Here is a 125,550-nt window from a genome sequence, read left to right as displayed (position 1 = left end):
TTCTCTATAGTATTCCACGTAAGTAGATATAAAAATATTTTTTTTTACCTCCATTAACACCGGAGATTTTTAGTGCTAAAGTTTTGAAAAAGTGACTGAGGAAAAAGTAACTTTTAACATGAAACGACTTTTTTAGCAAAATTAAGCTAAAAATCCTTTTATTTTTGTTACTAGCAGAAACTTTATACAAAAATGAAATAAAAAATTTAGTTTTTGAGTAAAAAGCATTTTTTTACACATATTTTTTGAGTCTTTTTAGTTTAATGATATTTTGAAAAACTTACTTATTAGGCAAAATTGTTTAAGATTAAAAAACCAAATAAATCTCTATGAATATAGCAGGAAAATTGTTTTTGTTTCACAATCCTAACTTTAATAACAAAAAAGTTATAAAGAAAATAAAAATAAACATAATGATTTTTTAGTCTAAAAAGCTTAATTTACCCCCTATTAAATTATTGAGATGTCAGAAAAGTAGGCGGAGCAACTGTCATAATTAATCCTTTTCTATAAATAAGGGTTAATAAATAACCTAAAATTTGCAAATAATCAATTCATTCAGTAGTATTTTTTGCCATAAAAAATTTATATTTTTTGGTGGAATAAAAAAGAAATATTTAGTTAACTTGTTTTTCTTTGTGTCTCATTATTCAGTTGCCAGAAAAACATAATATAACCATCCAAAAAATAAGAGAAACAAAAAAAAATTCTTTTTCTCAGTCACTTTTTCAAAACTTTAGCTCTAAAAATCTCCGGTGTTAATGGAGGTAAAAAAAATATTTTTATATCTACTTCCGTGGAATACTATGGAGAACAAGGACATATGCATTTTTTAATAATTCATTGAGAAATAAGGGCTGCAGATGCTTAAAAATACTTTTTCGAGGGTCATGCTGTATATAAACCAAGTCTTTTAATCAATATATGAACCATCATCTATTATTTTCTCTAATAGTATATGTTGGCCTATAGAATGAATCATACACAAAAAAACCTACTACTTTAGAATATGTTATTGATAAACTAATATTTATAATCAACATATTTTCTCTTATCTAAAATGTGCCATAATGTTGTATGTTGGACTTTAAAATGAATAAGACACAAAAACAACCAACTACTTAAAAAATGTTAATTATAAAACAAGTTTTTAATCAATATATGAACCATCATCACTATAGAATGAATCATACACACAAAAAAACCTACTATTTTAAAATATGTTATTGATAAACCAAGCTTTATAATTAACATATTTTCTCTTATCTAAAATGTGCCATAAAGTTGTTTGTTGGACTTTAAAATGAATAAGACACAAGAAAACTCATCTACTTTATAATTTGGTATTGATAAACTAAGTCTTTTAATTAATATATGAACCATCATCTATTATGTTCCCTAATAGTATATGTTGTACTATAGAATGAATCATACACAAAAAAAACCTACTACTTTAGAATTTGTTATTGATAAACCAAGCTTAACATATTTTCTCTTATCTAAAATGAGCCATAATGTTGTGTGTTGGACTTTAAAATTAATAAAACACAAAAAAATAGCCAAAACTTTATAATTTGTTATTGATAAACCAAGTTTTATAATCAACATATTTTCTCTTATCTAATATGTTCCCTAATGGTGTATGTTGGACTATATAATGAATCATACACAAAAAAAACCTACTACTTTAGAATATGATATTGATAAACCAAGCTTTATAATTAACATATTTTCTCTTATCTAATATGTGCCATAATGTTGTATGTTGGACTTTAAAATGAATTATACACAAAACCAAACAACTACTTAAAATATGTTATTGATAAACCAAGTTTTATAATCAACATATTTTCTCTTATCTAAAATGTGCCATAATGTTGTTTGTTGGACTAAGAATGAATCATACACAAAAAAAACCTACTACTTTAGAATTTGTTATTGATAAACTAAGCCTTATAATTAACATGTTTTCTCTTATCTAATAAGTTCCCTAATGGTTTATGTTGGACCAGGGATCTAAAGGGATAAGACAATGGCCGATAAATGATGTTCTTTCAATGATGACACAAAGTTCTCTACAATAAGTTGTTGAAACGTTTAGACAATCAACTTTATAAACCAACCAATCAAAATACAACACAAGCCTCCAAAGTTGTTAGGCCAACGAATAAGAAAATGTATTATAAAACTTTGGGGACTAGTGTATAATAAACATCCCAATGTCACCTCCCTCCCTGGTGTTGGACAATGAATGAAAAGTACACATAACGATATTAGCAGCTTGCCTGCAAAATATTTGCCAATTTACTTCAAAGGTCCATGTCGACCCCCCCCCCTCACCTTTAATCTGTAATAAAATAAAGATAAAGGGGGAGGGGGGGAAGATTTTTTTCTCAACTTTTTTTGTCTATTACTTTAGGTCTATTTAAGGTTCGAAGGTTTTAAATAATAAATAAATATAAAAAGTTATAAAGGGTTATAAAATGTTATAAAGAGTTATAAAATGTTATAAAGAGTTATAAAATGTTATAAAGAGTCATAAAAAGTTATAAAATACAGAAAATATCTAAAAATATGTAATTTTTTTTTCTAATTCTCCCCTGGACCTTCAGGAAAAAAGCCCATAGAGGCTAAGGGCGAACCCGCTAGTACTAGATATAAGGTAGTCCCCATATAAAATCTTCATTTTCCCTTAATTTTGAATTTTTTGTAATAAGGGGGGGGGGGGGGGTGGGGCAGTACACTTTGAGGTACAGTCCAAAAATATTTTGATAGATTCCTTATTTTGCAACAATGTTGAGGCTTTTGTAAAGCACAGCACGGCTATCTATTACTATTCTATATTCTAATATTAGATTTTTAAAATTTTAAGATTTACTCCGGTAAATGATGTTCCACATTTAAAATAAGAGATTTTGTTATTTTCCCCCTCACATTATATTTTTAAAAGGGAAGCCTTTCTATAATTATGGTCGGTCCGTCCGTCCGGAACGGATAGCTTTTTTCGTTAATTTAGGCATGTTAGAATTGTCCTATCGATTTCAAACTTTGCATGGTGATTCCTGTGGTATTTAGGTACGATTTTGAAAATCATTACCAGAATGTCCGTACGTTCATTTTAAACATTTAACAACACATTTTTATGTGATCTAATTATTTGATTGTTCTGATTTTTTGTATACTGATTCCTAGGACAACAAAGTACAATGTTATAAGCAAAGCATCTCTATAATCAAGTCCTAAAATGTAAGTATGTCCATAAACATTATCCTGTATCAAGAAGTTTTTCTACAAATTTACTCACAATTTGCTTTGACTATATTACATTTATATTCTCATTATTCAGTTATGACACTATATAAGTGTCAATGTCCGTTTGTCCTATGGTTTCAGAGCTTCGCTTTTATGGATGTTGTCATCCTTGTTCCAGCATAATAGAACCACTTTCAACTTAATGAAAATATTTTTCATCAAATTTTCCACGGGCTTATCTCATATAACACATATACATATATACACTATACAGCACGTACAACTCATATACACATTATCCTCAGTTTTAGGATAAAAATAAATTTGTGTATATGTTATAAAAAAAAGACAATTTTGTCGAAAGTTCATCAAGAACAATTTAGCATAAACAAATATTTATTTTTAGTTTTTATAGACTTGTTTAAAATGTTTTTAAATTGAATTTTTCATCATTTTCAGCTATGCCACTAGAGGCATCTAAGGGCATTCGGAAGGAAAGGAGATTGGAGCGATACAATACACATTTTATATCATAAAGGGGAAAAATATTTTTCCAAAAAATTGAAATTTTCACTATAAGAATCTTCACTGTAAAGGAGGATAATATTGGTTCCTCGAAAATTTGATACACACACTGACAAACATCCTGTTAATTAAAAAAAAAAACAATCATCTATCACAATGTGTTTTTTCTCATCAATAAAAGTATCAGAACTAGCAAATCCCCCCTGGGTTTAATTTAAAATGATCGGATGCGCAATCATGAAATGTCACAACTTTGACATAAAATCAATTTTACCTTTAATTCAACAAATATTAGATAAACCTTGTTTTTGCCATTTTGTTTCAGGGAACTAAAGGGATGAGACAATGGCCGATAAATAAATGTATAATCCCCAATGATGAAACACAAAATTATTCCTTCTATATATTACAATTAGTGGTTGAAACGTTACGACACTTTACTTAAGGTAATAAAAGTCGTTAAGAGAAAATTATTAGAAAACGTTGGGGACTATGTAAAAAGATAGTCCAATATACCCTCCCACCCTGCTTTTGTTCAATTATTTGTAAAACTAAATGTCGCTGTCAGGGAGGGGGACCTTTGTTCTTAAATTTTTTTTATAAACAAGGATGACAACATCCATAAAAGCGAAGCTCGAAAATGGTAGGTCAAACGAGCATTAAAAATTGTAGAGCGTAGAACTGAATAGGCAGAATATTAATGCATGAGTCTAAACAAAGTTGTAAGTAAATTTGACGAACCCCAAACTGTCCCACTTTGAGAAAGACGATTCCAGTGACGTCACATACGTTTAGGGAAGGGGGGAAGAAAATCTCTTCCCTTTTCTCCCATCTCTTTTGAAGAGATTTTCTTCCCCCCTTCCCTTTTTCTTTCCCGAAACGTATATGACGTCACTAAAATCGTCTTTCTCAAAGTGGGACAGTTTGGGGTTCGTCAGTAAATTTATACAAAAAACTTTTTAAATACAGGATTCTGTGTTAAGGACATACTTACATTCTTAGTACTTGATTATAGAGATGACTCGCCTATAACATTGTACCTTGTGGTGAAAGGAATCATTATTATATACTGTTTAAATTATCGAAAAGAGCTAACCGTTCAATAAAAAAGCTAACTGTCCGTGACGGACGGACCGAACCTAATTGTAGAAAAGCTTCGATTTTAAAATGTAGTTTAAGATATTCTAAACTACATTTTAATTATCGTGTACTTTTCTCAGCCTTAGATAACTATCCACATAATAAAGAAACAGGATCTGTGTGTGTCTGTCTGTACAGATGGATCTCGCTAACCGCCGAACTGTTCTCCATTACAATGCAGCTTCTCAAAGGTTTATAACAACTATTTTTGTAGAGGGTTTAATTTATTGGACTTTAGCAACGTGTTTGATACGAGTTTATTATAAAATTCAAAGTAAAATTGATCAATATCGTAGGCAAGTAAACTTTTTTTTAATGGATGTCAAATAATACTTTTTCTGCAAAAAATTAATGGATAAGGAGTAAGTGAAGTATAGCTCTAAAGAAGCAATGAAAATAATATTGTATTTTTTGCATGAATCTAAAGTGAAAAGACAGTGGCCGATAAATTGATGTATATGTCCAATGATGATACACAAACTTACCTCTTCTAAAGATAACAATTAAATGTTGAAACGATTGGACCAATTTTCGAAAAAAACAATCAAAATTCATTAAACGTCCCCAAAGTTGATAAGCCAAGAAACGTCATAAAAACTTTGGTGGCTAGTGTAATAAACAGCCCAATATCCCCCCCTCCCTCCCTGTGTTTTATTATTACATATTACATTATTACATATTTAAAGTGCTGCTACTATATCTTTAAACTAGCGGATTCGCCCCTAGAGGCCTCTTGTGGCACTTTAAATGTTTGGTGTTTTAAAAAATAATACGATACCTCGCAATGTTGCGAAGGAGTCTCTATCAAATTGCTACGATACTTTGCAATGTTACGGAGGAGTCTATATTCGAGGAAAAAAAATTTCGATTTATTGTGATTACTCTTGGGAGGGTGGTGGTACCCTCCCCCAAAATAGTTATAAACCTTTCCGGGACCTATGAAAAACTACCCTGTTAAGGAGAACCCGATCGGTTCAGCGGTTAGCGAGATCCTTTGGTACAAACACACAGACACACAAACAGACAGACATCCTGTTACTTTAGTATAAGGATAGCCTTAAACTTTTTAAAGATAGCTATAAATAGCTTCCATGAAATGAAGATAATGTACTTTTACTCAACTGGCGGATTTTATCTTTATGACAATATTCAAATTCATATATTATTTAAACATAAAAAAGAATAAAGTAAAAATAAAATTTATGTAAAGTATAGAATTGAAAATATTTGAAATTGTGTAAGAAGAGGCCTCCCCAATTTTCTGGTAGAATAAACTTTAATTATTCTTCCTCACTGAACTATTTTATCATTAAACCGGAGAAAGAGAGGGGACAATGTGCTGTTTATTTCACTAGTCCCCAAAGTTTCACAATAACGTTTTCTTATTCATTGGCTTAACAACTTTGGAGAATTTTACTTAATTTTTTGGCTTATTAGGTTTAGTGTTCAAATGTTTCAACCACTAATTTTAATCTACAGAAGGGGTAATTTTCAGTGTCATCATCAGGTATTTATATCAATTACCGGCAATTGTCTTGTCCCTTTACATCCCAGGATATTGATTAGGATTAGGAAAGTAATGTGACATAAAAAAAGTATGTCCTATCACCATCAAAACTGTCACCTCTTGCCTGCTTGCTATAGGGGCGGTATCGGAATCGAGTCTGATCCACACTGCTTCATACTAGAGACGTTAAATATGGTACTTACTGCTGCTATGTCTGGCACGGGACAGAGTAGGAGTGATACCTTGGCCCTTTAACAGGAGCATCCCATTACCATGAACATTTAGGACTTCCAAACAAAGATCGTGCTATAAGAAGGTTGATTGTCTGTTGGATGTTACTTAACAGGAGTATCCCATTAACATGAACATTTAAGACTTCCAGATCGTCCAATAAAAGAGTTAATTGTCTGTTGGATGTTACTTAACCTAATATCCGCGGGTGTTAGAATAATGCACCCCATAACAAGCGGATAATATTCTGCCCTAACGAGGTGATTGACTAGGTAGTTGGAACGTTATTTTCTTGGCTGTTATTTAAGCTAGACTCTTTTGCCCTTCTATCTGCGTGTCTGTTCTTTCCTTTCTATATTTAAAGGCTTGTCTACTATTGGATGTTATCATCCTAGCTATAATTAAATCAAACCTCCAAAAAATGTGTAAAAAGAAAATATGTTGTATAAAATATTATAAATATAATTTTGTGTATCTGCTGGGAGGATGTAGATTGATGTATTCAATATGTATGTAAATAGACTCAATAAGTTCAGAGAAATTTATTCTGTCCTCCCCCCAGGGATAGGGGTGTATTTTCTAGTGTGGCTTCGAAACCAATTAATATCCACTGGATTAGACCCAGTTCTCAGCCAAACAAAAAAATCATGAATAGCATCGTATTACAGACAATTATCTAAAAATATCAAAGTAAAAATCATAAAATTAATACCAATTTTGACTATGAAAACTGGTTTTCTCATTTTATATTTTTTCCTTTTCATATCCGCGGAAAACTGTCCATAATACAATGGAAGAAATAACTGATATAATCAATATGTATATTGTGTAGACCCATTTACCAAAATATAAATAAACAGGACCTATAAGAATGTAACCATATCGATCCAGCGGTTAGTGAGATCTTTAGCTACTGACAAACAGACACCCTAGTACTTTTATATAAAGACATCATTGTAGTTTTTCTGTGTCCCTAATCTACCCCCCCCCCCTTCCTTCCTAACCCCTTTTCTCTGATGAAGGAAGATCTCGATCATAACTATTCTCGGATCTCTTCAAACTAGATTCACCCCCTCTCACCCCCTCTCTTTCTGCATTCCCTTTGAACTGGATGGTTCTGGATTATCTATTCCAAAACTTGTCAGCGATAAGGTGTTTATACAAGTGCGCCAATGTTTTTTTTTTTATAAAATTGTTAAAAAATGACATCTGTTTATTTTTCCTTTGCAATTAAGCTTTTTTTAGGTACAGGGAAGGTTTTTAACTATTTTGGGAGAGCGTATCTCCACCCTCCCAATTTAAAATCACACCCCCAAATTTTTTTTCTGAATATTTCTTATTAAAACCCAAATTAAAAAGTAGAAGGGCGGTTGACTTATCATCCTCCCACCTTAAGAACACCAAGAGGCTTCTTGGGGGCGTCCGTTGCCCTTAGTCTTTCTTTAAAAAAAAGCTATGTCTTGCATTTTTTTTCAATTAGGTGTTTGATCACGAATTTCATATGGTAAAAATATTTTTCTTATTTAATTGTTATCCTAATAAGATAAAAGTTATGCTTGAAAAGTGTTTTAATAGCTATTATTATATGTTGCATTTTTAGATAAACGTGAGAATTGCGTTCAGAATTTGCGTCATTTGCGTCATTTCTATTTTCAGATTTTTATTACCCGTCATCCTTTTCTCTTCCTCTCTTCTCTAATCTTTTGCAAAAAACTTCTTTTTACAATATTTTGAGAAGTTTGTATGTATATAAAGATAAAATGCATGCAAGAATAATCTTTTTATCAAAAGAGGGCATGTCTATTTTGTGGAGTTGGTAACTGCAGAAAAATTATTCATCCATACCAAGTACATTTAAGGGAGTTTCCTTCCCCCCAAACAAATTTTGGGGTGGCACATTTCAATTGACCAATGGTAAAATGTAGACTGTCCTATATTGGTCATTTGTATTGTATGACGTCATTTTTTTATTAGGCACTATAAGCTGTTTCGTAACAAAACTGCCATGGTCTTAATGAGTGAAAGCATTGACAATGATAAGAGCATGCATATAGATGCATAAGCATACTGTGCTAGTGTATATTAGAAGACAAAAATATGTATAAGTTCTTTTGATTTTAAAAAATTTGGATAATCACCCCTTTACTCCAACATTAGACTATATAAGATTGAAAGTATTTTAATGTTAGAGGTAGATTTAAAATCTGCATCAAATTTTAAGGATTTTGTATAAAATTCGTTTTTTTGTATAATTCTTTATTTAAAAGCGCAAATACAATTTGAGTTAATTAATTTTGACATCTGTGATTGGTGGATTGAAAACTACCTGCGCTCCGATTGGTTGAATGATGTACGACACTTAAGCTCACCAATCACAGATGTCAGAGTTAATTACCTAAAACTTCATTTGCGCTATTAAATAAAGAATTATACAAAAAACGAATTTTATACAAAATCTTTAAAATTTGATGCAGATTTTAAATCTACCTCTAAGATGAAAATTCTTTCCATCTTATACAGTCTATTGTATATGTGGTATCGCCCCTTACTTCCCCAGCTATGAAGTAGCTTCGCTTTCCAGCTCTAAGGTTCAATTCCCCTTGAAGGATGAGCGAAGCCGTGTATTATAACCCCCCCTATAAGATTTGTTTGTTGTGTATATTTATTATGGTTTTAACCGTATATGTGTGGTATTCGGCAACCGTGAGCCATGCATATGGCACCCCTGACCGGGGTTCGGTGGAGGGTCAATGGCCCTCCCCCGAGTCCTGGGGAAGGGGTCTGACGACCCCCTCCCTATGCCTAGAATTAATGATTGAATCTGTCATGTTTTATTATGGTTAACTGTATTCTTAATTCCCCCCACCCTTTCCAGGGATGGGGGATCATTATTGCCCACACTGACTATTGTATATGTATTATAATGCTTTTATGTTATGATTATTTATTCCTATCCATGTAGTTATTGTTTGTTGTATATAGCTTTAGTATCCTTTAAACCTTCAATAAAGTGACAACTGAAATAGATGTTGATTATTATCTAGTGAATGCTAGAGAAGCGTAGCTTCTCTATAGTCAGGTGTCCACGTCTGTCACACTGTCGTAATCTAATTGAACTCCGGTGTCTGCCATTTATCCTCGGCGGATACCACAACTTTTGGTGACAGCTGTGTGAGATTACGGCAAACCACAAGTGTAGAGCAGACGCGCATCTGAGGCTAAGGTACTCCCAGCAGTGAAACTGGCAAAACTGACACAAGCAACCTGAATTACCCACCCTGGACAGCAAAGTCTAACTCTGCACCCGGCAGCTGTGGAAGCGAGACAGCGAAACCTGACGAAGAACCGCAAGAAGCGCCGACATCTAACGGAGAATTGAGCGCTCAAAGGGCTGAAACAGGCCTGCGGACCGGCTGAAACAAGCCAAATAAGTGTAAACGGCTGAAAATAGGCCAACTTTACTGCAAGAGATAGCAGGATCCGAACCAGTGGCGCTAGCAGGACGGGACATTCCCTGCCGCCATCAGCCGGATTTGGATCAGCGGCGCTAGCAGGACGGGACATTCCCTGCCGCCGATAGGCTGAAACACGCCACATAGCTGCGAGCTGCGAGCCAACATACGAGTGTAGTGCACCAAAACCGAGAAAACTACGTCAACTCCAAGTATCCTGAGAGGCTACAACGCAGCCGCCCATCTAGAAAAACAGATATTATATCACATTTGCAGGGATTACCACCCTGGTGTGATGGCTAAACAATAGATTTATGAGCAAAGATGGGCAAACAAATTGTTGTGTTGTGATAAAACTAAAAATAGAACAGGCTTGGATTTATTGTGTATTGTGATAACAACTAAAAATAGAACAGGGTTGGTAAACAAATCTGTTATGTAATTGTGATAAGGACACAAATAGAAGCTAAATGTAATATAACAAAGCCCCTGATACACAATCTAATCACCTCAAGCCTACAGCACAACAACAATACACCCCTTATTTCAGAGGAAAGGGAGGAGCCCACTCTCCACTGAAGGAAATACAATCAAGGTGATATAATAGATAAGCCTAGGATTAAGGAGAAAAGGCACCATTACCTCATCACACAGTTATTTCAAACCCACAGCACTCCCCCCCTTCCTCACAGGGGGAACGGACGGATTTACCCCCGTCCCCTCACGCGCTTCCCCCCTCCTACCCACACTAACCTAAGTCCGTCGACGGTGTGGAGCTAGTGACCGGGAACACAGAGCGCCATTTACGGATAACGCAACGGAGTGCGGAAATATCATAAAATTCAACGGACAAGCGGACCAATGAGAGAGCGAGTTGAGGGATAAGTGCGCGTTTTACCCGTGTGCGCGGATTTGACGGTGCGTAAGCGCGTTGCAAGGACGGGAGATTTCACACACACACACACACACCGGAGCGGAGCTACTCCATAGCATATAACAGGGATATTTTTAGAAAAATAAAGAATTCTAAGCTCCCTCCCCCTAGCTATAGTGTGATAGAGGAAAACCAAATCAGTTCTTGACAGCAGTTCAGACCCTCAACATCTATCTACCCCTACCAGCCTACTCTACCACCTCAGAATCCAACTAGTGATAAAACACAGCTAAGCTATATTTTTGTAGCTAAACTACCAACCTAGTGATAAAAACAGTGTTGGCTGTTAGGCTAGAAAGCCTCTAGTGACAAATCATTTATTCTATTTACTTTATAACTTTGCGTCCCGCCGTTGAACCGTTGCCCCGATGGAACAGCCGCAAGCGCCAGGAGGTGACCAAGCCCCAGGATGGCTCCAGGATGACCCTCAGCCGGCTCCAGCCGAGTACCGCAAGCTGATGCTGAGTAACCTGCCAGAGTTTAGAGGACCGCCCAAGCAATCCTGGAGTTCACATATCCGCAGACTCGAGATGTCATGGGCGGCTTATCGCGTGCCACCCCATGACTCCCTCAACCGCCGCAACGCCCTTCTACTGTCACTGGTAGGGCAAGCGGCGGAAATGGCGTCCCATCTGTTTGGCGAGGCAGGCCAAGCCTTGACCTACGAGCAGGTCAAGGCCGAGTGTGAAATGCTATTTCGTCCTGCTTTTGAATCCCAAACGCTTAAACAAGCGTTTAGGGATTACAAGCAACACTCGACAGAACCTATACAAGCGTACATATCAACTAAGTGTGCCTTGTATAGGGACGCCTACGGCCATGAGGATCTCGAGTTGTTGGTGGACGAATTAAATCGTGGAATTCGTAACGCCAATGTAAAACGCATCATGATGGGCCATGAAATTACGAGTGTACCTGAGTACACTCGTAAGGCCATGTTTACCGTCACCATGATTACCAAGCAACTGAAGGAAGGTGTGTGCTTAGTGGACTCGACCAACGGGCTGACTGGATCTGCCTGCATCCAGTTGCCCCAATATGACGAGTCGGAGCCAATGGAGATTGGCGCCTTGGCTCCGGGTCTCCACCAGATGGGGAGGGTCGCTCCAGATGACAAGGTTCCAGGTCGCTGCTTCCGCTGCCAGGGGAGATGCCACAGAGTTCGAGACTGCCCAACGCCGATGGAAGTTAGCCTAGAGGAGAGACGCACCCAGCCACGCCGTGACCGTTCTGCCAAGTGCGAGCGCTGCCACTACGACGGTCACACAGCGGCCGAGTGCAGAGCTGACTGGGCCCAGGTAGCCAGCCGCAGGCGCACCGCCGACAAGGGTGCCCCTCCAGGGAAGCCCAGCAGAGTGGCCCACATGGAAGGGAGCGCGCCCCCAGCACCACCGCAGCAAGCAGCCGCCCCCAGAGCCGCGGACAGAGCCGACGGGATGCCGCAGTTTGGGACCGTTCCAGCTAGGATCAACGTACTGGGCGGCGCGGCTGAACCCAACCAGGTTGGCCTAGGCTTCAGTCTCAACCACCTGGGGCCGGAGCTGGTGCAACCCTACAACATCGCCGAGCCAGAAGTCCTGAGGCCCCAGCCTTTTAGCCTCAACATGATGGAGCCTGCTCGGCCGAGCCTACCCAGCAAGAGTGGAGGGGCGCTACCCAGCGTCACTGAGACGATGTACGGGGAGGCCCTGGCGGCCGCTGAACGAGAGAGGCAGGAGGCGCTAGCCAACGCATCAACATCGATGTATGGGGCGCCACCCGGCGCCGCCACCTGGGATGACTGGGGGGTGCTATCCAGCGCCTCCCACCTGGTGCCTGGGGCGACACCCGTCGCCGCCACCGAGATACCTGGATCCTGGAACGAGCCAGCCTCCAACCTGGTGCCTGGGGCGACAACCGTCGCCGCCACCGAGAGACCTGGATCCTGGAACGAGCCAGCAGTCCCAGAGGAAGGGGTGACACCCGTCACCCCCAGCCAGCCAGCGCCACCAGCCTGCAGGGAGAGCCCAACTACGTGCCACCCAGAGCCCCCTGCCAGCCGAAGGAATCCAACTACCCAGCAACCCCAGTCGAGCCAGGATAAGTTAAATTTGATAAATGTGTTGTATCCAAGCCATTGTAAAACCCCAGCCTTGCCTGTGCCCCCTGCACCAGAGGCTGGGGAGATTGAAATTTGGGAAAATAAGGACTTGCCTGTGCCACATGCACCTGAGTTCCTAGGGCAGGGGAGGGACGTGAGTAAGGGCGAGCCTGTGCCACACGCACTTCAGCCCCATGCCGCTGGGCATGCCTTGGACAAGGGAAGGGACCACTTGGGGCTAGGGGAGCCGACACCCAGGCAAGCGCCAGTCGCCTGCCAGTCTGTCATTGGGGAGGGTATCGGGGCGCCCCGGCCACACAAAGATAACGCTCAATGGAAACTTGTATCTAGCCAGGAGCAGCCCAGCCGTGTCCAGCCCCAAGAAGCAGCCGTGACCCGAGCCGAAGATCCCCAGCCGCGTGTGCGAGGTAGATGGCTGCCTGGAAGCTTCTCTCACTGGTGGATGGTCCTGTGGGGTCTCCTGCTGGCAGCCGTGTGGCCTACAACCAGCTACGTCCTGGTGGGATGGGACTGCGCCAACCCCACCCACGTCACAGCCTACAATAAGGAGAAGATGTGTAACACGGAACCCTTACACCAGGAGGTGCCCCTGGGCCATGAAGTACACGTCCTGCAGCAAGTCAAGGTGAGGGAGACAACAGGATACAGTTGCCAGCTCACTGTGTCCCAGTGGACATTCAGGTGTGGGGTATGGGGTCACCTCAAGGTGACCTCGGTCCCCACCCTCATGAGGCCAACCACGATAGATCCAGAAACGTGCCGAGACCTGGCCAGGAACCGTGTCTACACGCTGCCAGGCAAGACCCAGCCACTGACGTTCCAACTGAACCATCCCCTGTTCTTCACCCTCGACATGGTGGGCGCCCTCGTCAACAGGCCCGAGGGGGTGGGTTGTGAGGGGGAGGACGTCCACTTCGAGGGCCAGCTGTACCGCAACGAATTAGTGCTCCAGGAGCGACGGCTGCTGGTTAAGGAAGAGACCTACGTAGTAGAGGATGGACGGGTGGAGTCCCAATCTGACCACCTGACCCTGGAGTGTCCCCATTCAGAGCTGTCCTGCATCACTGGGGAAGCCACCTACGTGTGGGATCACCTGGGGAGAGATTGCCCCTTGAGGCTGATTCGCAGCCTCCAGCCCAGCCTAGTGATGGATGCGTTCCTGGTTGACCATCAGGCCCAGTTTTTCATCAACATGACCAACCCCACCTCAATAGTGAACTGCGACTTTGAGGCCCATGCCACCAACCACCCAGCATTGTTCGTGGCAGCTGACCCAGCCGCGGCAGCGCTACCCAGAGTATCGGCCAGGGATGTGGATGTTCCCCTGCAGGCCCAGATACATGCAGGTTATATTGGATTTACTCTGGAGACCCGCATGAAAAGCACAGCAGCAGAAGAAGTGGCGGCCAACTGCTGGAAGCTCCAGCAACTAGACCCGGCCCACCCGGTGCGCGTCCAGGGGAGCACGTTCTCGGTGCTGAGGGGAGATGTCCTGCTCCAGCTTACCTGCCAACGCAATAAATATGTTGTCCGTGAACACAAGGAGTGTTGGGACAAAGTGCCAGTGGAGCCCACAGGGTTTGTAGACGCCGTGACACGAGTGTACAGCGGCCACGCCACCAAGATTCCCTGCTCCTCCACCTACCCCCTGACTGTGCACGCGGAGGAAGGCTGGATAGAGTTAACCCCCGCTCCTAAGAAGAGGCCACCCCCGCTGGATACGCCTAGGCAGCTGTTGACAGAACCCTTGGATGACTTCAGTTCAGGGGGTTTGTATTCGCAGGCTGAGTTGAACGACTGGCAGCAGCTGCTGGCGTTCCCAGCATACAAGAGCGCCATGCTGACCGGCCTGTCCTATGGGTCATGCGTTCAGCAAGGCAGCTGTTCGGCCACAGGCGACCATGGGATAGTGTCCTACAACATTGACCGACTGGCGGAGGAAGGAGAGGCCGCCCTGGATGTCTGGGCTGGGTTCAGACAAGCTATTCACGAGTGGGGAGATGGCGCAGCCATATTGTGTCTGCTGTTGTTGATCATCAAACTGTTGGGGGACCTAACCATCATTTCCCTGGCAGCAGCACAGGGAGGCGTCCGAGCGGCCTTGAATGCGGTGTCACAAGTGTTCCTGTACCATCCAACTTTGTATAGGAAGGCCCTGGCTAGAGCCAGGCTCACCCATGCCAAGTCCCAGGACTTTTCAGTAGACTGGGACGCCATACCCATCGGCCGGGAAGCAGCCGAGGAAATGGTGTCCATGCAATCAACCAATAGCGGGCATGACCGCCCAGGTAGGCCAGGACCGCCCTCTGGCCGACCCCGCGGCCCCACGGGAGGGCAGGCCGCTGTCCAGACGGTCAACTTGGCAGCCAGTGCCCCAGCTGCGGCCAACAACAACCAGCATGCCCCACTGCTGACTGTCCCAGCAGCAACTGTGCCACCTGCCAACCTGACACCTGCCAGAGTTGAACAACGTGTCCAACCAAAGCCAGCCTCTGCCTTCTACCCCACGTTGGGAGCCCACCAACCCTGAGAAACACTCACCACTAGGATTCCATTGAATCATTATCGCTTGTATATAAATATTAGCCCTAAGGAAGCGGGCCGAAGGCCTCAACCACTGTCGGAAGTCTGGTAGGGAATCCTCTCCCAGCCTTCCGAGGGGAGAGTTGTGGTATTCGGCAACCGTGAGCCATGCATATGGCACCCCTGACCGGGGTTCGGTGGAGGGTCAATGGCCCTCCCCCAAGTCCTGGGGAAGGGGTCTGACGACCCCCTCCCTATGCCTAGAATTAATGATTGAATCTGTCATGTTTTATTATGGTTAACTGTATTCTTAATTCCCCCCACCCTTTCCAGGGATGGGGGATCATTATTGCCCACACTGACTATTGTATATGTATTATAATGCTTTTATGTTATGATTATTTATTCCTATCCATGTAGTTATTGTTTGTTGTATATAGCTTTAGTATCCTTTAAACCTTCAATAAAGTGACAACTGAAATAGATGTTGATTATTATCTAGTGAATGCTAGAGAAGCGTAGCTTCTCTATAGTCAGGTGTCCACGTCTGTCACACTGCCGTAATCTAATTGAACTCCGGTGTCTGCCATTTATCCTCGGCGGATACCACATATGTTGATTTATAATGTTGACCAGCCTCTTCCCCAAATGCAGGGAAGAGACTAGTCTTGCCTAATTATCATGTTTATGTTGTATATACTTGCCATGTAATATTTGTTTAATATGTATCTCTAATTCCATGCTATTGATTCTACCATGTAATATAGTCAGTATCCTAAGGACGTTATTCCAATAAACACATTCAATCCTACTTTCAATTATATTGTTATATTCTCTAAGATTGAAGGTTGCCGTACGTCTGTTCACACTGCCGTAATTCCGGACTCCAGAGGCTGATACACCCGGCCTCTACCACATATATCCTAGTTTAGAGAGACTATTAAAACATTTTCTTAATGTTATACCTATACTGTAGATGATTTTAATTATATGATTAGGGATCTGGCATAACAGCATAGCTTGTCTAACATATTTAATGTTCATAAAATCCATGGCAAACTTTTGTCATCAAGATCATCCAAAATCGACAAGTTTTATTGAAAGAAAACATGTTAAATAAATTATTGAATATTTCTTGAAGAAATAAAAACTTGACATTTCATGCCTTTTTCATTTTTATTTCAAGAAACCAGGGCTCGGCCCCTGCAGATTGAGAAAAAAGGGCAGTTTAGTTGTTTTAAATAAAAAAAATGGCACTTACAAACGATGTACCTTGTTGAGCACTGAAAACCTCCATCCTTCCTTGATTTAAAAAATTTAAAATAAGAGGGGGGAGGGGTAGTTTTTCCCTTTTTTATTACATTTGGTGATGAGTACCCAAACAAAGTTAGGCCTTCGCATGAGTTAGACATAGGAAAATAAATCATATTTTCAATTGTCAAAAGTAAGGGGAGGGTTTCATTGCTCTACAGGTACTTTATGTGGAAAAACCAAAAAAATGGTGAAAAATAAAAACAGAGCGGTTGAAGTTTTGTTTAAAATGTTAACTATATTCAAATATAATTGCGGATGTGGAACCCTGTAGAAAACACACATGTTGTTTTGATCTGAACTCGTGAATTTTTAATATAAAATCCATAAAACAAATTTGTTCTTTCAATTTTCTTATATCACACAAGAACAATTTTGTAACACACAGAAACAGTGAAATAAATAAATCTATTAAAATATTTAAAATATTCTGTACAGACACATGATTTTCTCCTTTATTCTTCTCCCTAAAATCTTTTTATCACAGCGAAGCTACTCTATGACTCACTTTCAATACGGTTAAAGAGGAAACATGATTATCAACATTCAAGTAATTTCGTTTCAATGCAATGTGGGAAATGTGGTTTACAAGTCTGCCTCTAAAGAACTTTTGTGTGAAGATTAACATGGCCGTCCTGTGGGGAAAAATAATTTTCTCGGCATAAATTTAAAATTATTTTCTTAAGAAAATATCTTTGATTAATTTGTAGAAATATGATGTAATTGTTCAAGTATACCTAATTTATTGGTATCTAATTTATTGGTATAAAGATTGGCCACACTTTATTTTTATTATTTTTGTTTTATCCACTCAGAAATAACTACAGTTAAACCATGGATTAGATGCGCTACCAATACAGAAAGGGAAAGGACATTGGGTTGTTTATTATACTAGTACCCAAAGTTTTATAATAACGTTTTCTTATTCGTTGCCTTAACATCTTTCATTGAATTTTGAATGGTTGGTTAATTGAGTGTCCATACGTTTCAACCACTGATTATAATCTACATAAGGGGTAAATATGTGCATCATCATTCGGGATGAACATCGATTTAGAGGTCATTGTCTTATTCCTTTAGATTCCTGCCACCAATCAGTATTTGAAAAGAAACAAACAAATTTAGAAAATACAAACCCACACAACTAAAATCCTAAATAGATTCCTGGATTTAGATTTTGGTTGCTTTCCCACAGAGTGCCCATCGAGCACTGATCAATGCCCCCCCCCCCCCCCTACCTGCATATGTTTGAAATGATTTGAAAATAAGGAGAAATACCTTTTTTCTATTGGTACTGGGGCTACCCCGTACCAACATAACCTAACCTAACCTGACCTAAACAAACCAAAGGAAAACTTCCCCCGCCCTCTTAATTTCAATTTTAAAAAATAAGTAGAGGAGGGAGGGATTTATTGCTTGACTAGGCACTTTAAGGGAAACTGCCAGATCTGGGTAAAAGTTCTAGAAACTTCTGAGGTTGAAATTAGTAGTTTCAATTTAATTTTAGGAATTTCTCAAATATTTGATAGGAATAATTTTTAATAATTATTACTTTTAAAAAAAATAATATCAAATTTTTTAAGTTAAAAATTTTTTCTTTCTGTCAATTTATATTAGAAAAAAGCTTAAATAGTCTAAAGAATTCTAATTTTAATTCCCCTGATAAATTAGTTATTTAACCTGGATTTCAAAGAATTCAGTTTTGGAAATTTTAAGAACTAAAATATATGGAATATTTATAGATTCTGAAACAGGGGCATGCAGCAGACGGTTGTTATATAGCCCCGGGCCTACTACCCCCCCACCCCCTCTGGGTTGGAAAAACCCAACTTGAAAATGGTCTACATCCCCCCCCCCCTCAAAAAGGAGATTTTCAAGGTTTAAATCTGATAAATCTGTTTGTATCTGTATAAATCTGAACTGACATAAACACAGAACTATCTCTCTTAACTCACATACATATATACATTTAAGTTTAGTGTTTTTATATTATAACTTAAAACTGACTGTTTAAAAGTTTGGTGCTTTCCCTTAATATATTTATCGAGCAGTGCTAATCTACCTCTAAGATTTTTTTCTAAACCTTAACCCTGTGGGGTGGTCTTAACCTTTGGTGCCCTAACCCTGCTGGGCTACCCATTATCATATATAAACTAACCTAACCTAACCTGAAGTAATAAACAAAAAAAAGGGGGGTAGCTACACTATAAGATTTAATTAGATTTAATTAGATTTAATTAAGGCTTGATATCTATTGCAATAGAAAATATATGTCTGTATATTAATTATTTATCTATAATACAAAGTAGAACGATGTCTGTCTGTCCGTCCGTCTGTCCCTTAAAATCTCGGTAACCACTGAACCGATCAGATTCTACTCTTCAGGGTATATCCCCATTGGTACTGTGGTGATTTTAAGCTATTTTCTTGGGGGTTGGGACACCCCCAACCCCCCAAAAAACAAAAATATTCCCCCCCCCAATTTTTTTTTTCTTGCGGAGGTATTTTCTTATGGGGACGTCAGTTTTTTTGTAGAAGATTTCCTTGGTCCTTTTACGAATTTCGCCTTAGTTTTTTTTATCACCTCTTAGGGCAAAGCCTCTAGAGGCTAGGGGCGAAGCCGCTAGTATTTATATATAGTGATGACTAAAAATATTCAAAATGAAAATGAACCAATGGTTAATTATTTTCATTTTATGTAACATTGTATTGTTTAACCGTCTCTAATTTGAATATTGTAAATACAGAGAATACAAATCACAGTTGGAATCAGAGAGGGAGTGAACAATGGGCTGTTTATTACACAAGTCCCCTGAGTTTTATTAAAACGCTTTCTTATTCGTGGTCATTCGTTGGCTTGACAACTTTGGAAACTTTTTTGAATTTTGATTGGTATTTAGTTGTGTGGCCAAACGTTTCAACTACTTATTGTAATCTATTTTTGTGTATTAACATTGGGAATGTACATCAATTTATCGGATATTGTCTTATCCCTTTAGATCCCAGGTTGGAATTCATTTTGAAACTTTGTAATGCAAACATAAGTTTAAATCAAAGGGGAAGATACCAAGAGTTGAAACAGCCAGAGATTCTATGTGTGTATTTAGCATTTATATTTGTTACAGGGTATTTTGAATGATAGAATTGTAAACTTTTTAAAGATTTTAAGAATTTGTATGAAAAATGACAATTTTTTTTCAAAAAAAAAATTGTCTGTGTGTCCATCAAAGATTAAAAAATAAATGTTATTGAGATTTTAAAATCCCATATGCAGTTGGTTTAAGTTGCTAACACAACATTAGCTTCAACTATTATTGTACACTTGAACCAGGACCAAGAAGTACTGAATTTGTATAAAAGTTTTTAAACGTCATAGCAATCATGCTAATATTTACTTCATACCTGGTTTATAGGAGTAATATTACCATGATAGAAATTGTAGCACAATCTACAGGCAAATATATAAAGTTATAATCGGATATTAACAACAGAATGTAAAGATTTTAAAATTACAACTCATTAAAGCCGTTTTTCTTTAAAGTAGTTAATGAAATAGATTTGGTTTTAATAGTTTTAGTTAATTAAATAAATTTTGTAATCTAAATGAAAATGTAGAAAAGTTTACATTAAAAAATAGAGACACCTAGCTTCATAATTTGTACTATATACAGGGTGGGGCAAATAAGACCGGACAAGCTTTAAACGGCCATAGCGCCCAAACTAAATACTTGACCAATCAGGACGTTTGACCACACTATAAAAAGCTTAGATAATGACCTTTTAGCAAAAAAAATCTTTGTACGAAGGTGGACGTGTACAACGAGCTGGCCGCGCATATGTTCAACAAGGCAGATTCGAGATGCGCCGGTGGTATAATCTGGATTCTCGACTAGGGCCCACTTAATCGGATCTCAGCCCATCTGTAGATGAGGTAGAGTTATGCAACTTGCTGGGGATACTGTTTGATATATAAGTAAGACACTAAAAAAGACTAGAGCTCTCTATCTAAAATAACTTGGCTGTAGTACTCCGGCGAAGTGAAACGTGGCAGATTTAAAGATGTCAAAAACGTCAAAATCGTGAACATTTTTCGGTTTACGACTTTAGAGACCCATATGGAACTTAAAAACTCATTTTAGACTATGGATTGCGCTGACAACCCTTTCTGAATTTTTATGCTATTTCTTATTAAAAGGTATAGAACGCAGGAATAAGGTATAACCAACAAGGGAATTAAATCTAAATAATATTTTGGGGGCAAATGGAGAGGTCGTCAATTTTACGCTGTGTTGCCCCCCAACGACAGCTGAAAAACACTTATAGGTTTCGTGATTTTTTTCCGAATTAATTTCGTTATTGGTATAAGCTGTATAGAACGTCGTTCTAGCTCAACTGTGGTCTAAATAAAGTCGTCCTTGTCAAAGGGTAGTTATTGGTCAGTTCGTTTATTCAGTAGGAGGGGATTGTGGAATCGTTATATAGCCACCTACAAGTTTTACTTTTCTGTTGTAAGATCCAAATAATACTATTAATCCTTCTTAGTATTATATCTTGTATGAAATCTATTGGTAAAACATTTTACACCCAATATTTTATCTTCTTTGCAGAGAATTTAAATTACTTCATTCTAATATATTTTAACCACAACGCCAGATCTAAACTTTGACACAAAAGAAAAGCACATAATTAGATTTTAATTTAGATACGAAATGGAATTTCAATTTTTTTTATTAAGAGTCTAATTGTAGAACAAAAGTTTAAGCTATGGGTGAATATACTTTAAAGCAGTCATTGAATGATAAATATGTGCTTTCCATCAATGTTCCCATTGAACACTAAAACCACACTTAAAATGATATTTTTTTTTAGGAAATTCAAAATAAGTGAGGGAATTGTTCTCATTAAACTCGCCTTATTTGGAATTTCTTCAAATTAGGAAGTCGGGGTTTCTTTGCCACTTTTAGGGAAATTGCTAAAATACTTAAACGGACCTCTGGCGTTACTTTGACATCTTCTGTTAGCCGCCAGGAAGGAAGGGAACAATGGGCTGTTTATTAGACTAGTCCCCAAAGTTTATAATAACGTCTTAATAAATTTGGGAACTTTAATTAAGTTATTTTTGTAGGTTTGTTAAGATGAATGTTTAACGTTCCAACCACTAGTTGTGATCTACAGAAGGGTAATTTTGTGTGTCATCTTTGGTGATGTGCATCAATTTATCGGCCATTGTCTTATCCCTTTAGATCCCTGGCTAGCCGCCCTGAACTGAGATAAAACCAATAAAACTAATTCCCATTTGTTACAATAAACATTATTTCTGTCACTTTAAAGCCCTTGGTCTTTTACAGGCTTCAATCAAAACAACATCAAAAACCACTTTAGGAAAAAAATATTTTCTTTATAAACTTCTTTAAAACAATTCTATTATATAAAATAGTAATCCTTTTTTTGTCTGTAGCAAATATTTACCTAACTGCTAAACCGATATGGTTTTCCTTTACAGTAAAGCTTTTTAAAAGTCTAGGGAAGGTTTAAATTAATTTTGAGGAGTTTATATCCAGCCTTAACCCTTACAGATCGGGGGGGGGGGGCTCCAAGAGTTCGTCCTAAAATTTGGTCATCCTAGCTGCAAAATTAGCCGCTCTACAGCTGTTTTAAAATTTAGCGGCTGGCCGCTAAAAAGCGGCTAAGGAGCAGTCTGACTGCTATGACTAGAAAAAGTAATTTTCTCCAAAAATACACATGAACCACCAGAAAAAAATTTTACGTCTTTATCTGTACCAGGAGCCGAGATAGAGGGGGGAGGGGCTCTTGGAGCCCCCCCCCCCCCCGATCTATTAAGGTGGGAACTGGGGCCCGATCTGTAAGGGTTAAAAATAAATCTCACCTAGAAAAAAATTTCCCTCCCTCCTCCCCCTCAATAAAAGACTAAACACTTATTTCTTTTTTCTTTTTAAAACTAAAATTGAAAGTAAAGGGTCGACTTCCCCCCAACATTCCCTAAAGTGTCCCTGGAAGCCTCTAGGGGCGTCGCCACTAGTTTTTATATGTAATTGATTTGCAAAAAAAAGCCTTCCAGTAGTGTACAATAACTTAAAACAAGTAAAAAAATCCTGCATAAGCCAAAAAAGCATCTGCAACCAACATATCAAAGAAGTGTTATTTTTGTGCGTTTTAGTTTGGACACCATTATTGTCAGAGGAGCCACATTTGTGGTTATCTTTACATCCTTCTTTCACATTTGGAATAGAACAGAATATAATTACATTGAATAGAAGCGCAGACACTCCATAAATGATTCAAACCAAATAACATTAAATGCTAGTGGTTGCATCTAAGCTAGGGCTCTGTAGCCAATTGTATAAGAAGAGGGCGAACCATCTTAGGATTTAATCTAAAAATAAAATAGACTGAAATTAGTACAACGCCTCTGTAGAGCTTCCATAAAAAACTAAAACTAAATAAGTTCAGTAAATCTTGAAATTTTTAAAAATCTTTCTACTTTACAACAGAATTGTTTATAAAAGTTAAGCATTAGCTAGGTCCTTTGTTTGCAAGTCTTGAAAAATGTTAACCGAAGTAACGATTATAGATTAGAAGTGGCACACAAAGCTACAGTATCAAGAAACAAAATCAAACGGAAAAAGTGATTTATAGATATGATTTTCAGTTGTTATTAAAAAAATAGAAAATTTGAGATAAATCATATTGAAATCACGGAACCTGTATAAAAAAAGTATCCATGTCATTTTAAGGAATGACCAACGTACCAGGTAAATTATATACGGATTGCATAATCATAATGATTATTGGCACTGCAAAATTTCAGTTGTATCTTAAATATCAGCCGAGAAAATCACATTTCCTCCATAGCGTTATGAACGGACAGACAACGTGAATAATAGAGTACCCTCGCTACTCTAAATTTCATATTAATGTGTTATATGGCAATTTTTTGTTTGTGATTTTACATCTAATTTTGTCAAGTACTTGCTTGTATGTATGTGTGTTGTAGAATCCTGCAGAAAATATTAAAATGCTTTTAAGAATATAACAAGGATGACAACACTCATGAAAGCATATCTCTAACATCGACGGAAGATCAAACGCACATAAACACTTATATAAGTAGAATAAAAATTTATAAAGTCTGAACAATTAAGTGTTGCAAAATTGCTTAAATACAGGATTCTGTTTAAACTGTTTTTAACCTATTTTTAATACGTATATAAAAAATATACTATGACACCAGTAGAATCAGACTGCAGAGCCTAAATTTGAATAAAATCCCCAATAAACTTTTTTGGGGGGATTTAAAGGGCGAATATAGGTTTGATATAATATGAGCTTATTTCAAAGGTGCCATTATATAGATTATAAATAACTTAAAGACATTGACATATTTAACTGTATAAGTCTGTTTTTAGCCAAAAACCGATCCAATTCGTCAAAAGAATTAAGTCATTTTGCGTAACCGATGTAGTTCCCTAAGAAATCCAAACATCACTGCATCACACAAGGCTGTGTCTGAAGGTTGAATTATAAAGCTTCTGTTCAATCATAGTCATAATGAAGAGGAAAGGATTTGACAGACACTAGATGCTGCAACTTTTACTTTTGATCAAATAAAGTTTTCATAAAATAATTTTGTAAAAGTACATTGAAAAAGTAATTTAAAAAAAAAATTTAAAAATTAAAATATTATTTTTTTTGCTAAAAGTTGCATCATGTTTGTGTATGTATGTTCGTGTTACGTATCGTAATTAGGGTAAATATTTCATAAGGGATTAATCACAGATTCTCATAGAGAAAATAAATTTGAAAACGTATTATTTACCCTTGACGCTATATTTGAGGCACTCTTGCATAAAATATTTTGACGGAAATTAAAAGTTTAATAAAACAATATATAATTATAACAAATAAACATTTAAATTATCATATAAGATGAATGCCAATATAACAATCAAATTGATTTAAGAAAAATAGTGAAAAAAAGGTCTTATAATGGTTAAAAAAAACGATTTTGTTGTCTATCTGATTTATCATATGTTGAACTGAACGCAAAAATTGTAAAATCTACTTAAGAATTTTTTTGATTTTTTAAATTTAGCATAGTTATTTTAAAAGTATGTAATGGCACCTTTCATATAAGCTCATATCATATTGAACCTATATTCGCCCTTTAAGTATTAATTTTTACTGTTGCCGTGATCATTTTGACCGAAGCAAAATGTTTTTTTTTATTTGGGTAAAATTCGTAGCTTTTAGAGTGTTTTGCTTCATAAATATTGTATTCTAGTATAGAGTAAAATTAGGCCTTATGATTTTACTATAAAAATTCACTAAAAAGTTAATTCTTTATAATATATCAACGAATTAACATTAACATGTTTGTGTTCTCTCACTTATTTTAAAAACATAAAAAATGGCTGTAAAGGGTTAAATGACAACAAATGTTTATGCAATACAACAAATTTATTTTTGTCACATATACAAATGCGTTATAAAATAAGATTATTCAAACTTATTTTTTAAAATAATTTTAAAAAGAATGTATCTTTTATGTGTATGGTTTTCATTCTTTTCATTTTAATTAAATAAAAATTATTTAACTACATTGGAAATAAGTCACTTTGTGAAAACACTCTTTTTTTGAATTGTTAGGAATTGAAATAAAACAAGACTTCTTATTGGTTAGATTTCAGAATTATTTGTTTTATTGTAAATGTTAGATTTTTTAATGAAATTAATTGTTTTGGAAAAAAAAAATATTTCCAATGAACAGAGTAATGTTTTTTTATTGTATCAATATAAAGTGAATTATATAAAAATGTTCTGTAAGCCACAATATTACCCGAAGTAAAAAAAGAGCTTTTGCTCCGGTCAATATGATTACAGCAACACTAAAAATTAATTTTTAAATCCCCCCAAAAAAGTTTATTGGGGACTTAATTCAAATTTGGGCTCTGCAGTCTGATTCTATAGGTGTCCTAGTATATTTTTGACCCCCCATTCAAAAATAGGTTAAAAACAGTTTAACTCACATCATTACTGCTTCGCTTATGATGCAATACAATGTTGAATCATCATTTAAAAATAAGATTAACAAGATAAGGAAGGTTTTTTTATGCAACCATCTCGTAATCAATGAGTAAATGGAACTTAGAATTAGAATTTCAATCTGAAATTTTGCATGAGTAATCCTTGGTAGGTATATTTTCCCTAAATCGAACAAAAAGTTGGAAAAGTAACGGCTTGCGGCTCAACCGTTTACACGTGTTTTGCCTATTTTCAGGGCAAATTCATAATTGATTACGTAGGAATCAACTTTTTAAAACGTAGTTTGGTTTAATTCATGTTAAATGATAGCAATAACCATTTTTAAATCTCTAGTACCAACAGCTACCGGCTAAAACCGTTTGATAACGTTTTGGAGCAGAAAAGAGTATTATGTGGAGATAGGTTTCGTGACTAATTTGCTCTGAAGATGGCATAAAAAGGCAAAACGGCTGAGCCTCCAGCCGTAACTTTTCCAACTTTTAGGGAAAATAGACCTACCAAGCCTTACTCATGCAAAATTTCAGATGGAAATTCGAATTCTAAGTGTCATTTTCTCATTGATTACAAGATGGTTGCATTATCCCCCCCTCCCTTATATCATATAAAAATTGTTGTTGAACAAGTTTTAAAACAGCATGTTATGATTTATGACAATTTTCTGGTAATGATTATAGAGATACTACGCTATCTAAATTGTACTTTGGAATTGATTTATAACACATGCCTAAATTAACGATAAGAGCTACCGTTACGGACGTACAGACCCTAATTATAGAAAAGCTTCGCTTTTGAAAATGTATTAAATGTTGCCTCAGCACAGCCAAGCACTGCAATCCAGGGATCTAAAGGGATAAGACAATGACCGATAAATTAATATATATCCCCATTGATGATAAACAAAATTACCCCTTCTGTAGATTAAAATTAGTGGTTTAAAGGTGTGAACACTTAATGAATCAACCAAACAAAATTCAGTAAAGTCCCAAAAGTTGTTAAGCCAACGAATAAGAAAACCTTATTATAAAACTGTTGGGACTAGTGTAATAAACAGCCCATTGTCCCCTCTCTCTCACTGACTGCAATATCCTAGCTGTCCCATATTTTAGGCTAATGTGCCATTGAGCCTCATAAAAGTCTATTGTATATTGATTTAGTTGTATATACCCAAGCTACAGAATAAGTATCTTTATACATTTTATATTATAATATATACAACCAGCGGCTGCCTCCCTAGCCTCTAGGGGCTTTGCCTCTAAAGGTTTGATCAAACCAATTTTTCGTAATTTAGATTTTTAAAAATAAATCTAAAAAATAAATTTTCTTTGGGGGGGGGGAGGAATTTTTTTTCAGGGGGGGGATGGGTTAGTCGACCCCACTATTTTAATTTTAGTTTAAAAAGAAAATTTTTTTTTTGGTGGGGGTATTTTTTTTTGGGGGGGGGGACACCCCCAACCCCCAAGAAAATAGTTATTAACCTTCCCGGGACCTATAAGAAGCTACCCTGTAAAGGAGAACCCGATCGGTTCAGTGGTTAGCGAGATCCTTTGCTACAAAGAAACAAACAGACAAACAGACACACAGACATCGTTCTACTTTGTATTATAGATATACAACTAGCAGCTGCGTCCCAAACATCTAGGAGCTCTGCATTTGAAGGAGTCACGGAAGTAGGAAAATAACCCAAAGCCAAACTTAGATATAAACTAAGTAGCCTAAAACCATCCAGGGACCTATAAGAAGCTTTAGTAGCTAACGAAATCTTATGCTACAGACATAAAAAACTTATACATAATAGTAATAGTTTTTCTCGTATTCATTCGAATCCGGTGGATAGGAACCGGTTCTCATCCATACGAAAAAACTATGTCTAGCATCGTATTATATCCAGCTTTCTACGAATATAGAAATGTACAATCATAAGATTAAAACTAGTTTTTTTAGCCGGTGCCTTCGGCACCACGGGGCTAAAAAAACTAGTTTTATTCTCATAATTGTACTTTCTATATCCGCGGAAAACCGTTTATAATACGATGCGAGAAATAACTATTAAATAATTTTTTAATTTAATATTCTTTAAAGTAATCAGCGAGGGGAATGGTCATTGGACTGTAATTTACACCATGGTCCCCAAAGTTTTATAACATTGGCTAAAAACTTTGGGTACATACTACTTTTATTGAATTTTAATTGATTGGTTCCAATCTATTGATGTACAAACTTTTTAACCAATAATTAAATAAAAAATACTTACATTTAGAATTCTGATTTAGTATCTGATAAAGAGGGTATTATCCGTAAAGTTGTACTGAATTAGCTTTCAGTCAAATGCGCTTATTAAGTCAAACTTTTCATAACGGGATATTCTAATCTTATTTTATACAATTAGAAACTAAAATTTATTAAATATATTTTATCAATAATTGCTATACAATGAATTTAAATTAAACAAAGATTCCATTGTTAATGTGCCAGGGTGAAAAGATAAAATCAATAATTTTAAACATAAATTGTATATATTGGTATCACAGTGAACATATAAAAATTTGATAAAAAATAATGACAGCAAAATAAATATTTAAGAAAAAATTCATAAATAATGCCTTTCATAAGAAAATTGACATAAAATAAAAACACAAAAAAAGCTTTATATAGTGCCTTTAAAAAATGACGTCATACTGGCCTACCATTGGACAATTAAAATGTATACTGGCCAGTAATTGGTTATTTAGTCTGTGTATTGGCCTATCATTGGACATTTTTATTATATGACTTCATCTTTTTATAAAGAGCTTCAACAAAAAAAACAACATCATGGATTGTATTAATAAATGTAATGTTATTAATGTTTATTTAAATAGATCTGAATATTTCACATATTTTAGAAATGTTTGATTTAAAACCTAGAAAACTTTTGTTTAACAGAATTCACAACATTAATGGTATTGAGAACCATCTTTTCACCCTCAATATATGGCTCTGTGCTAGCTTTATAATAGTTTCTTTCACCGCCGCCATTTTGAACTCTATTGTCCTGCTGCCATTTGTTGTCACACTGGCCCGCCATGGAGGCATATTTATTGTTGTACTGACCTGCCGTGTATGCTGCCTGTACCACTGTTCTGTGCACAACTGGTGGGCTTTGGACGAGGGCAGCATCGGGTGACCGGGGGCCAGCTGACCCGGCCCGGCTGTATGACCGGCACTCCTCATACTGCTGGATAGGGGTGAATGCTTCTCTTGGCCGATAGGAGGAGCTTGTATGGCTTGACTGGCGACTTGATCTAGAATAAACACAAGGTTGAGTTGTTAGAAGACTTTCTGCTGCTATGTCAGGGATGTGACATAAAAAAGTTAATGTAATGGAAAAGCCTTGCAACTGTTTACCAAGTTCAGTTAGGACTTCCAATCAAAGGTTATCTTTTAGGAATTACTTGCCCTAATTTTGGTGATAAAACAACACGTTCCAGATACTAGATTTGTTGACCTATGTCTGAAAGTCATAGCTGTGCATTCTTTGCAATAAGATGCCCCTGGTAACTTGATGGAACTTCTATAAGATTTTAGGGCTTTACCTCAGTGTGTCTAGCGAGCACTGAACCCCTCCTTCTTGTTTCTAATCAAATTTAAGATAAGTGAGTGCAGGTGGAAGTAGTTTTTTTTCCTATGCATAACCCCTACCGGGGGCCCTGACCACGCAGGGGTTCTCTATCTATAATACAAAGTAGCTTGATGTCTGTCCGTCCGTCTGTCAGTAGGTCTGTCCCTTAAGATCTCAGTAACCACTGAACCGATCGGATTCTACTCTTCAGGGAATATACCTAATGGTCCTGTGGTGGTTTTAGGCTATTTTCCCAAAAAATAAAAAATTCCCCCTAATTTTTTTTGATGATGGGATGACGAAGATGAAGATCCTCAATTTTTTTTATGATGCAGATGATGAAGATCCACCTCATGTACTACATTTTTTTTATAGATTACCTCTTGGGCCAAAGCCCCTAGAGGCTAGGGGCGAAACCGCTAGTACGTACTTAATATAACCAGATCTATATACTTAGAGTGAAACCTTCGAAATTTTAAATGATGCAAATTATCTTTTTACCTTTTTACATTAGGTTCAAAAGCTGATTTCCGTTTGCTGAGTGGAGTCAGGATAAACTTAATTCCATCCTCTTGTAGGCACAGGCCTGATCCATCTTCTGATAGCTCATTACTATAATTGTGATACATTTGGATACCGGTTTCAGAACAATGGATAATTTTTTTTAAAATTTAAGCATGACTTTTTTTTGCAAAAAATTTACTAAAATTTTTTATTACATTTTGCTTATTAAGCTCTGACACTCTAGAAGTTTAATATAAGGAATAAATGGATGTAGAATATATGTGGAAAAGTGTCTTCAATTTAGCTTGCTAACATGAAACTCAATTATTGGTCAGTTGGTTCATCCAGTAGGTGGGGAGGGTAAGATGTTAAGGTGGAAATCATTATTTTAGCCTGCTGTGTGGTTCACTTTATAAGAGAACATAAAAATGTGGTGTAATATCCAAGTAATAATATATCCATTGATTAATACTTACTCAGAATTGTGGTTGACATAAATTTCTCCTGGACTGTCCTCATCATATCTTATCACTTTTTCTAAAATATAAATTATCATTTATTATCTTTTTTTGCCTCTTAAATGAGAAGATTTTCTACATTTAGGGTCTAAACGTCCTTCCGTTCTTTACGGATAGCTTTTTTCTATGCACGTTAGGCCCACTACAGACAATTTTCCATGAATTTAAATCATATAATTATTAACAGTTTTGTTAGCCCGGGCCTGCAGTCCATCTGGGCCAAAAAAATGGTTTCAATCTTGTAATTTTTCATTTAGATATTCTTGGAAAGCTGTCTATAATACGATGCGATAAATAACTATTACATATTTTTGAATAATATGTTGGTGTAAAAAGTACATATGATAATAGATAGATTGATTATTATGATGTTATTGTTATTAAAAAAATGTTATTGTACCTGCTTTCACAAATGCAGGATGTTCATTTCTATCACCAGAGCTTATTCGCCGCCTCCTCTCGTAATCTCCAACGGAATTTCCCGGCGAATCTGATCGCCGCCACCTAGAAGGCTCCGGCGAAACGGCTGGCGGATTTCGGCGGTTGCTGGCCTCGTGATCTAACGGTGATATGGCACGCCAGTGGCGTCTATGGACGTCAGGTGAACAGGCGTTTATACGACCAATTTCACGTTCTGGTGAATAAATTGGAGATATGTGCCTAAAAAAAAATATATATTAAAAATCATATAAATATCTATATACATGTGGCTGCGCCCCTCGCAAGTAAGGGATCTGTTATCATAGAGGGAAGAAACAGAAAGAAAATAGATTAAAACCATCCATGGGCATCCCTATAATGGAGAAATCAATCGGTTCAGTGGCTATTGTTTTCTTAACATACAGACAAAAACATAGGTGCCATTCTTAACGCCTCTAGTATGACCTGCTCAAGGCTCAAAACCCACAACATCCCGACAGCAAGCAGCACGCCACCATTTACGCTATTGCCGCGTGCTATATTTACAAAGGTGGTCATTTTTTTCGCGTATCTTTCCGTAAAGTTGTGTGTTACCGTTCAGTCAAATGCGCTTATTAAGTTGAACTGTTCTAAACTTAAATTATTTCATTTATCTATAATACAAAGTAGAACGATGTCTGTCTGTTTGTTTGTGTGTTTGTTTGTAGCGAAGGATCTCGCTAACCGCTCAACCGATCGGGTTCTCCTTTACAGGGTAGCTTCTCATAGTTCCCGGGAAGGTTTAAAACTATTTTCTTGGGGGGGTGGGACACCCCCAACCCCCCCAAAAATAAAAAATACCCCTCCCCCCCAAAAAAAATTCTTTTTAAAACTAAAAATAAAATAGTGGGGTCGACTAACCCCCCCCCCCCCAAAAAAAAAAATAATCCCCCCCCCCCAAATTTTTTTTTCTTTTTTTTTTTAAATCTAAAATACGAAAATTGGTTTGATCAAACCTCTTGGGGCAAAGCCCCTAGAGGCTAGGGGCGAAGCCGCTAGTGTATATATATTTGGTCATAATTACTAACAGTTTGACTTAATAAGCGCATTGAATAAACGGTAACAACCAACTTTACAGAAAATACGCAAAAAATTACCCCTTCTCATGTTTTTATAAATATAAATTTACCTTGGTAAAGAATTACTTTTAACCTCAGACCTGTTACCATATCTAAACATAAGAATAGTTATTTCTCAAATCAGGGCTAAAAAAACAGGTTTTAATCTTATGATTGTACATTTTTATATTCGTAGAAAGCTGGAAATAATACGATGCGAGAAATAACTATTCTTCTTTTGTGAGTTATATTTAGTTAACCCTTCTTTGTTTATTGTTCCACGCAGTGGCGTGTAGGAGGTTAAATACTCCTTTTTTACACCCCCCCCCCCCACCACTGTTCCTCTAAATACTCAAGAACCCTTGTTTATCCCATTTGATACGGTTTTAATCAGATCGAAGGAGGCTTCCTTGGTATGGAAATTACACTGGTACCCAAAATATTATAACAAAATTATCATATTTATTGGCTGAATAAATTATGATACTCTTTATTTCATACCTGGCACTTTGAGTTCTACAGAATACAGGATCAGAATATTCTTGGGCTGCCCTAAATACACAAAGTTGTACTTTTTATTTGAATCAGCGACAACGCCTCTAGAGGCCTTAAAGAAAACTTGAAAGAGAGGGGAGGATAAATTTACACTCTAATTTCAATTTTAGTTTTAATACAAAAAATTTTTAAAAAAATTGTTTGTAGGGGGGGGGGGGTGCTTGTCTTGGGAGGTACCAATAAGAAAGGAGAACCTATCGGTCATGCGGTTACTGAGATCGTACGCTTCACACAGAAGGATAAAACACACTATTTTTATGATTTAAAAAAAACTACCTTGAGATATGAAAATATTCCTCTTGAAAATCTGCAGCTGTTCTCATAGAGCTTCTTTTTCTACTTCTAGAGAAGTCATCCTTTTTAAATAAAATAATAATTAAAACAAAGTAAAAATATCAGCAAATTCATAATATTCATAATTAAAACTTTAATCAGTGTTTGTTAATTAAAATTGGTACTGTTAGGACTGTTTTGGTTATTTCCCTCAAAGTCGCTATCGAGCAGCACAGAGACCCCTCTCTACTTGTTTTGAAATAATTGGAAATATGAAGAGGGGTTGATTCTTTATCCTATACAAAATCCCTATGGAGTATTTACCTATAGTGTCCTTATCCCGGTGGCCCACCCTCTATCCAATAAAGCCTATCATTACCTGACCTAAAGTAAAAAAAGAGGAAAAACCACCTCCCTCCTCCACACTTCTTATTTTCAATTTATTTCAAAATAATGAGGGTGGGGGAAGTTTTGTACTTTCAGGGAAGTTATAATACTCCCCGCAGGATTGTGTATTTACCTGAATTCTCCTTATCCTAAGTTCTTCTTGACCCTCCAGATAGTCCAGAGATGGCAAGGATGTCCATTGACGTCCTTCAGGATCCAGATTTGCTCTGAAACATCACAAGTTACAAGATTAATGGTAGAAATTGACAGAGAGGGCGGGGACATTGGGCTGTTTATTACACTAGTCCCAAAAGTTTTAGAATAACATTTTTCTATGGTTCATTAAATTGAGTTTCTAAATGTTTCAATCGCTAACTGTAATCTATAGAAGGGATAATTTTGTGTATGATATTCGAGCCATTGTCATATCCTTTTAGATCCCTGAGAAATTGAAAAAAAATAAAGGAAAAATTTTGTAGAAGCGTACTTTCTATATAGCTGTTAATCAACAGTTAATTAAATACCAACTCATAATCTGCATTCGACACAGTCTACACTCCACAGTATCTTTGCAGGACGAACCCCAAACTGTCCCACTTTGAGAAAGACGGTTCCAGTGACGTCATATACATTTAGGGAAGGGGGGAAGAAAATCTCTTCCCTTTTCTTCCATCTCTTTTGAAGAGATTTTCTTCCCCCCTTCCCTTTTTCTTTCCCTAAACGTATATGACGTCACTGGAATCGTCTTTCTCAAAGTGGGACAGTTTGGGGTTCGTCCTTTGCAGTTCTTGCTACGAAATTAAATAATTTTCTTTTTACGCAGTCTACTAGTTTACTGTTCTTTTTAAGTTTTTTTACCTGGCAATAGTTTCCAGCATCCTCACTCTGTCCCTTATAGATACAGATTTACACAGCTGCAGCTCAAACTCTTCCTGATCATTCTCATCCCACTTCACATATGATCTATCCTGAATGGGAGCTACAGGTTTCCTGGAGCCCTGCACAGGTTCTGGTATGCCCACCATGTTCCACTGTCTGCTAGCTATGTTGCAACCTTCAAGTTTTGTCCATGCAAATAAGAATTTTGAAAAATTGTAATCTAGTTTATAAATGTAATAGATTTATCATCCTAAATGGTTACTCAATCATCATAATCTATCCAACTAAAATAGGAGTTTTTAGCAGACATAAAAAGTCACATACATATATGGACTTTAAAATATAAATTTATAGATGACTTAATGTATGGATGAAATGAAAAAATGAAAGATTGGTAAAATATGAATTTAGAAAAACTTAAAATACTTAGAGAACTCAAAAAAGATAGCAATTGAAATTTACTTATTTAGGAATAACAATTTCAATCAGACATATAGGTTGGTTTCCTAACCTAAACCTAATAATCATCTAATTATATGAAAGGAGAAATATGACTTCATGAATTAAATTAATGAAAACATTGATAGATGCATATTTCTTGTAAAATGTATGGACATCCCTTTGTTAAACGCCATTGTACAACTATTGTATCCTGTTGGGTAGTCAGTTAAACGCCTGGAGCCCTCTTTCTTTTTCAGGTTTGGCATACTGTTCCATTTTTTCCTAGTAATACAAAAAAAGACATTTATAAAAAATCATTAAATTTGTAAATACTTTAGTTATGCTCACTTCATTTCTTACTTTAGCTGCACCCCTATCATTTGAGGGCTCTGATTAAAAGTAGGAAGAGAATAACAGAAATATAGCCTAAAACCATCCAAGGGTCCAAATTTTCAAATAGAATAGCCTAAAACCATCCTACATAATCTTCCCTTAAATGGTGAACTTTATCAGTAGTAATTGAAATCTTATTGTAATTTTAATTTCTTAAAACTAAATTCTATTATTTGACAAGAGTGTTTAATATGATTTAATATAAAAGCATTACCTGTGATATTTATTTGAAATGTGCATGGTCTCTTTTTCTATTTTCTCCTGCTTTTCTTCCCAAAACTTTGCCATGCTTTTCACACAATTATCAGGAATTTCTAAAAATAATATCAAGTTTAATATGTAAGTTTTTATTCCAATGAATAAACTTGAATTAACAGTTAAAAAAGTTGTAAATGTTTCAGGTCTGTATCAATTTCCCTTATACTGCTCCTACCACTTTCTTCTCAAAACTAAATCTAACCTTATAAAAAAAAACATATTTTGGATTAAGAATTTGAACCAAATAATGTATATTATTCCAATTGCTAAAACAAACCTTTAGGAATTAGTTGCATATTTTCTTGGAAATCTGGTTTTCTAAGGCCTTCATATTGTCTTCTCATAGGATCAACTGGACTTCTATGGCGGGTGACTTTAAGTGTTTGAGAATTTACATTGCCAACTGGATATTCATGATTCTTTGGTATATTTACATATAATTCTTTGGTTACTGATTTTTTGGTTTCCTTGTGTTTAACAGGTTTTGGTAGATTTTCTATTTTTGGTTTGGCTGATTTTTCTTGATCTGTAAAATTATATTTCTTTTTAGTATCTTGTTTATCATCATTAGCATCTTTACCTTTCTTTATTCTTTCCTTGACTTCATGTTTAGTAGCATATTCAACTGGCTTTAGGTTATCAATATTAGCTTTATTTCTGATTTCTTGTTTAACAAGTTCAAATGTTTGAAAACTGGTTCCATTGTTATTTTCTTTGTGGTCAATGGTTCTAGCCACTGAGAAGGGATCAAAAGATTGGATTTCAGGAAAGTCTACATGAACTCCTCCATTATTATGTCCTGTAAAATATAAACAAATAGGTAAATCTTTAAAAATGATTTTTAACAATTAATTACATATAAAATAATTCAATTCAACTTAACCAACCTAGATCAGAATTTTGATTGTAAAAATCAGAGCTGCTCTCACCAGGAGTTGGTATAAACATAATTGTCTCATCCAGCCTTTAAAATATATTTATGGTTATTTGATAAATGTGTTAAAACATATTTAAGGTTATTGTTTAAGCAATATATGTATTACTGATGCTTTTACCTTTTAAATGGCTGAGAATTATAATCAAGAATGTGACTGTCTGTTGTTTCTGGCAAACTATGAAGACCTAAAATAAAATCAATAATTGTTTGTATATAGTAGTTTTTAAAATATATCAAAATAATTCAAGAAAGCACTAAGCAACTTTTTTTCATTCAATTAGAATCTCTCAAATACTTAACATTAAATCATTATCAAAAATTTAAGGTTAACCTGTTAATGAATCTTCAATTGCATCCACCCCAACTTCATCAACAGCATTAACACTTGTTTCTACAACAACAAAATAACTTATTTTATAATAATATACAAAAAAACCTCATTCATTATACTAGAGGCTACACCCCTAGAATCTATGGGCTCTGAATTCTGAACTATGAAGATTTCTCATTCTGTTAATACTTAATGAAATGAAAAACATACCTAGTGAAAAATCATCAGTATCTTCAAGAGTAACAATCTTACTCTTCTTGGGTCCATCAAATGTGTCTTCAGCAATTTTATCATTCATTGATGCAGTTATTTCCAAATGCTGCCTCATCTCTTCTAGAAAGTAATTTTTTTTTTGTATGTTATGATATCAGGTCGAAACAATGAGGGAGAAGGGTTTAAATAACGTATGTCCCCATCCCAAGGACCTTGTGCCAACTCTCAATTTGGTCTTCGTAAATCATATAATAGTGTCGGGAATATTAACACAGCCAAGTAAAGAAAAAAAATTTGCTAGGAGACAAAAAGGTCCTTGCAAAAGGAGGGCAGGTAATTATCTGTATATACATCTATACTATGGATATGTTATTATGCTAAAACAAAATTATCATTAAATAGAAATTAAGTTTCATTAAAAATGTAATCTTGTCTTGATCTTGTAAAAAAATTCACCTTTTTCTTCATCATCTAACACAACTTTGACCTCAATTTCATCACAAGTCTCATTACCTTCACTTACTTCATCTATGGTTTCCATCTTGATAGGTTTTCCTAAATATAAGTAAATGTTAGGAGTTCCAAAGGATCTGCCAATATCTGATTTTTTTTTTATTTTACCTTTTCCTTTCTTTGTTGAAGTTTCCTCCATTTCAATCTCAATAACTTCCTCATCAGAATCTTCATAGTCTAATCTTTCACACAGTTTAATGGCATCAACACCTAGAAAAAAAGATACAATGATTTACCTTACTTTTAATGGTAGACTTGAACAAACTTTTATAAATAAAAAATAGGAAATATCATGGCAAGAATTTGCAGCAGAATAAGTTGTATTGTATTTATATTTCATACCAATATCATCATTGTCATTTTCATCATCAGAGTCAACTGTAGAAATTTCTCCAAAATTTGGCATTTGTTTCATTGCTTTATCTTTAACTGGAGAATCCTGTGTTGTTATTTCCCCCAAATGAGGCATGAGTGTTGGTCCCCTTTCTTTTTCAAGGGAGTTTTCTCTGGTTAGATTATCATCAGTGGATGATCTGTCATTCTCAAGTGAGTCTTTTCTTGTAATATCACTAAGATGAGGAAATGATGATGGAGCCTTTTCCTTTTCCAAAGAATTTTCTCCTGTAACATTTCTTGAGGATTTTTCATCTTCCTGAGAATCTTTTCTTGTTATATCACTCATGTGAGGGATCAGAGAAGGTGCTTTTTCTTTTTCTAAAGAATTTTCTCTTGTTATATTTCCAGAGGATTTATCATTTTCAAGTGAATCCTTTCTTGTAATATCACCCATATGAGGAATGAGGGTAGGCGCTCTTTCTTTTTCAATTGAGTTTTCTCTAGTTATGTTAACTGGTGTTTTGTTACTTTCCAGGGAATCTTCTTGTGTAATATCTCCCAGATGTGGTAATGTCTTTCTGACTAGTTTTTCTTTGACATCTGATGTATTTTGTTTGGTATTGTCTTCTGATTCACCTTAAATATAAAAAGTAATATTTTAAAAGTAGTTTTTGAAGATTTAAAATTGGTTATTATTTAAAAAAATATAAATATAATATATAAAAAATTTAGTCAATTAAGTCTTAAAGTGGCTTACCAGATTCCAAAATATGCAAGGAAACAGAATTCTCCTCATTGTTTGCTACATTGCCATAACCTTCTTTCTTTCCATTAAGTTTAATCTCATTCTCTTCAATATGAAGGTCAATGAGACTATTCATATTTTTGTTTTCGTTACTTTCATTGACTTTGCTTAAGTGGTCACCTTTTGGTCTTGTTTCCAAACTAATTTAATAATTGATACTTAATTATAAAAAAGAAAATTTACAAAAGAAAATCTTTTACATATTCATAAAACATTTTATGTTATTTTTAAAGATAAAGTGTCAATTATTCCTGTCAGTATCATTATCATCAGATTTGTCAATCTCTACTGCTGCCTTTTCTATATTATCATTATCTTTGAAATCTTTTCTGTCTAATGTAGATCCAGGACTTGAAACTGGGGACTCTGGGTCAAAATCCTGTAATAATCAATATGATTTATATTTTATTGTTAAGTAAAAAACAAAATTCAATGTTTATTGATATTACCATAGAAACCTCTAATGAGTCTAGAGTGTCTTCATGAGCTGATTTTGCTTCAGATACTTCATCCACTTCTGTCTCCTCCTCTCTGCAACAAGATTCACTGTAAAAGCTGATTTTAGATTTCAATATGTAATAAAGAATTCCATTCTATACTTAATTGTTAATGAAAAATAATTATAATAGTTACCTTATGTCCTCTAAACTTGTTTGGCCACTAACTTTTCCTCTTTTGCTTGCTATATTCTCTATCTCATCACTAATCTGATTCTCAATCTATTAAAAAAAGAACAAATAATCCTATATAAAAGTAACATGATCTATGTAAGGATCTTGCTAACCACTGAACCAATATGGTTCTCCTTTACAGGGTAGCTTTTCATAGGTCTTGGGAAAGTTTATAACTATTTTAGAGGAGGTTACCATCACTCACCAAGAGAAATCTTCCCTAGAAAAAAATCATCTATTCCCCCCCCCCCCCCAATTCTTTTTGTATAAAATAGGGGATGTTCATGTTCTAAACTCCCAAAACTAAATTTCTGTAAAACTATCAAACACATTTCTTATTTTCACCTGTTGCTGGGCAAATTTCATTTTTGCCTTCATAATGTTTTGAATAGATTTTTCAGCCAAGAACTTGTCACCATCCACAATTAAAATTTCCTCATTTATATCAGCATCTATTGTATTTTCATTCTTGACTAAATTCATTTCAGAAGCTTCAGAAATCTTTTCAATTGATCTAAATAAAACATTTTTTATCAATTTAAAAACTGAAATATATTAATTTTAAGAAAATAAAAGAATTTAAAGGTTTTTTTGAATAAAATTTTTTTTACCTGGGTGCTGGAATTGGTGGTTTCTTTGCAACAGGATTATGTGCACCAGAATTCATTGATGTTATTGGTATATTTATAGGCTTGGAATCAGGAGCTTTTGTTGGACTGGGAGGCAGTTTTGGTGGCATGTGAATTATCTCATTTTTAGTATGCACACCATTACTTTTTGCCTCATATATTTCAATAAAGAAGGGTTCATCTTTAACAGCAACTGGTGCTTTTTTGATGGAACTCTTTCTTTTCATTGAACCATCAGGTGTTGAGGTGCTTGATCTTGATGATCTTTGTGATCCAGTTGGAGATTGACTTGTTGATCTGGAGGGTGATTGTAAACCTAATTTATTAGTTTTTTATTATATGAACAAAATATTACTGCTTAGAACAGGATGTCTATTTGTCTTTCTGTTTGTTTGGTTGTAATGAAGGATCTCGCTAACTGTTGAACTGTTATGGTTCTCCTTTATAGGGTAGCTTCTAATAGGTCCAAGGAAGGTTTATAACTATTTTAAGAGAGGGTACTACCACCCTCCCAAGGGAAATCGCCCCTAGATAAAAACTAACCCCCACAATTAAAAATTTTTTTTTTTACAAATTAAATAAAATTGAGGGGGGTGTGGTCAATTTATTTTCCTTTTTATTTTTAAATCCAAAAAAATGGGATATCAAATCAACTAACCCCTCTTCTAGTGCCATTAGAGGCCTCTAGGGGCGCAGCCGCCGCGCTGGTTGTAAAATAAAGTACCTTTTCTAGCATTCCTATTTCTAGGTGAACCCCCAGGAGATGACTTAGACCTCAATGGAGATCCTAAAGGTGATTTATTCAGTAAATTTGTTGGTGATATTACAGGAGATTGGCTGCTTGATCTTCCCAAGCACTTTAATGAAGCTGTCGGTGAACGACCACTTGATCTGCTTGTCTTAGATGTATAACTATCATTATCAAATGTATGTACTTCATAAGAATCAGTGTTATTATCATTATTATCCCTTCTGTATTGGTTATCATTAATGAATTGATTGTCCATAGCTGGTGATGTCAGTTCTTCAAAGCTCTGACGCTTTGTAAAACCAGGCGAAGACAGTGGACCTTCCTAAATACAGTGTGTTTTTTATGAGAACTTTTTTGAAAGCAATTTTACCCCACTTATAGTTATCAGAAGTTAATGATTAATGGCTTGTTTTCTTCGTTTTTTAATGCAATTAATAGAACACCGAAAAAATATTTCAGTTTTTATTTAAAAATTAAAGTAAAGTATAAAATTCAAAACTTAGGTGTCAACATCTAAAAATGGTTTTAGCGCATTTTTCTTATGCCTAAATCTTCTACCCTTTGCAAGAAAAAATTGGATTTTTTGTAGTCGACTTTTGGAGGCCAGTACTCCCTCCCTGGTTGAGATTTGAACTTCAAACTTTGATATGCTTTAGTACATGTTCCTAATAGTATCTGTATACATTTTTAGCTTTATATCTCCACTTTGAAGTGCTTAGCAGCCATTCTTGCAAAAGGTTGAATATTTGAGCATAAGAAAAATGCGCTAAAACCATTTTTAGATGTTGACACCTAAGTTTTGAATTTTAGATTTTACTGTACTTTTAAATAAAAACTGAAATATTTTTTGTTGTTCTATTAATTGCATTAAAAAACGAAGAAAATAAGCCATTAATCATTAAATTCTAATAACTATAAGTGGGGTAAAATTGCTTTTAAAAAGTTCTCATAAAAAAACACACTGTTCTAACAAAATATAGCAATTATTATATATGCAACTAGGGGTATTGGGGGGTAACTCAATATTATTTTTAGTTTTAGTTTCTAAGTAATATTCTCTAGTGTGGGTGGAGATAACCTCCCCCAAAATAGGTATAAACCTTGTCTGAACCCATAACTGTAAAGAAGAACCATATCATTTCAGCAGTTACCGAGTTCCTTCGCTACAGACAAAAAAGCCTGCTAAAGCCTGTTAAATCCTTACTAAGACTTGTATTTAGTGTACCTTTTCTGATACTAACTTTACCTGTAGTTCTATAATTTTAGCAGTAAGAACAGTGAGCCATCCTTGATATTCTGCCATAGAATCTGCTTCTAATACTAGCTTTATTCTTCCTCTCTGGGAGAATCAATCAATATTTTTGTCTGAGGCTATTTTGTCCAAGATCCAATGTTATGGCTATCCTTATAAATAAAGTAAGATGATCTCTGTATGTTTCTTTGTCTGTGTGTCTGCCTGGACTATAGGACATCGCTAATTACGGAACCGATATGGATCTCCTTTACAGGATAGCTTTACGTAAGTCCTTTTATAACTATTTTGGGGGATGGTACCATCACCCTCAAAAGACAAATCACCCTTGAAAAAATTATCTCCCCCCCAAAATTTGTTGTTTTACTTTTTCTTTAAAATCATAAATAAAAAGTTGGGTTGTAGAAGTCAATCCCCCTATCACCACCCCCCCCCCCAAGTGTCCCTCAAGGGGTGTAGCCGCAAGAAAATAAAAAAAAATCCCTTAACATTCTAAAGCATGGTGAGAAGATCATTTACTTTTTCATGGTCCCCTTAATTTTTATTTCATTGATTGATTTCCTTGTTTAGAATAAGCAGAGGTGGAATTTTGTTATTTCTATCCAATGACTCTAAGCTTAAACCTCTCAGCTTCAGCCTTGCTGTAGGACAACGTGCTCTAAACAGATTGAACAGATTGTTGCAAAAAAATTTGAAAAGGATCCAAAGTTAAATGTAAAAATTATCTTCTTTTTATCAAAGAAATGCTAACTGGGATTATTAATCCATTTATAAAGGAAAAGGATGTATTTCTGTTCTCATTTACAATATAACTTCTCACCGGTCCTGGGAAAGTTCATAACAATTTTTATTTTTTAACCTCCCATTGAAATCGTTCCTTAAAAAATACCCTCCTCATTTTTCCCCTTTTCCTTACAATAATAAAATTTAAATTGCAATGCATTTTAAGTGCACCTAGAGGCCTCTAGGGGGCGTAGCCGCTGTTATATTATAATTGTCCCAATGTATTATCATTTTTTGTACAACTTTTAATCTCTTCATCCATTCAAGGACAGTATGACTTACAAAATAATGTTTTTAGTATCTTTACTACTAATAGATGCAGAGAGATTGGGGACAATGAGTTGTATATTTCACTAGTCTCCAAAGTTTTATAAGGTTGCTTAACAACTTTGGGGACTACTAACGGATTTTGATTGGTTTGTTTTTTAAAATTGATATCCAAACGTTTAAAACACAAATTGTAATCTACAGAAGGGATAACTATGTGTATTAACATTGTCTTATCCCTTAAGATCCCTGCAATGCATCGTGATATACCTGTGACTGGTCCAAATATAGAGATGTTGTCCAGCAATGGAAATAAACCTTCTCTTCCATCCATTGCCATCCAATGTGATGGAAACAGTCAGAGGTCCGGATATGACTGCCTCCTCTTCTGGAATTTCAACCTAAATATTTGTAAAGTTTTACACAAAAAAATAAAAGTTTATTATGTGCAGCGCTATTTAGAGGCAAAAAAATGGGGAAAAAGGAACTCATTTTTAGAAGCCTAGCAAAATTTGCAAGACACTAAATTTTAGCAAAATTAGTTAAAACAATTCTTTGTGTAAACTTATGGATGTCGCCTGTTCTACGCTGGTATATTCTAGACTACCTTTAATCCTTTTTAAAATAAGTTTGTTTTTAAAATCTATGGAAGAATAACGATAATTTACTACCTTTTCAGATTTCTTCTTACGCCTGGCATCTGAGAGTGATTCCTCAGTTCTTGAATCTGATAGATGATCAAGTGATAGCTGATTACCTCCACCCGTCAGCTGATCCAGTAACAGCTGTTCTCCACGTGGTGGGGATGACCCAAGCAGTTGCGGATTTTCTTCAGCTAATATTTGCATCTCAAGCCTAATAAATAAAGAATAAATGTTACTTTTGTTGTGTTGAAATAATGGATATAGAATACGTGGATATATTGACAGGGGAAAATTTGTCTTCAATTTAGGTTGCTACAATGGACCCCATTTATTGGTAAGTTATTTAATAAAGTAGAAAGGGAGGGGATCGGGCAAGAAGGTTGGATGGAGGGTTCCGTTATCTTAGCCAGCTGCGAGTATTAGAGTACATGAGAATCTGGTGCAACATCCAAGTAATATCATATCGATTATTGAAATGCTATCAGAAATGAGATGTTCATTTTTATTTTCCACAGGGAGGGGCATTGGACTGTAAATTATGAAATGTTATAACCTTTCAAAGTCTTCAACTGATGCAGAATCTTCTCTATCCAAATTTGTTTTCCTGTAATGAAAAAAATATTATGATATATGTTTTTGTTGATGATAAAATCAAGGGCTCGGCAGCCGCGCTTAAGCATCAAATTCAAACCCGCTTGTGTGCAAAAAAAATAATTGCGAAAAGATGTATTGTCTGTTTAGGAACAGGTTTAGACATCCAGCTGAATTTTAAATTTATAACATGTGTCTGAGGCTTATACGCGGCTGCCGAGCCCTGATAAAATCATGAATTAATCAATGTACTGATTAAGAAAATATTCCATCAACTTTTTAGTTTTGTACCTTTACAAAACTGAATAATTTATTAATAAATTTGAATTGAAATTTTGTATTGACAAAATGCATACAGAATAATAACTTATTTATTTTTTAGTTTTGATAATTACAAAGCACATCTACTTTATAATTAAGGTGTGTATGTAAAATGCTATATTTAAAAAAAGAATTATAAGTCATTTAAACTTTGTACCTTGAGAGAAGTGATTAATTTATTAATAAATGCATGCAAAATATAATTTATTTATATATTTTTTTTGTTTTTTTTTAAACAGCACAATTACTTTATAATTAAGTTGTGTCTGTTTATATAAAAAAAATATTTTATCCTTTCCACTATACCAGTTTTAACATGACATTTATTATCCTTTTAAACGATTTTTAGAATAGTTATTATTTACATGCTATCATAGACAGACAGCTTTCTGTGGATATTAAAATGGGGTATTCCTATCCAGTTTTTGTTTAGAAATATATATTTTTTGCCCGAGGGAATAAATGATAAAAAATGATACCGGGGAAAAAATGACTACCTCGGAGAGAAAAAAAGAATATTTACATCCACTATTTCAGGGGTCGTTTATGTGAGAATGAAAAATTATAATCTTAAAAACAACGGATCTAATTAAACTGAAATCAATTTTATAATGAGCATTGTATTACATACAATATTCCAAGAATATTAAAAAAAAACCATAAAGTGAATCTTTTTTGAGCTACAAGAAGAAGAATTTTATTTTAATATTCGTCGAAAATTGTCGGCAATACGATGCTATGATTATTCAGAATGGTTACAAACCAGTTGTAATCCAGCATATATTAACCGGTTTCGAAGCAATACTGAAAAAATCTTACCTAGTTTCCGCCATTTTCTTTTCTCTGTAGCAAGTACTCAAACTTTTTCTTTTGCACTCGCTCGACCCAGGACTCTCCACCCTCACTCCTTCATTGAAGCTTATTATAGTGCCCATAAAAAATTACGTCATACAATACAAATGACCAATGATAGGCCATTACACAGACTAAATTACCCATATCAGGCAAGTATACATTTTAAATGACCAATGCAGTAGACCAGTATATATTTTAAATGACCAATGGCAGGCCATTACACAGACTAAATTACCAATGGCAGGCAAGTATAGATTTTAATTGACCAATGGTAGACTAGTTTACATTTTATTTGACCAATAGTAGACCAGTATTCATTTACATTGACCAATGGTAGGCCAGTATGACGTCATAAGTTATAGGCACTATAAAAAGCTTCCCTTCATAAGGACCACAACTTTGGGAACTTTTCCCATCCACTTTGAAGTTATCCTCCACTTTGGGGTCTTGATTCAAAATGATGGTTTGTTCCTTATCGTCTTTCAGAATGATTGTGGGGATATTGATTTTATCCTCTTTAGTATGTTGGATGCCAATATAGTCAGTCTGATCTGAGGGTTTGTAGCGGAAACTGTTGGAAATCTCAACACAATCGCCTACATAAATAACATATCTATAATACAAAGGAGAACGATGTCTGTTTGTTTGTTTGTCTGTCTGTCTGTTTGTAGCGAAGGATCTCGCTAACCGCTGAACCGATCGGGTTCTCCTTTACAGGGTAGCTTCTCATAGGTCCCGGGAATGTTTATGATTATTTTCTTAGGGAGGTGAGACACCCCCAACCCCCCCAAAAATGAAAATTACCCCCCCCCAATTTAAAAAAAAAAATTTCTTTTAAATCTAAAATACGAAAAATTGGTTTGATTAAACCTCTTGGGGCAAAGCCCCTAGAGGCTAGGGGCGAAGCCGCTAGTACTATTATATAAAGTAGTAAAGTTTTTTTGTCTCTAGCTTACGATTTCAATAACTACTGAACTGATTGAGTTCTCTATTTTATGGATGGTTTTAAGCTATTTAATTTTTATATCTAAGTTTTGTTTTAGATATTTTACTACTTTTCCTACTTCTTTGAATACATAACTCTTAGATGCTCTGAGCGCAGCCGCTTGTAATATATGACTAAATCGGCAAAATAACTTTATAAAGGTTATATAACCAACACATAATTGCACACTAAAGAATATTTAAACAAAATTCAAAATCCTATTTTTCAATATATTACCTTCAATTAAATTTCTTTTTCTAAAGTTGATATTAGGATCAATTATCTGTGTAGATTCATCACAAACTTCAATGACGTCAGCAATCACATCAAATTTGTTTACTGCTCCTGCTACAAAAGAAAATTAGTTAAGAAAAATAAATATCAAACCAATGGATGTAGAATATACGTGGATGTTATGACTGGGGGAAAAAGTGTCATAAATTTAGGCTGCTAGCGTGAATATCACTTATTAGCCAATTCGTTCATCCAGCAAAAGAGAAGGGGATGGGGTAAAGGAAGCGGATGGGGTAGATCGATATTTTAGCCTGCTATAAGTTTCTCTTTATTAGAGTACATGATAATCTGGTGTAAGATCCAAGTAATAGTAAATCAATTATCAAAATTACATAATAAAATTCTCTAATTAATGTACAGTTTGAAAACAAAAAACTATTCATAATTATTTAAAGAATGATGGCATTTGTTTTGAAATTTTACATAAGATGAAGCACTTTCAAATGTTTTTACATGTAGGCAATTATAATCTTTAATTAATGCAATTTTTTATTTTTAGTGTGATGGAGTATTTAAACACTGACCCCCCCCCCCCTTCCTACTTTTTTTTCAGTTAGGTGGAGGGTTTCAGTGCCGGCTCATTGAAGGAATAAGTCATGATTTTTCATAGTATAGATTATGTCTACCTGCTACTGAAAATCTGTTAGTTGCAGCTTGATCTTCCTCTTCTAGACTTGCTATCTTGCTATTTGCTATTTTGCTACCCTCTCCATCATTTTCATCTTGGTCAGATATAGAGTCAGGATGGTTAGACCAGTTCCAAGATACCAGATCTGAATCTGTCAGTTCTCCTGAAACAAATATATAGTCAGGATGGTTAGACCAGTTCCAAGATACCAGGTCTGAATCTGTCAGTTCTCCTGGAATAAATATAGTCAGGATGGTTAGACCAGTTCCAAGATACCTGGTCTGAATCTGTCAGTTCTCCTGAAATAAATAGAGTCAGTATAGTTAGACCAGTTCCAAGATACCAGGTCTGAATCTGTCAGTTCTCCTGGAATAAATATAGTCAGGATGGTTAGACTAGTTACAAGATACCAAGTCTGAATCTGTCAGTTCTCCTGGAATAAATATAGTCAGGATGGTTAGACCAGTTCCAAGATACCAAGTCTGAATCTGTCAGTTCTCCTGAAATAAATAGAGTCAGGATGGTTAGACCAGTTCCAAGATACCTGGTCTGAATCTGTCAGTTCTCCTGGAATAAATATAGTCAGGATGGTTAGACCAGTTCCAAGATACCAAGTCTGAATCTGTCAGTTCTCCTGAAATAAATAGAGTCAGGATGGTTAGACCAGTTCCAAGATACCAGGTCTGAATCTGTCAGTTCTCCTGGAATAAATATAGTCAGTATGGTTAGACCAGTTCCAAGATACCAAGTCTGAATCTGTCAGTTCTCCTGAAATAAATAGAGTCAGGATGGTTAGACCAGTTCCAAGATACCTGGTCTGAATCTGTCAGTTCTCCTGAAATAAATATAGTCAGGATGGTTAGACCAGTTCCAAGATACCTGGTCTGAATCTGTCAGTTCTCCTGGATTAACTTACTATTCCATCCTTAAAGTAACAGGATGTATCTGTGTGTGTCTGTCTGTAAATATACAAAATATCGCTAATCATGAAACTGATATGGTTCTCCTTTAGAATGTAGCATTTCATAGATCTAGAGAAGGTTTAAAGCTATTTTTGGGAATTTTCCATAACCCTCCCATGAGAAATTGCCCCCATTTTTTTACTTTTTCTCTTAGAACAAAGAAATAAAAATAACAACCACACCACAATCCCCTCTTGCTACGCCCATTCAAAATCTTCAACCCTTTCTTTCAGCTGTTTTTTTGTTTATTTTGTATTGGCCTGCTGTTAGACCATAAATAGATATGTAGCGGGAGTGTAAATATGTTGAAATGTCAAAAAAAAACGTTTATAGGTATTTGTTTTTATTATTATGAATTATGAAAATTTAATTTTAACAGCATTTTTAATTACATAACCTTTTACAAAGATGCGATGCATCTCTACAATTCATTAAATCAAAAAGAAAAAAAGAAACGTTAAATATCTTATTCAGATTCTTAAAAAATATACTTTTTGTATGTATTATTTACTGATTTGTGTTGTTTTCCTTTACAGGACGATTGAGAATGATAACCTTAGTTATTGAAATATATATATGGCCTGTACAAAGATGTTAGTTTGATAAAGTAGTCTTGGGTTGAGTTGGATCAATAGCTTTTAAGACTCTTAGAAAAAAAATTGATAATTAAGTTTCGCCCTCTCACCCTAATTGCCCCTAGAGGCTGCAAGTATATGGATAATCAGTTTCTGTATAGGATGTACTAGGCAAATAAATTTGGAAGCAATAACATGAAATCAAAACCAAATATTGATATCATTGGCTTGAATTCCAAAATTAAAATATATTGTTTGAAACCATAAAAAGTTTGATAAAGTTGCAATATAATCCGCCGGGCGCCGGGTTGAAAGGTTTCTTTGAATTTCATCTTAAATTAAACAAATAATTGTATTTCTATTTCTATTTCCTTTTTAAATCATAAATTATTTTTGATTTTGAACACAAATAAATTAAGACAAATCTTAAAATTTACAAATGAATTAACTTCACTTTGTATGGTAAAATTGGGTTTAAAATGCAATTCAAGAAACTTATATGTTGCTATTTATTATCTGAATAATCTTATTTGCCCTAATTTTTCTTTATTATCAAATGATTAAATATTAAATGATACAAAGATATAATAAGTTTACAAGATTGAGGGGGTTTGGTAAGTGCTCAATAAGTACTTTAAGTTAAAGCACCTAATGCTCAATGTTGTTTAGTACGAGTTAACAAGTTAGACTTTAAAGCATGAACTGTTTTGACTAATTTATCAAAGCATTTAATTTTAATGAAAAACAAAAAAATAAAAACTAGTAAAAAAGAAGATCAGGGATCTAAAGGGATAAGACAATGGCAGATATATTGATATACATCCACAATGATGATACACAAAATTACCCCTTCTGTAGATTGCAATTTATTAGTAGTTAAAACGTTTGGACACTTAACTGAATGAACTAACCAATCAAAATTGGACAAAAATCCCCAAAATTTCTGAGGCAACGTAAAAGAAAACGTTATTATGACACTTTGGGGACTAGTGTAATAAACACCCCAATGCCCCCCCCCCCCTCCCTGACTAATAATGTACCTGGAATAGACTTGTGCCGTTCAGAATCCGAGTCCAGCGCCGGAACAATCACCTCTATTTTCCCATCAATTTTCTCCACCTAAAGGAAAAGCCTGAAATGTCACGTGTGACGTCATAAGAATAAGTCTCAAAAGGAAGGATGAGAGGAGAAGTGGGAAAGGAAACCCCCAAAAAAGAGATGGATTTTTATGACGTCACAGGTGGCATTAAGATTCTCAACCTAAATATTAGAGTAAAATAATAGAGGGGAAAGGGGTTTAATAACTGTATGTCCCCATCGCCCGAGGACCCTGGGCCGACTTTCAATTGGTTCTTTGAAAATCAACCATTGGAATATCAATACAGCCGCTACATAATACCAGAAATCTATTTTGTAGCAGATGAAAAAGGTCCCCAACAAGGGGTAGTTGTTTAGTTATACATCTATATTTATAGATTCAATACCTGTATTAGTTTTTTCACCCTCACATAGTTCTCTTCCTTGTCGGTCTGGAAATCAGTTACACCAGGTTTAGGTTTCTCACAAGTTTTTATATTTTCCTAAAATAAATAAATGAACTATAATTTTTGAAATTATTGTTGCCCTTGATCTTAAAAGGCCTTAGGAAAGGAATGGTTCTTTACCTCAAAGTGGCATCGCCTAACCCTGCAGGGCCTATACCTTCCGTGAACTTACCCTGCAGGTCTACCTAGTACTTAAATATAATCTAACCTAACCTGACCTAAAGCAATAATAAACTAAAATAAAAATCCCATATTTTTAATTTTTTTAAGAAAGGGAAGCGCGGTAATGCACTTTGAAGGAAACCACCAAAACAATTGCAGTTTTTGGCTTTTTATTATATTTTGTTTAAAATAAATAATTTAGTATAAATCTCTTTTACCTTTTTATTATTGTCCTCTTTTTGTTTAATTTCTTTATAATCAGTATTTTCTCCCAGATTTTCTTTATCAACTGGAGGATTTTCTGGATTGTCAGGAGTCACTGTTTCAGATTCATTAGCATTGTTCTGATTATCATTGAAATGTTCCTAAAATGAAGTTATAATGTAAGTATTGTGATATAAACCAAAATTTTATATAAGTCAATAAAAAAGTAGTATAATCAGTCCAAAATAAAAACAAATAAAAAGTATACGATTTTTTCTATAGGGGTTTCTCTTAAAAGTGTAAATTCACCCCAAATTAGAAAAAACTTCATGGGACCTATAAAAAGCTTCACTTTAAAATAATCACCTTCTCCCCCTCCAAAAAAAATAAATTTATAATACTAGCGAATGCTCCCTAGCCTTTAGGGGCTTTGCATGTGTTTGAACAGGTAGACAAGAACAGAAAAATATTCTAAATTATTTCTGAAACAAAATAGCCTAAAACTATCCCGGAAACTAAATGTATCTTCCCTAAAACGGAAAGTCCAATCGTTTTAGAAGTTTTTGAAATATTAACCCTTACAGATCGGGCCCCTATTCCCACCTTAATAGATCGGGGGGGGGGGGTCATATTGACCCCCCCCTCTATCTCGGCTTCTGTTACAGATAAAGACGTAAAATTTTTTTCTGATGGTTCATGTGTATTTTTAGAGAAAATTACTTTTTCTAGTCATAGCAGTCAGGCCGCTCCTTAGCCGCTTTTTAGCGGCCAGCCGCTAAATTTTAAAACAGCTGTAGAGCGGCCAATTTTGCAGCTAGGATGACCAAATTTTAGGACGAACTTTTATTTTTCATAACAAAAAAATTACTTTTTCTGATCATTGCCAAAAAACGGCAAATAACGGAAACCGCCATTTTCGGCGGTTACGGCGGTAAAACGGCGGTTGGTGGCGCCAATTAATATTTTTATCTGTTTATTATTGCTCAAGGATTTACCAAAAAAATGTATAGGTCTCTAGCTGTAATAGAAGCCACGATATTCATGATATATGTCTGTAGTAAAAGCCGGACAAAAATCGGTCATAAAGTCGGTCAGGGTGCGGTCAAATGGTCATAACACCACTTTTCTCATAAGGTCATTGATATCGCAGTATTCAACAAAAAAATTTTAGGTTTCTATCTTATATACAAAGTCATAATGTAGAAATTAAGAATTATTTAGATTTTTTAAAAATTTTGGTGCTACCCAACCGGCTTTGACCGGACACCACGACCGACACAGACCAGATATCCTAATAAAATCAACTCTTGCCAACGTATAATTACTAAACTTAAAAAGTCATGAAGTCACAACTCTCTATCTTACCTACAAAAAAAATGACATTGAAAAAATAGAGGGGGGGGGGGTCAATATGACCCCCCCCCCCCCCCCGATCTGTAAGGGTTAAGCTTCAGTCAAAAACATCTATATTATATGTATTAAAGAATATGATAAAAAGTCTAGACTATTTGTAGATAAAACTATTCATACCTGGAAAACTCCCGACTGATCAGCGGCCAGCTCTTCTTCAGGACTAAAAACAAATTTCAAAATGAACCAAATGAATCCTTACCAATGCAACGCACAGTAAAAGTAAATTCAAAACTATGTGGCTTACAAATAGCAAAAGAAATTTCTGTCTTTTTGTCCAGATATATTAACTTATACTGCTCAGTTACTTTTAGCTTTATACATTATTTTGTGATTCCATTCAGAGTCATACATATGAAATAGTTGATGAATTAATAAGATAATATGGTTATAAAACTTTGGGTACTACTGAAATTACAGTCCAATATCCCCTCCCTCTCTCTAGTTATCAAACTGTTTTCTCAATTGCTTATTAGTAGCGAAGCTACTCTATAATTCTTAGTAACGAAGCTACTCTATAATTCACGTTGTCTGTCCGTCCGTCAGTCAGTCAGTCAGTAACGCTATTAGGGAAACGTGATTTTCTCGGCTCCTATTAGAGATAGACAGCTGAAATTTTTAGTGAAAATTACTAAGACATATGCTCATCTAACCTATATATTGTTTTGTTCGCCTGTCTATTAATTGGGGTGCTAGATCGATTCCTAGATTTTTGTAATTTTCTCAATTCCTGTTCAAGATGAATGGCTGGAACTTTCAGGGATTAAAAAAATTCAAACTCTACATATTTCCATCAAGTTTTACTAAGATGCCTTTATTGGTTGGGGTGCTAGATCGATTCCTAGATTTTTACGTTTTTGCTCTATAAATAATTTTTCCCAGATGTCTATTAATAATTTTTGAGCTTCGCTACTTATGGATTTTGTCATCCTTGTTTTATATTATTTCAAATGTCTATTTTAAAAATAAAATTTTAGCTTTTATTAAGCCACATAAAGAAACATGGCTTCATATACATGTATCTACATATTGTATGTTAGTACTCCACATTGTAAAAAATACAGGGAGGGAGGGGACATTGGGCTGTTCAATGCAATAGTCCTCAAAGTATGTAATAACAATTTCTTATTCGTTTGCTTAACAACTTTGGGGGCTTTTAATGAATTTTAATTGGTTGATTCATTTAGTTGAGATGTCCAAACGTATTTGTAATCTACAGAAGAGGTAATTCTGTATATATATATATATTGAACCTAGTAATAGTGTTTAACTTTTTATCTTTGTGACGAAACAAAAATCGAAGGATGAGAGGGGAGGTGGGAAAGGAAACCCCTAAAAAAGAGATGGATTTTTGTTACGTCACACAGATAAAAAGTTAGACACTATTACTAGGTTCATTGATAAAACACATAATATTTTCGGCCATTGTCTTATCCCTTTAGATGCCTGTAGTACTCTACAAGTTAAAAAACTTGCCAAACATCTTGGAAAATCTTTGTGTGCTTCACATGAATATTTATTTATTCATTTATTTTAGTGATGATAATATTTTCACATTTATTATGTCATCATGTTAAAGAACAGAAAACCGTTATCCTTATAATAAAGTGACAGGATGTGTGTTTGTCTGTGTGTCTGTACTTCGCTAACCGCTGAACCGATTGGGTTCTCCTTAACAGGATAGCTTCTCATACTTCCTGTTAAGGTTTTTTTAGCTATTTGGGAGAAAGGGTACCTCTACCTACCCTCCCAAGGAGATATATGTATAAAGATATTTTTGGTAAACAGCTGATCTTAACATAGATAGAAAAGAAAACATTTTAAATGTCCCTAGAGGCCTCTAGGGGCGTAGTCGCTATTTTTAAAGAAACAAATTGATAGTTACCTAGGTATAAACAAAGGATTATTGACTGTAGTCTCTTGTGGTTGAATAATTCCATTTAGCTCTGCATCTCTGTATACAGACGATTCTGTCAACTTTGGGTTGGATCTACAATTATTTAAGAAAATGGATATAAAGATATAAAGAGACCTGGCAATTATCAAGAACTAGGAATAGACAGAGCCGTCATGCCTCAAAGTTGGATTGGAATGTCTTTTTTATGCCAAATTGGCTAAGATTGAGTTAGAAACCTTGTTAAGGTGTCTAAAGAAAGGTCTTTAACATGCCCCATCAAAACTCTAAACATTATGGGGTCTATCTCCAAGATTTGAAGTACTTATGGTGGTTCAAATTTTGAGCGATCGGTTATTTTTTTAACACCCTTTATAATAACTTGAATGTTACACAAGATTTTTTATGTTCTCTAATAAAGTGAAACTTGCATTGGACTAAAATAAAAAAAACAATACCCACCATCCACCTTGGTTACTTAATCCCCTCCCCTCCTATAGTATTAAAATAAGAATAATAAAATTAGCACCAATTTTGTTAGCCCGGGACTGCGGCTTCTCTTAGAGATAACAAAACTGGTTCTCGTACAAAAAAATTTCATTTTAATAAAGCTGTCTGTAAAATGATGTGATAAATAACTATTCTTACCTGAAAAACAGTTTCAACTTCTTTAAAGAGTATCTAAGTCCCTTCTTGGGCTCTTTTTGTTTTTCTCCTCTTCCATACTTTAAGAAAGAAGTAATAGTTATTTCTCGCATCGTATTATAAACGGCTTTCCGTGGATATAGAATGTACAATAAATTAGAATAAAATCAGTTTTTTAGCCCCGAGGTGCCGAAGGCACGGTCTAAAAAAACTGGTTTTAATCTTATGATTGTACATTTTTATATTCGTAGAAAGCTGGATATAATACGATGCTAGACATAGTTTTTTCGTATGGATGAGAACCGGTTCCTATCCACCGGATTCGAATGAATACGAGAAATAAAATTTAACTAGAAACAAGGTTTTACTTCAAGGATATGAAGGGATAAGACAATGGGCGATAAATTCCGGTACATCCCAAATAATGATACACAAAATTACCCCTTCTGTAGATTAAAATAAGTGGTTGAAACGTTAGAGTACTAAACTTAATGTATCAAAATTCACTAAAAGTCCCAAAAGTTGTTGAGCTAACGAATAAGAAAACGTTATTATAAAACTTTGGGGACTTATGTAATAAACACTAAACAGCCCATGGTCCCCTCTCTCTTAAGTTTTACTTACAATTTCATAGTTTCATTTTGACTGTATTACACAAATAAAGTGTTCATGTCTAATATCTTATTGCTTACTTGTCTGATATTTACATCGACAACATTATCAATACTACAACTACTAATAGCTTATTAATTAAAAAAAAACGCTTTTCAATATTCATTAGGTCAAACTGTTTTTAAATATGCTTTTAATTGTACTATGGGTTTGTTCAACATAAAGAACAGTTAGACCTAATAAGCGCATTTGACTGGAAGCTAGCTCCAAATGTTATGCAATATTGCGAAAGCTACTATTCCCATTGTAATAATTGTTTTAAAAAAAACTTTACCTGGTATAAATCAGGATGTGAGGCGTACAGCTTGAGATTTTGGGACTCGTACCCTAGTACCTCCAGACCATCTGTGGAGCCAGAAAATCTCTTACTACTTTTTCCAGGTCGTGTCATTTCTGATAGGTTGGGAAGGCTTCTTAGGCTTGAACTGCTCCCAAACAAATTATTTTCTAAAAAAAATAGATTTACACAGAAAAGCCTATTTCTCTCCTGTGCCTATAGGGCTCATACGGTTAATCATAACCAACTTAAGTATTAGTATCAATAAAATTATGATATAAAAAATCACTTTGGTTTGGCAATTTGCAAGTAACATACATCTTAGCAGTAAGATGATTAAATTCCCTCCACAGATTATGACGTCATACGATAGAATAGCCAATGAGACGCCAGTATACACTGTAATTGACCTATATGGTAAAATTTATGCTAGCCTCTCATTGGTTATTTTATCGCATGACGTCATAATCTGTGGAAGGACTTTAATCATCTTCTCTTGGCAGTTCCAATATAAAGCTTAACTGAATTACATTAAAAGGTGCTAAATCAATCTCATATATCCTAAAGAAAGATAAAATCAAATCTTATGTGAATGATTCAGATTGTTCTGAATTTCGGCAAGAAGTTGATAAAATCTTTACCTGCTTTAAAATATCCCAACGGTTCTTCTGAAGATTCTTCTTTATCATCCAATTCACTTTCTACATTAGCAACTTCAGCATGCACTAACTCTCCACTTTCATTCACTTCAGCATCTATTTCTGTATCAAGATGAAGATCACTTTTCTCATTAGGATTTTCACCCAATTCTTTCAAAATCTCAGGCTCATCAACAGCTGTATTACTTGTAGTTTCAACTATGTTTTCAGATTCTATTTCTTTATCACTTGCTTCAAGTTCAATATTTTTATCAGAATCAATTTGTTTATCTATATCAATTTGTTCATTAATGTCTTTAATGGGAGTATCTAGAACAATTTCTTTGTCTACTGTTTCCTTATTTTCTTTTGATTCAGTATTATCAACCTCAGTCTCATGTATGTTGTTAGAAGTAGCTTCTGCTTCTATTGTATTAGTTTCTTCAATATGATCACATTTATCAACAGTCTCAATTTTTGTATCAACTGTCTCTTCTTTTAAAGCATCAACTTCTTGTTGGTTTAATTCATTAGTTGTAATATCTTCAGGGAAATCTAAATGATCCAAATCAATATTATCAATATGTTGAGTGTTTTCATCATCATTTATTTCATAATCTTTGATATCATCATCAATGTCTTCCTTGAGAGTGCTGCTCAATGATTCATCATTATTGGTGATTGTAGGATTAGTTTGTTCTAAAACAAAATCATGATTCAAATGAAATAAGTACCACAGCAATAAAGAGCTTTTATTTAAATGAAATAAGAAATGTCAGAAAGATAATAGTTATTTATCGCATCATATTAAAGTCCCGGTATTAATTTCATGATTTTCATTTTAATATTCGTGGAAAATTGTTTGTATTACAATGCTATACATGATTTTTGGAGGATGGCTAAGAACCAGTTCTATTCCAGCGGATATTTATTATTTATAGGTTTCGAATCAATACTGAAAAAAAAACTTATGCTACAACTAATAAATGTGGTATCAATATTTATCTTGTTAGGGTTTTGCCTTAAGCTTTTAAAATATCGAAATCTATCGATAAAAACATTACTATATTACCTATATCTCTATCTTCTTCATTGAAATCTTCACTGTTGAAATCAGTTAAAGAACCCTCAGTAGAGTATTCGCTATCTTCGACTGTTTCCTTATTTGCAGTTGTATCATCAACTTTCTCGTCCTCCTGATAAATTAAGTAACAATTATTCTCGTATTCATGTGAATCCGGTGGATAGGAACCGGTTCACATCCATACGAAAAAACTATGTCTAGCATCGTATCATATCCAGCTTTCTACGAAAATAAAAATGTACAATTATAAGATTAAAACCAGTTTTTTTAGCCCCGAAGTGCCGCAGAAAGCCGTTTATGATACGATGCGAGAAAAAACTATTATATAAATAATCTTTTAATAGTTCAGTAATGCTGTTAAGTGGTGAAAACAGTACTTAACCCCTTACAGTCGGGCCCCTTGCCGCACCTTAATCAGTCGGGGGGGGGGGGGGGGGGGTTCAACGCCCCCCCCCTATTATCTCAGTTCCTATTAGAGCTAGAGGGCTAAAAAATTTTGTGCCAGTCCCCTGTGTTGTGATGAATATCCGACCTTAAGTAAGTCAAGGTCAATTTTCGCTTCCTTCACCCTTTAATTTAACAACCTTTGTTTTTAGGTTATTTTTTACTTATAAATTTCAAACGGCTTAATTTTTTTATTTTTGAAGCTAGAATAAAAATTTTTTGCAGAAAATGTTTATCTTTATGTAAATTTTATATTTGAAATATCAAAATATAATTTCAGCGGCCGCAGCTGTACTTGGCAGCTGCCAGCAGCCGCAGTCGGCGGGAAAACGGCGGCGGATCTTTATGAAATTATAATACATTATGTAGACATGTAAGATAAGCTTAAGTTTGAAATTTGAAGTCTCTAAGTCAAAAAACGGCTCCGGGTCCGGACTAGATAAATTAAGAAATTTCTTTTATAAATTATAATTTGGTAACTCTGTTTTGTCATGTGCATTCAAGTCCATTTTTATCAAAAATTTACCTTCAAAAGTCAAAAATAGACGTGGAAAAAAAATATGTCGAGTTTTTTCTTGATTTTAGGTCGGAGCCGGAGCCGCACCAAAATCAAACGGCTCCGCAACGCTGGTTTTAATTATCTTGAACTTTTTTTTCAGTTTAGTTCAAAACATATTAATATCCACTGGATATCTTAGAATCGATTCTTAGCCATATTGAAAAATCAAGTATTGTATCATATTATAGACAATTTTCAATGAATAATAAAATGTAAAATCATAATATTAGGCCAGTTTTGTTAGCCGTTAATTCGGCATATCGAGCCTAACTGGTTTAATCTTATAATTGTACATTTTTCTATCCGCAAAAAGCTGTTTCAAATAATATGCGATAAATAACTTTGTGAATCTCTTTCAAATTCTTGTCATATACCTGTTCCAACTCTTCAACCGAATAATAATCAGTATCACTACATTTACTTATGGGCGCTAGTGACCGCCTGTAATCTGGTGGTACTAAACTTCCTGTATCCTCGCGGAAGTCTGTGCAATACACTTTTTTTTATCTTAGCTTAAATGCATGCCTGCCGTGTTAAATCTAGATGCTAGGTGCTCTTTCACAGAACCTAATAAAACCTAAACCCAACCTGACCAAAAGTGATAAAAAGTACGAAGAATATTTTCATGCCAATACTGGGTCATTGGTAAATTTAAGTATTAACAAACAGGAATAAGGTATAACCAACAAGCAAAATAAATCTAAAATAATATTTGGGGGGCAAATGGAGAAATCGTCAATTTTACGATAGGTTGCCCCCCAACGACAGCTGAAAAACACGTATAGGTTTCGTGATTTTCTTCCGAATTAATTTCGTTATTGGTATGAGCTGATTAACAAGCAATCTTAAAACTTTATACTCGTGACATTAATGTAATTTCAAAATAAAATACTTTTCAGCTCAAACTTTTGATGGAGGTCATCCTAACCTAAACTTCTCTTTTTCTTACTTTACCCCGTTCTATTTGTTGAAACAACCTAATGTGTATTAAAGTTTGAATGAAAATAAAAAGTGTGCCTTGAATATCTTCACAGCTCATGCCACTATAGCAGCTGGTGCTAGAATCAAATGCTGATGTGCTGCTGGAGTGATGATAGTGTAGAGTGGTGGCACCATCTGGCACAGATGTACTGCTAGTACCTGCAAACAGAGATACTCTAAAGTCAAAATGTCTAAATCAGCCAATAGGAGAGTACTAAAGGTACATTCAAGACATCTCATTGGTTGAATCATTTTACAGATCTTGGTAATTTTTCCATTTCATTCGCATTATAAGTCAGCTATAAATTGTCGCATTTTTAAAGATAAAGCTTTTCTTGGGTAAATTAATTCGTTTAAAAATTTCTTCCCTCGTTTAATGTGAAGCATATGACAAAACATATAGCAAGTTATTTATGTATTGTTAAATTTCTTAGGATAAAGTTAGCTTTCTAAAAATTATATCATAAAAAAAATTCATCGCCAATATCCTGTATATAACAAAAAATAACCAAAGGTTACTGTCTGATAAAAATCCCTTTTTAAGTTTGACGAAAAATGGGGTTAGATAAATCATCTGGAAATATCATATCTATTTACCTGGGACATCTGGTAATGTGGCACTACTCTCTCTGTACAGTAAACGAACAAATTTGACTTTTTTTTGCAAGAATTCAAAGTAAGAAATAGCATATAAATACAATAAAAATGACGTATGGTAGGACAGTATATATTGTAATTGACCAATCATAAAATCAATACTGGCCATGCATAATTTGTCATTTGTATTGTATGACGTAAGTTTTTATATGCACTATTTGGTGCTTCTTAAAGTAAGCATATCAAATAGAATTGCAAATGAATATTAATTAACAAAGTAAACTCTCTGCACATAAGCAAATTTTTTCATCCAGGCCATGGAGGGAAGAGCACCCAGGCCATGGAGGCAAGAGGACAATGAACACTTATCTATATTGCCCCCCAAACTTTATATGTGTTCAAATCTGTAACTTTAATTTCAGCAACTGTTTAAAAAAATAAGCTAAAAGCAATTTGATAATAGGAGCTTTGTAAGTGATAAAAGGAATCCCAAAAACTTCAGTAGTTTAAGCTTCAGACAAAAAAACCTTACTACTTTACATAGTAGGATTGTTCAAGTTTAAAAGCTTAGACTTGTCCCTGCAATTAAATTGTGGTCTGGAGAAACTCCCCCCCCCCCAAAAAAAAAATATATTTTCTACTAGTTGTTCTTTTTAAATCTTAAAAAAATTTGGTTATCAAATTCAAATTGAGGTTATCCCTCCTCAAGTGCCCTTAGAGGCCTCTAAAACCGTAGTCGCTAGTGAATGGATATAGAATTTACGTGCATGTTATGACAGGGGAAAATTTGTCATCAAAATTGTTCCTGAAATTTAGTTGAGGGCTAGGCAGACCTGAACCACCACCAGCAGGACCGCCAGAATCTGAAAGCACATAGAATATTGATTGTCCAACCTTTAAACGAACATCCTCAAATTCTTTGTCGCTGGCAGCTGCAGCTGGCGAGTGCAGCAGCGACGAGAAGCTGCGAGGCAGGGAGCCTTTCATGTTTTGCGAAAATGCTGAAATCTTAGACTTTTGAAAGAACACTTTGGGTACTTTGCTGCTGCCCCCGCCGCTTTTTGTGTCCATATCATTGACAGAGAGACTGCGTTTTGCAGGCATCTGCGGGACGGGCAGGGTTGCCCCGTAGGAAGTTAAACTTCGGGGGAATTCGGGCTGCGGAAAAGTTGGCAGCTGTGCCGGCCCGGCTGAGTTTCTTTTCATTGGGTTTGGCATCTTTGGCACTTGCAGTTTGGTCATTTTCTGGTGGAAGCTTTGTAAATGTTTGTCTAGTGTTTTCATTACTCCTTTATTTTCATCTTTGTTTTCCTACAATTTATTTTTCTATTTACTGGGTGATTTAAAAAAAATATTATCTAATTTTTTTTTCAAGGATTTTTAAGTAAATTTTGAATTAGATGAGGTTTTTTTCATTTGAGGTATAACAATTTTGCCTCACACTTTATCTGTAGTTAACATAATAGTTCTTTCTATGTAAATTGTAAGTTTTTTTTGTGGGAAAATGTGAAGAAAAAAACCCATTCTTTTAGGTGAATAATTCCAAAATTAAGAAAAAACCTTATTTAATAGATAAATCAAACATTTTTATGAATACAAATATAGAATAATAGTTATTTATCGCTTATAGACAGCTTTCCGCGAACATTAAAATGAAAAAGCATGAGATTAAAATTAAGCCCGTGCTAACAAAGCTGTTATTAATATTATGATTTTTATTTTTATTAGTAAATCATCTCTACAATTCATTAAATCAACAGAAAAAAACATGAAATATATAATTCAGATTTGTCAAAAATAGACTTTTTTGTTTATTTAATGATTTTTGTTTTTTTCCTTTGCAAGACGATTGTGAATGAAAACTTTTGTTTTTTAAATATATATTTGGCCCGTACAAAGATGTTAGTTTAATAAAGTAGCCTTGGGTTGAGATAGATCAATAGCTTAAAAAACTGTAAGAAAACTGGCTATAATACGATACAATAAAGAATTCTTATTATGGCCTAAAAACGGCTCTAATACATCTAATATTCATCGGTTTCGAAGCCAAAGATTTCTGGAAAATAAATAACAAATCATAAATAGCACCCTGTAAATAAAAAACCTGATCATTAGCTGTTGCATTGTCTTTTGTTGATTTCTTGTTTTTCAAGAATTTAGGACGATGTAATTTAGGCATGAATCTTCTCATTCTTCTGTTTGATTATTCATACATTAAGTAACGGGCTTGAATAAAAGGGCTTCTCCACCCAGAGGACTCTATGCCGACTTTCAAATGCGTCATTGAAAATCAACCAATAGCATCGGGAAATTTAATACAGCCAGGTTGCTAAAAAAGAGCAGAAAGCAATTTACTAGCAGACGAAAAGGGTCCCCAACAGGGGGATCACGTTATTTGTATGTTTTATCATGTAAAGATTTATTGGATAGACAAACTGAATTTTAAAATAATAATTGTTTTGCAAATATATGTATGAAATTATTCCTGGCTTGTGTTACTGCTTCAATCTCACTCTCAGAAGTATCACTCTTCCTAATGTTAACAGTGTTCACAATAATAAATGTATAAGTATAGATAACCCATACATTGCATTGCTCAAGTACTGGGGATCATTTTCATCTGCTAGTAAATTGGTTTCTGCTCTTTTGAAGCGACTGGGCTGTTTTTATATTTCCGATGTTAATGGCTGATATTCAAGGATCCAATTAAAAGTCGGCACAAGGTCCTAGGGGTGGGGACATATAGTTAATTAACCACTTCCTCTAAGGTTTTACTTTAATTTTTACAATGTTCCAAAATTATATAAAAAAACAAAGGTATCTTAAGAAATAAGACAAATGACGATAAATTATTGTTTATTCCTAATAATTATGATCACATAACTGAATGGAATTGAATAAAAACACTCAGAGTACTGAGGAAACGAATTCAACTTGGGTACCAAAGTCATTTAGAGTCATTTAACCTCCTCTCTCAACGAATTATACCTAACAGGCTTATTTATTTGAATAAGATAATTGAGTAGGATTGACTCTTTTAAAGACTTTATATCAAAGTCCTAGCTAAAAATACACACTGTTAAATTAAAATTATTCTATTTTCTCTTAATGCTGATAACACTGTTATTCCTAGATTGATTGACTCTACTAGCTCGTTGTTGGAATCTAACATTGCGTTGTTGTTTACGTGTCTTTTGTCTAGAAAACAAAAAATAGTTATTTATCGCTTCGTATTATAAGCAGCTTTCCGCGGATATAAAAAATATCGATTATTAAAGATTAAGATTAGAAACTTGTTTTGTTAGCCCCGAGATGTCGAAGGCACGGGCTAAAAACTGGTTTTAATCCTATGACTGTACATTTTTATATTCGTAGAAAACTGAATACGATACATGATTTTTCAGCATGGCTTAGAACCTTTTCTAATCCAGCGGATATTAATCGGTTTCGAAGACATGCTGGAAAATATATTAAACTATAACTAAATAAGTTTTTAAATTTGTGGCCTAACTTTCCACATGTCAAAGCTACAAATTAGTGGCGGTTTCACTCAAAGTGCCTAGTACAGCAAAGTAACCCCTTATTTGAAATAAATAAAAATAAGGGGATGGGGCACCTACGATATAGACACTTGGTTTAGACATTGGGAGACCAAGTGGAGGGCCGAAGGATTAGTGTTCAATAGGCACTTTTAGAGAAAGCCCATAAGCAAAAGTAAACAATTTTAAGACAGCCTTCACGCAGATATTAAAATGAAAAATTAATATGTTAAAACCAGTTCACTTAGTCCCGAGGGGCCGAATGCTCGGTCTAACAAAACTAGTATTGATTTAATGATTTTCATTTTAACATTCGTAGAAAACTGTCTGTAATTCGATGCTAACATGATTTTTTAGTATGGCTGAGAAGCGGTTCTAATCCAGCTGATATTAATCAGTTTCACAGCCACACTAGAAATTGTAGTCACCTGTGAACATGAGGTTCAATTTCAGGTATAATATTTTCAGTATGGCTTCGAAACCGAATATTATCCACTGGTTTAGAACCGGTTCTCAGCACAACTGAAATATCATGTATAGCATCGAGGTTTTAATTTTAATATCCGTGGAAAGCTGTCTACAATACGGTGAGATAAATAACTAATACCTGTGAACATGGGGGACTTTGGTTTGAGGCCTGACAAACTGAGGCAGAGAATTAGCTCCACTATCAATATCATCAGGATCAGCAGTATTTTCATCTATATTGGGATCTTTTCTAATTTTTATGGGAATAATCCTTATACTAAAGTAACAGGATGTCTGTGTGTTTGTGTGTCTGTATGTCTGTACCGAAGGATCTCGCTAACCACTGAACCGATCGGGTTCTCCTTAACAGGGTATCTTCTCATAGGTCCCGGGAAGGTTTATAACTATTATGGGGGAGCCAAGAGAAATCACAATAAATCGAAATTTTTTTCTTTCAAATAGAGACTCCTACGTAACATTGCACGGTATCGTATTATTTGAAGAAAAAAAACATTAAAAGTGCCAATAGAGGCCTCTAAGGGCGTAGCCGCTAGTGGATATATAAAATATGTGGATATTATGATAGGGGAAAATTTTTTCGTCAATTAAGGTTGCTATGATGGACATCATTTTTTGGCCAGTTCGTTTATCCAGTAGGAGAGAAGAGAATAGGATAAAGAGGGTTGATGGGGGGATCGTTACTCTAGCCAGCTACAAATTTCAAAAACACTAGGTATAATAGACTGTTTAAAATGGTATATAAATGGATATAGTATTTACGTGGATATTATGATAGGGGGAAAATTTATCGTCAATTTAGGTTGCTAGGATGGACATCATTTATTGATCAGTTCGTTTATCTAGTAGGAGGGGAGGGGATTAGGTAAATGGGGTGGATGGGGAAGATAGTTATTTTATCCAGCTACAGGTTTCACTTTATTAGAGTACATGATATTCTGGTGCAAAATCCAAGTAACAATTAATCCATTATAAGAACATTCTTTTATTAAAGACTGATTGATAAAAAGATTAAAGAAAAAGTAAAAAAAAAGATTCCTTGTGGTATTGTGTTTCGAAAATTTCCATCAAATTCATCCTCAGAAGTACTGCAATCATAGTCCATTAAAGTTTATGTGTAGTTTCAACAAGTATTTTTTAAATATTGAAATACGGTTAATTTGATTACACTAAATCTAAAGAAGGTGTATCAACTATTTTTTTTATAGCTAGCCGGTTCTTTTAGTAAGTAGTAGATGTAAAATTTTTCATAGAATTCAGATATGCAATCGGTTTTTTTGTAGACCTCTTATTTTTTAAGTAATTTAAGTTTAAAAAAAAAAAAATTAAGTCGATTTTAAGGTACTAAAATGCAACAAAAAAAAGAAAGAAAATGGTCATTATGAACAAAAATAGTAAGATCTTTAATTTGACACCTTACTTTTTCAATTCTGTCAGGTAATTATTGAAAAAATCGATTTTTTTAAACCCACGAGAATAAAAACTTTGAACTTAATTTTATTATTTCACAAATAAAAAAATATGGGTTCATATATACCATTAGAATCAGAAAAATATTACGAATCCATTGTAAGCAAAATTGAAAAAAAAAGTTTACAATATAGTATATAAACTACAATAAAAGGAATTATATGAAAATATCATATTATGTTGTACAGGCAACGTCTTAATTCTTCAATTGAGTATAAAAATGGAAAGGGGGTAAAGAGGGGGTAAAGAGGGGGTAAAAAAGGGAAGACAATAGTGTTGTCTGAACAAAAAAAATAATTGGCCATTTCTGTAATTTTTTAATTTTTTAATTTTTTTCAATTTTGCTTACAATGGATTCGTAATATTTTTCTGATTCTAATGGTATATATGAACCCATGTTTTTTATGTCTGTTTGAGAAAATATTTAGGTCTAAAGTTTTTATTATACCGAGGTTAAAAAAATAGATTTTTTCAATAATTACTCAACAGAATTTTAAAAGTAAGGTGTCAAATTAAAGATCTTACTATTTTTGTTCTTACTGACCATTTTTTTCTTTTATTTTGTTGCGTTTTAGTACCTTAAAACCGACTTAATTATTTTTTTAAAAAACTTAAATTACTTAAAAAATAAGAGGTCTACAAAAAAACCGATTGCATATTTGAATTCTATGAAAAATTTTACATCTACTACTTACTAAAAGAACCGGCTAGCTATAAAAAAAAAAGTTGATACAACTTCTTTAAGAAATAACAAAAAAGTTAGGAGTTCGATTATTAATCAATAAATTTGTATAGTCAGATTCCACATACCAATTGCAATTAAGCTCCAATTGGGGTGCCTCAACATTGCAGGAGCCTAAACCCAGTGAAAGTTTAACCTTACATAACTAAAATTGATATTAACATACCCAACTCAACCTAATCTAACCGATCTATGAACTTTTTGCAATTTGATGTTTACAACTATCAGACAACTACCTGGATCCCTCTGTTGGAGACCTCTTTCGTCTGCTAGCAAATTGCTTTCTTCTCTTTTGTAGCGACTTTGCTGTGATTAATATTCCCGACGCTATTGGTTGATTTTCAAAGACCCAATTAAGAGTCGATACAGGTCCACTGCACACTGGTCTGTAAACGCAGTTTTGGGTCAACAATTCGCTTTCAGCCGTCTTTTGGCCGATTTTAATGCCCAATACAGCAAATTAGGGGTTTTATGGGTCAGGGAGTCCATTTATGAAAAAAAAAATACATGACCTCGAAGGTCAAAGACCGTTAAAATGACCTTTAAAGTCTGATTTTTGCCGTTCCCGAGGTTTTATTGGACATTTAGGGCAGGAAGGAGTTGTCAAATCAAGAAGACTCTGAAATACTTTTTTGTAGACAATTGCATTGGCTAAATATCATGTGAAGTAAAAATTTTGGAAGTATAACCAGTTTTTCACCAGCTGCAAATTTCAAATTTGCGCGTTTTTAATTTTTAATATCTTGATTATTTTATCTAAATTTTCTTGATTTTATCCATTTAGAAAATATTTTAAATCATTGTTATTTCATCTTACTAGAGGCTAATAAAATTATGGCATATTTTTATAAGGATATGCATTTGTTTGTGTGTTTGAATGTGTGTGTGTGTATTCTTGTTTCTCCTCATTCTACGCTACGAAATAACAAGGCGCGAAACACACACACACACACACACACACACACACGAAGAAACATAAAGAGTAGGCTGAAAGAATAATATCAATTATATGAATATAAAACAATAAAATTGACATTTAAAAATTTATTTTAACTAACCTACATGAAATATAACAGATTTTTATACTATTTAGCTATTTCGTATGTTTTCATTTTGTTTATTAGATATTACTCCGCAAAAATAGATCCTTCCCCCCTCTACGTGCGTCGGAATAATTCTAAATTACAACATCAATGAAATTTAATCGATCTATTAGTTTTTAAGATAATGCAAAAAACGAACAAAACCGGATGCCATATATATCGTGAAATATGAAGCTAATTGCAATATCAACAAATTCTCTTTAATAAACATGCGAAAAGCTCAGAGAGTACTCAATAAGAAAATTTTGCCAAACTTACCCTTATCTTAAAAACTAAGAAAAAAAAACACATTTTTGCATTTTGTACCATTTTTTGTGTTATAAATAATTTTTGAACTTATATAGGACTTATTTTAGTTGGACAATTTCCAACATGCGGATATTTGATTTTATCAGATTTAAGCAAGTATAGCCAATTTAACAATGTCAATAATACGTTCTTAGATTTTAGAGTTCTGCAGCTTTGGCCCCAAATTATTTCAAAAAACATATTATCAACATGGGTTGATATTTAAAATATAGGTGGCCCAGGATGTCTTTGAAGGCTGGCAGGTCAACTTTTGTCTAAATTGATGGGTAGGAAAAATTGAATTGTTGACCCCTCTGGACCAGTGTGCACTGGAAGGGGACATACAGTTATTTAACCCCTTTCTCCCTTTATTATTTTACTCTAAAACCAAATAGACCTGCTAAAAACTTGGGGTATAGTCCCTTTCGTAACATCGCATCTTATGGGGCGATTCTTCGTATTTTTTTCACAGTAGCTTTTCTCCTATTTCTAGCCCCTGCGGGGGGATCTAACCCAGCGGGGCCAATTACCTAACCCTGTGGGGCAATCACCTAAACAAATATAACCTAACCTAACCTAAAATAACATATAAAAAGCCATTTTAAAAATACGACGAATCGCCCCTTATGGGGCGATGTTACGAAAGGGACTATTCCCAAAACTTGCAATGGACCTTTCCTGTTATCATTATCATTATCTGGAAACTCAATATGTTCAAGTGTAAACTCTTTCAGATCTTCTTCAGTATCACTCAGATTTCCAGCATCTATTACAAGTTCATTACAATTTGACATTATTTGTTTGAATTAAAAATAGGTCCAAATATGGCATTATATTAAATTTTATTATTAATTTTTAATAATTATAAAAGCAAGGATGACAACAAACATATCAAGGCTATAAAGTGGTCGGACAAACATTATCACTTGTAGAGTGTCAGAACGAAAAAAATCTGAATATAAAAGTAAAATTGTAAGTAAATTTGATGCAAAAGTGCTTAAATACAGGATCATGTTTGAGGACATACATTCCTTTTTATTGGACTTATTTATAGACTAGCGGCTTCGCCCCTAGCCTCTAGGGGCTTTGTCCCAAGAGGTGATAAAAAATTAATGCGAAATTTGTAAAAGGACCAAGGAAATCTTCAACAACAAAAAAAAAAAAATGGGGGGGGATTTTCTATTTATTTTTGGGGGGTTGGGGTAAGGGGTGTCCCACCCCCGAAGAAAATAACTTAAAACCACCACAGGACCAATATGTATATACCCTGAAGAGTAGAATCCGATCGGTCCAGTGGTTACCGAGATCTTAAGGGACAGACGGACGGAGGGACAGACAGACAGACGGACGGACGGACAGACATCAAGCTACTTTGTATTATAGATATACTTCGTTTATAACATCGTACCTAGTTGTAATGGGCATCAGTGTTTTTTAAAATCAGTTGAATAGGATAATTATATGACTATTAGATAAAGTTGACAAATTGCCTAATTTCTGCATATGTTGATAGTCGGTCCGTGAGAACCAGTTGTCATCAATATCATCATGTAATACACCACCTCCATCATGTTCATCATGTGCAGCATGTGCATGGTTGTCGTCAGCAAGATCAGATCCAGCTATTCTTCCTAAATCTGAACAATAATAATTTGAGTGCATTTCATCCTAGTGAGCACCGAACCCCTCACCCCTTATTTTAAAACTAGCGGCTACGCCCCTAGAAGCCTCTAGTGGCACTTTAAATGTTTGTTTTTTTGTTGCATTCAAGTTTCTACGATATGTTGCGTAAGAGTATCTTTCTACGATACCTCGCAATGTTACGTAGGAGTCTCTATACTTAAAATAAAAATTTATATTTATTATTATTTCTCTTGGGAGGGTGGTGGTACCCTCCCACAAAATAGTTATAAACCTTCCCGGGACCTATGAGAAGTTACCCTGTTAAGGAAAACCCGATCGATTCAGCGGTTAGCGAGATCCTTCAGTACAAACAAACACACAAACACACAGACTGTTACTTTAGTATAAACTAGCGGCTACGCCCCTAGAGGCCTCTAGTGGCACTTTAAATGTTTTTGTTTGCTACGATAATTCTTTAGTACGATACCTCTTTATTTTACGTTGAAGTCTCCCGTATTTACCAAAAATTTTCAATTATTTTGTCATTTCTTTTGGGAGGGTGGTAGTACCCTCCCCCAAAATAGTTAAAAACCTTCCCAGGACATATGAGAATCTACCCTGTTAAGGAGAACCCGATCGGTTCAGCGGTTAGCGAGATCCTTCGGTACACACAGACAGACAGACACACAGACAAACATCCTGTTACTTTAGTATAAGGATATAAGTTAAAAATAAGGTTTTATCCAGGGATCTAAGGGAATAAGACGATGGTCGATAAATTGATGTACATCCCAAATTACATTACACAAAATTACCCTTCTTTAGATTACAATTAGTGGTTGAAACGTTTAGACACTCAAATTAATGAACCAACAAATCAAAATTCAATAAGGTCCTCAAAGTTGGTTAGCCAACGAATAAGAAAACGTTATAATAAAACTTTTGGGACCAGTTAATAAACAGCCCAAAGTTATTTTTCAAATTTTGACCTTCCAAACTTTGTAATCTTCTTGGTCTAAACCAATTTTCTTCCTCGCTTTCATTAATATCATCCTTAATCTCTGCTTCTTGTATAGCTTTGTTGAAACTTTCGGATCTTATTCAAGTTATTCATAAAGCTTGCAGTATATTTTAAAGGTTTTGCTTTGTCTAGGCATTTTTAAAAGTAATTCCGGGAGTTAATATTAATAGTCCTTTATGTAAAGTAGTAAGATTTTTTTGTCTGATGCTTAGGATCTCAATAGCTACTGAATTGGTTCACTTCTCCTTGGTAGGGAAGCTTTACATAGGTCCTGGGATGGTTTCAGGCTATTGTATTTTCTTATTCAATCCTTGGGATGGTTTTAGACTATTTTTCTGCTCCCGATTTTACCCCTTGAATACAAAGCCCTTATATGTTAGGGGCGCAACCAGTAAATCACCCTTAAAAATTTCTCAAAAATGTTTATCATTAGATCCTTCATATTAACCATTTAAAGGGAAGCTCTTTATAGTGCCTATAATAAAGTGACGTCATACAATACAAAAAACCTACACAGTACACATGTTAGGCCAATACACAGACTAAATTACCAATGGCAGGCCAGAATTCCTTTAATATACCAATGGTAGGCCAGTATGATGTCATTTTTATAGGCAATATAAAAAGCTTCATTTTTAAGGTTATTTTTCAACAAATGAAAATTCATTTTGCCTCTAGCTTATCAGCTAATCTTTTAGTATGGCTTCGAAACTGATTAATATCTGCTGGACTAGAAACTGTTCTCAGTCATACTAAAAAATCATTACAGTCAATTTGCCACGGCTATTAAATGAAAAATTACAAAATTAATTTCTAACATCCGCGGAAAACTGTCTATAATACGATGTAATAAATAAAAATTATTTATGAATAACTTTCCTATTCCACTCAATGTGTTTATCCATGCTGAGTTTATTATTTATCTTCAGGGCAAGGTTAAAACTTTCAGATCTGTTCCAATCTTTGGGTTTCTTTAAGTTATTGTTACCATTGTCTTCCTCTGTAGTAATTTCAACTCATTTACATTTTTAACATGTGTGACGGACTGACGGATAAAACAATGTATAGACTGGATGTGCATGTCATTGATATTAATACAAAAAAATTCAGCTTTATATTTAAACTAGGGGCCAAGACAATCACTTATACTCTTAGCCGTACAGACAGACAGACGGAAGGACAGACAGACGGTCAAGTAACTTATAAAGTAGCTTTACTAACTTAAAAAATGTAGGGTATTAGGATAGGTAATGTGCTACGAAAAAGATTTTTAAAAGTTACTTATGTATACATTATTTAAACCCCTTAACTCAAAAAAATCATGCAATTTGGGGGCAAACAAAGAAAGGGGGGAGGGCGGGTTAGTCGACCTTCAACTTTAAATTTTATTTTGAAAAGAACTAATTGCATAATTTTTTTTCTCCTGGGGCGATTTCTCTTGGGAGGGCGTAGGTACCCTCGACTAAATTAGTTATAATCCTTTTATAGACATATAAATAACCTTCACTGAACAGGAGAACCGTATCAGTCTAGAGGTTAGCGAGATCTGAAGCTACAGACAAACATCCTGTTACTTTTATATCCTTATACTAAAGTAACAGGATGTTTGTCTGTGTGTCTGTACCGAAGGATCTCGCTAACCGCTGAACCGATCGGGTTCTCCTTAATAGGGTAACTTCTCATAGGTCCCGGGAAGGTTTATAACTATTTTCTTGCGGGATGGGACACCCCCAACTCCCCCAAAAATGAAAAATAACCCCCCCCCAAAAAAACTAAAAACTAATTGTAATATACATAAAGGGTAATTTTGTGTATCATCATTGGGTATGTACAATGTACATAAATTTATCGGCCATTGTCTTATCCCTGGGTACTAATGGCGAAAAAGAGAATTTTCCTTATAATCTAATACTCTAAAGTAAAAGTTGTAAAGTAGAATTGGCAAATATAATTTGATTGGAGGTGTGGGCTTGCCAAAAACGAATTCGTGGTCGAGATGTGTAAATTTCTCTATTTTTATAAAAAGTTTATTTAAAGCAACTAAAAATTAAATTCAGCAATTGATTACATGGATCTAAATGGGTAAGGCTATAGCTGGTCAATTGAAGTACATCCCCATTAATGTTATACAAAATTGCCCTTTCTGTAGATAAAAGTTAGTGGTTGAAACGTTTAAACACTCAACTTAATGAACCAACCAATCAAAATTCAAAGTTCTTAAGCAACGAACAAGAAAATGTTATTATAAAACTTTGGGGATTAGTGTTATAAACAGCCCCTTGTCCCCTTTCTCAATGAGATTTAGTGTTCATGTTTTGAAATATTTTGAAAATAATGTAAATTTTAGTATTGATACATACAACTTAGAGAAAGTCTTATTATATAAATTAATAAGTATTTTACTGTCTGTAGCAAAGGATCTCGCGAACCGCTATAGTTCTTCTTTACAGTGAAACTTCTGATATGTCCAAGTTTATAAATATTTTAGGGGAGGGAATCTCCACCTTTCCAAGATAAATTGCCTCTAGGAAAAAATAACCCCCTTTACAAATAATATTTTTCTTTTGTTTATAAAACTAAAAAGGAAAATTTGTAGGGGAGGGGGGGGGGGGCAATTTCTCCTCTACCTTTTACGTTTTAAAATGGGTATTTTACTTCTATTCAGGTTATTTTATGTACACAACTTCTATTCAGTGTATTATATTTTACCGACATTAAAGAAACACATTTTCTGTAAAACGCCCGTAGGGTGAAAAAAAGGCATATCATGCTATTATACATGATAGGACATTTTGTAAAGTTAATAAGTTATGGATTTTGAAACTATTTTTTGTTGTAAAAAATCCATAAATGTAAAATTTGGTAAAAAAATTAGTCTAAAATAAATTTTTCCAGAATAACTTGTAAACTGATTAATATCCGCTGGATTACAACCGGTTCTCATCCTTACTGAAATATAATGTGTATAATACCTAGTATTACAACCAATTTCCCACAAATATTAAAATAAACAATCATAAGATTAATACCAGTTTCTTAAGTCAAGGCCTTGGGTCACTCGGGGCTAATAACACTAGTTTTAATCTTATAATTTTCCATTTTAATATCCGCGGAAAGCTGTATATAATACGTCGCGATAAATAAATGTTATATTACTGTAATATTAGATAACATATTTTCTGTAAACAATGGACGAAACTTTTTATGTGTTTATTTCATAATCTGAGAATCTTAATTATGTTAAAAATTAGGACATTTTTTATCTATTGCATTGTTAAAATTATAAATTTTGATAAATTTACTGAAAACATACTCTTAGTGCTTCTTCTCAGGGAGGAAGGAGACATTGAACATTATTACACTAGTCCCCAAAATTGTATGATTATATTAGTTTAACAACTTTGGGGACTATTATTGAATTTTGAATGGATGGTTCATTCGGTCATAATGTCCAAAAGTTTCTAATTGGGATCTACAGTTAGGTTAGTGGTATATGTATCTTCATTGACGATGTACATTAATATATCGGCCATTGTCTTATCCCTGGTTAATTCCCATGTTACATGCTGAGTTTAGGATATCCTTATATAAAAGTAGCAGGATGTCTATGGGTCTGTATGTATGTCTGTCTAGTGTGTACCAAGCAATCTTGATAACCACTGAACCGATCGGGTTGTTCTTTACAATGTAGCTTATCATAGGTCCTGGGAAGGTTTATAATTTTTTATGGAAAGCAACGCGAATGCCCCTAGAAAAAATGACTTCCTCCCCTTAAAAAAATATTCTTTCTTTTTAAAACTAAATTTAAAAAAAACGGTGCCACTATAGAGGCCTCTAGGTTATAACCATCCATTGAAATTCAATTAAAGTATCCAAAATTTTTGAGCCAAATAATAAGACAATAACACATTGGGTACGTACATATTTAATTTTCAGTCCCCTTTTTCCATGATATTCCAACGAATTAATTAGAATGTGCGTACAAGGAAGATGAAATTGGCAGGGAGGGAGGGGACATTGGGCTATATATTACACTAGTCCCCAAAGTTTTATAAAAACATTCTCTTATTCAATGGCTTTACAACTTTGGGGACTTTTATTAAATTTTGATTGTTTGGTTCATTACTTTGAGTGTCAAAACATTTCAACCACTAATTGCAATTTACAGAAGGGGCAATTTAGTGTATCTTCATTGGAGATGTACATCAATTTATCGGCCATTGTCGTATCCCTTTAGATCCCTATGAAATTGCAGTTGATATTTGAAATATGAATTGTGAACAAGGAATTTAGGAGGAACAAGATATGACACTCCACTTTGGTGCATTATAGTCAGGAATATAAAGGGATAAGACAATGGCCGATAAATTGATGTACATCCTGTCTGATGATACAAAAATTACGTCTTCTTTAGATTACACATAGTGGTTTAAACATTTGGACACTCAAATTATCGAACAAAAATCCCCCAAAAAAAGTCCCCAAAGTTGTTGAACCAACGAATAAGAAAACGTTATTATAAAACTTTTGGGACTAGTGTATAGATAAAAGCCTAATGTCCCCTCTCTACCTGTTTCTATTGCATTAGAAGATAACATATATCAGCATCAAATAATTTCAGTAGGTTTTTGGAAAGGGTCTCCATTCCTAAGCAGCTATTAAAGAAAGGGAACATTGGTATAGACTGTAAATTATACTGGTTTCTAAATAATTAATAACAGCATTTAAGTTATTGGGGATTTAAATCAATTTATCTTTCTTTGTCTTATACCGTAAGACCCCTAAACTGTGTAATTTTAAAAAGAAAAAATCTTATAAAAACAACAGACCAAGACCAAGAATTAACGCAAAATTAAGCACACTGTACAATAAGTAAATGCTACCAATGGTCATATGAATTAGAAGAAAGAAAGAGAAAAATATTTGTGCAGTGTCATAATTATGGAAATAGAATATACGTGGATATTATGACATGGGAAAACTTGGTTTCTAATTAATTTAGACATCACTTCTTTCATCCAGTAGATTCTAGGGAATGAGGGGGGGGGGGTTAATTATTTAAGCACGCTAAAAGTTCCATTTTATTAGAGTAAGATAATCTGGTGTAAGATCCAAGTAATAATAAAAATATTGTCATAATTAATAAGAGTGCACATTTGCTGGTGGTTTCTAACAGTTAAAAAATTATTTACTTGTAATCAACTATTTCTTTTATCTATATTCTATTTACTTTCAATTTATTATACAATTCAACCTAGTCTTGTACAGTTGACTGAAATTTTTAAAATTATTATTTTCATGAAGTATAGATCTGGTTTAATTATTGCAGAAAAAAAACAAATTCACAGCTATTTTTTTTAATTTTTATTTTTGGAAAATCTCCCTTAAATACAGTGTTTTTTTAACAAAGAATTGCTTAATTTAACCCACTTACCACTGAGATATTGATTATTAATTTATGTCAATGGTTAGTGGGTTAAATTAAAAATACTTTTGTTTTATTAAAAACAGACACTGCATTAGAAAGTACATCCAACTTTCAATTATTGTGACAAATCTTTTCTCGACACTCCTTCTATTAATTGATTTTGGAAGGATTATCAGACTTGCCCCCCAGGGATCTAGAGGGATAAGACAATGGCGGACAAATTAATGTGATCTCCAATGATGATACATAAAATATCCTTTCAGTATATTATAATTAATGGTTGAAACGTTTGGACACTAAACTTAATGAACCAACCAATCAAAATTCATTGAAAGTCCCCAAAGTTGTTAAGCCAACGAATAAAACGTTATTATAAAACTTTGGGGACTAGTGTAATAAACAACCTCTTGTCCACTCCCTCCCTGTACTTGCCTCTGGGTTATTTGATGTGTTGCACTTTATAGCACAAAACATTTGCCAAAATTTTTAACCACACATTCTTGGTAAAATTACCCTCTTTGGATTAATCGGCAGTTTCCCATAAAGTGCCTAATCAAGCACATAAATCCCCCCCCCTCCCCTTAAATTACGAAAATATGGGGGGAGGGAAGTATTTAATTTGTTAGTTTAAAGCCTTAGATCAGGTTAGTTTTAATAACCCTTATCCATATGGTCAATTATTTTAAAAATAAATGGGAGGGGTTAGTGTTCGAAGTGCACTTTGAGAGCAAAGCACATATTAATCTATTTGTATAGAGGACTTTCTATAATTTTTTAGGTGCATTTTAGGAGCATAGCTTTTGTTCAATTGGACCTAGTTATTATAAATCAGTATTTATCTTTTTCAATTTGCTCTTAAAAACGCAGTCTACATTTAACAAATTGTTACTGTGTGAAGAAATTTTCATATACTATATGACAGTGGAAAGTGTCATGTGTGACGTCATAAAAAGGATAAGAGGAGAAGTGGGGAAGGAAACCCCTGTCCCATATACAACTTAGTTTTATGTATGACATAAATTATATTAGATAATATGAAATATTACCCGTGTAATAGTTATTTCTCGTATCGTATTATAAACGGCTTTCCGCGGATATAGAATGTACAATTATAAGATTAAAACTAGTTTTTTAGCCCCGTGGTGCCGAAGGCACCGGCTAAAAAAACTAGTTTTAATCTTATGATTGTACATTTCTATATTCGTAGAAAACTGGATATAATAGGATGCTAGACATATTTTTTCGTATGGATGAGAACCGGTTCCTATCCACCGGATTCGAATGAATACGAGAAAATATATTATTAATCAATCTGTTATAGTTTTTTGATTGTTGTCAAAACAAGGTATTGTTTTAATTTCTTAACATACTACTTTATACTAATTTACTGTATAAACAGGATGACAACATTCAAAAAAGGGAAGCTCTAAAATAAGAAGGACAAACGAACAATAACTCTTGTACAGTGTCAGAACTTAATAAGCAGAGCCTTGACTTGTAAGTCTAAACAAAATTGAACATAAATTTGTTGCGTAAACACCAGATACTGCTTCGCTTAGAATATTGAAACTTATTGTCCAAAGAATCACTATTCCGAAAATCAAATGAATAGAATAATTATATCATACAAAGGATATGTTATCAAAAAAGTTAAAATCAGCTTGTTTTCAATTGACGTACATAACGATTACAACGTACCTTATAACTGTTACATGAATCACAATGCAAAGTTTGAAAACGATAGAACAATTTCAACATGTCTAAATTATCGAGAGAAAAAAAATAGCCATAAAAGATTATAACTTTTTTACTCTAAAACCCTGGCAAATGTTTTTTAGAGTGTTTGTATTCAAAGAATTAATCAGTATGTAACCAGGAAATTCCGTCTAATACTTTTGTTGTTTATACAATATATACAATACTAGTGGCTGCGCCCCTATCATCTAGGTCCTCTGTACTCGAAGATTGAAAAAAATACTAAAAATCTTAAATGGGCTAAAATCACTTTGGGAGCTATATAAAGCTTCCCTTTATTGGAGAACGCAATTTGTTCAGTTTTCATCAAAATCTATATACTTTAATTGAAAGGATATTACAATAAACAATTGCTGTAATGGTTATAGCATGAAATCCAATAAGAAAATAACCAATTCTAGTTTTTGATTTTTTTTTACATAGTTGGTAAGCCAACGAATAAGAAAACGTTATTATAAAACTTTGGGGGATAGTGTAATGAAAAGACCAATATCCCCCCCCCCCCATGTATAGAACCTACGCAATTCGTACAGATGTTCAAAACATTTAATGATATCTCACTTATCAAATTAAACTCAGACATATTTAAATAATGCATATTTATAACTTTAAGCACTCAAATCAACTAAACAAATTTATGGGAAAACAAATAGAAATTGATATAGGATATACATGGATATATTGACAGGGGAAAATTTGTCGTCAATTTAGCTTGCTAATATGGATCTAATTTATTTTCAGATCATTCATCTAGTAGGAGAGGAGAGGATGGGGTAAAGGTGGACAAGCTGCGGACATTACTTTCTCATAGAACACGAAAATCTGGTGCAACATCCAAGTAATAATACATATATCGATTCAAATAGGAAATTTGATAGTCATTGATTTTGTACAGATTTTAACAAATATTATGTTTTATTATAGAATAATTATATACAACCCCTTTTAAGGGAAAGATACAGGGATCAGGGATCTAAAGGATTAAGACAATGGCCGATAAATTGATTTACATCCTCAATGACGATACACAAAATTACCCCATCTGTAGAATACATTTAGTGGTTGAATCGTTTGAACACTAAACTTAATAAACCAACCAATAAAAATATAAAAAAGTCCCCATAATTATTAAGCCAATGAATAAGAAACATTTGTTATAAAATTTTGGAGACTAGTGTAATAAACAGACTAACGTTCCCTTCTCCCTGGGTATAGAATCTAGAGAATCCCTACTTATACACTTATAGATGCAAGTATAAGCATTTATTTTTACTTTATGTTTGGGGATGGAATAATGGGGCGCGAAGCGCATTGAAAACTTTTTACCCCCCCCCCCCCTGTAGATATCTAGGGCTTTGACCTGTTTTAACATAATATTGTTAAAAAATATAAGTTGTAAACTAGACCAAAAACTGCACCTTTAGCAAGCAGCTCAAATAAAAGCGCGAAAAAGATATCTGCAGTTTTTTATTGAGAATATTTATAGTAGATCCTTTTTAATATGTATTTGTCAAGAATGATTGATTTATTAAGGAGGGTTGTTTGACCTAATAATCAAAATTCAGGAATTTTTATTTAAAGCTTTAATTTGGGCATTATACGTCAATCAATTTAAGTGTAAACAAAAACATAATAATATTTTTTTTCAAACAGTCTTTCATAGTTTTATAAGGATTAGGTTAGCTTAAACCTTTTATGTCAATTTGCCCAACAATGATATATGATTTCAAACACTAAACTCTCCTTAGAATGATACAGTTATAAATCTTAATGAAACTAATTCCCCCCTAAATGCCCATCTAGCATACTAACCGACTCATAAAAAACTATCGGGGCTAAAAAAACTGGTTTAAATCTTACAATTGTACAGTTTATATCCGCGGAAACCTGTTTATAATACCAAGTGAGAAATAACTATTACATATTTTTAAAAAATGAGTTAAATTTCCTGCAGAGGTATCCAGGTGTCCAAGTTTCTCTTTATGTCCAGCAGCAAAATTAGCACTGAACTGCAGGTTGGAATCCTCTACCAGTGTAACATCTAACATTTATCAGTTTAAACATTACAGCTAAATGCTGGAACGGTAAATACCTATTTACCAAATTATTGAATAATACTTTCTAAAAGGTGGGTTGTAAGTTTAAAATGCTACAACAAGAAAGCCTTTTTATAAAAGTCTAATTAAATATTTGTAATGTGAATATGCCACGAAACCCGCTACTTCGTATTTTCCATGATCCAAATATTTAAGTCCCTATTTCTTTTCCGTTCTATTGCTAAAATCATCTTTTTTGGTAAGAAATAAATGATAAATTTTTTTTGACTGTGTTGTTTAAATTCCTTCATTAATAGTGTGATCATCTTCCAAGTCTGAGAGTTCATGAAGATCATTGGTTGTGTTGTCATCTTCATTTTCTACATCAGCTAAATCAGGAAAATTAGATATTTAGGGCGTAAAAAGGGGAAAATAGTAGCTATAAGATATCAAAAAGAAGATAAAAATTAAAGGAGATTATTTTTTCTCACAAACAAACTTGTTTTGGATTACAAAAAGATCTTGGTGTTCATTTTTGTTGTTGAAAATATTAGGACGCCCTCGGATTGATGAGAGTTCCCCACGGTTGTAATATGGCCCACTTACTAACTCATAAGACAATAATTTTACAAAAACAGTCAAAATGTTGCATTGTAGGTTCTCTAGTAGATTGTAACTTATCTAATAAGTAAGTATCCTGGGATTATAGAAGACTATAAAAAAATACTTATAATTATAAAGTTAACACTTAATTGCATAAAATAAGTCTGAATTTATAGTATATAAACATAGTAAACCCATGTACCTGTTACAGTATCATTAAAGTTGTTTTGAAGATCCTCATCCTGATCTTCTATAACCTCCTCTTTCTCATTGCTGTAAGTCTCTGTTGTCTCCTGAGCTGTTTGATAAACAAGATCTTCACTTTCTAAAGATTGCTTCAGTGGTTCAATATTATGTTCTTCTTCAATACTTTTGGCTGTTTCATAATCACCAGTTTCTTCTTCCATAGATGAGTTGTAAAACTGAGCATTCATATCTTTTTCATGGGTTTGTTTATCTGTTACTTCATTAACAACATCTATTGATAGATTTTCCATACTTTTTTTATTCAGCAACTGATTATCTATATTGTTTGTTTCTATTTCAGATAACATATTTAGTGTTTCAATGTTTTCTTTTTCTTTTGCTGAATCTATATCTTGATTCTCATCAATATCTTTAATACATAAATTTGTAGGCTTTTCAGTTTCTATTGATTCTATAGGGGTTTCATTTAAATTTAGTTTACATTCATCTTTCTTTATTGTTTCTATCCTATCTTTGGCTTCAACATTAACTTTACCAATGGCATTGAGCCCTACATTTTTAATGATCAGATTCTCTGCAATGGCACAGTCTTCTAAGTTCTTTTCTTTCAATAAGGTTTTGTTATGATTATCACTGGACTCATTTTCAACTGTCTCAATTTCTTCTACAATGTGTTTAATGTTAGATTCATCACTATTTTCCATTTTTTCATCATTGATAGAACAATGATCAGATTCACTATAAACAGCTTCATCAGATGACACATCAACTGGAACACATTCTTTAATAGATTGCTCATTTGCTTCAGAAGACAAACTATCATCATCTAAGTTAGTATCATCTATATCATTGTTATTATCATTTTCAGTTGCATTATCATTATTGCCCCCATCAAAATTATCATTCTCATGATCATAACTTTCTATGTTTGTAGTATATTTTTTTTTGTCTCCTTCACTTTTGAAACTAAACTCAGAACTTTGGAGACTGGAAAGTTCTTCATCAAAATAAATCCTGGAATATTCCTTGATGGCATAAAGTTCTGTTGTCTTCATATTTGCATTAAATTCATCGCATGATTCATGTACACAAAATTCATTAATAACTTCTGATGCTTTCAAAGTGGATTGATCTTCATCAGAAGAATAAACACTTGATTCTTTCTTAACTTCTTCAATTTCAGTGCCCTCCTTGATTTTATCTTTTTCCTCTTCAATAACTTGATTGACTACATTTGTTTTTGTTTCTTCAGCTTTTTCCTTTTCTGTTTCTGTATCTTTATTTTGATTACTTATATGATTATCAACCTCTGCAATAATTTCACGCTCTGTATGTTTATCATTTTTATTTGATGCATCATTTTTATCTTCTGTAATAAACTCATTTTTTGAAAGTTCAGCTTTATCAACTGTAGCTTTCTCTTGATCAATCACTTCCTTGTTTTCAACTGTTAGTGTTTCTGTAGAGTTGATGATAGCCTCAGGCAATTTTGTATTGATATCTTCTTTATCCATTTCATTTGTATTTTTGATATTTTCAAAATCTTTTGTTTTAGTTCTCTCTGAATTAATGTTTGATGTAAGTGTTGGAACACTTTGCTTTCTTTTTACTTTGGGCTTTGAGAAAAGGCTAAGAAAATCAGCTACTGCCTTCTCTTTCTGTTTTTCTTCTTCTTTAATTTCTGAATTGGAATTGTTGTTATTTAAAGAATCTTTTATTGCGTTGTCACTTTCATCTTTGTTATCCTTTTCTTGTGAAAGATTGACACCAGCTTTACTTTCTGTTGTTGTGTCATTTTCTTTATTTGCGTCAGTAGATAACTCAGTCAGTGAATCCTATTAGTTTAAATTCAAATTCCATTTCTTCTAATTATACAAAAAATATCTTCAAAGAAGACAAACTAAAAGTTTTAATTTTAGAATGAATCTTATTTCTCCATCTCTAATAATTAGATGGTTGTTACATTAAATTAGCAAATATTACTCATAACAAGAACCAAATTTTAAAAATGTCAAAGAGGAATTTTGTAAATTATTATTTTTGTTAATACAGTGGTATTATTTTGCAAAAATAAGAAGAAAAATATACTTTGTTTTGCAGAAACTCTAATTTGTCAAATAAAAAAAGTTTTAATTGGATTATCTAACCATAGAATTATCTAACAACCACTCTTAAATCAAAATACTTCAGAAACCACACTTTTCCTTAAATGTTTTTAATGTTTAAATGTTTCAAAAAAGATTTTTTTAAAGGTTAACTTTTCATTTAGAAAATATGATAATTGAAATTAAGTGCATAAAAACAGATTGAAGTAAAAAGAAGACAAAAATTTGAAATGTAAAAAAGAAGTAGAAAAAGAAAAAAGTAAATAACGAAAAGAAAATGAGTTAGAGAAAGCATGAGAGAGAATAAGGGAAAGAAAATAATAAAAATATTGACAGAGAGAGAAAGAGAGAGAGAGAGAAAGGAGAAAATTAGAGATAGAGAGCTAGAGAGAGATAAAGAGAGAGTGTGTGAGAGAGAATTAGAGAAAAGAGAAAATGAAAAATTCTGTGAGAGAGAGAAATAGAAAAAAAGAAAGAAAGAGAAGGAGAGAGATAAAGTGAGTAGAGAAAGAACAAAACAAAAGAGTGAGAGTTAGGGTAAGAGAGAGGGAAGAGAGAGAGAGAGGAAAGAGAGAGAGAGAGGGATAGAGAGATAGAGAGAGAGAGAGAGAGAGAGAGAGAGAGAGAGAGAGAGAGAGAGAGAGAGAGAGAGAGAGAGAGAGAGAGAGAGAGAAAGAGAGAGAAATTAGAGAGAGAAAGGAGAAAATTAGAGAGAGAGAGAGAGAACAAGGGAACCAAATGAGATGAATAGAGGTAGGGAAATGGGTCGGATATTGGATGAAATAGAATTTAAATTATATTCCTTCTGAATTTGAAATTGTATTTTCTGGTTGGTTGGTCCCATATCTGATATAATCAGGGATTAGGGAGGTGAAACTTTAGATAATTACTATATCACATGACTTCTTTTTAATCAATAATATCGACCACTGTCTATGTCATTTAGTTAAAAAAGACAAAGCTCACTTTCATAGCTAAGGAAGAAATACAAAATTTTTAACATAATTTTTAATAATGGATATAGAATATACGTGGATATTATGACAGGGGAAAAATTGTCGTCAATTTAGGTTGTTATCATGGACACAACTTATTGGTCAGTTCGTTCATCCATTAGGAAAGGAAGGGGTATGGAGAAGGGGGTGAATGAGGTGGATCGCTGTTTTAGCCAGTTACAAGTGTTAAAATTCACTTTTTAAAATTAAATAACCATTGAAAAAAACACCCAACTGTCAATTTAAATGATTTACATCATATTGATAGAAACTTTCAAATACTTGACACCCTTAACAGTGACGTCCAAGCTCTTTATTTTGAGATGGGTAATCTAATATTTTATAAAATTTTAGGGGGGTAAAATGAAAGGATTCAAAGTTTAAAGGGAGAAAACATCCCTTTATCCCCACCTTTATAGGTATATGACCTATTTTTTTCATGTTACACCTCCTTTATCCATGCCTGTATCTGGATTCTGTTCTGCTGAACTCTGATGCAAACTATTTATACAAATAGGATTAATGGATTGTTAAATGAGCCAATCTTTTCTTTCGCTTTAATAATTCCTTACTTACTAAAAAAAATATGAGGTTTTATTTTTTAGCAGCTATGCTACTTTATTATTATAAAATGTCCGTACGTCCTTCCGTAAGTGACAGAGTTGGGGAAATGTAATTTTCTCGGCTCCTATCTAATAAAGAAGGCTAAAGTTTCTTTTTAACATTCCCATAATCTTTTTGTGTTTTTGGTTCAATATGGGGAAAGGATGGTTGAAAATAAATGAAACATGCTCTGTACTCTACTTCCCGGGGGAAGACCTAATATTTAGCTCTTTATAGTGCCTTTAAAAAAATGACGTCCTACAATACAAATTACCAATAATAGGCCAATACACAGGATAAATTACCAATGGCAGGACAGTATACATTTTAATTGACCAATGGTAGACCAGTAGGACATCATTTTTTTTTAGACATTATAAATGGCTTCACTAAATATTAACATAAATTTAAATTTCTATTATATTCAATAATCCTTTTATCCCTGGTATGAATAGCTCTTGTTTCCTGCTCACTGATTTCATTATTCTCAGTGTCAGCTTTACAAGAAATGTTTGCAGCATCTGTGGAGTTATTTGATGCTTCTTTTTTTGCAAACTTATTCTCTTCTTTGCTCTTTTCTGTTTCTAGATTTTCTTTTAGATATGTGTTATTTGGAATACCAGAGGCTAATTCAAATTCAGTATCCTAAATTGTAATAGTTATTTATTGCATCGTATTCTAGACCACTTTTTGCGAATATTAAACTGAAAAATCATTAGATTAGAACTGGACTTAAAAAACTTGTTTTAACCTTATGATTTTTATTTTAATACTCGTGGAAAATTGTTGTAATTCAATGCTATTCATGATTTTTCAGTATAGCTGATAACCGGTTCTAATCCAGCAGATTTCAAAGCCATACTGGAAAAAAATCTTTAATTTTACAATTTAATAAAATAATCATAATTAAGGTCCTAATTGATAATTAAATTGAGATTGAAAAAAAATAACAAAACTTTTAACGTGACAACAAAAAATACCTCTTTATGAGAATTATCCATTTCTAATTTGTCCTTTTCTTGTAAAACAGAATTATTTTCTTGTTTTTCATCCAGTGTTTCAATATCTTCATTTTCATTCTCATTGAGTGTTTCTTTGTTAACCTCTGTTTCTAAAGGATTATTTTCTGATAGTTCTTCAATTATATTCTTTTCAAAGTCATTAATTTCTCCTACATCTGCATAGTCAGTAGTATCTTTATCAACTCTTTCTCTAGGAAAATCACTACTTGATTCAACAACTTTTTGTACATTATCTTCATGTTTGTTCTGTTCTTTTGTTTCATCTATGACAGTACTTTCATCCCCTTCTTGACTAAAGTTATTTCTTTCAAGGTCTTTATTTGTTTGCTGAAGATTTGGTTCTGATTTAGAAACATGTAATGCGGTATTAGATGATGCTTCAATTGATTTCGTTTCTTCAACTTCTTGGGGTAATGAATTTGATGAAAAGGATATAGATTTTACCTCTCTCTTACTGGCAAAACTCGAAGATTTGGGGAAAAATTTTTCGCGGATTTTTGGTGAAGCACTTATGGATCTCTTGACTGTGGCTTTACGTAGCGCTTCGGATTTTTCTTTTGCTTGGGATTTAATTGTGTTGAAAGGAGATGGACGGGGGGAAGGACTTTTGTCTCTTTTTGAGGTTTGATTTGTTAGGGCATCCAGATTGGGTGGCCCAAACTCAGATAATCTTCTAAGGACTTTGTTTTTCGCAGAGGTTTCATCTTCTTTCATCCTTAAAACGCGAATAACATTAGTTAATTTTTCAAAAAAATTTTTAACAAAAAAAACAGCTGATGTTATACTGTTATGTAATTTAATATTGAAACTTGTTGTTCTAGGAATCAGTGTTCCAAAAATCAGATGAAAAAGATAATTAAAATTATATGATATTTATTGTCACACTAAAAAAAAATCAGCATACTTTAAATGGACGTACGGACTTGCTGGTAACAGTTATACAGTTGCTACGCTTCCTAAATTGTACCTAATTGTTATAGGAATCATCAAGAAGAGTTTGAAATTTATAGGACAATTCTAACATGCTCAAATCAACACCAAAACCATACGGACGGACAGACGTACAGACATTAATTATAGAAAGCTTAGCTCTTTTAAATTTCAACAGTATACCTCTGATGCGATTCATTACCACTAAAAGAAAACCTCTTCATGACCTTACTCTTCACAGACTCGGATATCTTCTCCATTTTATTAGAATCCTTGGGTATTATGCTTAGCACCTTGGACTTTGCTCTTTTGTTAGCTGCTGTTGGAGTAGCCTTGTCCTTGTTGTCTCTGCTGAATAAGGAGCGAAATTTTGACATTTTTTGCTTTTCTGGCATTTCATCCTGAAACAAGGTTGACGTCATCCATAAGTAGCAATGCATAAAAAATCGTAGATGGGAATAAGGAAAATGTTTTTAAAGAGAGATGTTCAGATATTTTAATATTTATATCTTTTAGCATGGCTGACAGACCAGCAGACCAAATACTCATTGGTATAGAAAATATTCACAAAATTTTTCTAATTTTCCTTCTTACATGATTATAAAAAGCTATGCCATTAAAAATGATAAGATTGGTCACCTTTTGAGAGATTTTTGTTTCCACTTCATGTTGATGTCTCTCATATTCTTCTTTAGATTTAAAACTAAACGAAACACAATTTAGTATAAATAGTATAATTTCTATAAATCTACCTGTCTGTCTATTTATTTATCTGTTTGTCTTTTTTTGTGTGTGTACGTCTGTCTGTTTGTATGTATTATGTCTGTTTATCTGTCTGTCTGTTTATCTGTCTATTTGTTTGTCTTTCTGTCTGTTTGTCTCTCTGTCTGTATGTCTTTCTGTCGGTCTTTTTCTCTTTTATTCTTTCTTTCAGCCTGTCGTCTGTCTGTCTATCTATCTGTATGCCTGTTTGTCTGTAAGTCAATCAAAATACTTACCTAATATACGAAGGATTCCCCTTCTTAGCCAGATTATCCAAATCCACATGGATGTTGGTCCTCTCTTCCGAATGATCATCTCCACTCTCCCCTCCAGTCTCAAGGGTATCTTTACAGGATGAAGGTGTGGGCTCTATAAATTCTGATGCTAGGGGGTCAGGCTAAAATATATAAAAGTAATGGATATATTATTATATGGATGTTACACCAGATTTTCATGTTCTCTAATAAAGTGAAACTTGCAGCGGGCAAAAATAAAAATTCTTCCCTTCCTACTCTTTTACCCCATTCTCTCCCCTCCTACTGGATGAACGAACTGACCAATAAACAAGTTCCATGTTAGTAAACTAAATTGACGTCAATTTTTCTCCTGTCATAAAATCCAGGTATATTCTACAAACATTATTAAAGTACACTCTAAATAGTTAGGCTGCTGTAAGATTCATCATTCTAGTGCATAACATCCCCTAATCTAACCTAAAATAACCTATCAAAAGCCATTGTGAAAATACGACAAAACGCCCCTTAAGAGGCGTTGTCACGAAAGGGACTATACCCCAAATATCTAATAAACAACCTTTACATTGCATTGTCTAAAATACTTAACCGTACTTGTTGTAATATTATGTTCCAATTTTTCTTTTAATCTTTAGTTATAAAGCGTTTTCCTTAATTTAATTCCTAGGTGAAATTTGTAGGATTTGCTTACAATCAGCTTATATTTTTTAAATAAAATTTAAAAGAATTATGTAAAATTTTACCTTAAAGCTAACTTTCTTCTTAATTTTGGTTGAATTTATTGAGGTGTTTGAACCAAATTCTAAAATTATACAAAAATTAGTAAAGAATTTGCGGATTTCCCTTTAAATTACCTACAGGTAATCGACGTACTTCTGAAATAAATTAAGATTAAAAGAGGGGAGTCGGGGTTATGCCTAACCCCTAAGGGTTAAAAACCTGTGATGCCCTCTTATTACTATGTAACCTTTATTACCTAACCTAACCTGGCATAAAGTGAATCACAAACACGCAGAAAAAATAAAAACTAATGGTTTGTAAGATATTTAAACTTTTATTATAGAATAGCTATGCAAACAAAATTAGTATGAACTTGCAGGGAGGGAGGGGACATTGGACTGTTTTTTACACTAGTCCCAAAGTTTTCTTTTTCGTTTACTTAATAACTTTGTGGCCTTTATTGAATTTTTTAATTTATTGTTTCATTAAGTTGAGTGTCCAAACGTTTCAACAAATCTACAGAAGTTGGAATTTTTTAAATCATCATTGGGTTCATTTACTGGCCATTGTCTTATCCCTGAGATCCCTGATAAAGTTGTAAATGTTTACATATTTGTAAATCCAAAATTCAAATACAAAGAAAGTATAATCGATATATTATTAAATGGATGCTGCATCAGATTTTCATGTACTCTGATAAAGTGATGCTCGCAGCTGATTAAAATAACGATACCCCTCTAACCCATCCCCTCCCCTCCTACTATATGAATGAACTTACCAATAAATTTAAATAGATATATTATTACATGGATGTTGCACCAGATTTTCATGTATTCTGATAAAGTGATGATCGCAGCTGATTAAAATAACGATACTCCTTCTCCCCATTCCCTCCCCTCCTACTGAATGAACAAACTGACCAATATTTGAGGTCCATATTAGCAAACTAAATTGAAGTCAAATTTCCCCCTGTCAATACATCCACATATATCCAATATCCATTGAAAGAATAGGCAAACCTAATCCCAGAAAATCCAAGTTCTGGCAAATGCTAATTCCAGGTCAAACAGGTCTAAACAATATGTTCAACACACCCCAAGGGTTCCACAGAGTTTGCTATTTTGGAATACAAATACTGGACATAACAACCATACACACTTGGTGGTCCAATTGAGGACTTAAGGGAAAAGACTATGTACAATAAATTGAAATAAATCCCCAACGATGATAAACAAAATCATTTTTCTATTTATTAAATTATTGGTCGCAAAGTTTGGACAATAATAGTTTGTAACCGACCAAACAGTATTCAATGAAAGTATTCAATGGAACGAATAATTAGTAACTTAAATGTATTTTTGTAAAGCCTCTTATTCTTTTTTTTATCCTTCAGAGTTTAATTACAAATCCAAAATGGTTTCCTTACAGAACATAATCAAATCCATGGGTCTTTAAGTACAAACACACACAATTTCACAAAAGGTCTTAACAATATGGCAGGGAAAAGCAGAGATGGTAAAAAAAGGTTTTAAAAAAAAAGAACAGACCAGTTTTTTTTTTGGTTTTAACCAAGTTGTTTATTTTTATGCCAACTCTGGGGAAAAGGCATGCATTGCATTGGATTGTTACCAAAAGTTTTTTACTACATTCATTGGCTTAAAAAGTTTGAGTACATTTTATAAAATTTTGATTGGGTAGTTCAAATTATCAGTGTCCAACCTTTTCGACCAATTTCTACAAATGTTTGGTTTATTATCCTTAGGGAACGGGATATGGTTCCTTTTAAATTGATGGTCGATTGTCTTAATCATTGAGAGCTCTAGTTTTATACCCATTTACAAACAAATATTTAAAATTTGTATAATTCTGCAGAAAATATTCAAGATTAGAAAAGGGTATGTTGTACATAGTCGGGAAAAAGCAAGGGAGGGGGGGGGGGGGTACATTGGAGTGTGCAATTAAACTAGTACCCAAAGTTTTATAATGACATTGTCTAATTCGTTGGCTTAAAAACGTTGGGGATATTTCTTTTATCTTAGTTGTTTGCAACGTCTAAGCTTTTCTACTTAAAATTTTATTTTACAATGGGGCAATTTTATTTATCTTAATTGGGGTAGTAAACCAATTTAACGTCCAGTCTCCTAAAATTTCTGAAAAGAGTGAATTTGCACCTTAAGAGACACCTTTTCCTCAAACTATTGAGATAACACGTATTATTATTGAAAAAATGCTACCTGATTCTAAAGAAAGATGTGATGCAGACTTGTCAACAATAACAGCATCTGTGGCATCTAAAGTGGTGAAGTTATCCTCAAATCCGTCAGGTTTATCTTCTCCTACATTGCTGTTATTTTCAGTGGCAACGACAGCTGATTTTGTATCAGAAGACTCAGCTGCAATTATGCTGCCAAAAGCATCAAGTTTCACACTTTTATCAACTTCACCTCCTTTGGTTTGGTTTTGTTAAAAGATATTTAAATATTACTCTAATTTAAATTGTCTTTAAAAGCGAGGCTTTTCTATAATTATCGTCGGTCCATCCGTAACGGTTAGCTCTTTTAGCTAATTTAGACATATTAGAATTAGAACTTTGCACGATGATTCCTGTTAGGTACGGCTTAGAAAGCGCAGCAACTCTATAATCGTTATGAGAAAGTCCGTACGTCCATTTAAAACATACTGGTTTTTACTATTTTGACCAAACAATTTGTTATGCTATAATTATCCTATTCATCTTGTTTTTAGAGTACTGATTTCTATTACAACAATGTAAATTGTTATTAGCAAAGCAACTCTATATTCAAGGCCTCAAAATGTAAGTATGTCCTTAAACAGTATTCTGTATACAAGTATTTTTGCTTACCATTTTGCTTAGAGTTAACATTTATATTTTGCTTATTAATTCAGTTCTGATACTCTACAAGTGTAAATGTTCTTTGTGCTACCGTTTTTGAGCTTCGATTTTATGGATGTTGTTAATAAATAATAGATGCAATGTTTAATAAATCTTAAAATATTATTCAAGCTCATTTTTAAACAAAACCGCTCCTGCTAAATTATTTTCACTAGATGGCCAAGGATCTTCGGCTACATTATTCTCACTGTCCTTATCACCTGTGACGTCATTAGTGTCGTCATGAATGACGTCAGCCACATCATCAAAAGGATCCTCCTTGAGGAAGTCTTTTGTGTCACCAAAGAAAGAGTCATCATCAACTGATTTTGTATTGATTGGAGGATTTGTGTTTGAAATTGGAACATTTTCTTCGTTCTAATTTTTATAAGTTATTATTGTTCACATGAAATGCAATCATTATATTGGTGGATTTTCCAAAAAGACAATACTTCAAAATTATATTAAATAGTTTAAGTATAAAGTAAATGTGTGTTTCTATCTGTTTATTTTTCCGATAGGATAGCGTAAATGACCGGGGCAGGTTTTTAGCTATTTTATGTGAAAGAGCAAATGGAAATATACCCTTAGAATAAAATCCCCCCAACAAATGCTATAACAACCTTACCTTAACATCATTATGTAAATCAGTGTTGATATCCTCTTCAAGAGCAGGTGATTCAATTTCAGTAGCAGGTGTTTCTGTTTTAGCATTATCTTCATCAGTATTGTTGTCACAATAGTTGATATCTTCTTCAAAAGGATTATATTTATTGACATCTTTTGATTTCTCTGTGGTAATTTCAGCTCTAAAAAATCAAATTATTTATAAATGATTTACCAATTTATAACAAACTAGCGGCTTCGCCCCTAGCCTCTAGGGGCTTTGCCCCAAGAGGTCTAATCAAACCAAGTTTTCGTAATTTAGATTTAAAAAATAAATCTAAAAAAAAATTTTCTTTGGGGGGGGGGGAATTTTTTTTATGGGGTGTGGGGGGGTAGTCGACCCCACTATTTTAATTTTAGTTTTAAAAAGAAAAAAAAAATTGGGGGGGTTGGGGGTGTCCCACCCCCTAAGAAAATAGTTATAAACCTTCCCGGGACCTATAAGAAGCTACCCTGTAAAGGAGAACCCGATCGGTTCAGCGGTTAGCGAGATCCTTCGCTACAAACAAACAGACAAACAGACACACAGACAAACAAACAGACAGACAGACAGACATCGTTCTACTTTGTATTATAGATTATGATATATTGTACTCAGTACTACCGCAGGATTAGGACCCCTCATGGGTTAGTCATTATTTTAATTTATTTGAGAAAAAAATCACTGAATTTTCTGTTCATTGATTTTATTTTAAAAACCCATACAGGTTGAAATTAACGACTATATTTTTTATAAAATTCCTGTTCATAACTAAATGAAAAAAAATAATTGAATTAAATCATAATTTAATCGTATTCATCTCCTTTTATTAAATATACACATATTTATCTATAATACAAAGTAGGAGGATGTCTGTCTGTCTGTCCGTCCGTAGGTCCGTCTGTCCCTTAAGACCTTAAGCGATGGATTTTTGTTACGTCACAAAGATAAAAAGTTAGACACTATTAATAGGTTCACATTAAAAAAAAAAGAAAAAATTCGAAGGTTTTTAAATAATATAAATCAATATAAATCAATATAAATAAATATAAAAAGTTATAAAGAGTTATAACATGTTATAAAGAGTTATGAAAAGTTATAAAATACAGAAAATATCTAAAAAATGTAAACAAAATTTTTAAAATTCTCCCTTGAACTTTCAGGAAAAAAGCCCCTATAGGCTAGGGGTGAAGCAGCTAGTTATTCATATGTTAGTGTCAGGGAGGGAGGGAACAATTGACTGTAAATTAAACTGTAACCAAAAGTCTTATATTCGTTGGCTTAATGACTTGATTGGGTGGTTCAAACTAGCAGTGTTCAAACTTTTCAACCAAACTTTCATCTACTAATCATTATTGAGAATATACGTTAATTTAAAAAAGAAGTAAATGAAAACAATATTTTAAAATCCATTGTTATATTCCTAATTCCCTGTCAGATTTAATCGTTTAAACAGCTGGATGAATAGTTGAATAAACTATGATGAAAATGATAAAAAAAGAATCCACCCTTAAATATATATCATACCAGGGATCTAAAGGGATAAGACAATGGACGATAAATTGATGTACATCCCCAATAATGATACCAAAATTACCCCATCTGTAGATTAAAATTAGTTGTGGAAACGTTTAAACACTCAACTTAATGAAGCAATTAATAAAATACAAGAAAAGTCCACAAAATTCATAAGCTAACGAATAAGAAAAAGTTATTATAAAACTTTGGGGACTAGTGTAATGAATAGGCCAATGTCCCCTTCCTCCCTGGGCGTACCTAGTTTCACCTCCCAATTTCACATATAAGCCTCTTTTTATTAGCAAAGCTACTCAATACTTTACTTTCACTTTTTTAATGATGCTTCTTATTACAACAAGGTACAATGTTATACGCGAATCATTTATATAATCAAGTCCTAAAATGCAAGTAATTAGTATCCTGTATTTAAAAAGATTGAAAATAGTTATTTCTCGCATCGTATTATAAACGGCTTTCCGCGGATATAGAATGTACAATTATGAGATTAAAACTAGTTTTTTTTAGCCCCGAGGTGCCTAAGGCACCGGCTAAAAAACTGGTTTTAATCTTATGATTGTACATTTTTCTATTCGTAGAAAGCTGGATATAATACGTGGTTTTTTTTGTATGGATGAGAACCGGTTCCTATCCACCGGATTCGAATGAATACGAGAAAAAACATTCCGCTGTTTTTATGTTCGTTTATTTAATGTCGTCATCCTTGTGTAGTTATACCTCTATGGGCCTAACATGAACCGGAAATAATTGTATATCAAATCAAATTTATAAATCTACGCATATTTCTATATACTATTGTATAGAAAACATGAAATTTATATATTAAAATATGGTGTATATTTTAAGAATTCGGCAGCCGGCTTCTAAATGCAATTTTGCAGCCGATTTTTTCGAATTCTTAAAGTAAATGATTGAATTCTTAAAGTAAATGAAATATGACACCTGGAATGTAAAGATGGAATGATAAGAATCTTGGATTCATAAAGTAATGGCTGCAGGATTCATAAAGTAATGGCTGCACAAGTGGCTGCAGATTTACATTACGAATTCAAAATTTTGTTCTGAATATTTATGTGCTTAAAAAATCACGAAATTTCTCTGTAATTCCTTATGCAGTTAATAAATTAAGGTAATTTGGGAAAGCAGGTATTTATCGTATAGTAGTATAAACAGTTTCTCATGGATATTAAATTCAATAAGGATGACAACATCCATAAAAGCAAAGCCCTGAAATGGATGGACAAACGAACAATAACATTTGTAGAGTGTCAGAACTGAATAATCAGAACATATGTGTATAAAAGTCGAAATAAAATTAAGTAAATTTGTTGAAAAACTGCTAACATACAGGATAATGTTTAAGGACATACTTACATTTTTAAGTCTTGATTATAGAGATGATTCGCTTATAACAATGTAGTTTTGATGTCCTAGGAATCAGTATTCCAAAAATCAGATCAATCGGATGATTACATCACATAAAAATTTGCAAATAAGGATCCCAGTTTTAAAACATCTTTTCCGAAAATGCCTACGGTTGGGTACAAAAGAGCACGTGATTTAGGCGATCACTTGATCCGTGCTAAATTGTATCCCATCCATAGGTATGAAATTAGAAAAATCCTTTTAAAGAAATTTCAGTTATTAATTTATAGCCCCAGACTTTTATACTTTTAGGTTAGGCAGGGATCTAAAGGGATAAGACAATGGCTGTTAAATTCATGTACATCCCAAATGATGACACACAAAATTATCCATTCTGTAGATTAATATTAGTGGTTGAAATGTTTGAACACTCAACTTACTAAACCAACCAATTAAAATTCAGGAAAAGTCCTCAAAGTTGTTAAGCCAACAAATAAGAAAATGCTTTTTATAAAACTTTGGGGACATGTGATATAAACAGCCCATTCTTCCCTCTCTCTAATATATACTTTCAATTTTAGGATTTGATTATAGAGTTGCCTTGCTTATAATACTTTACCTTGTTGTCCTAAGAATCATTATTTAAAAAATCAGATGAATAAGATAATTATGTCATATAAAAATTGTTTTGTCAAAGTGTCAAGAAAATCAGCAAGTTTTAAATGGATATACGGAATTTCTGGTAACGATTATAGTGTTGCTACGCTTTCTAAATTGTACCTAACTGTCATAGGAATCATCATATAAAGTTTTAAATCGATGGAATAAGTGTAACATGTCTTTTTTTATAATTTTATCACGAATAAAATGTTGTTTAAAAAGTAAAAAAAAATCAGCATGTATTGACTTTCTGGTAGCGATTATAGAGTTGCTACGCTTTCTGAATTGTACCTAACTGTCATAGGAATCCTCATGTAAAGTTTTAAATCGATGAAATAAGTGTAACATATCTTTTTTTTATAATTTTATCACAAATAAATGTTGTTTAAAAAGTAAAAAAAAAAATCAGCATGTCTTAAACGTATATATTGACTTTCTCGTAATGATTATAGAGTTGCTACGCTTTCTAAATTGTCATGCACAGTTTGAAATCGCTACTACAATTATAACATGCCTAAATTAACGAAAAGAGCTAAGCGTTACGGAGGTACAGACGGACGGACGAACATAATTATAGAAAAAGCTTCACTTTAAAAATCCGCCAAATGATATTAATAAAAATCTTCCATTTAAATTTGATCAATTTTAAGTGTAACAAGGATGACAACATCCATAAAAGCGAAGCACTGAAACGGTAGGACAAACGGACATTAACACTTGTATAGTGTTAGAACTTAATTATCATAATACAAATTTATAAGAGTCAAAGCAAATTTGTAAGTAAATTTGTTGTAAAACTGCTTGATACAGGATAATTTTTATGGACATACTTACATTTTTAGGGCTTGATTATAGAGTTGCTTCGCTTATTACATTATACTTTGTTGTCCCAGGAATCAATATACCAAAAATCAGATCAATCCGATGATTTGATCACATAAAAATTTGTTGTTAAAAAAGTAAAAAAATCAACATATTTAAAATGGACGTACGGACATCTTGGTAATGATTATAGAGTTCCTACGCTTTCTAAATCGTACCTAACTACTAAAGGAATCACCATGCAAAATTTGAAATCGATAGGACAATTCTAACATGCCTAAATTAACGGAAAAAGCTATCCGTTACGGACGTACTGACGTACGGACGGACGGACCGACCCTAATTATAGAAAAGCTTCGCTTTTAAAAATGAAAAAATATGAGAATGAGACAGGGATTGAGAGAGAGAGATCATGCGAAGCATAAAATAGATAGGATAATTGTAATAATCATGTCATACATAAAAAATTTGTGAAAAATTTGCATATTTCAACAATATATACGGATGGTAAGGATTATAGAGTTGCTACGCTTTCTGAATTGTGCCTCTCTTTTATATTTAATCAATTATATCCTATTATATAAAGTAGTAAGCGTTTTTTGTCTGTCCCGAAGGATATCGCTAACCGCTGAAACGATATTGTTCTCCTTTACAATGAAGCTTCTTATAGGTCCTGGGAAGGTTTTAAGCTATTTTTGGGGAGGTTGTATTCACCCCCCTCCCCCCAAAAGAATATTTTTTTTTTTACTCTATTGAAACTCAAATTTAAAATAGGATTAGGTCGACTTTTCCTCCTCCTACCTTAAATGCCCCTAGAGGCTTCTAGGGTCGTAGCCGCTAGTATATAATAAATCAAGGGTATGCGTTTTTGTATACGTTTTTCTTTGTCATTATGCGTCTTCAATGATGATTATCAAATTTATTCATTCTTTAGATTAAAATTATTGGTTAAAAAGTTGGAACATTTTAAAATTTAAGAAGCCAGTATACTTATCAATTTATAGTAATACAAGATCCCTGAAACATCTTTTTATTAGAAATTGCTGGTCCTAAAGTATTTTTAATAATAGTCATCTTATGATCTATCTACCTATTTAACTATCTATTTATATACATATCTATCGATCTATGTAACTAACTTACTATTTATCTATCTATCTAACTTACTATCTATCTATCTAACTTACCTGGAAAGTACAACCCATAGACCAGCACAATTAAATATCTAATTTGAAAAAAAAACATTTGTAATACAGAATAGCGGCTTTGCCCTTAGAGGGCTCTAGAGGCACTTAAGGTGAGGGTAAGTCGACATCCCAGTCTCAAAGGTAAAAAAAACATTTTTTTTGTAGGGGGGGGGGGGAGTTTTTTTCTGTTTAATTGTTAATCTAAGCATTTTGAAATGTATTATCTACCTTTTAATCATATCATCTAAATATCTATCAAGCTGTTTGTTTATCCTTCTCATATTTTAGCTATTGGAAAGAGAAAAAAAACAAAAATAGAAATTGTGTAATACTAATATCTACAAATTTCGGAATTTAAAAAATGTCCGTTAAACAAAAATACCCCCTCTGATATTTAAACTTTGATTTTTACAAGGAAACACATATTTATAGCATAGCTAAAGAAAATAAAATTAGATTGATGCACAAGCTTATTCAAGGTTTCACACAAAGTGTCATTTTAGAACTTTAATACCCCCCACCCCCGCGGTGTAAGTGCCATAACCCTGCGGGTCTACCCAGTATAACCTAACCTGAATCAATAAACAAAAAACTTCCCCACACCATATAATCTTTACTTTCAAATTAGTTCAAAAACTTGTTGGGTTTGGGGATGTACCAGTGCTCAACAGGATACTTTGTGTGAAAACAATATTAAACTAAAAGCAATTATCTATAGAACACAAATTGCACAATGAAGAGAGTTTATAGCTGAGACATAATAGGATATGGGGAACCCGGTATTAGTGTCTTAGAAATTATCTTAGTGACGTAACTAAAATCGAGGGATTAGAGGGGAGGTGGGAAAGGTAACCCCTAAAAAAGAGATGGATAATAGAGGTGATTGATAATTGATAATTGATAAAGAAAATGTAGGAAATAATTTATACTCTCTGTACTTTCTACCATAGATTAATAAATTTGTATTTTCTAGACAAGGATGACAACATCCATAAAAACGAAGCACAAAAATCAGAAGGTAGAACAAACGCACAATAGCTAGAGTGTCAGAACTTAATAAGCAGAATATCAATTTTGAAGTCTAAATGAAATTGCACATAAATTTGTTGCAAAATTGCGTAAATATAGCATACAGTAAAAGGACATACTTCCGTGCAAAATTTGAAATCAATAGTATAATTCTAATATGTCTAATAAATGTTGTCAAAAAAAGGTTGAAAAAAGTCCGCATATTTGATTAAATTTTTCTTAAAATCCGCATATTATGTTGATATAAACTATAATATATTATCGCTAGCAGTAACATCACTAGAAGCTTTTAGGGTGGTAAGGGGGAAAGTTCATTCTTCCAATTTTCAATTTAAGTTTTAAAACAAAGAAGTAAAATTGCGGAGATGGTACTTTTTTTCTAGGTGTTATTTTTTTTGGAGAGTGGAGAGCCCTCTTCCTAAATAGTTATAAACTTCTCTATACCTATAATAAGCTTCACTGTAAAGAAGAACCCTTTAGGTTCAGCGGTTAACAAGATCCGTTGCTACAGTCAAAAAAAGCTTAGCTTACTAATTTATATAATAGGATATAATAAAGTAACAGGATGTCTGTTTGTCTGTCTCTTTGTTTGTTTGTTTGTCTTTTTCTTTTAAAATCTAGAAAAATAAATTGGTTTATTAAATTGGACTCTCTCCTCCTCAAGTGCCCCAAGAGGCCTCTAAGGCGTAGCCGCTAGTAATAGGATACAGTAACAAAATGCTAATCCTTATATCAAAGTAAAAGAATGTTTGTGTGTGTGTGTCTATTTATATGGAAGGATCTTCCTAACTAATATGCTTCTCCTTTGCAGGGACATAGGTCATAGGTCATGGGAAGGTTTATAACTATTTTAGGATAGGGTACTTGCACCCTCACGCGCTTAGAAAAAAAACCACCAACATTTTTTTAATTTTTTTCTTTTAAAACTAAATTGTCCTTTTAAGTATATCTGTCAGACAGACAGACAATAAATATATGGAGCAGATCTGTATAAATATAAGGTATCTTGACTAAAACTTACAGCTGGCTATCTAAAAAAGCAGTCGTGAAAATAACATTTCTCCAACAATAAGGTTTTTTAAGCATGACCGACAGTCAGACAGACAAAATAATGTATAGAGTAGATGCGGGGGGGGGGAAGGGGTGATTACTTGAGGGCACCCTCAAATTTTGGAAGTCGTTAAGTAGATGCACATATATCTTGGGTATAGTCCCTTTCATGACAATGCCTCTTAAGGGACGTTTCTTGGTATTTTCACAGTAGATTTTATCCTATTTCTAGCCACTGCGGGGGGGGGGGGGGCTCTATCCATGCGGGGCCATTTTCCTAACCCTGCAGGGCAATCACCTAACCTAACCTAAAATAATCCATCAAAAGCTACTGTAAAAAAAAATACATTAAAACACCTCTTAAAAGACCTTTTCACTTAAAATTTCAGTTGTCTTTCTTCAATAGCAGCCAAAAAACACACAAAGCATGTTTTAAATGGACGTACTGACTTTCTGTTAACAATGATAGAGTTGCTTTCTAAATTATACCTAACTGTCATAGGAATCATCATGAAGAGTTTGAAATTGATAGGATAATTCTAACATGTCTTGTTTAATAATCTAAAATCAATTAATAATTTTATCTAATTTCAATTTCAATTTATCTATGAAATAAATGTAAAGCTGTACAGGTTAAGGCTACTATCTGACTCAATACATTTCTTTTTCTCCTCTTTTTAGCAACTGAATGAAAGTAATTCTTTTCAATTCCAGATAATTATAAGAATTGGTAACATTTGCTTAGATATTTATTTTATAAAAACATAGCAAAAAAAATAATAACCGTATTATAATACAGGTATTAAATATTTATATACAAACAATAAAATTGAATATGAATAAAAATTAAGGATAGATCAATCAAATAATAATTATGTACAGTGTCAAAGGACTAAACAATCTTGTGAGAGGTAATATAACTTATGCATTTTAAAAAGATATTTGTTAAATAGACTGATTATTTAAAGACATATTTGTTAAATATGTTGCTCTACTGGATATCATTACCCTTGTTAGAATGTACCATTCATAAAGAAGGTTATTTTTTAATGGCAAAACTGTTTAAGCTAGCTTTTTTAACAATTACGTTCAAATTCCGTTAAATTTATTGATATAAATAATCTAATAATTGATTGTTTTGTTTTTATTCGTAATTGTCTTTTTTATATATACATTATTATGCTTAATTAAAAATTTCTGACATCTCATTATATTTAAAGAAAAATTAGCTGTCTCTAAATTTAATATAGAAATAAAATTATTATGGAAAATCAATTGATTTTTCATGGTAACAGATATAAGTTATAAAATACAGACGAATTTATAGATGTAATCTTGAAAAGATAGCTTTAATTTAAAATGATAAATATGCGTTATTTTTACCAAAAACTAGACAAAACCCTTTTTTGTTGTTGTTGATAGCAATATCTTATTTCTTTACTCTCGTTTATATATAGTTTTAACCTAATATCTTTTGATTTAATTGTTATTGGTTTGAAATTTTGACTAAAAAGCTGGCTTAAAAAATAGCTCATATGTGATAAAATATATAGCATTTTGCGCTAACTTATGAGGGGTTTATACATAAAAGCAAATATTTGAAAATTATTTAAAATCATTCAATGTTTAATGTAAGATTAAGCCAATTATTAATCACGAAATTACATATAGGTTTTTTATTATTTTGCTAAATAATCTATAAGATATTTACACATTGTAAGTCAACTCTTGAGTTATGTAAGAAGTACAATATCAGCTGATAGATCTTATTTCAATTTTGAAAGATAATTTTATAAAAAAAAATAAAAAAAAGTTGATTTTGTTTTTTAAAAGTGAGCAAAAATAATGTAGAATTTTTAGAAATATTTTTAATATTTTTTAAAAGCACAAAAAATCTTGATTTCAGGCCTATATTAACAATTCTTAAAAATCCTAGTAGTATCGACACATCCTATTTTTTTTACGTCACTAAGATAATTTCTAAGACACTAATACGTACCGGGTTCGGATATGGGCCATAAATATTACTTTCAACAGTCAACAGGCATAACAAGGACTAGAAATTACAGAGTAGCAAGTGCTATAAGATTAATAGTTAGTTAGATAGATAGAATGCTTGATTGATATATATGTATATAGAATATAGATAGATAGTGAATATTTTTAAAGATATTTTAGGAAAAAAAATTTCCAAACAAAGCTGTTTCAGGGATCTTGTTCCACATAAACACAGATATGTATATAGACATATAGATTTACCAGAATTATATTTAGAATGATAATAAGCTAAAAAGCTGTTCTGCTATAAAATATTTATGCTTAATAACGAATTTTCTCAGCTGTTTATCTTAATACAAGCGTCTACGCCCCTAGAGGCTTCTAAGGAAACTTGAGGTAGGGGGAAGATGTCAAATTCGACCCCCATTTTTATTTTAGTTTTAGAAAATAATTGGGAGGAGGGGGGTGGCATTTTTTGGTACAGACAGACAGACACAGAGATATATTGGAAAGGTTTTAGGCTATTTCCGAAAGTAAGCAAAACTCCATCTCTCTAGCCCTTCCCCTTCTTTTTGACAGCATATTTAAAATGAAATGTTAGACATAGTAAAATCGTCCTTTAATCTTAAAACCTAGTAGCATTACTTGAAGATTGCTGTATAAGTAAGGTATAATCTTTCCCATGACCCTATAATATAGCCTAAAACCTGTCCTGTTAAGCTAACCCTCACTGAAGAGTATTTGAGGAAATATTTTGTTTTATTTTTGCTCCAGGGATGTTCAAGGGGAGGGTGTAAAGGGTTGATTACCCCCCCCCCTCCAAATAAAAAATACATGGACGTCCTTGTTTCTGTGATATAATGATTACCCGCCCCCCTCCTCCCCCCCCCCCAAAAAAAAAGTATATTTTTAAATTTTGTATCCCCCCAAATAAAAATGCTTTGACGTCCTTGTTTTGTTCCCATCTTATTTGAAATTAAAGGGCCTCAAGTTAGATAGTTTGTGTCCGGTTCGCTTCCATTATACCCCCGGTGTCATTTTACTTAAACGGTGCTGTCACATTTCACCATCATTAAGATATGTCAACCTATACTTTTAAATAGAGACTCCTTTTTAAAAATGAAATTTCATTAAGAAAAATTAAGATTATAATATATTTGTGCGAAGGATTTAATGAAAATAGCTTAAATCCACCAAGTAAGATATGTATAAAGCTGCCCTTAAAAGATCAACTAATTGAGTTTACCAATTTACATGATTTTTAACTCTAGACAGAAAAAAAACTCTTAAAATTCTTCAAATTATTGCATATGTTTTAACTGTAGAACAGAAAAAAATCAATTTTATCATAAAACAAGCAAAATAAAGCTATCTGGCTAATTCTTTAATATGCTAGAGTTTTTTTCATGCTTAACAACTTTGCTTTTATGTTTTGATTTAAAAAAATCAGTTTAAAACCGGTTTAATAGATGACACTTTCTTAACTATTCATTGTTAAATTGTCAGGGAAGCTTAGTATTGTTATATGGACAGGTTTTAGGCTATTTCTTTTTATTTGATTCTATCTATCTATCTATCTATCTATCTATCTATCTATCTATCTATCTATCTATCTGTCTATCTATCTATCTATCTATCTATCTATCTATCTATCTATCTATCTATCTATCTATCTATCTATCTATCTATCTATCTATCTATCTATCTATCTATCTATCTATCTATCTATCTATCTATCTATCTATCTATCTATCTATCTATCTATCTATCTATCTATCTATCTATCTATCTATCTATCTATCTATCTATCTATCTATCTATCTATCTATCTGTCTATCTATCTATCTGTCTATCTATCTATCTATCTATCTATCTATCTGTCTATCTATCTGTCTATCTATCTGTCTATCTATCTGTCTATCTATCTATCTATCTATCTGTCTATCTATCTATCAATCTATCAATCTATCTAAATCTATCTATCTATCTATCTATCCATATATCCATCTTTCAATCTATTCATCTATCCATCCATCTAAAGGGTGAGCAAAAAAAATGCGTACTTTTTAAAAATTGAAATTGCGCGGCTTGTGTTAATAGTATAATGTTATGCATATCGTTAGAACCGCTAAGAAGTCTATTTTTTGGAAATATAAGAACGATTCCTCTGCTACGTACAGTTACGGAGCTACGTGTTAAAATGTCCCAACTGATGTAAAACTTGACTTACGAGTAAATTTTAAAATATAACTTAGAGAAATTAGAGAAGATATTTTGCAAAAAGAGATGCCTACATTTTTAAATTTCAAATTGCGCGGCTTGTGTTAATAGTAGAAAAATGTTACGCATACCGTTAGAACCGCTAAAATGTCCCAAAATTTACTCGCAAGTTAAGTTTTAAGCCAGTTGGGACATTTTAATACGTAGCTCCCTAACTATACGTAGCACAGGATTTGTTCTTATATTTCCAAAAAATAGAGTTCATACCGGTTCTAACAATATTTATAACATTTTTCTACTATTAACACAAGCCGCGCAATTTTAATTTTAAAAAAGTGCGCATTTTTTTTGCTCACCCTTTATCTATCTATTTATCTATCTGTCTCTTTATCTATCTCTATCTATCTATCTATCCATCTTTTTGTCTATCTATCTATCTAAGGAAGTGATAATCTGTGACAACAAAGTATAACGTTATAAGCTTCTGTATATTACAATTAGTGGTTGAAACGTTTGGACACAAAACTTAATAAGCCAACCAATCAAAATTCACTTTAACCCTTACAGATCGGGCCCCTATTCCCACCTTAATAGATCGGGGGGGGGGGTCATATTGACCCCCCCCTCTATCTCGGCTTCTGTTACAGATAAAGACGTAAAATTTTTTTCTGGTGGTTCATGTTTATTTTTAGAGAAAATTACTTTTTCTAGTCATAGCGGCCAGACCGCTCCTTAGCCGCTTTTTAGCGGCCAGCCGCTAAATTTTAAAACAGCTGTAGAGCGGCCAATTTTGCAGCTAGGATGACCAAATTTTAGGACGAACTTTTATTTTTCATACCAAAAAAATTACTTTTTCTGATCATCGCCGAAAAACGGCAAATAACGGAAACCGCCATTTTCGGCGGTTACGGCGGTAAAACGGCGGTTGGCGGCGCCAATTATTATTTTTATCTGTTTATTATTGCTCAAGGATTTACCAGAAAAATTTATAGGTCTCTAGCTGTAATAGAAGCCACGATATTCATGATATATGTCTGTAGTAAAAGCCGGACAAAAATCGGTCATAAAGTCGGTCAGGGTGCGGTCAAACGGTCATAACACCACTTTTCTCATAAGGTCATTGATATCTCAGTATTCAACAAAAAAATTTTAGGTTTCTATCTTATATACAAAGTCATAATGTAGAAATCAAGAATTATTTAGTTTTTTTTTTAAATTTTGGTGCTACCCAACCGGCTTTGACCGGACGCCACGACCGACACAGACCAGATATCCTTATAAGATCAACTCTTGCCAACGTAAAATTACTAAACTTAAAAAGTCATGAAGTCACAACTCTCTATCTTACCTACAAAAAAAATGACATTGAAAAAATAGAGGGGGGGGGGGTCAATATGACCCCCCCCCGATCTGTAAGGGTTAATCCACAAAGTTGTTGAGCAAACCAATAAGGAAACGTTATTATAAAACTTTGGGAACTAGTGTAATAAACAGCCCATTGTCCCCTCTCTCTCTCTCTATGTAGATTAATGCATATCTTAGGATAAAGCTTTTCTTGGGTGAATTGTTTCGTATAAAGTGAAGCCTATGACAAAACATATTATAAGTTAGCTGAAAATAGTTGAATTTCTTATAAAGTTATGTTTCTAGAAATTATAACTTTAAAACTAAAGACGTTAAAAATGGATCCTACTGCTTCTATGTCAGGTGTGCAACATAAATAGGCGCCACTAATTACCCTGCACAGTTAGAACTCTTTAGACAAAGGTCATGCAATCAAAGGGTAAGTTGTCTGTATGATGGGTGTTGGTAACCATAGATATATTATGCAGGGATCTAAAGGGATAGTACAATGAACGATAAATTGATTTCCCAATGACGTTACACAAAAAAACCCTTCTGTAGCGTAAAATTAGTGGTTGAAACGTTTAAACACTCAAATGAATGATCCAACTAATAAAACTTTAATGTAGTTCCCAAAGTTGTTGAGCCAACAAATATGACAACATCATTATATAACTTTGGGGACTAGTATAATAAACAGCCCATTGTCCCCTCTCTCCATGTATATTATGTCTACTGTCAACCACCTTTAAAACAAGTCAGGGATGGAGGGGACATTGGGTCAAATTAACGTTTTCGTATTCGTTGGCTTAACAACTTTGGAGGCTCTTATTGAATGACATAAATATTATTCTTTATTGATATGATTAAGATATTTTCTCATATTCATTCGAATCCGGTGGATAGGAACCGGTTCTCATCCATACGAAAAAACTATGTCTATCATCGTATTATATCCAGTTTGAAACATTTTTTCTTTCCAGCAGTTTTTAAGTTGTAGTTTTTAACTTAGTTTATCTTTGATTTTTTCGTTTAAAGATAACTAAATTACCCTGTATTGTTGTTTGGGTACCTAATGGTTTACTATTAGGTACTTTCGTAGTATATTTACGGTCTAGCAAATTTAAATTTCAAAGCAAATTAATTTTGATTTTGTTTTAGTTTGTTGAGGCTGTGAGGCAAAATTTGTCATTTATCCATCGATACAAGTTTTGGCGTGAACCCTAAAGGGTGCCGCTGAAAAATCTAATTTTCTTTCTCATTTGGGCTAGGATAGAGCTACAGAAGATTTAAACACGGCAAAATGACCGTCTCAGTGCGTAGAATTCACACAAAAAATTTGGAGTTAATAGCTCAACGTTTAGGAGGCTGGACCACAAGATGTAAGTCCATCGATACAAGTTTTGGCGTATCTTTTTCAGCAAACATCGTTTGGTCCGACAGGGAAGGAGTTGGAATCTTGACCCCAAATTTTGTACACGTGTGTATCTCATCGAGACGAATATTTTGCCACCTTGAAGTTCAAAATCGGTTGAGAAACAAAAAAGTTTTCCTAGGAAAAACTGATTTTTAAAGAAAAATTGATAAAAAAAATCGCCAAAACTTGCAACAGAAAATCAAACACTGAATAATCTAATTTTCTTTCTCATTTGGGCTAGGATATAGCTACAGAAGATTTAAACACGGAAAAATGACCGTCTCAGTGCGAAGAATTCACACAAAAAAATTGGGGTTGATAGCTCAACGTTTAGGGGGCTGGATCACAAGATGTAAGTCCATCGATACAAGTTTTGGCGTATCTTTTTCAGCAAACATCGTTTGGTCCGACAGGGAAGGAGTTGGAATCTTGACCCCAAATTTTGTACACGCGTGTATCTCATCGAGACGGACATTTTGCCACCTTGAAATCCAAAATCGGTTAAGAAACAAAAAAGTTTTCCTAGGAAAAACTGATTTTTAAAGAAAAATGGATAAAAAAATCGCCTAAACTTGCATCAGAAAATCAAACATCGTTTGGTCTACCCCCCTAAAAATTGTCCTAAGTCCACCAAATTTTTTGTGTGAGTCCCTGGGGTCGAGACGGTCATTTAGACACCTTAACATCGATTCTAGCTTAATCCGTTCGCTAGTTATCGAAGAAACATGGATTTTGTCAATTTGGTATTTAATGTTTTTAAACATTTATAAGTGCAATTTTGAAATCTAGTGTATTTTCTTGGGGAACTATGATGTGCGTCTTTCTCCGAAAGTCCACGGTGACCCTATAGGAACTTGGTAGAGGTTTTAGTGTAATATTACAACACAAAAGTGTCTACTAAGCTAGTCAACTGCTCTTTAGAGGGTAGATAGAGCCCTCTTAGCGTAGTAAAGGAAGCTTATAAGTATACAACGGTTGGTTATAACTTATAACTTATGGTTATAACAAAAGTTTAATATCTTTGGTTCTAGCTTCGAGAGGGCTATGTTGGGGGTACCCTGGCCCACCTGGGTACCAGTTAACCTGGGTATTGGTTTCCTGGCTTAAGTAAGAGTGTCTTTAGGCTGGGTTACAGTAGTCTAGGTACGTTTAAGTAGAGAAAGGGTGCCTATAAGCGGGTGACGGTGGGGTAGAGTAATCTAACCTTCTCCCGCTTGGCAAGGGTTACTCTAGGCTTACTTACACTTAATTTGATAAACCAACCAATCAAAATTTATCAAAAGTCCTCAAAGTTGTGAAGCCAATAAATAAGAAAACGTTATCATAAAACTTTGGGTACTTGTGTAATAAACAGCCCATTGTCTCCTCTCTCTCTGTAGAATTCATTATTCAGTGGCGTGAACAGGGTTTTGCCAGGGAGGTGCGCTAATCATATATATACCTATCAACATATATGACATTCAATATACAATATATCTATCTATCTATCCATCTGAAATAACATTTAATTTCTGATAACAATTATGGAGTTGCTTCGCTATAGAAACAAATTTTATTCAACTGTTATAAACTGTTACAGGAATCATCATTTAAAGTTTGAAAATCAATATAACAATTCTAACATGCTTAAACTTAATTTAAATTTAAAAATCAATATTTTTCAAATTATGGGTCAACCTATTTTCTCTAACAATTATAGAGTTCCTAAGCTCTGTAAATTGTACTTAAATATCACAGAAATCATCATGCTAACAATCATTGACCTATTAAATCGAATGAAAAAGAAATTAGCTAAAAATAAATGTTTCTATATTCTTACAATTGTGCCTCTATCTTAACTAATGGCCCAGAAAATCACGTTTTCCCCTGAATGTAGCTGACTGGCATATGAAAATACGGACAGACGGACAATTGGTATCACAGACTAGCTTCGCTACTAAAATTAACATTTTTCGGAAATGAAGAAACAAGGATGGCAACAATTGAAAAAGCAAGGCTAAACAAGCATTGAAGACATTTAATAAAAGTTTCTTAAAAGACGGATATTTGTAATTATAGAGTAGCTGATCTACTAATATGAGAAAATCATGTTTCCCCTAAAGATATAAGGCCACGGAGTTTAAGAAATCTTAGCTGACATTCTAACTTTGTTATATTATATTGGTGTAGTTGAGTGATTTTTTAGCTTGAAATTTCGTATATTTAGCAATATATAAAAATAGCCTAAAACCTACCCTGGACTAAATCAAAGTTTCCCTGAAAATTGTATAATTAGTTTTTTTTGCAGCGGTTTAAGAGATCTTAGCTGATATGCAGACTTTGTTATGTTATACTAGCGTCTTCACCCCTAGCCTCTAGGGGCTTTGCCCCAAGAGGTTTGATTCAACTAACTTTTCGTGTTTTAGATTTTAAAGAAAATATATAAAAAATTGGGGGGGTATTTTTTTTTGGGGGGGGGATTAGGGGTGACCCACCCCCCAAGAAAATAGTTATAAACCTTCCCGGGACCTATGAGAAGCTACCCTGTAAAGGAGAACCCGATCGGTTCAGCGGTTAGCGAGATCCTTGTTACAAACAAACAGACAGACAAACTGACAGACAAACAAACAGACAGACATAGTTCTACTTTGTATTATAGATTGGAGTAGTTGGGTGATTTTTTAGCTTCTATAAATCTCACAAATACTTAAAATGCAAAAGGAATTTAGACAATGTCTCTCATAAATACCTTAAAATGCATAAACAATTGCATTATTGAATTCTTAAAGTAGAATTTTGTTGGAATTCATAATAATTTGGCTTCTTTTGAAGCAAGTGGCTGGAAGCTGGCTGCATTATAAAAACACGAATTCTTAATGTAAAATCTACACCGTAAAAACAGATTACTTTAAGATTTCGTTTTTTAGCAGCCGACTGCTAAAAAATAGCTGATTTGAAGCCGGCTGCCGAATTCATATTGTAATGTTTAATTAAATGTGTAGGTGAATGTGTGTCATAAAAGACCACATAAAAAATTTTTTGATAAAATTTTAATAGGTCAAAGATAACAAAACAAGGATGACAACATCCATAAAAGCGAAGCACTGAAACGGTAGGACAAACGCACATTAACACTTGTATAGTATCTAAACTGAAAAATCGGAACATAAATTATAAATGTCGAATCAAAATTGTAGGTACATTTGTTGAAAAACTGCTTAAAAACAGGATAATGTTTATGGAAATACTTACATTTTTGGACTTGATTATAGAGTTGCTTCGCTTATGATATTGTTCTTTGTTGTCCCAGGAATCAATATACCAAAAATCAGATCAAACGGATAATTAAAACAATTGAAAATTTGTTGTTAAAAAAGTAGAAAAATCAACATGTTTAAAATGGACGTACGGACATTCTGGTAATGATTATAGAAATGCTACGCTTTCTAAATCGTACCCAACTACTACAGGAATCATCATGCAAAGTTTGAAATCGATAGGACAATTCTAACATGCCTAAATTAACGAATGAAAGCTATCTATCTCGGACGGACGTACGGACGGACCGACCCTAATTATAGAAAAGCTTCGCTTTTAAAAAAGTAAGAAAAGCTCTACAAATATAAGGGAGGGAGGGGACATTGGACTGTAAATCACACTTGTATCCAAAGTTTTATTAACAAGATATCTTTTGCATTAGCCCGTAAACGTTGGAAATTTTGATTGGTTGGTTCCAAACTAATGCTTATTGTTCAAATTTTTCAACCAATTGTTCATTGTCTTGTAGGATAGCAATAGGATAAAGAGCGAATATGTCCAGCATAAACAAATCATGGACAAACGGACAAACCCAGTTATAGAGACGATGTTCAATGCCATTAAAAATATATAGATAGAAAAAAATCATGAAACCTTTTTACATAAAACATTTATTGGTCATTCGTAGCATTAACATTAGACCGACAGACCAAGTATGCTAAATGCTCATTGGTACAGAAAATATAAACACATTTCGCAAATTTCGTTTCGTACAGACGGACAGACATTTAGAATTATAAAGTAGCTTCACTACAAAAAATGCATAGATAAATTACCTGTTAAAATTTTGTTCTTCAGTCTCGTCATTTTCAATATTGTTAGTATCATATTCTTCATTTAGGTTTGCAGTTTCAGTAAGTATATCACTAATTTTATTCTCTGAAGTATCTCCTGAAGAATCTTTTGAATGATCAAATTGGTCTTCATAAGTTTCTAAATTTTCGTTTGGTTTGCTTTGCTCATTTGTTATTTGAGTTTCTTGGTTATTATCTGTTTTGAAAGGAATCATTTTTAACAATACTAATATGAGCTGGATGCACATAATAATGTATACATATCCATACAGGTGATGATGAACTTTTATTTGTGTAATGTTTTTAAATATAATTGAATAAAAAATTATTTTTAACTGAATCTGAAAATCCAAACATAATCAAAAGCAAGGTATATTTTTTCGTCAATAAAGCAACCATATCACCTTACCTTAGTTTTAATATTTGACTTTATGTCATCGTCTCTCAAAGTGTTACCTGTCAGGGATCTAAAGGGATAAGGCAATGGCTGATAAATTGATTTACATTGCCTAATAATGATATACAAAATTACTTCATCTGTAGATTGAAATAAGTGGTTGAAACGTTTGAAAACTCAACTTCGTCAACCAACCAATCAAAATTAATTAAAGTCCCCAAAAATGTTAAGTTAACAAATAATAAAACGCTATTACAAAACTTTGGGGACTAAAGTAATAGACAGCCCATTGTCCCCTCTCTCTCTCTCTGGTTGACTGTCCCCGAAAGGATTGAACTTTTATGTAGTCGATGCATTGGTGGAGGAAAGGGGAGGGGGGGGGGGGGGAGAGTGGTAAAATGACAAAAAAAAGTGAAAATACCGCTCGAAAGCCCTTAATAATATATTTGCGAATGATTATGTAAAAAAATAATTTCAATAACATTGCAAATCATCGCAAAAAGTTTGCAAATTTTAGAATATGCACTTGATTAGAATAAATTGATAATAGTTATTTCTCGCATCGTATTATAAATGGCTTTCCGCGGATATAGAATGTACAATTATAAGATTAAAACCAGTTTTTTAGCCCCGAGGTGCCGAAGGCACGGGCTATACATTTTTATTTTCGTAGAAAGCTGGATATAATACGATGCTGGACATAGTTTTTTCGTATGGATGAGAACCGGTTCCTATCCACCGGATTCGAATGAATATGAGAAAATCTATTAAAATAATTCTTCTGCCTCCAGATTTTAATCCAGCACAAAAAAAAGCTATGAAAGTCCTAAAATACATTTAGGACAACTCAAATTCCACATTTTGAAAATACTAGTTGCCTCGCCCCTAGCTTTTCAGGGAGGCCAGAGAATGAAACCTCCCACAAAATAATAGCCTAAAACCTATCCCTAATCAATTATATTTTTAAAAATTGTTAACTTATTCTTACACACATTTTTTTTATAGATTATAATAAAATTTAGGATATAAAAATTTTCATTGTCATTTATTTAAATTTAAAAAAAATTTCTTTCCTTGATCAATACAGCCATTCGTAGCATCAACTGAAACTTTTCTACCTAAACAAAATTTAAACAATAATAAAAAAACTCAAATTACCTGGTTTTAAGCTATTTTTAATATTTCACTATTATTTCAGTGTCACCAACTGCAAAGACAAGTGTTAACTGCCCGCTAACTACGACATAGGTGGACTTTGTAGTTGCCGTACAATTTAGCACATTTTTTTTATTGTTGCAAAAATAGCAACAAAAAAACTTTTAATTGTTGTTTGATTGCTGGGGATGTGGGGGGGGGGGGTTATTGGACTGTAAATGACCAGAGAGAGAGGGGACAATGGGCTTATTGGTTTATTATACTAGTCCCCAAAGTCTTATATTATCGTTTTCTTATTTGTTGCCATATTAAAAAGTTTCAACCACTAGTTGTAATGTACAGAGGTGGTAATTTATGTGTATCATCAATGGGGATGTACATATATTTATCGACTTATCCCTTTAGATCCCTTTATATTATATGTATATTTTTGTTTTGAAATTACATTTGTATTTTGTGAAAACTCCGGACTTTAAAGTAGTGCGGACATGATTGGGGAAGTAAATGTGGTTCCCAAAGTTTTGACGTTTATTTAAAATCACACAACAATAACAAACCCTATCAAACTGTAAATCAACTGTTATGTTACATAATATACAACTTTTGGACTATTCTAAATTACTGCAACAGGAGGAAGGTAGTAATTACAGAGAGATGCTTTATTGAAAAAAGAGGAAATTAAAAAGGTGTAAATATGAAAGTAGTTGAAAAAAAAGGCGGTGCCGCCTTATTAGGTCAAATTAAAGAGACAGGGTGTGTTATTAGTTTATTTTAATCTTTTAATAAGTTATTTTTTTAAGGATATATTTTTGTTTAAAATTTTCAATAATAAAATAGAACACAGTAATAGTGTCTGACTGATTATGACGTAACAAAAAAAATTTAGCCAATGAGAGGCCGTTATTGACCAATGGTAAAATTTATAGTGGCCTCTCATTGGCTAATTTTTTTGTTACGTCATAATCAGTCAGACACTATTACGGTGTTCATAAAATATATTATTTTATACGGAATTTCTCATAAAAATCACTCGAATATCTATAGATTAGATGTAATTCTTGTAGAGTAGAAGTAAAACAGTATAGTAGTAACCAAGAACAATATTGACCATTAATAAACAAAATTGAACAAAATATTCGATTAAAAAGCAGAAGAAGAAGGAAAGTAAATCATAGGCTGTAAATATGCTCTAGGGCGTTATCCTCCTAGAAATTTTTTTTTCAATTTTGAAAATGGCTAGGCAGGCAAGGGGGCCGAGTACTCAAATTTTCAAAATTGAAAAAAAAACTCCTAAAAGGATAATAACTGCTCTATGATTCAGTGATGGGTAATGGTATGCAACAAGTTGCAGTCGTCTATCTTAAATAGAAGCCAAGGAAATTACGTGTCCCCCATTATGTTTCTTAAAGACTTACGAACGTACATTTTAAATTATAAAGTAGCTTCGCATTTAGAAATCATAATATATATAAAACTCAGGAAGTAAGGGAGGGGACAATGGATCGAATATTCAATTTTTAGGAGTCTCAGACTTTGGGTACTGGCTTAAAGGGAATGTGCAAGAATTTAGCAGTTTCTGACTGACTTTGGGTACTAGCGTACAGAATGCTATTTGTTGAATAAAAAAACTAAGAATCCAATTAAATTTTTCTAGTTATTAATTACATAATGGTTACGTCTGTCTGGTGTGCTGGCAATATGATTTTCAAATGAATGCTCTTGGAACTTTCTTCTTATTTTATTGTTTTCTGTATTGTATTAACTCTCCCTTTAAAATTTCCTCTATATTTGCTGGATTATTCTGGATTCCAAGGTCTTTCAGCAAATACTCTTAAATTGAATTAATTGCCCATTGTCCCCTCCCTTACTCCCTGTATAAAACTAGCGGCTGCACTCCTAGCATCTAGGAGCTCTGTATTCGAAGGAGTAAGGAAAGTAGGAAAATAGCCTAAAACCAAACTTAGTCATAAAAACTAAATAGCCAAAAACCATCCAAGACGCTTCCATAAAATGAAGAACTCAATCGGTTCGAAATTTTAAGATACTGACAAAAAAAACCTTACTACTTTATTGCATAGGATATACCTGTGTTTAAAATAAAAATATCGTCTCCATCCGACCCAGAATCAAGATCCGTGAACAAATCATCGTCCATACCGCCATTGTACCGCAGCATAACTGGCGGCGGCTTTATCCGCGTTTTGCCCGCCGCAGATAGAAGGCTGCGCGTCGGCGACCGATATTTTGCCTCAAGACGGCTGCCGAGCGCTTCCGGGAGGGTGATGTTCGTTTCCGGGTAGGGGGTGGTTCCTCTGTCATTGTTTGGTGGGGAGGGGGTTGGGAGATGGTTTATAATTTCTCCACCTAAATCAATTAATTTAAATTAGATTAGGAATATTTTAAATAAACAAAATACGATTTACTGTAAATAATATGTTCAGAATAAAACAAGCATAAAATGTTCCAACGAATGAATAACGAACATTGGGCTTTTTTGTTATTAAGGTCGACTAAATAATTTTGTAATATAAATCAAAAAAATATATAAAACAATAACATTAATATATTACATCATATTATAGACAGCTTTCCACGGATATTGAAATTAAAAATTATAAGATTCAAACCAGTTTTGTTGGTCCCGAGACCTGGCTACAAAACTGGTGTTAATTTTATGATTTACAATTTTAATATTCGTGAAAATTTGTGTGTTATACTGTAATACTATACATGATTTTTTAGTATGGATGAGAACTGGTTCTAATCCAGCGGATATTAATCGGTTTCGAAGCCATACTGTAAAAATGATCACCTTTGTTTGACAGAGGTATTGTCCAATTATTATCTGTATCCTCCAGGCTTCGAACCCCTACCACAGGGATACCATTCTGTACTAGGATACTACTTACATCCTAAACAAAACATTATCCATATATAAAAGTAACAGGATCTCTGTCTGTCTGTCTGTATGAACCCCCACCACAGAGATACCATTCTGTACCAGGATACTACTTATATCCTAAACAAAACATTATCCATATATAAAAGTAACATGATCTCTGTCTGTCTGTCTGTATGAACCCCCACCACAGAGATACCATTCTGTACAAGGATACTACTTATATCCTAAACAAAACATTATCCATATATAAAAGCAACATGATCTCTGTCTGTCTGTCTGTATGAACCCCCACCACAGAGATACCATTTTGTACCAGGATGCTACTTATATCCTAAACAAAACATTATCCATATATAAAAGTAACATGATCTCTGTCTGTCTGTCTGTATGAACCCCCACCACAGAGATACCATTCTGTACCAGGATACTACTTATATCCTAAACAAAACATTGTCTATATATAAAAAAGTAACAGGATCTCTGTCTGTCTGTATGAACCCCTACCACAGGGATACCATTCTGTACCAGGATACTACTTATATCCTAAACAAAACATTATCCATATATAAAAGTAACATGATTTCTGTCTGTCTGTCTGTATGAACCCCCACCACAGGGATACCATTCTGTACTAGGATACTACTTATATCCTAAACAAAACATTATCCATATATAAAAGTATCAGGATGTCTGTCTGTCTGTCTGTATGAACCCCCACCACAGGGATACCATTCTGTACTAGGATACTACTTATATCCTAAACAAAACATTATCTATATATAAAAGTAACAGGATCTCTGTCTGTCTGTCTGTATGAACCCCCACCACAGGGATACCATTCTGTACTAGGATACTACTTATATCCTAAACAAAACATTTTCCATATATAAAAGTAACAGGATCTCTGTCTGTCTGTCTGTATGAACCCCCACCACAGGGATACCATTCTTAAGTTTAATATCTTCATCACTATTTTAGTTCAGATTCACATAATTCCAGTGATGGTTTTAGGATTTCATTAAAGGTTTCATTTGAAGATTTAAGTCTCAGGGTGGGTTTAAGCCAATTTTTTAGCCCTTCTCTGCCCCTTATACATATAAAGATAACAAGAGAAATCGTCCTTAATCAAGTCAACTATTCCCCTCCCTCCTCAAGCCGCTAGGGGCGTAGCTGCAAGTGCTTATTTATAAGAGGCAACATGTATGTCTGTATGTTTGAATCAAATGATCTCAATAACCACTTTAGACACCCTCCCGCCCCTCATTTTGAACCTAGAGGCGTATCTGTCAGTAATTATGAAATTATCATTTAGTTAATAATTCATGTTATTATAACACATTTTGATTACTTAATTTAATATGGAAGTATAGACTGAACATGAAATATATTGATAAACATCTAACATTATGCTACTTGGTATCCATTTTTCAAAATCTCAATGTGAGGATAATAAACATTTAAAAAACTAGGATGAAATCATGTACAGGCTTTATAAAGCATAATAAGGTTTTTTGGGAAAATTCTTAATAATTGAAAATAAAAACATATAAAAAAAGGATTAAAAAAAAAGACTAAGGGGTGTTTGATACTAGCTTATACCAATAACAAAATTAATTCGGAAAAAAATCACGAAACCTATACATGGTTTTCAGCTGTCGTTGGGGGGGCAACACATCGTAAAATTGACGACCTCTCCATTTGCCCCCCAAAGATTATTTTAGATTTATTTCACTTGTTGGTTATACCTTATACCTGGTTTGATACACCCCCTAGGTGAATACTCCTCTACAACCCCCATCCCAAGGGTCTTCAGCCCCATGATTACCCTAACATACCCAAGAAGGTGTCAAGTTACAGAAGCCACATCCCCCTTAAGTTTAAGGGTTTGCGCGCCAATATACCATATCAGGGACACTTTTGAGTGAGTAATTGGACACTGAGTGGGGTGTTACAACCTCCCTAACACTAATAACCTACCTAACGCTAATAATACAGAAACCAGGAACATACAAATACCTGGACAGTCTGTTTATCCTGGAAGGCCAGGGTAACCTTGCTGATATCAGATACCAGGAACATACAAATACCTGGACAGTCTGTTTATCCTGGAAAGCCAGGGTAACCTTACTGATTCCAGAAACCAAGAACATACAAATACCTGCACAGTCTGTTTATCCTGGAAGGCCAGGGTAACCTTGCTGATTCCAGAAACCAGGAACATACAAATACCTGGACAGTCTGTTTATCCTGGTAAGCCATGGTAACCTTGCTGATTCCAGAAACCAAGAACATACAAAATAACAATACCTGGACAGTTTTATTATCCTGAATGTCAGGTAACCTTGCTGATTCCAGATACCAGGAACATACAAATACCTGCACAGTCTGTTTATTCTGGAAGGCCAGGGTAACCTTGTTGATTCCAGAAACCAAGATCATACAACAATACCTGGACAGTCTGTTTATCCTGGAAGGCCAGGGTAACCTTGCTGATTCCAGAAACCAAGATCATACAACAATACCTGTACAGTCTGTTTATCCTGGAAAGCCAGGGTAACCTTGTTGATTCCAGAAACCAAGATCATACAACAATACCTGGACAGTCTGTTTATCCTGGAAGGCCAGGGTAACCTTGCTGATTCCAGAAACCAAGATCATACAACAATACCTGTACAGTCTGTTTATCCTGGAAAGCCAGGGTAACCTTGTTGATTCCAGAAACCAAGATCATACAACAATACCTGGACAGTCTGTTTATCCTGGAAGGCCAGGGTAACCTTGCTGATTCCAGAAACCAAGATCATACAACAATACCTGTACAGTCTGTTTATCCTGGAAGGCCAGGGTAACCTAGCTGATTCCAGAAACCAGGAACATACAAATACCTGTACAGTCTGTTTATTCTGGAAGGCCAGGGTAACCTTGCTGATTCCAGAAACCAGGAGCATACAAATACCTGCACAATCGGTTTATCCTGGAAGGCCAGGATAACCTTGCTGATTCCAGAAACCAGGAACATACAAATACCTGGACAGTCTGTTTATCCTGGAAGGACAGGGTAACCTTGCTGATTCCAGAAACTAAGAACATACAAATACCTGGACTGTCTGTTTATCCTGGAATGCCAGGGTAACCTTGCTGATTCCAGAAACCAAGAACATGCAAAACTCATTCTCATTTTCAATACTTTCATCCTAAAAGAATATTTATAATTTTGACAAGTTAATGAAAAGAGCAATCAAAGTCTATAAATATCTGCTTAATAAAGCCAATTGATGCCAATTTTAAGATATCTTTACTAATATCACCTATTCTAACTATTTGCTAATGAGTCCTTTGCGTTATATCAGGAATGGAGGAAATATTGACCTGCTAAATATGATTGTCTACCAACACTGTCTTATTCGTTAGGTTCTAAAAACCTTTATTTTTCAGATTTTAACATTGATAATTTTATCTACCGTATAAATTAAGGTTTACATAAATTTATGGTTCAGTATATTATCCTTTAAGATCCCTGACTAAGACGTTTTGAAAAGTTTTTTTTTTCATTACCTGTTTATTTGTTGTTTCATTCTTTATTTTACCAACTTCGATATTCAATTGGCTGAAGAAAAAAAAACTATTTTTAATATGTTATGTTAAAAAATGGATGTAGAATATACGTGGATATTATGACAGGGGAAATTTGTTGCCAATTTAGGTTGTTAAGATGAAATTAGTTTATTGGTCAGTTCTTTCATCTGTTGGTCCAAATATTTTTTTATAAATTTGGATCTGGTGCAGTTTACGGTAAAATGTTGCTATAGAATCGATTATATATTTTAACTGACCAAAAAGATTACAAATAATATTGAATTCACAATTATCTATGACTGCACAAACATCTATAATACAAAGTAGAACGATGTCTGCCTGTCTGTCTGTTTGTACCGAAGGATCTCCCTAACCGCTGAACCGATTGGGTTCTACTTTACAGGGTAGCTTCCTGGGAAGATTTATAACCATTTCCTTAGGGGGTGGGACACCCCCAACTCCCCCCCCAAAATGAAAAAATACCCTCCCTCCCCAAATAAAAAAAAATCTTTTTAAAACTAAAATCAAAATAGTGGGGTCGACAACCCCCCCCCCAAAAAAAAAAAAAATTCTCCCTTCCCAACAAATTTTTAAAACAAATTTTTTTTTAAAAATCTAAAATACAAAAAATTAGGTTGATCAAACGCTTGGGGCAACGCCCCTAGAGGCTAGGGGCGAAGCTGCTAGTGTATAAAATAAATTTATTTTAAAATGTACACAAATAAAAAACTCACCCAGTATTAAAAGTTACACTGCTGTCAAACTCAGAATTTTCTCCCTGTAGAAAAAAAGAAAACATTAGTCCACTTTTGTAATGTGGATGTAAAATTTACATGGATTTTGTGAGAGGGTAAAAATTCAATTTAGGTTGCTAACATGGACATTGTTTATTGGTCAATTTGTTAATCAAGTAGGAGAGGAGGGGATGGGGTAAAGGGATAGGATGGGATGATCCTTATTTTATTCAGCTAAATTATTCTCTTTATTATATTACATGATAATCTGGTGTATGATTCAAGTAATAATAATTCTATTAACGGTAGCTGGCTTGATAGCCAAATTGATGTGAAATTCGAATTTTTTTTACAACATAAATTTTGTGTTTTTATTAATCAAGAGTGTTCTCTTTTTTAAATTAAGGAAAAAATTTAAACATTTTTCATTGATTTACGTTTATCTATTTATTTCATCTTTTTAAAAAGAAAAAATGTCTGTTTGTTTGTCTTTTATTTTAACAACTGACTTGACAAAGTTGTACTTTTCATTAGAGATACCTGTTGGTCCTCTGATCTATTTTTGTGTTTTGTGTAAAACATACTTATGGAAATTAACAAGCACAAACTTCGTCATGGGGGCGTAGTCACTAGTTTCTTTACTAGATCTTTAAATCTTTGGAGGGTAGAAGTATCCCCCCCCTTCCCCAATTTAATCATATCTATTTCTTGGTCCCATAAAAAGATTCACTGTAAAGGAAAACCATATCGGTTCAGCGGTTAGCGGTATCCTTTGGAAAAAACAGACATACACTATACATCATCTTTCTTTTTATTTCCCCCCAAACTAATTTAAATTTAAAATCTGAGCTAGAATTAAGGAATTAAGATGAGTAATTATCCTGTGGAGCCAAATTTGTTTGTGTTTGTGACAGCATTCAGCTAGGCAGGGAGGGGACATTGGGCTATTATTATTCTAGTCCCCAAAGTTTATAATAACTTTTTCTTATTCGGTAGCTTACCAACTTTGTGGATTGATATTGAATTTTTTATTGGTTTGTTTCTTAAGTTAAGTGTCCAAACTTTCAACTACTAATTAAACTACAGAAGGGGTAGTTTTATATATCATCATTGGGAATGTTTATTAGTTTATCGGCCATTGTCATATCCCTCCAGGTCCCTGCAGTATTACACAAAAATTAATTTTCCTCTGCCATTAGGATGAACAAACAATTCAACCAATTTATTTTTGATCAAGGGCGGTTCCATCTAATTGTAGTGAAGTTGTTTAAAGTATTTGACAAAGAATAAAAAAATTAAAACAAAAGTTAGATCCCTAACCCCTTATTCTTGAAATAAAGAGGAAATAAAGGGGGGGGGGGGGTAGTTTTAGTTTTTCTTTATGCCTGACCTCTGCGGGGATAAACGCTTAATATATCCTCCCTCACCGTACCTGATTTAAAGTAAACACAAAAATATGAAAATTTTATCTTATTATTTTTAATTTAATGACATAATTAGAAAAATAAGATATTTAGATTTTATAAAAATATTTTTTCCTCATTTTAAAAACGTCCAACCCTCAATTTTTCTTCTGAAAATGTGTGCTTTCTCACTAATTGGTCCATTAATTTTGTATAATTATCATTTCCAGATTTATATTTGTTGGCTCAGAAGGATGTTTGTTTTAATTAATTATTTTGTTGGTTTTTGTAATTATCACAAGAATGTCAACGTCCATAAAAGCGAAGCTCTAAAATCCGAAGGAAGGACAAACTAACAATAACTCTTGTAGATTGTCAGAACTTAACAAGCAGAACATTAAATTCTAAGTCTAAACGAAAATGGATATAAATTTGTTTCGAAATGGTATAATTGTAGGATACGGTAAAAGGACATACTTTCATTTTTAGGATTTGATTATAGAGTTGCCTCGCCTACAATACTTTACCTTATTTTCCTGAGAATCAGTATTACATATGAAGGGCAATTAGGTTACAAATCAACATGTTTCAAGTGGACATGTACTTTTGGGTAAATATAATAAAGATGCTTTTTTAGAAATCATCTTGCAAAATTTCAATCTATTGGCCAATATAACATGCATAAATAAATAGTTAAAGCTCTCTGTTATTGACTAAAGTACGAACGGTGTCAATTGTAGGATAGCTTTACTTTTCGATAAATGAATTAATATAAAAAATTACCTTCTTAATGAGATGGATGGATTGTCGACCCACAATGATTCTTCTCAGTTCCCAATCTCCTAAAAATATCGAGGACTTCTTAGATTTATAATTAGTAGCTTTTCTGGAACATATAATCCTTGTTATAATTGTCTTTTATCTATAATACAAAGTAGAACGATGTCTGTCTGTCTGTCTGTTTGTCTGTTTGTTTGTCTGTCTGTCTGTCTGTCTGTCTGTCTGTCTGTCTGTCTGGTTGTTTGTCTGTCTGTCTGTTTGTTTGTCTGTCTGTTTGTTTGTAGCGAAGGATCTCGCTAACCGCTGAACAGATCAGGTTCTCCTTTACAGGGTAGCTTCTCATATGTCCCGGGAAGGTTTATAACTATTTTCTTGAAAAATACCCCACCCCCAAAAAAAAAATATTTTTTCTTTTTAAAACTAAAATTAAACAAGTGAGGTCGACTCCCCCCCCCCTCAAAAAAATCTTTGAATCTAAAATACGAAAAATTGGTTTGATCAAACCTCTTGGGGCAACGCCCCTAGAGGCTAGGGGCGAAACCGCTAGTTGCTAATAAACTGTTGAAATGCATTACTTTTGTGTAAACTCCGAATTTAAATATGAAAACTGAATATCTTAAAAAATCTTCTTCGCTTAGCGTGCGGAACGGCAATTTGAAAGGTCTACCTTCCCCTTTTTTTCACTGATTCAAGGTTTACAACCCTCATGACAAAGTCCTGAGGTGGATTCTTAAAAAAAATTTGCCCCACTAATCGCTTAGTGAGGCAAAATTGTTTTCGTGAAAAATCCTCCAAAATTACATCAAAAATCTATAAAAATTTTAAAAATCATAGAAGGGTTATCAAAATAAGATTTTATTTAATTTTTGTAGATTTTTTTATGTGATTTTGGAGGATTTTTCACGAAAACAATTTTGCCCCACTAAGCGATTAGTGGGGCAAATCTTTTTAAGAATCCACCTCTGTGCACGCCATTGATCTAATATATAGACCAAGAGCAATAACCCTTCTGGAGATTAATATTAGTGGTTGAAAAGTTTGAACACTCAACTTAATGAAGCAACCAATCAAAAATCCCCAAAGTTGTTAAGCCAACGAATAAGAAATAATAAAACTTTGGGGACTAGTGTAATAAACAACCCATTGTCCCCACTCTTTACGTTTTAATTTACTATATCTCAATTTCATATTATTTCACCTTTTGGAAACTATATAGTCAACTGCATAATGCATAAAATGCGTATTTTAATTGATCAGTGTATAATAATTAAATGTTTATTAATAAGCAATAGTTAGGAGAAATGATAAACATTGCATTGGTTTATATTTAAATGATAATATTTCAAATATATTCATATGTAAGGCTTCGTTGATATTTAACATATATGCATATCATACCAGCAGTGCTTTTTAAAAGCGAAGCTTTTTAACAATTACTCAATGAATTATGCTTTTAGAATTGCTACACTTTCTAAATCGAAACAGGAATCATCATGCTAAGTATGAAATTGATAGGACAATTATTTCATGCCCAAATTAGCGTAAAGAGTTATATGTTACGGACGGACTGAAGGAACGACCTTAACTACAGGGCTTGGCAGCAGCGCGTCAGTCGCCTGTAAGCCTCAGGTAAATTAACCTTTTACAGTTTTAAAAATCAGCTGAAAGTCTAAACCTAACCCAAATATGGCAATCTCTTTTTTAAAATATTCAAAGCATCCAAACGGGATTAAATTTGAGACTTAATAGATGCTGAGGCGCGGCTGCCGAGCCCTGGTAGAAACGTAAGGACTGAAAAGAGTTACGTTTACCTGAGCGAACAATCTTCTGCCTGCATTCTCCTTCCCAAAGTGTCACCGTCATTTTACAGATTTTTTTTTGTCACATATTATTTAGATTTTTTTATTCCTTGCTTACTAATATTTACGCCATTTAGAAAATACTATTCAACTTCTATGTATATGATGTTTCAATTCATTATCTGTAAAATATTCTTCATTTTTAGTTTCAGTAATTTTTTTTTGTGATTTAGTCATTACCTGAAATTTTATATGTTTTAAATGATAATTCCAGATAGTGATAAGACAATGGCCGATAAATGTATGTACATTCCCAATGATGATACACAAAATTACCACTTCTGTAGATTACAATTAGTGGATGAAACGTTTCGACACTCAACTAAATTAACAAAACAATCAAAATATAATATAAGTCCCTAAAGTTGTTAAGGCAACGAATAAGAAAACGTCATCAAAAACTTCAGGGACTTGTGCAATAAACATCCCAATGTCCACCCCTTTCCTTAATCCAAGTCCATTAAAATCTCTAAAACGACATTATTAACAGAAACATCATCGAAGCAACACTAACGAATTTCTATAAAAGTTTTTTGTTGAAATATTGTGTCCAATAAATTTATAAAAATGCATCAAGTATAAGAAACTAATCTTATTATATGTGTTATCCTATTATATAAAGTAGTAAGCGTTTTTTGTCTGTCCCGAAGGATCTCGCTAACCGCTGAACCGATATTGTTCTCCTTTACAGTAAAGCTTCTTATAGGTCCAGGGAAGGTTTTAAACTATTTTTGGAGAGGGTGACTTCACCCCCCCCCCCCCAGAAAAAAAAATATTTTTTTAAAATTTAAAATGGGATTAGGTCGACTTTTCCCCCTCCTACCTTAAGTGCCCCTAGAGGCTTCTAGGGGCGTAGCCGCTAGTGTAATTATAATCCAAAACAAATATGTACAATACAACAAAAACAATGGATGTATAAATTACATGGATATTATGACAGGGGAAAATTGTCATCATTTTGTTGCTAACATGGACATAATTTATTGGTCAGTTCGTTCATCCAGTAGGAGGGGAGTTTGAGGGAATACGTTATTTTAGCACGCTCTAGGTTTCACTTTATTAGAGAACATGATAATCTGGTGTAAGATCCAGATAATAATATATCCATTGAAATACAACAAAAAACTGTATATCAATAAATTGTGCGAAAATCTAAAAGTGCAAAATCCTAGCTAACTTATTAATACATTTTTAAAAAATTTCTATTATATCAACTTATCATCCATTGTCTTTTCCCTTAAGATACCAGAGGTGGGTTATTAAAAAAAATTTGCCCTACTAATCGCTCAGTGGGGCAAAATTGTTTTCGCGAAAAATCCACCAAAAACACATTAAAAAAACTACAAAAATTAAACAAAATCATAATAGGGTTATTTACATAGGATTTTATTTAATTTTTGTAGATTTTTTATGTGATTTTGGAGGATTTTTCACGAAAATAATCGCTTAGTGGGGCAATTTTTTAAAAGAATTTGAAGGGAAAGTATTCAATTATGTCTATCTAATGTTAGGTTAAGATTTCCCCTTACTTATAGCCCTCCTTAACCCCAGCGGGCAGCCCTAACCCTATAGGACTTTTATCTGAGTTGCCCTAACCCTGCTTGGGTACTAGGTGCCTCAAAAAACCTAGCATATACTAACCTAACCTATAGTTAAAAAAAACGAAAAACTGACCTTAACCCTTATTTAAGTATATCTAAAATAAGAAGGGGGGGTTCTTTGCTTTAATAAGCTCTTTTAGAATAGGGGGGAAGCATTGTCTGCAAAACAGGCCCATTCAAAAAAATGTCTTACCTTTACTGAATGGATAAACTTAATTTAGATGAGCATTTAAAACAAAATTGATAACCTAACTAATGCTTTTTGTTTTGTAACTGATTTTAAAAATCACCATGAATTCACAATCAAACTAACAAATTAGACATTCTATTAATTATACTGAATTCGTAACTATTAATTTTTATTTACTAATCACATAGAAACTCCCTCTTATACAATTCAAATCATATCATACATCATATATGTATTGAATTGACTATGCTTCGTGTCTATTTGTTTATCATTTTTAAAAGCAAAGCTTTTCTATAATTAGGGTCCTTCATAGATATCTCATACAATTAATTAAGGCTTATTAGAATTGTCATATCAATTTCAAACTTTGCATTATGATTCTTGTAACAATATGGGTACAAATATAAAGTGTAGCAACTCCATAAACGTTAAAAGATAGTCCGTAAGTCCAATTTAAACATGATGCTTTTTTTGCTATTTAAAAGCAATGATTTCATTAAAATTTTTGGATTGCGGATTTTTAGAACTATTCGGAATAAAAATAAAAGAGAAGCATCTCTATAAGCAAGTCTTTATTAAAGCTATCTTAGGATTTATTCATATGGAATTATCAATCATTCAGGCTTTGTTGACTATTAGAAATGTTTTAATGGTTGTTTGTTGTTCATTCTAGTTTTAGAGCTTCGCTTTTATGTATGTTATCAACCTTGTTATTTGTATGTATGTGTATTACTATGTACTAAACTGATTATCATATGTAATAGGTAGAAATAGTTTGATAACAAATATAAAACGTTCTGCTACCTTAGTTCATAAGGGTGCTGAATAATATAGGGGGGTATCAACAATAACATCACCCTGAAAATTAAATTGAGAAGCAACCCCTCACTGTTACACCTCTTTAAGAAAACACACACATGGTAAATCCTGTACAAACAACTGCCTTAGTAAGAGTTTAATCATAAGAGACAATAATAACAAGGATGACAACATCCATAAAAGCGAAGCCCTGAAACGGTAGGACAAACGGACATTAACACTTATATAGTGTCAGAACTGAATAATCAGAATATAAAAATATAGGAGTCGAAGCAAAATTGTAAGTAAATTTGTTGAAAAACTGCTTGATACAGGATAATGTTTATGGACATACTTACATTTTTAGGACTTGATTATAGAGTTGCTTA

The 125,550-nt window shown here is 33.7% G+C and overlaps 6 protein-coding genes across 6 annotated transcripts; all 6 read right to left on the bottom strand.

Moving 5' to 3' along the window:
* Positions 1-28,429: 28,429 nt before the first annotated feature.
* Positions 28,430-34,442, bottom strand: LOC145329753 (uncharacterized). The gene is made up of 9 exons (XM_080174168.1): positions 34,250-34,442; positions 33,525-33,618; positions 33,008-33,087; positions 32,678-32,728; positions 32,248-32,289; positions 31,060-31,319; positions 30,618-30,678; positions 30,139-30,249; positions 28,430-29,320 (listed from the first exon to the last, which is right to left on the bottom strand). Exons 1-9 carry the CDS (start codon positions 34,414-34,416, stop codon positions 28,933-28,935), a joined length of 1,254 nt encoding a protein of 417 aa, XP_080030294.1. The 5' UTR covers positions 34,417-34,442; the 3' UTR covers positions 28,430-28,932.
* A 391-nt stretch (positions 34,443-34,833) lies between these two features.
* Positions 34,834-41,883, bottom strand: LOC145320743 (uncharacterized). Its single transcript, XM_080162833.1, has 18 exons — positions 41,795-41,883; positions 40,522-40,870; positions 39,780-40,113; positions 39,514-39,682; positions 39,131-39,216; positions 38,947-39,043; positions 38,751-38,876; positions 38,450-38,639; positions 37,699-38,328; positions 37,465-37,566; positions 37,300-37,398; positions 36,841-36,963; positions 36,631-36,690; positions 36,418-36,484; positions 36,250-36,326; positions 35,640-36,161; positions 35,319-35,418; positions 34,834-34,993 (listed from the first exon to the last, which is right to left on the bottom strand). Exons 1-18 carry the CDS (start codon positions 41,849-41,851, stop codon positions 34,834-34,836), a joined length of 3,348 nt encoding a protein of 1,115 aa, XP_080018959.1. The 5' UTR covers positions 41,852-41,883.
* Positions 41,884-42,346: 463 nt separating this feature from the next.
* LOC145320586 (uncharacterized) lies at positions 42,347-59,875 on the bottom strand. Its single transcript, XM_080162823.1, has 20 exons — positions 59,817-59,875; positions 59,256-59,378; positions 58,613-58,722; positions 57,224-57,347; positions 56,155-56,850; positions 55,511-55,683; positions 54,568-54,644; positions 53,911-54,015; positions 52,146-52,188; positions 50,630-50,776; positions 50,190-50,285; positions 49,746-49,824; positions 47,167-47,331; positions 46,484-46,591; positions 45,648-45,857; positions 45,226-45,319; positions 44,048-44,098; positions 43,522-43,705; positions 43,121-43,251; positions 42,347-42,458 (listed from the first exon to the last, which is right to left on the bottom strand). The coding sequence occupies exons 2-20, from the start codon at positions 59,275-59,277 to the stop codon at positions 42,347-42,349; spliced, it is 2,727 nt and encodes a 908-aa protein (XP_080018949.1). The 5' UTR covers positions 59,278-59,378; positions 59,817-59,875.
* Positions 59,876-60,575: 700 nt separating this feature from the next.
* On the bottom strand, positions 60,576-62,008 carry LOC145320431 (uncharacterized). Its single transcript, XM_080162810.1, has 2 exons — positions 61,921-62,008; positions 60,576-61,127 (listed from the first exon to the last, which is right to left on the bottom strand). Exons 1-2 carry the CDS (start codon positions 62,005-62,007, stop codon positions 60,576-60,578), a joined length of 639 nt encoding a protein of 212 aa, XP_080018936.1. The 5' UTR covers position 62,008.
* A 17,596-nt stretch (positions 62,009-79,604) lies between these two features.
* LOC145320320 (uncharacterized) lies at positions 79,605-116,299 on the bottom strand. Its single transcript, XM_080162764.1, has 16 exons — positions 116,237-116,299; positions 114,131-114,230; positions 113,404-113,682; positions 109,749-109,863; positions 91,030-91,210; positions 90,623-90,779; positions 89,743-89,955; positions 87,532-87,590; positions 86,771-86,931; positions 86,412-86,475; positions 85,956-86,173; positions 84,801-85,557; positions 84,222-84,465; positions 83,681-83,718; positions 80,113-81,952; positions 79,605-79,696 (listed from the first exon to the last, which is right to left on the bottom strand). The coding sequence occupies exons 1-16, from the start codon at positions 116,297-116,299 to the stop codon at positions 79,605-79,607; spliced, it is 4,581 nt and encodes a 1,526-aa protein (XP_080018890.1).
* Positions 116,300-117,300: 1,001 nt separating this feature from the next.
* LOC145320207 (uncharacterized) lies at positions 117,301-122,696 on the bottom strand. The gene is made up of 5 exons (XM_080162673.1): positions 122,525-122,696; positions 120,717-120,775; positions 118,531-118,574; positions 117,776-117,827; positions 117,301-117,414 (listed from the first exon to the last, which is right to left on the bottom strand). The coding sequence occupies exons 1-5, from the start codon at positions 122,574-122,576 to the stop codon at positions 117,301-117,303; spliced, it is 321 nt and encodes a 106-aa protein (XP_080018799.1). The 5' UTR covers positions 122,577-122,696.
* Between the last annotated feature and the right edge of the window lie 2,854 nt (positions 122,697-125,550).

The sequence above is a fragment of the Acartia tonsa genome, chromosome 1 (assembly GCF_053477335.1).
Source record: "Acartia tonsa isolate MP-2025a chromosome 1, ASM5347733v1, whole genome shotgun sequence".
NCBI lineage: Eukaryota > Metazoa > Arthropoda > Copepoda > Calanoida > Acartiidae > Acartia > Acartia tonsa.
This window is presented reverse-complemented; position numbering and strand designations above follow the sequence as displayed.

Bases quoted from the DNA above. Each gene is read 5' to 3' on its own strand.
- LOC145329753 (XM_080174168.1), bottom strand. From the start codon at position 34,416: ATGGTGGGCATACCAGAACCTGTGCAGGGCTCCAGGAAACCTGTAGCT. The intron at 33,619-34,249 runs GTAAAAAAACTT...GTGATGTTTCAG, and splicing joins ATGCTGGAAACTATTGCCAG to AGCAAATCTGGATCCTGAAG. The intron at 30,250-30,617 runs GTAAGTATTAAT...TCACAATTATAG, and splicing joins TATGTCAACCACAATTCTGA to TAATGAGCTATCAGAAGATG.
- LOC145320743 (XM_080162833.1), bottom strand. From the start codon at position 41,851: ATGGCAGAATATCAAGGATGGCTCACTGTTCTTACTGCTAAAATTATA. The intron at 38,329-38,449 runs GTAAGCCACTTT...TTTATATTTAAG, and splicing joins CTTGCATATTTTGGAATCTG to GTGAATCAGAAGACAATACC. The intron at 36,964-37,299 runs GTGAATTTTTTT...ATTACTTTCTAG, and splicing joins GTTAGATGATGAAGAAAAAG to AAGAGATGAGGCAGCATTTG.
- LOC145320586 (XM_080162823.1), bottom strand. From the start codon at position 59,277: ATGAGCTGTGAAGATATTCAAG. The intron at 47,332-49,745 runs GTACATTATTAG...TATTTGTTTCAG, and splicing joins ACGGCACAAGTCTATTCCAG to GAGAACTGACAGATTCAGAT. The intron at 45,858-46,483 runs GTAATATATTGA...TTATTTATGTAG, and splicing joins AAAAAGAAATTTAATTGAAG to GCGATTGTGTTGAGATTTCC.
- LOC145320431 (XM_080162810.1), bottom strand. From the start codon at position 62,007: ATGAGAAGATTCATGCCTAAATTACATCGTCCTAAATTCTTGAAAAAC. The intron at 61,128-61,920 runs GTTTTTTATTTA...AATAAATTGTAG, and splicing joins ATGCAACAGCTAATGATCAG to GAAAACAAAGATGAAAATAA.
- LOC145320320 (XM_080162764.1), bottom strand. From the start codon at position 116,299: ATGTTCCTGGTATCTGATATCAGCAAGGTTACCCTGGCCTTCCAGGAT. The intron at 109,864-113,403 runs GTATATCCTATG...AAGATTCTTCAG, and splicing joins TATTTTTATTTTAAACACAG to GAGATACTTCAGAGAATAAA. The intron at 85,558-85,955 runs GTATACTGTTGA...TCGCGTTTTAAG, and splicing joins GGTAATGAATCGCATCAGAG to GATGAAAGAAGATGAAACCT.
- LOC145320207 (XM_080162673.1), bottom strand. From the start codon at position 122,576: ATGACGGTGACACTTTGGGAAGGAGAATGCAGGCAGAAGATTGTTCGC. The intron at 118,575-120,716 runs GTAATTTTTTAT...TTTTTTCTACAG, and splicing joins CCATCCATCTCATTAAGAAG to GGAGAAAATTCTGAGTTTGA. The intron at 117,828-118,530 runs GTGAGTTTTTTA...TTTTTTCTTCAG, and splicing joins AGTGTAACTTTTAATACTGG to CCAATTGAATATCGAAGTTG.